Source organism: Micromys minutus (genome assembly GCF_963924665.1).
Source record: "Micromys minutus genome assembly, chromosome: X".
NCBI classification, from domain to species: Eukaryota; Metazoa; Chordata; class Mammalia; order Rodentia; family Muridae; genus Micromys; species Micromys minutus.
The window spans coordinates 54,700,291-54,844,469 of NC_137970.1; the positions used below are offsets into that span (position 1 = coordinate 54,700,291).

Here is a 144,179-nt window from a genome sequence, read left to right on the forward strand (position 1 = left end):
TATGTAAGCAATTCAACCATGTGATTAAAAAAATATGGGATGAACAAGGCGCTATAGCATTTGCCCTTCTTGAAGTATGTGTACTGCTTTCCCAGGGGAATTTGACACACTGCTTCCAGAAACAAAATGCTTGTAGGAAGCTTGAATTGTTTTACAGAGAATATTTAGAACAATGGGGTTGTTTTCTTACAGACTAAACGCATTTTAGTGTAAATTTGAAAACATATTTGCTTCAGTGATGGTCTTCTAATATTTCTGAAATAATGAACTATAGGAAGCTATAGCAGCTAGAAATTATAGAAAGTATGAATAAGTAGAAAACATGAAAAGCTGAATGTTAGGAAAATATGAGAGTACCGGGAAAGCTTTGGTTTGAGAAATTTGAAATAAAATGTTGCTGTTGAAAATGCTAATGAAAATGTCTCTGTCAATATGTTTTAGGAAAGACAAAATTTTATATTATTTCTGTTTGTTCAATAATTCTCTACTAGATAGGTCAGTTTATTTAGAAAAGCCCAAATTCCTTGGATCTAAGGCTGTATGATTCTAAGAATGGGGCGATTATGTTCTCATGGAATTCTGGAAGCAAATATAAACCATTAAGAAGCTGATATTTTCAAAACCTGCTCTCCCATATTTCACATTTAAATTGTACTAGATTCTCCCATGTGTATATTTCAAACTTCTGATAGAGCCGCACATACAGCAGACATAATTTTGTGAACTATATTACACTGCAATGAATGTTTGAAAATCAAAAAGAAATGAGTTGGATTATTTCAGCAGGAAGTAAACAACTAACAATTTACTTCAAAAATGTATACTATTTTAATGAAACAATCTTTATGCTTACTTATTTTAAGAAAATAAATATCAGGGATTTATTATCTAATAACTATTATCTAATAATTTCCTTTAGAACCAGATGGTCAGAAGTGTTGTGTTTTTCTTTTCTGACATAGACCTGGACCTACATTATTGTATTTATTAGTAAATTTTATTTTGTACATTTTAACCTCTCTTTATCAGAATTTAAATATTTTAATAACTTAATATTTTACAGGGTGAAAGAGAATTATAAATATAATTATAAATCTTCATAGTAAATTCATTTTTGAAAGAAAATAATGTTCAACTTCTCCTGAGGAACAAAATTAATAAATACATGATAGCAGAAAAAATATGTCTTTATGCAAAATTGGTTTGGAATACAAGGCCTAGGGGGAAGGGAAGCAAAAGAATCAGAAGAAATGGAAAATTATTAAAATCAATAGGAAATGACACTATAGAGGTAGTTGAAAAATATTAAAATTATGAGGAGATTCCATGATGCATTTCATAATACTTACATTAAAAATCTTGATAAAAGGCTCAAATCACCAGTTCCAGTGAGTGCTTAAGTTTTATCAAGCATATATATATATATATATAAAACCTTTATCAGTTGATACAGTTACCTTATCATAAGTATGTTAAGCCTGAATTTAGCTTTTAGCTTGCATTTACCTATTATTCATATTTATGAAATTGTCAGAGCAGTAGAGTTAAGGACGATTTCCAAGGAATGCATTTACAGTTATCTTAAGTCCCTTAATTTTTTTTTCAAAATAATTAATAATACTATTTAGATCTAAATTTAAAACTTATATTTAGAGAAATGTTAATGTTTACATTTGAATTTCTTAAATTTTTATAGGATGAAGGAAAAGCATGTATAATATCAATTTGTTTCTTGCCATAATAAAATAAATTGATGATTGCATAGTTCAAATTAGCCCCAAAAGAGTTTCATTTCCTTTGTTTTTTATTGCCAATGGTGAAGATGACAGTTGTACAAAATGGAAATTATTTGTATATTCATTGACTATCCTTGGCTTGAAGATGCAGCAAACCCAGAAGGCGCTACTGTGAAGATAGAGGCATCATTTCTTGGTCACATCAGACATCTTTTTGTAAAATTAATAGGCAACAAAAGTTTAAGGGCTGCTGGAGAGTATATTCACTTCAAGGGCAGACTTAGATTGTTTATTCACATCTGGAGCCGGTTGATTCTTACCATGAAGCTCATTTCTTTCCTTTATCAATTAATCAAGAGACCCTAGGAGCAAAGAGCCAGTAAAATTATGTTTATGCACCCAGTTTCTCAGCAAACTACTGCTAGCATATAACAAGTGTTCTTTTTTCTTTTTCTTTTTTTTACTGGATAGTCTCTGTATTTACATTTCAAATTTTATCCCCTCTCCCCTACTCCCATCCCCCCTCTTCTCCACTTGATTTCATAAAGGTGCTCCCTCTCCCAACTGCCCTCTCTGCTTCAGAGCCTTGGAATTCTCCACACTGGGAAAACTCACCTTCACTGGACAAAAGGGTTCTTCTCCCATTGATGCCAGACAATGCTATGCTCTGCTATATATGCAATTGGAGCCATGGGTCTCTCAGTGTGTACTCAATGGTTTGTGTTTTAGTACCTGTGATTTCTGGAGGGTTTGTGTCACTACCTTCTCCTACCAGCAGAAAAGGAGCGACAACACAGCGTTCTTCTCAAAGCGGTTTATTCAGGAATTTTACAGCATGCCAGTGAAAATCTTTATGTTTCTCTTTCTCTTTTTCTTTTCCTTTAAGCGCAGTCCTTTTATCCTCTCTCAACTCCACCTCCTCAGTCCATGTTGCATGGCTGCAATTCATAGGTCTGCGTCATCTGGCCTGATCTCCTGTCATGGGTGCGCCTGTGCAGCTCGCAAGGTGGGAGTGGCTAATCTCAGGGGGAGGAAAAAGTCAGGTGCTAGTCACAAGACTAGGCTGGAGTCCCAAGCCTCATCTTGAGACTGCCACCACACCCGCACTCCACAGGTTTGGTGGTTGATAATGTTGTTCTTCCCGTGGAATTGCAAACCCTTTCAGCTTCTTCAGTCTTTGCTCTAGCTCTTTCATTGGGGTGCCAATGTTCAGTCCAATGGTTAGTTGCAAGCATCCTAAACTATATTTGTATGACTCCGGTAGAACCTCTGAAGAGAAATACATATCTATCTCAAGCCAGTAAGCACTTGGCATCAGCAATGGGGTTGATCTCCAGGTGAGGCAGTCTCTGAATGATCTTTTCTTCAATCCTGCTCCTCTACTTGTCCCTGAATTTACTTCCATGAGAGTTTTGTTCTCCCTTCTAAGAAGTAGTGAGGCATTCACATTCTGGCCTTCCTTCTTTTTGAGCTTCATAAGATCTGTAAATTATTTCTTGAGTATTCAGAGCTTTTAAAGGCTAGTATCTGCTTATTAGTGAGTGCATACCAAGTGTGTTCTTTTGTGTTGTGTTACCTCACTCAGTTTCTAGTTCCATTCATTTGCCTAAGAAATTCATGAAGTCATTGTTTCTAACAGCTGAGTTGTACTCCATTGTATAAATGTACCACCATTTTGGTATCTATTCCTCTGTTGAGGGACATCTGGGTTCTTTCCAGCTTCTGGCTATTATAAATAACGCTGCTATGAACATCGTGGAGCAGGTGTCCTCGTTATATGTTGGAGCATCTTTTAGGTATGTTCCCAGGAGTGGAAAAGTTGGGTCCTCAGGTAGTATGATGTCCAAATTTTTGGGGAAATGCCAGACTGATTTCCAGAGTGGTTTTACTAGCTTGCAATCCCACTAACAATGGAAGAATGCTCCTGTTTATTCACAACCTTTCCAGCATCTGCTGTCAGCTGTGTTTTTGACCTTAGCCATGCTGACAGGTGTGAAGTGGAATCTCAGGGCTGTTTTGATTTGAATTTCCCTGATGATTAGGATGTTATTCATTTCTTTAGGTGCTTCTCAGGAATTCAATATTCCTCAATTGAGAATTCTTTGTTTAGATCTGTATCTCATTTTTAGTAGGATGATTTTATTTTCTGGAGTCTAACTTCTTGAGTTCTTGGTATATATTTGATATTAGCCCTCTATCAGATGTAGGATTAGTAAAAATCCTTTGCCAATCTGTTGGCTGCCATCTTGTCCTCTTGCCAGTGTCTTAAGTCTTACAGAAACTGTAATTTAATGAGGTTCCATTTGTCCATTCTTGATCTTAGAGCATAAGCCATTGGTGTTCTGTTCCAGAAATTTTCTTCTGTGCCGATGTGTTCTAGGCTCTTCCCCACTTTCTCTTCAATTAGTTTCAGTGTACCTGGCTTTAACTGGAGATCTTTGATCCACTTGGACTTGAGCATTATAGAAGCAGATAAGAATTCATACATTTGCCTCCTTCTGCATGTTGACTGTCAGTTGAACCAGCACCATTTGTTGAAGATGCTGTCCTTTTTCCACTGAATGTTTTTAGCTTGTTTGTAAAAGATCAAGTGATCATAGGCATGTGGGTTCATTTTTGAGTATTCAATTCTGTTCCATTAATTTACCTGACTTTCTTTGCATAAATACAATGTGTGTGTGTGTGTGTGTTTTATGATTGACATGTAATTCAGCCTAAAGTTAGGGATCATGATTCCCCCAGAAGTTATTTTATTGTTGAGAATAGTTTTGCTATCCTAGTTTTTTTTTTTTTTTGTTCCAAATGAATTGGAAAAATGCTCTTTCTAGATCTAGAAAGAATTGTATTGGAATTTTGATGGGAATTGCATTGAATCTCTAGATTTCTTTTGACAAGATGGCCATTTTTACTATGTTGATCCTTCTAATCCATAAGCATGGGAGAACTTTCCATCTTCTGAGATCTCCTTAAATTTCCTTCTTCAGATACTTGAAGTTCTTGTCATACAAATCATTGGCTTGGTTGGTTAGAGCCACACCAAGGTATTTCATATTGTGTGACTATTGTGAAGGGTGTTATTTCCCTTATTTCCTTCTCAGTCTGTTTATCGTTTGAATAAAATAAGGCTATAGATTTATTTGAGTTAATTTTACATCCAGCCACGTTGCTGAAGTTTTTTTTTTATCATGTTTATGTGCTTTATGGTGGAATTTTTGGGTCACATAATTATATTGCCATATCTTCTGCAAATAGTGATATTTTGACATCTTCCTTTCTGATTTGTATCCTTTGACTTCCTTTTGCTCTCCAATTGCTCTGGCCAGGACTTCCACTATTTTATTGAATAAGTAGGAGGAGAGTGGGCAGCCTCGTCTAGTCTCTGATTTTAGTGGGATTATTTCAAGTCTCTCATCATTTAGTTTGATGTTGGCTTACAGGTTTGCTGTACATTGCTTTAACTATGTTTAATTATGGGCCTTGAATTCCCGATTTTTCCAAGATTTTTAAAATGAAGAGGTTTTAAATATTGTTAAATGCTTTCTCAGCATCTAATGAGATAATCATGCATTTTTTCTTTGAATTTATTTATATAGTGGATTAAGTTGGTGGATTTTATTATATTGAACCATCCCTGTATCCCTGGGTTATAGCCTACTTAATCATGGTGAATGATCATTTTGCTGTATTCTTGGGTTAGGTTTGCAAGAATTTTATTGAGAATTTTTGCATAGATGTTCATGAGGGAAATTCATCTGAAGTTCTCTTTCTTTGAAGGGCCTTTGTGTGGTTTAGGTATGATAGTAATTGTGGCTTTGAAGAATGAGCATGGTAGTGTTCCTTCTGCTTCTATTTTGTGGAATATTTTGCACAAAAAAAGGTATTAGGTCTTCTATGAAGATCAGATATAATTCTGCACTTAACTTGTCAGGTCCTGGGAATTTTTTTTTTGTTTTTTTTTTTTGTTTTGTTTTTTGTTTTGTTTTGTTTTTGAGTGTTTTGATGACTGCTTCTATTTCTTTAGGGGTTGTCAGGGACTCTTTATATAGTTTATCTGATCCTGATTTAACTTTGGTACCTGGTATCTGTCTAAAAATTGTCCATTTCCTCTAGATCTTCTAATTTTATTTAGTATAGGCTTTTGTGGTCAGATCTGATGATGTCTTGAATTTCTTCAGATTCTTTTTTGCCATGTCTCCTCTTTCATTTTTGATTTTGCTAATTTGGATACTCACTCTTCTCCCTCTATTTAGTGTGGCCAAGGGTTTATCAATGATTTTGTCAAAGGACTGGCTCCTGGTTTTGTTGATTCTTTGTATAATTCTTTTTGTTTCTACTTGTTTGATTCATGCTGTGAGTTTGATTATTTCTTGTTATCTACTCCTATTGTGCATATCTCCTTCTTTTTGTTCTAGAGCTTACAGTTGTTATGTCAAGTTGCTGGTGTATACTCTCTCCGGTTTCTTTGTGGAGGCACTCAGAACTATGAGTATTATTCTTAGTACTGATTTCATTGCATCCCAAAATTTAGGTAACTTGTGCCTTAATTTTCATTAAATTCTAAAAAATTATTAATTTCTTTCTTGACCAAGTTATCATTGAGTCGAGCATTGTTTAGCTTCCTTGTGTATGTGAGCTTTTTGGTGTTTTTTTTTGTTTTTTTTTTTTTTTTTTTTTTTTTTGTTATTATTGAAGACCAGCCTTAGTCCATGGTGATCTGATAGAATGCATGGGACTATTTTGATTCTCTTTAACTGTTGAGGGATTTTTAAAATAAATTTATTTTAAAAAACAAAGATAAATGTATAAGTTTTAAGCATTTTTGCATAAAAGTATATGAATACATTTTTGTCAGTGCTTGTTTTTTTTTTCTAAAGGTTTGATAGTGTGCATTAAGGTCTTAGTAGTAACAATGAGCATAAAGTACATGTAAAACAGGATGTAACCTGGAATTAGTCAAAGTTTTCTTGGTGTGTAAGGATTGAGCATAATGCTTTTTTTTTTCATTTTCTTTCTTTCTTTTTTTTTCTTAAACTTCACACAGTCTGTGTGTTGTCTCTGGGGTGTTCAGAGCTTTCTGGGGTTAGTATCCCATTATCAGTGACTGCATATTATGTCTGTTCTTTTGTGACTGGGTTACCTCACTCAGGATGATATTCTCTAGATGCATCCATTTTTTTAAGAATTTCATAAAGTCATTGTTTCTGATAGCTGAGTAGTACTCCATTGTGTAAATGTACCACAATTTTTGTATCCATTCATCGACTGAAGGACATCTGGGTTCTTTCCAGCTTCTGGCTATTATAAATAGAGCTGCTATTATCATTGTGGTGCATATGTCTTTGTTGTATGTTGGAGCTTCTCTAGGGTATATGCCCAGAAGTGGAATAACTAGGTCTTCAGGTAGTACTATGTACAATTTTCTCAGGAATTGCCAGACTGTTTTCCAGAGTGGTTGTACCAGTTTGTGACCGACTGTATGGTCAATTTTTGAGAAGGTTCCATTAGGTAGTAAGAAAAAAGTATATTCTTTTGTTTTAGGATGAAATGTTGGCTGGGTGTCTCCATTGCTCCACTGGGGCTGCTGGTTAACTACAGTAAGTGGCCACTTCAGATTGCTTATCTCCTTCATGTCCCATCTTGAGTCACAGGTAAGTGATTCTTGGGTGCCCCCCTTATGCCAAACCTTTATATTGTCCTGGAGATGCTCCCACCTCCAAATCATTATGATTTTCAGATTTTCATTCATTTCCAAGGTCATCTGTCTATTCCTCTTTTCCAACCCTACACATAAAAGTGAACCCCACATTGTCCTCCCTATCCTTTCTCCCTCTCAGATCCCTCCCTTTATCTGCCTCCTAGGACTATTTTATTTCCCCTTCTAAATGATATTCAAACATTGTTCCTCAGGCCTTCCTTTCTTTAGTTTCTTTGGGTCTGTAGACTGTAGCATGGGTATCCTACATTTTATGACTAATATCAACCTATAAGTGAGTACATATCATCCATTATTTGAGGGTGACTTGGTTGCCCCACTCAAGATGATATTCTCAAGTTCCATTAATTTGTCTCCAAATTCATGATGTCTTTGTTTTTAATCGCTGAATAGTATCACATCTTGTAGATGTATCACATTTTCTTTATCCATCTTTCACATGATGGACATATATGTTATTTTTATTTTATGACTATCATGAATAAGACTGCTATGAATATATTTAACAAGTATATTTGTGAGATTGTAGGTCATCTTTTCTGTATATGCTCAGGATCAATATAGCTGGGTCTAGAGATAAAACCATTCCTAGGTTTCTAAAACAGCCAAATTGAATTACAACATGGTTGTACAATTTTGCCTTCCCACCAGGAATGGAAGAGAGTTCCCTTTGTTCAACATTCTCGCTAACATGTGCTGTCTCTTGAATTTTTATTCCTAGCCATTCTGATTGGTGTAAGACAGAATATCAGAATCTTATTTTGATTTGTATTTTCATCATCATTACGGACTTCATTCTTTAAGTGCTTCTTAGCTATTAGAGATTTATCTGTTGAGGATTCTCTGTTTACTTTTGTATCCTGTTTTTAAATTAGGTTATTTGGGTTGATGGTGTCTAATCGCTAGAGTTTTTATACATTTTGGATATTATCCCTCTGTAATGTGAAGGATTGGTGAAGATCCTTTCCCTATCTGTAGGCTGCCATCTTGTTCTACAGATAGTGTCCTTTCTTTCCCTTAGAGAGCTTTTCAGTTTCATGATGTTCCATTTACCAATTTTTATTATAGAGCCTGAGCTATTGGTGTTTTGTTCATGAAACTGTCTCATTTACCAATGCATTCAAGGGTATTTCCCATTTTCTCTCCTATGAGATTTAGTGTATTTCGGGTTTGTGTTAAGGTCCTTGATCTACTTGGACTTGGGTTTTGTGCAGGGTGATGAATATGGATCTACTAACATTGATTTACTTGTAAACATACAGTTATACCACACCATTTGTTGAAGATGTTTTTGTTGTTGTTTTTTTCATTGTATCATTTTGGTTTTGTCAAAAATCACAGGTTTGTAGATGTATGGCTTTATTTTTTGCTCTTTGATGCAATTTCTTTGATCAGCCTGTTGGTCTCTATATCAATATCATGCAGGTTTTCAAAATCAATATAGCTCTGTAGTACAGATTGAGGTCAAGGACAGTGATTTCTACAACAGCTTGTAGTCAGGATGGTGATTCCTTAGTAAGCTTGAGGATATGAATGGTGATTCCTCACAAAGTTCTTTTATTGTTCAAGATTGTTTTTGCTATCCTGGATTTACTGCTTTTTCATATGAAGGTGAAAAATATTCTTTTGAGGTTTATAACAGTTTATGTTGGAATTTTGTTGCAGAGGGCATTAAATCTGTAGATAGCTTATGGTAAAATAGCCATTTTCACTATGTTTATTCTATACTCTCTTCAATTTCTTTCTTAAGAGATGTGTATTTCTTGACATACAGATTTTTATCTTGCTCAGTTAAAGTTACACCAAGATATTCTATATTATTCATGACTGGTGTCTCTTTTGGTATCTTAGAGCAGCATGCCAGAGTGTGACTTATTTTCTGTAATTGAGCCATTGTGTTTTTATGAAACAAAAAAATTACACATAGTAAAAATCTTGTCTTCCATAATATAAAAGAATATCAAATCTGAGCTTAAGTCTTTTAGGTAGTGTTAGTTGGCACTGCATGACATACGGACATGTGCAATGCAAAACAAAAGTGGTTTTACTTTAGTGAGGTCATATAATACAATAGGAGCATGAACTCCCAGAATCACCTCATCTTAATCATGCTTCCATTTTGAGTTAATAGTCATTTGAAAATCTTTAATTGTCTCTATTTTCCGTTCTTGTGACTCATTCCCCACCCTGGCTCATAGTTTTGGAAACTGTCATCTATTGAGCCCTCCCACTGTGGCTTGTTAGTTTAATCTTTAGTATTTCATCATCACATTCACTCTGTGTTGCTTAAGCAGATAGTGAAACTTCATGGGCCAACTCAAGACAGTTTTCAAAATTAAGTAAGTCTCAGTTTAAAAATATCTAAAACAATCTAAAATATTGATTAAAATAATTCCTATTTAGTAAATAATTAACTAAATTAATTTAGTTATCATTCATTTTTGCTAAGTATACATTTGGTATTAAAATTTAGCTTTATTATAAAAAACATACTGCTGCCTTGTAAGATGAACTCAAATACACATGATGAACAGTTTTCAAAATAATTTTAGTATAATAAATGGAAAAATCAGTTTGATTCCAGAAACCATGTACAATTCATGTGGATTAAGCATTACATTTTGGACAGTACAGTCACTTTTCTTATTTATAAAATAATGTAAATAACAAATGACAATTTATATTTTAATGATATCAAAGTATAAGTCTGAATATCTATTACTATATCTAAGTACATAAAGTTAGAAAATCTTGTTATTTCAAAGGAATATTGGAGGCTCTGTGCTTGATAGTATTTGTTAACCCAAACAGGTTGTCTGGGAAGAGGGAGCTTCAGTTGAAGAATTGCCTCCATCAGATTTTCTTGAAGGTAAAGGTTTGTGAAATATTTTCCTGATTAATGACTGATGTGGGAAGGCCAACTCTTCTGTGCCTGTTTTAACCTCCTGTGGAAATGATCCTATGTGGTATAAGAAAGCAATTCAAATTCAGGTCATCCAACCTATTCTCAAGAACCTGTTTACACTGAGACAAATTCCTGCCAATGCTCTGTTTTTAAAACATGATATTTTTATTTTCTCATGTGAATGATTCCACTCCAGTTTTAAAGATATAACTATTTAAATCTATTTTATCTGTGTACTATTTTGCCTGGATGTGTATCACATGTGTCCCTAGCTTCCACAGAGGTCAGGAAAGACTATCAGAAACTCTGCAAGAGCAGTAAGCATGCTTAAATGCTTAATCATTACTCCAGCCCATGAAGATAAAATTATTGAAAGAATCAATGGTGTAAAATATGAACTTTAATAAAAAGAAAAACTATTTCCTTAGCTTGAGATGGTTACCTGATTGTTGAATACACAGTTTAGGTGTGGGTTTATCTTTCAACAATCAAACTGTTTCTATTTTAGTTTTAATAGTAAGCCAGTCAGTCCTCATTTCTAAAGCCTAAGAAACCTCAAATATCAATAGAAAATTCCTAACATTCTGCCAGTATTTGTTGGCTTATTTTGATTGCCTGTACTTTGTTACTGATATAAGTTGGTTTTCATTTTAATAAAAAGGGTTGAGTAGTAACTTCCATGTAGCAGCACATCCTCATCTTCACATAATTCTATTTCTTTAAGAATCAACAGCTCTGTTCATTAACTTTGACCAGAGGCCTCTAAAAGAAACTTGAGTATATACTAAGAAATAATGGGAATTATAGTCTTCATTACAGAATTTTTTTTACAAGACTCTAATAAAATTTTAGTTTAGTAACAGTAAGAATCTTTCTTGGCCAGAAAATAGAAGCACCATTCCTAATTGAAGGTGATTTAGACTTTTCTCTTTGCATACATGGCTTTCCTAACTGATTTTCACTTAAAGAAAATGCTTTTAGATAGCCAGCCTGGAAATTTTGGGAGAAGTTTGAATTCCTTATATGATATGAGGAATTGAAGTTGTATAGTAAGTCCCCTGGGTCATAAGGGCAATGCCTGTCTTTCTGGGACAGCTGCACAAGTCCTTCATCCCTATTCTGCCACCTGTCTAAATCATTCATATTCCTTGGTTCTCTGAGCTACTGTAACATTCTTTGACCCTCTATATCACATTTCTATTCCGTCTGTCTCTGGCTCTGTCTGTCTGTTTCTGTCTCATGTTTCTCTTTTCCTCTCCTCTCTCTGTAAATATTCAGAGGTACTAGATTTTATATAACATTCCAGTCCCCAGAAGTAGACACATGTTATTCACTGATGATAAATAATTCAATTTCTGTTATCTAATAATTATTAATATTTTATAATTTATGTTCTGTAACAACTCAATTGATGCATATTGTACAACTTTTTCTAATCAATAATAGGAATCATAAAAACAGATAAAATATGCTATGCTCCTTTTTATGATAATCAACATTCTCACATAGAAATTTTTACGAAATAGTCATTAAAATTATTATTTGCTTATCATGTGCCCGGTATTATTTATTCAAACCTTAGTCACAAATTTATGGGCAGCATTATTTCTATCAGTATTTTAATAGTGCAGAGATTGAAATTTAGAGATTTGTTCAAAGTCATCGTCTAGTAAGTGGATTAGGTATGATTCAAATTTCAGATAACTGTACGGATCATTTTTTTTTTAATATAACAACATTCTGGCCACTCACTTGTCTATTTCTATTAATAGAGAGGACTTATGATCTCACTGGCTTTCAGTAAACTGTTTTTTAAATGCAGTTAAAAGTTGAATAAATAAATATTAATTTGATTTACATATCTTTTAAAATATCTGTATAGTTTAGTTCTTGTGCCAAATTATAGTTAGAAAATGATAGTTATTATTGGAGAAATGGTAATCTCTTTTAACTTTTAAATTTAAAAGTAAAATTTAAAGTTTTCCTTTTGTTAGTACATAGTTATGTTCACAGATGTACTGAGTCTTCAAAGGCAATATGCATGTGCTGTGTTTTATACTATATACTAATGTAGTTATTTGTACATATTTATTACTCAGTGATGTTTATAAGAATTTACCAGGTAATCATTACTTATTCACAGATATGACCAATTTCACTTAGATGGAAGATAGAAGTTGCTAGCATACTTCTATCTGTTGTTAATTATTTTATGGAGCTTATCTGTTTGTGTATATGCTTATTTGTGTGTTGGGGGCAGGTTTGTGTTAGATACACCACTGGCTTAATTGAACCAGGTCATCTGCTTTTAATAATAGCTCTTCTCCCACAGCCTGGTGAAACCAAGACTGACCATGAAAAGATGCTAATCCTAGTCTTAAAATAGTAACTTCTATTGAGACTCGCAGGCCTTGCTTTAGCAAGTGGACATTTCAGTGCTTCTTCTGCATGCAATTATACCAAGAAATATAGTATTTCTATCATGAAGACTGGAAACACTGCTCTAGTGGCAGGAATTATTGGTGCTATTGGTGTTATTCTTTTTCTGATAGCATTTGGAACTGAATATTGGTTACTTGCAACAGAGACTTGTGGAAGCTTTGATTCTAACAACAGAACTTTGGATATTGAAGAAGAGGTAACCAGAAATCTAATGAATTCTTTAAAAATTGTGGGACTTTAGATAGTTATCCATTAAAGGAGAGTTATATTTTGAAAAAAAAAAAAAACACATATTGGAGTGATTTTTTGGGTTTTAATTTTCTTAAAACTTAAAAAGTTTATGTATAGATTTAATAATTTTTATTCTGAGTTAATTCAGACATTGAAGATATAAAATTCTTAGCAAGCTGTCAAGAAAGGAATCTAGGTTGCAGGTTTATTCTCATAATAAAGATGTTAATTTGGTTAATTAGTTTGCAAAATGTGTTTCTACTGATTTTCAACTAATCTTATTGTTTAAAGGTAATGTAGATATTTGAGGAAGAAAACAGCTCAAAAGTTTGTTCTAGTTCATGAATTTAAGACATTTCTCCTAATGAGTGCTCAGAACAAAATATCGCTTTTGCTTTGGGCCTGCTGTATGTAATTTTCAGTGTCGTGTTGCTGTAATTGTAGTATTTTATAAAAGGCTATTTTATTGAGAAGTTTATATTAGAACCAAAAGCTTTGCTCCAACTTCAATTTCAGAAAATTCAAATGCAATCACATTATAAAACTATGTTCATCACCTACTGTTAAATAGGTGTCTTTGTTTTGTATAATTTTCTTTTCCAAGGCCTTCTATTTCTAGTGTTTCTAGTTAGTACACACTTGTCACAGTCCTATCTATCATTGTTATATGGTTTTAGAATTAATGCTACAGCAGACTTACTAATTTTTCAGTGTATATTACTTTTTATTACAACTTTATTTAAAAAACAGAGATACATGTACAGATTTTTAAAAGCATTTTGCATAAAACTATATGAATATATTTTTGTCAGTACTTGATTCTTTTAAAGGCTTCATACTAAGCATTGAAATCTTACTAGTTACCATAAGCATAAAGTACATGTAAAACAAAACGTAAGATGGAAATAGTCAAAGTTTTCTTGGTGTGTAAAGATTAAACACAATGATTTTTAAATACCAAGAATATATTCCTTTTAAGGTGAAACCTCTTCTAAGGGTATTTTCTTTCTAAAAAGACCCTGGAATACGTTAACTTTTATTTGCTTTTTTCTTTTATTTATTTATTTATTTTTTTGTTTCATGACTCTAACTAAGCAAGTGAAATATAGTCTCACAGTACAACCCAGGCTAGTATTAAACTTATGATCTTCTTTTCTCTATCTCCTTAAGTGTTATGATTTAAGTGTAAACTTCTATGGCTGACATTAAGTAGCTACACTTATAATGGTAGACTCATTATTAAATAATAAATTATTTAACTTGAGAGATGTTTTTGGAGAGCAACTCACCTTGTTTCCCTTACAGAATATTACCTAGGCTTCAATATACTCCATTTAAATTGAGATTAAATAGAAATTGCTTATATTCCTCAGGAAACAATAATTGACAGCCATGAACAACTCTTACAGATGCACAATAGAATGATTTAACTGGTTATCATGTTAAAAATAAACCAGTTCAACTACTATTAAGTATCATTTATCTCACTATTTTTTAATCACAGTAATGTTATTGTGTTGCTTACAAAATCCATTTGGCATTTACAGCATACAGTACATGGACTAAAATGTAGCTGAACATGAGTATTAGTTACTAAATGGATTTCACCATAGAAGATATTGGTGTTTCAAGGAGCAAAGGGCATACCTGAACTCATAGAACTTGAAACTGAGAAAGGACCAATTTCTTCTTTCATAGTATAGTGCTCTACTCATCTTTCTTCATTTTTTTAATTTCATATTGTCCATCTGTATGGATGAAGCAAAAATAAGATATAGACTGAATGGTCCATAAACAAGAACCAATAACTAGTGAGTCTGTTAATTATTTAATGTTTCTTCTATCTTTATAATAATGAATTTGTAAGTCATCAAAATATATGTATTTAACAATTAGAAAGAAATGAGTTTGAATTTTTTTGGCATATACTGCATCATGATTCTCTTAAATTTATGGGAAAATTACTAACAAATACTGACATAAAAGCACCATCAAGGGATTTTATTAGTATATAAGTAAGTGCATGTTTAAATAAATAAAGAAAAAAAGACTTTGTGAATCATGCTGTTACTTATTACGCTGGACATTCTCTAGAATATTTCCATGTTGCAATTAATATTTATAATGTAAAGCTTAAAAATAAAAATTGAAGAAAGTAATGAATTAAAAATAGTAAATTATTGGAGCATAGTGTATTTATGTTATCTGATATAGAATTACATAGGATGAAAAAAGTACATTAGCTTTGTAGAATAAGGAAAGAATAATATAAAAGTATGATACTGCATATATTTTACCTTGTCACAATATACTGTAATCTTAAAAATCATAAATTAAAACACATGTAGAGGAAAATGCTGATTGATAGCTAATACTTTATGTCATATTCCTTAAATATTTCTGCTTACATGTTTTTCTTATGTTGCATGACTTATCAAAGAGGCTTGCATTTGTATCAGTGTATTTCTGTCATATGCACCTACGTTTTTCTCTTCAACTCTTTCTGTCTTCCTCAGCCCCTGTTTCCAGCCAAAATTTTATGTCCTTATGTTTTTTAAGTAACCCACAAAGGTCAAATTTGTTTCCCAAAATGCATATAGCATTATGAACATATTAGAGAAAATATCTCTAGAGGAAACTATCTCTTCCTACCACTAACAGCATCAAATGTCAATAGCACCTCAGCTGGATGGGGGGAGGGTCACAGCTAATTTACCCATGCTTTTTCATAATAGAATGTTGACTAGCTTAAAACAATACCAGGAAACTACAATTTTTTTTTAGTGCACTGTCCTTGTCAAGTCTGGAAGACACTGCTCCAACCCAAACCTCCTCTGTACTGTGTCTACAATCTTTTTGATTCCTCTTCTGCAATGTTCACTAAGTCTTCTGTGGTGGGGTGTGATATAGATGTCTCATTTATAACTAAGCATCCCAGAAACATGTATTCTCTTCATTTTGACCAGTTGTGAGTCTCTGTGTTAGTAGCAGTCCAGCATATAGACACTTTTTTGATGAGGACTAAGAATTACAACAATTTATTAATATGGAGATAGAGTATTATTTAAAGTTATGTTTGATACTATGCCTATTAAATAAATAAAGTTATGTTTGATACTATGTCTATTAAATATATAATAATAGTGAGTTTATACCTAAGATGTATGAGATGCCCAACCATGGGTGCTTGGCCAGATTTATAGTATCAGGTATGCATTTCTTGCTGTGGTACAGGCCTTAAATACAATCAAAGAGCAGTTGTTACCTGCACAATATTCACATCACTAGTGTTTTCATAGTAATATTTTTCAGTTCAGATTTTGTTTTTTTATTGGAGAATGTTATTTTAAAAAAACAAAGATACATGTACAAATTTTAAGCATTTTTGCATTAAAGTATACAAATACATTTTTGTCATTGCTTGGCTTTTATTTAATAAGGTTTGATAGTGTGAATTCAGATCTTACTAGTTACAATGAGCATAAAGTACATGAAAAACAGGATGTAACCTGGAATTAGTCAAGGTTGTCTTACTGTGTAAGGAGTAAACATAATTTTCTTTTCTTTTTCTTTTTCTTGAACTTCACACAGTCTGTGAGTTCTTTCTGGGATATTCAGAGCTTTCTGGTGTTAGTATCTAATTATCAGTGACTGCATATTATGTCTGTTCTTTTGTGACTGGGTTATCTCGTTCAGGATGATATTCCCTAGATGCAACCATTTTCTTAAGAATTTCATAAGGTCATTTTTTTCTGATAGCTGAGTAGTAATCCATTTTGTATATGTACCACAATTTTTGTATCCATTCATCTACTGAAGGACATCTGGGTTCTTTCCAACTTCTGGCTATTATAAATAGAACTTCTATGAACATTGTGGTGTATGTGTCTTTGTTGTATGTTGGAGCTTCTCTGGGGTAAATGCCCAGAAGTGGAATAACTGGGTCTTCAGGCAGTAATATGTCCAGTTTTCTAAGGAATCGCCAGACTGATTTCCAGAGTGGTTGTACCAGTTTACAAACCCACCAAGAGTGGAGAAGTGTTTCTCTTTCTCCACATCCTCACCAAAATCTACTGTCATCTGAATTTTTGAACTTGGCCAATCTGACTGGTGTGAGGTGGAATCTCAGGGTTGTTTTGATTTGCATTTCCCTGATGGCTAAGGATGTTGAGCACTTCCTTAGATGCTTCTCATCCGTTTGATATTCCTCAATTGAGAACTTTTTGTTTAGCTCTATACCCCATTTTTTAATAGGGTTGTTGGATTCTCTGGTGTCTAGCTTCTTGAGTTATTTGTATATCTTGGATACTAGGCCTTTATCAGATATGGGGTTGATAAAGATCTTTTCCCACTTAGTTGGCTGCTGTTTTATTTTCTTGACAGTGTCCTTAGCCTTACAGAAACTTTGCAATTTCATTAAATCCCATTTGTTAATCTGTGACCTTAAAGCAGAAGCCATTGGTATTCTGTTCAGGAAATTTTCTCCTGTACCTATGTATTTTAAGGTTTTCCCTACTTTCTCATCTAATAGTTTCAGTGTACCTGGTTTAATGTGGAGACCTTTGATCCACTTGCACTTGAGCTTTGTACAAGGAGATAAGAAAGAGTCTATTTTCATTCTTCTGCATGCTGAGTGCCAGTTGGACCAACACCATTTGTTGAATAGGCTGTCCTTTTTCCATTGAATATTTACAGCTCATTTGTAAAAAATCAGGTGACCATATATGTGAGGGCTCATTTTTGGATCTTCTATTCTATTCCTTTGATCCAAATGTCTATCTCTGTACCAGTACCATGCAACTTTTAGCCAAATTACCTTGTAATATAGCTTGAGGTCAGGGATTGCGATTCCTGCAGATGTTTTCTTGTTGTTGAGGATGGATTTCGCTATTCTAGGTCTTTTGTTATTTCAGATGAAATTACACATTGCTCTTTTAAAATCAATGACAAATTGGATTGGTATTTTGATGGGGATGGCATTGAATCTGTAGATTTCTTTTGGTAAAATGGACACTTTTAAAATGTTGATACTTCTGATCCATGAGCATACCTTGATTTCCTTCTTTAGAGGTTTGAAGTTTTTGTCATACAGGTCCTTCACTTGCTTAGTTAGAGTCACTCCAAGGAATTTCATATTTTTGTGACTATTGTGAAGGGTATCTTTCCCCAATTTCTTTCTCCACATGTTTGTCCTTTGAGTAGAGGAAGGCTACTCATTTTTTTGAAATAATTTTATATCCAGACACTTTGATGTAGTTGTTTATCAGCTGTAGGAGTTCTCTGGTGGAATTTGTGGGGCTGCTTAAATACACTATCCTGCCATCTGCAAATAATGATGTTTTTAATTCTTCCTTTCCAATTTGTATCTCTTTGATTTCCTTTTGCTGTCTAATTGCTCCAGCCATGGCTTCCAGTAGTATGTTGAATAGGTAGGGAGAGAGTGGACAGCCTTGTTGAGTCCCTGATTTTAGTGGGATTGCTTCAAGTTTCCCAATGTTAAGTTTAATGTTTTCTGTTGGTTTGCTGTATATTGCTTTTATTATGTTTAGGTATGGGCCTTGGATTCCTGTTCTTTCCAAGACTTTTAACATGAAGGGGTGTTGAATTTTGTCAAATGCTTTCTCAGCATCTAGTGAGATGACCATGTGGTTTTTTTCTTTGAGTTTGTTTATATGGTGAATTACATTGATAGATTTTCATATATTAAACCATCCCTGCATCTCAGGGATGAAGCCTACTTGATCATGGTGAATGATCATTTTGATGTGTTCTTGGATTCGGTTTACAAGGATTTTGTTGAGTATTTTTGTATCAATGTTCATAAGTGAGATTGGTCTGAAATTTTCTTTCTTTGTAGGGTCTTTGTTTGGTTTAGGAACTAGGGTTATTGTAGCCTCAAAAATGACTTAGGTAGTGTTCCATCTGATTCTGTTTTATGGAATAGTTTGGAGAGTATTGGTATTATATCTTCAATAAATGTCTGATAAAATTCTGCACTGAACCTGTCTGGACCTGGGCTCTTTTTGGTTGGGAGGCTTTTGATGACTGCTTCTATTTCTTTAGGTGTTATGGGTTCATTTACATGGTTTACCTGATTCTGATTTAACTTTAGTATCTTGTATCTATCTAGGAATTCATCCATTTCCTCCAGATTTTCCAGCTTTGTTGAGTATAGGCTTTTGTAGTAGTATCTGATGATTTCTTGAATTTCTTCAGTTTCAGTTGTTATTTCTCCATTTTCCTTTCTGATTTTCTTAATTTGGATATTCTCTCTTTTCCCTCTAGTTAGTCTGACTAAGGCTTTATCAATCTTGTTAATTTTTTTAAAGAACCAGCTCTTGGTTTTGTTGATTCTTTGAATGGTTCTTTTTGTTTCGATTTGGTATATTTCTTCCTTGCCATCTTCTACACTTAGGTGTATCTGGTGTATCTGCTTTTTTTTTTTTTTTTTTTTTTTTTTTGTTTGTTTTAGAGCTTTCAGCTTTGCTGTCAATTGCTGATGTATGCTCTCTCCAGTTTCTTTTTGGAAGCCCTCAGCACTTTGGGTTTTCCTCTCAGTACTGCTTTCATTGCATCCCATAGGTTTGGGTATGTTGTGTTTTCATTTTCATTGAATTCTAGAAAATCCTTAGTTTGTTTCTTTATTTCTACTTTGACCCTGCTATCATTTCATAGAGTGTTGTTTAGTTTCCATGTGTATATCCGCATTTTGTTGTCTTTGTTGTTATTAAAGATCAGCCTTACACAATGGTGATCTGAAAGGATGCATGGGAGTATTTCATTCTTTTTATATCTATTGAGGCTTGTTTTGTGACCAATTATGTAGTCTATTTTCAAGAATGTGCCATGAGGTACTGAGATGAAGGTGTATTCTTTTGTTTTAGAATGATATGTTTTGTAGATATCTCTTAATTCCAGTTGGTTCATAACCTCTGATAGTTTTACAGTGTTCTTGTTCAGTTTCTGTTTCCATTATCTGTCCATTGGTGAGAATGCAGTATTGAGGTCTCCCACTATTATCATGTGGGGTACAATGTATTTTTGAGGTTTAGTAGGGTTTTTTTTATGAATATGAGTGCTTTTGTATTTGGAGCATATATATTAAGGATTGAGAGTTCCTACTGATAAATTTCCCATGTAATGAGTAAAAAGTGTCCTTCCTCATCTTTTTTGATAACTTTTGTTTGTTTTATTCAATAACAGAATGGCCACTCCAGCTTGCTTCTTTAGGCCATTTGCTTGGAAGGTTTTTCCCAACCTTTTACTCTGAGATCGTGTCTGACTTTGTCTCTGAGATGAGTTTTCTGTATGCAGCAAAATGCTGGGTTTTGATTATGTATCCAGTCTGATATCCTATATCTTTTTTTATTGGGGAATTGAGTCCATTTATGTTAACAGATATCAAGGAATAGTGGTTGCTGTTTCCTGCTATTTTTGCTTTTATAGGTTGAATTGTGCCTGTATGTCTTTCTTCTTTTGGTTTTCTTTTTTTTTTAATGACTTTATTTTGCAAAACAAAGATAAATGTACAGATTTTAAACATTTTTGCTTAAAATTATACATTTTTGTCAGTACTGTTTTTTCAGATATTAAAATAAATTTTACATAAAACCATGTGAATATATTTTAGTCAGTACTTGATTTTTAACAAGGGCTTGACAGTATGCATTGAAAACCTACTAGTTGCAATAAGCGTAAAGTACATGCAAAACAAAACGAAACATGGAAATAGTCAGTCTTCTTGTTTTGTGAATATATGTATATCATATAATATCTCTGTGACTGGGTTATCTCACTCAGGATGATCTTCTCTAGATGCAGCCATTTTCTTAAGAATTTGGTTAAGTCATTGTTTCTGGTGGCTGAGTAGTATTCCATTGTGTATATGTACCACAATTTTTGTATCCATTCCTCTTCTGAAGGACATCTGGGATCCTTCCAGCTTCTGGCTATTATAAATAGAGCCGCTATGAACATTGTGGTGCATATATCTTTGTTGTGTATTAAAGTGTCTCTGGGGTATATGCCCAGAAGTGGAATAGCTGGGTCTTCAGGTAGTACTATATCCAATTTTCTGAGGTATCTCCAGACAGATTTCCAGAGTGGTTGTATTAGCTTGCAACCCCACCAACAGTGGAGAAGTGTTCCTCTTTCTCCGCAGCCTCGCCAGCATCTGCTGTCATCTGAGTTTTGGATCTTGGCCAATCTGACTGGTGTGAGGTGGAATCTTAGGGTTATTTGATTTGCATTTCCCTGATGGCTAAGGATGTCCAGCACTTCCTCAGATGTTTCTCGGCCATTCGGTGTTCCTCAACTGAAAATGATTTGTTTAGCTCTGTACCCCATTTTTTAAGAGGGTTATTTGATTCTCTGGTGTCTAGATTTTTGAGTTCCTTGTACACCTTGGATATTAGGCCTCTATCTGATGTGGTGTTGGTAAAGACCTTTTCCCATTCTGTTGGTTGCTGTTTTGTTTTCTTGACGATGTCCTTAGCCTTACAGAAACTATGCAATCTCATTAAGTACAATTTGTTAATCTTTGACCTTAGAGCTTGAACCATTGGTGTTTTGGTCAGGAAATTTGCTCCTGTGCCTATGTGTTCTAAGGTTTTCCCTACTTTCTCATCTAATAGTTTCAGTGTATCTGGTTTAATGTGGAGATTTTTAATCCACTTACACTTGAGCTTTGTACAAGGAGATAAGAACGGGTCTATTTTCATTCTTTTGCATGTTGAGTGCCAGTTGGACCAGCACCATTTGTTGAATAGGCTGTCCTTTTTCCATTGAATGTTTACTGCTCCTTTGTCAAAAATCAGGTGACCATATACATGAGGGCTCATTTCTGGATCTTCTATTCTATTCCATTGATCCACCTGCCTATTTCTGTACCATTACCATGCAGTTTTCAGCACAATTGTCTTGTAATATAGCTTGAGGTCAGGGATAGTGATTCCCGCAGATGTTTTTTTGTTGTTGAGGATGGATTTCGCTATTCTAGGTCTTTTGTTATTCCATATAAAATTGCACATTGATCTTTCCAATTCCATGAAGAACTGGGTTGGAATTTTGATGGGGATTGCATTGAATATGCAGATTGCTTTTGGTAGGATGTCCATTTTTAAGATGTTGATCTTTCCAATCCATGAGCATGGGAGATCTTTCCATTTTCTGAGATCCTCCTCAATTTCTTTCTTTAGAGGTTTGAAGTTCTTGTCATACAGGTCCTTCACATCCTTAGTTAGAGTCACACCAAGGTATTTCATAGTTTTTGTAATGATTGTGAAGGGTACCTTTTCCCTAATTTCATTCTCCACATGTTTGTCCTTTGAGTATAGGAAGGCTACTGATTTGTTTGAGTTAATTTTGTATCCGGCCACTTTGCTGAACTTGTTTATCAGCTGTAGGAGTTCCCTGGTGGAATTTTTGGGATCACTCAAGTACACTATCATGTCATCGGCAAAGAGTGATGTTTTTATCTCTTCCTTTCCGATTTGTATCCGCTTGAACTCCTTTTGCTGTCTAATTGCTCCAGCCAGGACTTCCAGTACTATGTTGAATAGGTAGGGGGAGAGTGGGCAGCCTTGTCGAGTCCCTGATTTTAGTGGGATTGCTTCAAGTTTCCCACCATTAAGTTTGATGTTGGCTGTTGGTTTGCTGTATATTGCTTTTATTATGTTTAAACATGGGCCTTGGATTCCTGTTCTTTCCAGGACTTTTTACATGAAGGGGTGTTGGATTTTGTCGAATGTTTTCTCAGCGTCTAGTGAGATGACCATGTGATTTTGGTCTTTAAGTTTGTTTATATGGTGGATTACATTGATGGATTTCCTTATGTTAAACCATCCCTGCATCCCAGGGATGAAGCCTACTTGGTCATGATGAATGATGGTTTTGATGTGTTCTTGGATTCGGTTTGCAAGGATTTTGTTGAGTATTTTTGCATCAATGTTCATAAGTGAGATTGGTCTGAAGTTCTCTTTCCTTGTAGGGTCTTTGTGTGGCTTAGGTACGAGGGTTATTGTAGCCTCAAAAAATGAGTTGGGTAATATTCCATCTGATTCTATATTTTGGAATAGTTTGGCGAATATTGGTGTTATATCCCCAATAAATGTCTGATAAAATTCTGCACTGAACCTGTCTGGACCTGGGCTTTTTTTGGTTGGGAGGCTTTTGATGACTTCTTCTATTTCTTTAGGTGTTATAGGGTTATTTAGATGGTTTACTTGGTCCTGGTTAAACTTTGGGACCTTGTATTTGTCTAGGAATTCGTCCATTTCCTCCAGATTTTCCAATTTTGTGGAGTATAAGTTTTTGTAGTAGGATCTGATGATTTCTTGAATTTCCTTAGTTTCAGTTGTTATGTCACCATTTTACTTTCTGATTTTGTTAATTTGGATACTCTCTCTTTGCCCTTTAGTTAGTCTGGCTAGGGGTTTATCAATCTTGCTGATTTTCTCAAAGAACCAACTCTTGGTTTTGTTGATTTTTTCAATGGTTCTTTTTGTTTCTATTTGGTCTATTTCTGCCCTAATTTTGATTATTTCTTGCTGTCTACTCTTTTTGGGTATATCTGCTTCCTTTTGTTCTAGGGCTTTTAGCTGTGCTGTCAGGTTGCTGATATGAGCTCTCTCCAGTTTCTTTTTGGAAGCACTTAGGGCTATGAGTTTTCCTCTCAACACTGCTTTCATTGCATCCCATAGGTTTGGGTATGTTGTGTTATCGTTTTCGTTGAATTCTAGAAAGTCCTTAATTTCTTTCTTTATTTCTTCTTTGACCCTGCTATCCTTTAACAGAGCGTTGTTTAGTTTCCATGTGTATGTGGGCATTTTGTTGTCTTTGTTGTTGTTAAAGACCAGTCGTAGACCATGGTGATCTGAGAGGATGCATGGGAGAATTTCAATCTTCTTATATCGATGAAGGCTCGTTCTGTGTCCAATTATGTGGTCAATTTTCGAGAAGGTGCCATGGGGTGGTGAGAAGAAGGTGTATTCTTTTACTTTAGGATAGTATGTTCTGTATATATCTATTAATTCCAGTTGGTTCAAAGTCTCTGCTAGTTTTGCAGTGTCCTTGTTCAGTTTCTCTTTCCCTGATCTGTCCATTGGTGAGAGTGGGGTATTAAAGTCTCCCACTATTATTGTGTGGGGTGAAATGTATTTTTTGAGCTTTAGTAGAGTTTCTTTTATGAATGTGGGTGATTTTTTATTTGGAGCATATATGTTAAGGATTGAGAGTTCCTCCTGACAGATTTCCCCGGTAATGAGTAAAAATTGTCCTTCTTTATCTTTTTTGATAACTTTTGGTTGGAAATTTACTTTATTCGATATTAGAATAGCCACTCCAGCTTGCTTCTTGGAGCTGTTTGCTTGGAAGTTTTTTTCCCACCCTTTTACTCTGAGATAGTGTATGTCTCTGTCTCTGAGATGAGTTTCCTGTATGCAGCAAAAGGGTGGATTTTGTTTATGTATCCAGTCTGATAGGCTATGTCTCTTTATTGGGGAGTTGAGACCATTTATATTAATAGATATCAAGGAATAATTGTTTCTGTTTCCTGCCATTTTTGCTTTTTCTGGTTGACTTGTGTCTGTGTTTTTTTCTTCTTTTAGTTTTCTTGTTTTTACTAGGCTGTATTTTCCCTTCTTGTATTGGGTTTTCCACCTATAATTCGTTGTAGTGCTGGGTTTGTGGTCAGATATTGTGTGAATTTTGATTTGTCTTGAAATATTTTTGTCTCTCCATCGATGGTGATTGATAGTTTTGCTGGGTATAGCAGCTTGGGCTGGCACTTGTTCTCTCTAAAGGGGTGCATGATGTCTGTCCAGGCTCTTCTAGCTTTCATAGTCTCTGTTGAGAAATCGGGTGTGAGTCTGATTGGTCTGCCTTTATATGTTACCTGACCTTTTTCCCTTACTGCTTTTAGTATTCTTTCTTTTCTTTGGGCGCTTGATGTTTTTACTATTATGTGTCGGGAGGTATTTCTTTTCTGGTCCAACCTATTTGGAGTTCTGAAGGCTTCTTTTATGCTCGTGGTCATCTCATTCTTGAGGGTAGGGAAGTTTTCTTCTATGATTTTGTTGAAGATATTTACTGTGCCTCTTAGTTGATACTCTTCTCCCTCTTCTATTCCTATTATCCTTAGGTTCGGTCTTCTCATTGTGTCTTGTATTTCCTGGACATTTTGGGTTAGGAGCTTTTTGTTTTTTGCATCTTCTCTGGCTGTTTTGTCTATGTTTGCAATGTTGTCTTCTGCCCCGAGATTCTCTCCTCGATCTCTTGTAATCTGTTGGAAATGCTTGCTTCTGTGACTCCTGATTTTTTTTTTTGGTGTTCTGACTCTAGGGTTATCTCTTTTAGCGTTTTCTTTATTGTGTCAATTTCTGTTTTAATTTCCCTCTTCCATTCCTTTATTTCTTTGGTTCTGTTTTCCTCTCGTTCTTTGAGTTCTTTGAGTGTTTTTCTTTTTTCTTCTTTAAAAGCTTCTGAATCTTTTTGCTTTTCCTCCCTTTCTTGTTTAAGTAACTCTATCAGCGTCTTGAGGCATGATTTCCGGTCTGTGTCTTCTTTTTCTGGAGTGTTTGGAATTCCGATGTTTGCTACTATTGGAGAGCTGGGTTCTGGTGTTTCTAGATTGTCTTGGTTTCCTTGGGATATACTCTTTCTCTTTCCTCTTGCCATTTTGTTGTCAGTGATATGTTCTTGCCTTTCCCTTGTATCTGGTCTGTGTCCCTGGTACACTTTCCATGTGCACTCTGCAGAGATCTCTCTACTCCCCGGCAGCCCAGCTTCCGGGTGGCAGCTGGGCCCGGCTCCGCTCTGCGTCCTGAAGTCGCCTCCGGGTGGAAACAGACGTTCCTAAGATCTGTTCCTGGTCACAGATGCTCAGCCTCTCCGAGCCACCTTTCCGGCTGGCAGGTGGGCCAGGCTCCGCTCTGCGTCCTGATGTTGTCTCCGGGTGGGAACAGAAGTTCCTAAGATCTGTTCCTGGTCCCTGGATCGGGGAGGACAGGGCAGGTCAGGGGGTGCCCTTTCCGTGTGCACTCCGCAGATATCCCTCTGCCCCCCAGCAGCCTATGTCTCCCACTCACCTTTTGCTCAGCCTGTACGAGCCGCCTTTCCGGCTGGCAGTTGGGCCAGGCTCTGCTCTGTGTCCTGAAGTGGTCTCCAGGTGGGAACAGAAGTTCCTAAGATCTGTTCCCGGTCACAGTTGCTCAGCCTGTACAAGCCGCCTTTCCGGCTGGCAGTTGGGCCAGGCTCCGCTCTGTGTCCTGAAGTCTTCTCCGGGTGGGAACAGAAGTTCCTAAGATCTGTTCCCGGTCACTGGATCGGGGAGGACAGGGCAGGTCAGGGCAGGGGGTGCCTTTTCCGTGTGCACTCTGCAGAGATCCCTCTGCTCCCCTGCAGCCTAGGTCTCCCACTCACCAGTTGCTCAGCCTGTATGAGCCGCCTTTCTTTTGGTTTTCTTGCTTAGGGGATTTCTTGTTTTAATTAAGATGTAGTTTTCCTCTTTGTATTGGGTTTCCCCCCATCATTCATTGTAGTGCTGGGTTTGTTTTCAGATATTATGTAAATTTAGTTTTGTCTTGGAATATCTTTTTCTCTCCATCTATGGTGATTGAGAGTTTTTCTGGGTATAGCAGCTTTGGCTGGCACTTGTGGTCCCTTAATGTCTACATGATGTCTGTCCAGGATCTTCTAGCTTTCATAGTCTCTGTTGAGAAATCAGGTTTGATTCTGATTGGTCTGCCATTCTATTTTACATGGTCTTTTTTCCTTACTGCTTTTAATATTTTTTTTTTTTTTTTTTTTTTTTTTTGCTTTGGGCACTTGGAGTTTTGACTATTATGTGTCTGGAGAAATTTCTTTTCTGGTCCAACCTATTTCGAGTTCTGTAGGCTTGTTTTATGCTCATGGTCATCTCATTCTTAAGGGTAGGGAAATTTTCTTCAACAATTTGGTTTGAAGATATTTACTGTGCCTCTTATTTGATATTCTTTGCCTTCTTCTATTCCTATTATCCTTAGGTTTTGTCTTATCATTGTGTCCTGGATCTCCAGAAATTTTTGGGGTAGGAGATTTTCAGTTTTTGTTTCTTCTCTGACTGTTTTTCTATGTTTTCAATGTTGTCTTCAGCCCCTGAGATTTTTGTCTTCCATCTCTTGTAGTCTGTTGGATAAGCTTGCATCTTTGACTCCTGATTTCTTTTTTAGGTTTTATACCTCTATGGTTGTCTCTTTTAGTGTTTTCTTCATTGTGTCCATTTCCGTTTTAATTCCTTCTTCCATTTCTTCATCTCTTTGGTTCTGTTTTCCTCTAGTTCTTTGAGTTCTTTGAGTCTTTTTCTTATTTCCTCTTTAAAAGGTTCTAATTCTTTATGCTTTTCATCCCGTTCTTGTTTAAGGATTTCTATCATCATCTTGAGGTATGATTTCCGGACTGAGTCTTCTTTTTCTGGAATGTTTGGCATTCTGCTGTTTGTGGTGATGGGAGAGCTGGGTTCTGCTGTTGCCAGGTTGTCTTGGTTTCCCTGGGGTACATTCTTTCTTTCGCTTTCCTCCTGCCATCTTGTTGTCTGTGAATATATGTTTTCTTGTTGTCAGTGATTGGTTCTTGCCTCTCCATTGTACCTGGCCTGTGTCCATGGATCTCCTGATCCCAGGCTACTCAGAATGCCTTCTCACCAGGCCTTTGTCCCTGGATTTCCTCTGTTCCTGGTGGCAGATGGTCTGAGTACTGTTCTGCACTCAAAGTCCTCCAGCTGGGAATAGTCCGATTCTGGGTTACTGGTTTCCTGAACCAAGCTGGGTGGGGGGCACACTTTTGCAGAGATCTCTCTGCACCCAGGCTAGTCTGAACACCTTCTCAACAGACCTGTGCTCCTGGATCTCTACTGTTCCTGGTGGCGGCTTCAGTTCAGTTGTTATGACCACTTATAGTTGGCACAGGTTGCCAAGGTCTTTCTCCCATATATACTTTCTGGTAGTCTGAAAGCTAGTCAACAGAACTTTCAGGTAAGGGCCAATCTCCAAGTTACACTACTGTGTGTGTGACAGTGTGTGTGTGTGTGTGTGTGTGTGTGTGTGTGTGTGTGTGTGAGTGTGTGTGTGTGCATGCGTGGAGGACAAGCCCACATGTGGCTATAGGACATTCATGCAACATTTGTTTCCACTTGACTTTGTCAATTATCCTTAGTGTTAGTTTTCTCTCCCAGACCCCTTCCTCACCCTATCATGCTCCCTACATAAACATTTATCATTTAATATTTTGAAAAGCTCAGACATAATGCTTGAGAGACATGTGTAAATATCACTCATTAACATATCACAAACCTTAATATACTAATATTTTTCTGTTTTCGTGTTAAAGAATATAGATTCTTATTTTTCAAATTAATATCTATTAACTTACAAGGAAGGTATTACTTATATGCTAATTCAAAATGACAGAATAATGTCATTATTATTGTCATTAATGTCATTAATGTCATAATGTCATAATAATGTCATTACTACCAAGACAATATGAATTAGAATATTCAAATGAATAAGATCTTTAGTTATACACATTATAAGTAAATACCAGATTAAACAAAATGCACAAAGCTTATTCTAAAAATGCATTTCTAAAATTGTCATAAGTAGTAGTTCAGTATTTTGTAGAGTTTGTGTAAAGCCAAGTAATTTATAGGACTATAATTTAAAATTTTAAATATTTTATTTAATAGTATTATGAAGATGTACACGACTATGAAGAAATGTCAGTGATTTACCATCATGAAGGCTTTTTCTGGCGGTGCTGGTTTTTTGGAGATGATCCACAAACATCAGTTTGGAGATATTGGTTTAGTGAGTATGAGATATTTTGTGATGTTTGTTAATAGTATTTCCTTGTCTCAGAGTCAAAAACAATCTCGTACAGAGATATTGATGATGATAATTTACAGTGATGATATTTGTATATAATAAAACCCTCAGATTTGTAAAGCAATATTTTTTAATCATGTGTATGATTTTCCTTGAAAGACATCTGGATTTACTTTATGGCTCTGGATGTTAACCCATTACTTTATTCCTGCTATGCAAATGTTTAACAACTAAGTTCTAATGTATTAAATCAAAGAGTAAGAGCGCAGCTATTTTATAACTGGACTGAAAATCATCCATGTTGAATGTTGGTTGTTGCTTTGCATGCAAATCTAACTTGCTAAGTCAAAGCATGTACATTCAAATTTTGGAGTGTTCAGTTTAATGTAAGATTAATTATTTAAGTAATATTATTTTAAAATATTGACAAGGATTTTATTGCCTGCTGAAATAATATTTTTTTTAATTTTAACAACTTTATTTTACAAAACAAAGATAAATGTGCAGATTTCAAGCATTTTTTGCGTAAAATTATACAATACATTTTTGTCAGTACTTTTTTTCAGATTTTAAAATAATTTTTACATGAATCTATATGAATAGTCAGTACTTGATCTTTTTAATGGTTTGACTGCATATTATGTCTGTTCTTTTGTGACTGGGTTATCTCACTCAGGATGATATTCTCTAGATGCAGCCATTTTCTTAAGAATTTGGTTAAGTCATTGTTTCTGGTGGCTGAGTAGTATTCCATTGTGTATATGTACCACAATTTTTGTATCCATTCATCTTCTGAAGGGCATCTGGGTTCTTTCCAGCTTCTGGCTATTATAAATAGAGCTGCTATGAACATTGTGGTGCATATATCTTTGTTGTGTACTAAGGTGTCTCTGAAATAATATTATACTTCAGAAACAGATTGTCATTGTGGATTTGAAATTTGCTGTTAATATGAAAAAGTTATATAATCATTGTTAACTTATCGTCATGACTTTTAACAAATTTTACCAACATTAATTTGATATGTAACACTATGATAAGGCATAAATATTGAAGCCTCGGCTTTTCTACTTTTCTAGATATTCTTTCCCTCTATCAAGCTACATAACAAATTAATGACAGTTAATGAATTTAGACTTGAGGTAAATTATATAGTTGAAATATTGCAAAGCATCCTATATTTAACATATTATTTTCAACATCATATGACTCTTATCTCATTACACAATGATAATAATAATGGTACTAACTATATACCTGATACCATATTTTCTGAAAACATCTAGCTACTTTCGTAATACTACATATGTGTATATTCTAGAACTTGATGTAGAAGCATACTTAAGAGGCTCTTTCACAAATGAGCAAAGTAATGCTAATTTCAATACATTAAAACCCTGTATCATGTTTCATAACAATTGAGATTGTTCACTAGATATGAGCGAAATCCCTTACAAACTTAAATATCTGTGATCAAGCTATGAGAACGTACTACTTGGAAGAAAACATGACAAGGACTATAGCTGTCACTGAAAACAAGAAGTTTCTTAAATATATAAACAAAAAGGAAATAAACACACATGATGTAGAAAAAACCTAGATGACCTTCAATAGAAGAGTGGATAAAAAATGTCATATATTTTCACGATGAATCATTACTCAGCTGTTAAAAATAAGGACAACCTGAAATTTGCAGGCTAATAGACGGAACTGGAAAATATCAGACTCAGATAGACACTCATGGTATGTGCTCACATGTAAGTGAACATCAGCTTCAGAGTTAAGGATAACCATGCTATAATTGACAGACCAAGAGAGGATAAGTAATAAAGAGGGCTAAAGGAGAGATGCATGAATATCCTCAGGAAAGAGAAATAGAATAGTCATTGTGGATGAGTGAGTGTGCATGTTTGTGTGGTGGGTGCATAGGTGGGTAGGGAAATAGGAAAGAGTGGGTATGGGAACAGGAGAGAACATGTGGGTGGAGGATGAGAAAGAGTCTAGGGAAAAAAAAACAGAAATTGGGGGACTATTTCTTTGACATGCTAGAAACCTAGCACAATAGAAACCCCCAAGAATCTACAAAGATAGCTCTAATTAAGACTCATGGCAGTGAGGAATATGGAGCCTGAACTGGCCAGCTTCTGTAACCATGCAGGATTTCAAGCAGAGGAATTGGGATATCAGTACAGTCACAAAATCTTTCACCTATAATTTGTCCTGCCTACATGCTGTGGTAGGATACAAGGAGCTGGGATATAGAAGTGGCTAACCAGTGATGGGTCCAGATTGAGACCCATACCATGAGAACAAGAGCTCACTCTTGACACTGTCTGAAAGGCCAGAACCCAGAGGAAGAATAGTTCAGAAACCTAAAAAGAAAATTATCCTTAATGATATTCTGATATACTCATGGATTGATAAATAGCCTGATTGTAATCAGAGAAGCTTCACCTAGCAACTGATAGAAACATATGTTGAGACCCAAAGAGGGCAAAAATTGTAGAATCCAGAGCGGCCAAAAACACCACAAATTCAATATTTTTTTTAATTGAACAACTTTATTTTAAAATACAAAATAAATGTACAGATTTTAAGCATTTTTGCATAAAAGTATACAAATACATTTTTGCCAGTACTTGGATTTTTTTTTTTTTTAAGGCTTGATACTGTACATTAAGATCTTACAGGTACAACGAGCATAAAGTACATGTAAAACAAAATGTATCCTGGAATTAGTCAAACTTTTCTTGGTGTGTAAAAATTAAGCATAATCGTTTTTCCTTTTTCTTCCTTTCTTGAACTTCATAAAGTCTGTGAGTTGTTTCTGGGGTGTTCAGAGAATGATTTTTTTTTTATCCTGGATTTTTTATTATTCCAAATGAATTTGGAAATTGCTCTTTCTAACACTATGAAGTTAAAAAACAGTTGGAATTTTGATGGGGATTGCACTGAATCTGTAGATTGTGTTACACAAAATAGCTATTTTTATTATGTTTTTTTAAACGACTTTATTTTACAAAACAAAGATAAATGTACAGATTTTAAACATTTTTTGCTAAAAATTATACATTTTTGTCAGTACTGTTTTTTTCAGATATTGAAATAATTTTTACATAAAACCATGTGAATATATTTTTTTTAGTCAGTACTTGATTATTTTCAAGGGCTTGACAGTATGCGTTGAAAACCTAATAGTTACAATAAGCGTAAAGTACATGCAAAACAAAACACAACATGGAAATAGTCAAGGTCTTCTTGTTTTGTAAATATATGTATATTTTTTGTTTTCTTTATTTCTTGGACTTCATACAGTCTGTGAGTTGTTTCTGGCGGAGTGCAAGCCTCTGGGGTTAGCATCCCACTATCAGTGACTGCATATTATGTGTGTTCTTTTGTGACTGGGTTATCTCACTCAGGATGATATTCTCTAGATGCAGCCATTTTCTTAAGAATTTGGTCAAGTCATTCTTTCTGGTGGCTGAGTAGTATTCCATTGTGTAAATGTACCACAATTTTTGTATCCATTCATCTTCTGAAGGGCATCTTGGTTCTTTCCAGCTTCTGGCTATTATAAATAGAGCTGCTATGAACATTGTGGTGCATAAATCTTTGTTGTGTACTAAGGTGTCTGTGTGGTATATGCCCAGAAGTGGAATAGCTGGGTCTTCAGGTAGTATTATGTCCAATTTTCTGAGGTATCGCCAGACTGATTTCCAGAGTGGTTGTATTAGTTTGCAACCCCACCAACTGTGGAGAAGTGTTCCTCTTTCTCCGCAACCTCGCAGGCATCTGTTGTCATCTGAGTTTTGGATCTTGGCCAATCTGACTGGTGTGAGATGGAATCTCAGGGTTGTTTTGATGTGCATTTCCCTGATGGATAAGGATGTCGAGCACTTCCTCAGATATTTCTCAGCCAATCGATATTCCTCAACTGAGAATGTTTTGTTTAGTTCTATACCCCATTTTTAATAGGGTTATTTGATTCTCTGGTGTCTAGCTTTTTGAGTTCTTTGTATACCTTGAATATTAGGCCTCTATCTGATGTAGAGTTGGTAAATATCTTTTCCCATTCTGTTGGCTGCCGTTTTGTTTTCTTGACAATGTCCTTTGCCTTACAGAAACTTTGCAATCTCATTAAGTCCCATTTGTTAATCTTTGACCTTAGAGCTTGAGCCATTGGTGTTTTGTTCAGAAAATTTTCTCTTGTGCCTATATGTTCTAAAGTTTTTCTACTTTCTCATCTAATAGTTTCAGTGTATCTGGTTTAATGTGGAGATCTTTGATCCACTTACACTTGAGCTTTGTACAAGGAGATAAGAAAGGGTCTATTTTCATTCTTTTGCATGCTGAGTGCCAGTTGGACCAGCACCATTTGTTGAATGGGCTGTCTTTTTTTCCATTGAATGTTTATGGCGGCTTTGTCGAAAATCAGGTGACAATATACATGAGGGCTCATTTCTGGATCTTCTATTCTATTCCATTGATCCACATGCCTATTTCTGTACCAGTACCATGCAGTTTTCAGCACAATTGCCTTGTAATATAGCTTGAGGTCAGGGATAGTGATTCCCGCAGATATTTTCTTGTTGTTGAGGATGGATTTCTCTATTCTGGGTCTTTTGCTGTTCCATATGAAATTGCACATTGATTTTTCCAATTTCATAAAGAACTGTGATGGAATATTGATGGGGATTGCGTTGAATCTGTAGATTGCTTTTGATAGGATGGCCATTTTCAAAATGTTGATCTTTCCAATCCATGAGCAAGGGAGATCTTTCCATTTTCTGAGGTCCTCCTCAATTTCCATCTTTAGAGGTTTGAAGTTCTTGTCATACAGGTCCTTCACTTGCTTAGATAGAGTCTCACCAAGGTATTTCATAGTTTTTGTGAAGATTGTGAAGGGTAGCTTTTCCCTAATTTCCTTCTCCATATGTTTGTCCTTTGAGTATAGGAAGGCTACTGATTTGTTTGAATTAATTTTGTATCCAGCCACTTTGCTGAACTTGTTTATCAGCTGTAGGAGTTCTCTGGTGGAACTTTTGGGGTCACTCAAGTACACTATCATGTCATCGGCAAAGAGTGATGTTTTTATCTCTTCCTTTCCGATTTGTATCCCCTTGATCTCCTTTTGCTGTCTAATTGCTCCAGCCATGACTTCCAGAACTATGTTGAATAGGTAGGGGGAGAGTGGGCAGCCTTGTCATGTCCCTGATTTTAGTGGGATTGCTTCAAGTTTCCCACCATTAATTTTGATGTTGGCTGTTGGTTTGCTGTATATTGCTTTTATTATGTTTAAATATGGGCCTTGGATTCCTGTTCTTTCCAGGACTTTTAACATGAAGGGGTGTTGGATTTTGTCAAATGTTTTCTCAGTGTCTAGTGAGATGACCATGTGGATTTGTTCTTTGAGTTTGTTTATATGGTGGATTACATTGATGGATTTCCTTATATTAAACCATCCCTGCATCCCAGGGATGAAACATACTTGTTCATGATGAATGATCGTTTTGATGTGTTCTTGGATTCAGTTTGCAAGTATTTTGTTGAGTATTTTTGCATCAATGTTCATAAGTGAGATTGGTCTGAAGTTCTCTTTACTTTAGGGTCTTAGTGTGATTTAGGTACTATGGTTATTGTAGCCTCAAAAAATGAGTTAGGTAGTATTTCCTCTTATTATATCTTCTGCAATAGTTTGGAGAGTATTGGTGTTATGTCCGCAATAAATGTCTGATAAAATTCTGCACTGAACCCGTCACGACCTGGGCTTTTTTTGGTTGGGAGGCTTTTGATGACTTCTTCTATTTCTTTAGGTGTTATAGGGATATTTACATGGTTTACTTGGTCCTGGTTTAACTTTGGGATCTTGTATCTGTCTAGGAATTTGTCCATTTCCTCCAGATTTTCCAATTTTGTGGAGTATAATTTTTCATAGTAGGATCTGATGATTTCTTGAATTTCCTCAGTTTCAGTTGTTATGTCTCCACTTTCCTTTCTAATTTTGTTAATATGTATACTCTCTATTTGCTCTCTCGTTAGTCTGGCTAGGGGTTTATCAATCTTGTTGATTTTCTCAAAGAACCAACTCTTGGTTTTGTTGATTTTTTCAATGGTTCTTTTTGTTTCTATTTGGTCTATTTCTGCCCTAATTTTGATTATTTCTTGCTGTCTACTCTTTTTGGGTATATCTGCTTCCTTTTGTTCTAGGGCTTTTCGCTGTGCTGTCAAGTTGCTGATGTATGCTCTCTCCAGTTTCTTTTTGGAAGCGATCAGGGCTAAGAGTTTTCCTCTCCGTACTGCTTTCATTGCATCCCATAGGTTTGGGTATGTTGTGTTTTCGTTTTAGTTGAATTCAAGAAAATCCTTAATTTCTTTTTTTATTTCTTCTTTGACCCCGCTATCGTTTAACAGAGCGTTGTTTACTTTCCATGTGTATGTGGGAATTTTGTTGTCTTTGTTGTTTTTAAAGACCAGCCGTAGACCATGGTGATCTGAGAGGATGCATGGGAGTATTTCAATCTTCTTATATCGATTGAGGCTCGTTCTGTATCCAATTATGTGGTCAATTTTCGAGAAGGTGCCATGGGTTGCTGAGAAGAATGTTTATTCTTTTACTTTAGGATGATATGTTCTGTATATATCTATTAAGTTTAGTTGGTTCAAAGACTTTGCTAGCTTTGCAGTGTCCTTGTTCAGTTTCTGTTTCCATGATCTGTCCCTTGGTGAGAGTGGGGTATTAAAGTCTCCCACAATATTGTGTGGGGTGAAATGTATTTTTTGAGCTTTAGTAGTGTTTCTTTTATGAATGTGGGTGCTTCTTTATTTGGAGCATATATGTTAAGGATTGAGAGTTCCTCCTGACAGATTTCCCAGGTAATGAGTACAAAGTGTCCTTCCTTATCTTTTTTGATAACTTTTGGTTGGAAATTTACTTTATTCGATATTAGCATAGCCACTCCAGCTTGCTTCTTGGGGCTGTTTGCTTCAAGTTTTTTTCCCACCCTTTTACTCTGAGATAGTGTCTGTCTCTGTCTCTGAGATGAGTTTCCTGTATGCAGCAAAATGCTGGATTTTGTTTATGTATCCAATCTGATAGGCTATGTCTCTTTATTGGGGAGTTGAATCCATTAATGTTAATAGATATCAAGGAATAGATTTTTCTGTTTCCTGCCATTATTGCTTTTGTGGGTTGAGTTGTGTCTGTGTCTTTTTCTTCTTTTAGTTTTCTTGTTTAGGAGTTTTCTTGTTTTTACTAGGCTGTATTTTCCCTCATTGTATTGGGTTTTCCACCTATAATTCGTTGTAGTGCTGGGTTTGTGGTCAGATATTGTGTGAATTTTGATTTGTCTTGAAATATCTTTGTCTCTCCATCGCTGGTGATTGATAGTTTTGCTGGGTATAGCAGCTTGGGCTTGGCACTTGTGCTCTCTTAAGGAGTGCATGATGTCTGTCCAGGATCTTCTAGCTTTCATAGTCTCTGTTGAGAAATCGGGTGTGAGTCTGATTGGTCTGCCTTTATATGTTACATGACCTTTTTCCCTTACTGCTTTTAGTATTCTTTATTTGCTTTGGGCACTTGATGTTTTTACTATTATGTGTCGGGAGGTATGTCTTTTCTGGTCCAACCTAGTTGGAGTTCTGAAGGCTTCTTTTATGCTCGTGGTCATCTCATTCTTGAGGGTAGGGAAGTTTTCTTCTACGATTTTGTTGAAGATATTTACTGTGCCTCTTAGTTGATACTCTTCTCCCTCTTCTATTCCTATTATCCTTAGGTTCGGTCTTCTCATTGTGTCCTGGATTCCCTGGACATTTTGGGTTTGGAACTTTTTGTTTTTTGCATCTTCTCTGGCTGTTTTGTTTATGTTTACAATGTTATCTTCTGCCCCCGAGATTCTGTCTCCCATCTCTTGTAATCTATTGGAAATGCTTGCTTCTGTGACTCCTGATTTCTTTTTTAGGTGTTCTACCTCTAGGGTTATCTCTTTTAGTGATTTCTTTATTGTTTCAATTTCCGTTTTAAATTCCCTCTTCCATTCCTTCATCTCTTTGGTTGTGTTTTCCACTAGTTCTTTGAGTTCTTTGAGTGTTTTTCTTGCTTCCTCTTTAAAACCTTCTGAATCTTTTTGCTTTTCCTCCCGTTCTTGTTTAAGTATCTCTATCAGCATCTTGATGTATGATTTCAGGTCTGCATCTTCTTTTTCCGGAGTGTTTGGCATTCCTATGTTTGCTGCTGTGGGAGAGCTGGGTTCTGGAGTTGCCAGGTTGTCTTGGTTTCCTTGGGATATACTCTTTCACTTTCCTCTTGCCATTTTGTTGTCAGTGATATATTCTTGCCTTTCCCTTGTATCTGGTCTGCGTCCCTGGGTCTTCACTCTTCTAGGTGGCAGATGGGCCGAGCCCTGTTCTATGCCTCAGAGTCGTTGGGTGGAAACAGAAGTTCCAAAGTTCTGTTCCTGGTCCCTGGATCAGGCAGGGCTGGTGGTGCGCTTACAGTGTGCACTCTGCAGAGATCCCTCTGCTCCCTGGCTGCCCAGGTCTCCCACTCACTGGTCTTTAAAGCTTTAAACGCTGCTGATCCGTGTGGTGGATGGGCCGCGCCCTGTTCTGTGCATTGAAGTTGCCCAAACTGATGTTTTATATGTAATATAAATATTCATATATATATATATGAATATATATATATATATATATATATATATATATATATATTCAGTGAATTGATGGTATAATACAGATTTTATCTTTGAAAAATGAAATTATAACAAAATTACACCATTTCTTTCTTTCATTACTTTATTCTAACCATTTCATGAATCTTCTACTCCCAGATTTTCTTTCATATTTATGGCCTCAGTTTTTAAATTTGTCATACAAATATGTGTGCGTGTGTGTGTCTACCTCTCTGTGGGTCTGTGTGTCTGTGTAATCCTTATACAAAAGAACAACATGTTTTGTCTATATAATGCTACTTGTATCCATATTTTTTTAAAGGACTGAACATTTGGTGTTGGATATATAATTGGTGTGTTTTTCCCTGAGGAAGACTGTTTTTCAGCTTTCACCATTTATTTGCCTGTAGTTCTTTGTGTAGGGTTAAGGATTTTCTGAGTTTTCCCTCCTTTTCATTAACATGCCTATTGGTCCCTTCTTTGTTCAGGCAATGCTTACTTAACATGTCTGTAAGATTTCATGGGTATAGTTCTAACATTTCTAAAAGACCTAATCTAACAATAAATCCCCATTCCTCTAGTTTCTACAATCTTTCTGCCTTCTCTTCCATAATTATTTGATCAGTATGAGTGAGAAATGTTTTGTGGATGATTAAGTTGGGACTAACCTCCACAACTCTTCATTTTGATTGGTTGTAATTTTCTGCAGTGGTCCCCATATATTGCCATCATAGTTTTCATGATGAGGAGTGAGGACTTATTATTGGGTATAAGGGCAAATATTCATAATGCAGTTAAGAACAATGCTGGCTTAGTAAATTGGTGATAGGGTTTTCTCTGAGATCTATGACATCAGTAGCTATAGGAAGCTGGCTGAGTTTCCAGTATGAAGCATGGTTTTAATACTGTTGAGAATGTCTTAAGTCCAATTAGAGAGTTGTTGCTTATCACCAGTAACTGCATACTACAACTTCAGCTGAAGGGTTATATGCTATGCTGGCCATTGTTTACATGTGGTTCATGTCAGCCACTTCCTTCTTTTGTAAGCTTGCAAGGTCCTTCTGGTACCTCATTCTCAGGGAGGAAAAGTCTTTCAGGTAAGACGTAGCTTGGGGCCTTTTGACCTTCTGACCAATGTGCATAGTGTGTTTAAAAATATTGACTTATCTTTCACCTTTTGGGTGATAACAATATTCTGTAGTGTTTTGGCAGTCTATTGGACAACTCTGCAACCAAGTTTCTCAGCATGTATTGGTTTTTATACAGTTTGTTTTTTGAGGTACAATGTTTCTATTTATCATTATCTCAACTAGTAATTTATCTATTTGCTATAGTCCATAAACTTACCATTTTTAACTAACAATCAACATTGTTTCACTTTTTCAGTTTAATTCTATTTCTTATTAGATATCTTATTAGATATTTTATTTATAATCACATCATAAGCATACTTATTCTTATTAAATGAATATAAATCTATTTAACACTCACTAATTGGACCTTTTTATTTTATTCCCCAGGGTATACTACACTTCATCAGTTGTTGTAAGCTTTGTATTTTTGATACATAAGCTAGATTGATATAGTTGACATGTAATGCCTATAAATCAAATCTAATGAGGATAAAGTATGCTAAATGGAGTTGAAATAGACTTGTCAAAGAATAGACACTGAAATGTCTTGCTGTTAACAACATACATTTTAAAACCATAGATAAATCTTAATTCTTCTCTTGATGCAAATTATAAAAGCATTTGATGTGGCAAATTAATTTAATATTCATGAAGCAGTAATAATCAATTCAATTGGAATTCTTTGGTAATTTTAAGTGGAGACAAATGTCTACTTATTATAAAGTATTACTGATAACTAGAAAACACTTTAAGATAAGTGGTCACTCCATTAACATATCTAACATTCTCAGTATATCATTAATCATGACAAGACGCTGGCATTAACACTGATATAATGACACTTCCATTATAATACCAAATTTTTTCATAGACTTTTAGAATCAGGGATCATTACTATTTGAGAAGCCTATAGACATTATCTGGTACAACATCCTACTTGATTGATGTATGACTCTCCTCAATAATATGTTGATAAGTAGCCATCAAATCTATTCTCCAATACTTCCATAGAAGATAGCTCAGATTCTTTCAGCACAGATTATAAAAGCTGACAGTTAATATTACAGCCTTAGTTTTGCTGGACAGAAATCAATCTTACTGACACTTCTGACCATAAGCTCTCATTTCATTTCTCACAGCCACACAAGTAAGTTACTTGTCAAGTAAATCACTAATAGGTGTTATCATTTACTTTTTCTCATTCTAAACCCTATCATGTATTCAAATTCTTAAATATCTTAATTTCCTTCTACTGCTTGCAATAATATAATTCTCATTCTGCTGTTGATTGAGGCAATTTTGGGGGGACAGAGCTGTAATTTATGTCTATCCTTAAAATTTCTCAAATATCAAAGTATACCATATATGACCTCTGGCAGTTTTGAGGGGCTGCAGCTGTATTCTTGTTCTGGTTGTGCAACTTCAAACGTCATTTATTCTTTAGTTAGCTTAACACAAATGTTTATATATTCCACATTCAATTTCATAAGGTAGCTTACTATTACTAAATTGTTGGGTTTGTCTATACATTTTTCTGATTCTGTGTGGTACACCTGACATTTTCCTGCACTTAAGTGCTTATTTTTTTAAAATTATTTTTCAATCATGGGGATTTTAATAAAGATTAGTATATTTTATGTTAATTTTTTAAAAGACTAAAAACACATGAACAATTACTGTACAGGTTCTGCACCATCCCTTTTGAGTATTTATTGTAGTTTCTAGTTTAGCCTTTTTATGGAATTCTGGAGTGTGTAAAAGAGTGAGTCTCTTATTCTTCTGCCGTTTTTGGGCTCTTTTCCTTCTATTTACAACTCATTTTAAGAAAGTAAATGAAAATCTTTATATTCATCCATATTAAATTTTATTATTCTACATACAGTGAATTGTTGTGATCTTTTGACATCATGATCCTTTCATCTTGTTTATGGAGTATACTCAATATTCAAGCAGTTAACCCATTTCAATAGGATTTTACCTGTGTCTAGTTTATTATGATTTTTAAGGGATTCTCTTACTCTTTGTAATTTGCTTAGTTTCTTAGTTGAATATTAAAATGAGAATGGGGTTACTACAATGTATTAGCAAAACTGGAACCATGATTTATTTTTGTAATATACTTTAAAATATAACATTTTATTAATTCTTTGAAAAATTTAATACTGTAGTGTGATCATTTTCACCTCCAATGTTCCCCTATCTCCTTCTAGATTCATTTCTCACATTTCCATCTCTTCCTAACCTTGTGACTTCTTTGTTTCTTTAATAATTCACTGGGCCCGTTTGTACTGCCAATATACTAATGGATGTGGAGTTATCTACTTTAATATGGTCCAGCTAGACAGGTCTGGGATGTTCATAAACTCCCAGCAGCTAGGATTGCCTGAACAAGACCTTAACAATGTACTTCTTTGAGAGTAGATATCTTTTTACTTCCCTGTTGCTTTCCTCTAAATAAAACAATCTTGCTGTTTTTTCCTCATTCACCATATTTATACCATAGTTCTTATCCAGAATGTCCTTTCTCTTGTTATACTTAGAAGATGAATCAATTCTTTGTTTTGAAGTCAAAATCAAATTTTGCAGCCTCCAGATTTCCTTGTCTTAAATTCAAATGTTAGTTTGGTTGCATAAAATCCATGGAACATTTTATGTTCCTTGCAAAAGATTCCAACTCATTATGGTGTCTTTGTTGTATGCTTCTACCTGCATTTAAATTATAGTTTCTTATAGTTAAAGCCTTAATGAATGCTGTAACATTTACCATGGGATTTTAAAATACAGGGTGAGTACCAGGTAACCATTTTGAGTTAAATTCATAGCTTATGACATGTCAGTAGTGACAGTGTTCTAAGGAACACTCAATAAAATTTAAGATGTTTGAACTCCAATTTCTACTTTTTCTGAGTGACTCTGGGTAGGTATGTTATATTCACTTCTGTACCCTAGTAGGATTATGTATAAATAAATTATTTTATATTAATTTTTATAATTTTATCAAATATTTATAAGAATATATATATATATATATATATATGTGTAGATTTGATCAGAACTTAATTTGAAAGATCTTAGAATTAAAATAAGATTTCCTGCTTTTTCTTTCTTATCCGCAGTGAATCAGCCTCATCCTAAGCGCTGCATTCCTGGATATCTCTTTCCAATGCAAATTGCTGTAGGACCTTTTCCACACCCATCCTTTGATGCAACTACAGGTGAGTTTTGAAGTGTATCCTGATGTATTGATGTGTGCACTTAATAAGAACTTTCTCAGGATTAATTAAATCAATGTTATATGCTAAATTATATGTTAAGTTGGTTATCTCTGTTTATGCTTTCCAGATAGTTCTTACTTGGCAATTGCTATCCATATATATCTTACTGGTTTTAAGTGAAAGGAAAATAAATGATACAGATTTTTATGGTCTTCTATGTACTCCATGTAAACTTCAATGAATATATTTGAGATTTTACTCAAATAAATCAATGTATCAGATATTACTAGTTCCATTTTATGGATTATGAAACTGATGCTTACATTTGTAAATAGTAGAACTATAATATTCAAAATTTTAAAATTTAAAACATACAATATTATTCATTTTTTTAAAAACTAAAAATAATGTCTCTTTAAAAACTAGTTAGTACTTTCTGTATTCAAAACAAATTATTTTTTGTCTAGTTCTCCATTCTAAGGAGGACTGAGCCATCCACATTCTGGCCTTCCTTCTTTTTAAACCTTATAATTTCTGTGAATTGTTTCATGGGTATTCAAAGCTTTTTGCGCTAGTATCCACTTATCAGTGAGTGTACACCATAAGTATTTTTTTGTTTGTACCTGGGTTATATTTCTCAGGATGATAGCTTCCAGTTCCATCTATTTGCCTAGGAATTTCATGAAGTCATTTTTTTTTAATAGCTGAGTGGTACTCCTCTGTGTAAATGTACGAAAATTTCTGTATCCATTACTCTGTTGAAGGAGATCTTGGTTATTTAAAGCTTCTGGCTATTATAATTAAAGCTGCTATGAACAGGATGGAACATGTGTCCTTGTTATATGTTGTAGCATCTTTTGAGTATATGACCATGAGTGGTATAACTGGGTCCTCAGGTAGTACTATGTCTAATTTTCTCAGGAACCACCAGACTGATTTCCAGACTGGTTGTACCAGCTTGCAATCACAGAAATCTCAGGGTTCATTTGATTTGCATTTCCCTGATGACTACAGATGTTGAGCATTTGTATGTGCTTCTTGACCATTTGATATTCCTCAGTTGAGAATTCTTTGTTTAGGTTTGTACTCTATTTTTAATAGGATTGTTTGATTCTCTGGCATCTAATTTTTTGAGTTCCTTGTATATATTGGATATTAATCCTCTATCAAACATAGAATTACTGAAGATTCTTTCCCAAACTGTTCCACCCCAGAAGTCCTACAACTGAGAAACAACTTCTTCAAAGTGGCTAGTTATAAAATAACTCAAACAAAACAGTATCCTTACTCTACCCAAAGGATAATCATGCTGAGAAAAAAAAAATAGGGAATCCACTCCCTTCACAATAGTCACAAACAATATGAAATACCTTGGTATGACCCTAACTAAGCAAGTGAATGATCTGTATGACAGGAACTTCAAATTTCTAAAGAAGGAAATGAAAAAGTTCTCTGAAGATGGAAGGATCTCCCATGTTCATGGATCAGAAGGATTAACATTATAAAAATTGCCATCTTGCCAAAAGCAATCTACAGATTCAATGCAATCCCCATAAAAGTTCCAATTCAAATCTTCATAGAGTTAGAAAAAGCAATTTGCAAACTTCTGAAATAACAAAAAAAGAGAGATAGTAAAATCTATTCTCAACAATAAAATCCTCACTTCCGGGGGGGGGGGGGATGACCATCCCTGACCTCAAACAATACTACAAATCAATTGTGATACAAACTTCATGGTATTGGTAAAGAGGTTGGCAGGTAGATCAACAGAACAGAATTGAATACTCAGAAATAAACCTACATACCTATGGTAACTTTATCTTTAACAAATGAGCTAAAAACATTCAATGGAAAAAAGAAGAGCATCTTCAACAAATGGTGTTGGTTCAACTGGCAGTCAGTATGCAGTAGAATGCAAATCAATCCCTTCTTATCTCATTTTACAATGTTCAAGTCCAAGTGGATCAAAGACCTCCACATAAAACTAGGTACACTGAAACTATAGGAAATTTTTGTGAATTGATGTTGAGAGATATTAATGACAAGTAATTGTTACTTCTTGTTATTTTGATGTTGGTGGTAGTAGTAATGTGTGTGTGTGTGTGTGTGTGTGTGTGTGTGTGTGTGTGCTGGTATTGAATTACTTCTTTCCTGTGTTTTATGAATATAGTTATTCTCCTTGGGTTGTTGATTTCCTAGTGGTATTTCTTTAGTGCTGGATTTATTGGTGTGTTTGTTTAAATTTGACTCTCTATTGAAATATCTTATTTTCTCCATCTATGATGATTGAGAATTTTCTGGGTATAGTACTCTAGGTTGACATATGTAGTCTTTGTTTAGAGATTACAAGATGTCTGTCCTGGCTCTTGTTACTTTTAGAGTTTCTTTGAAGAAGTAGGGTGCAGTTATCATTGGTCTACCATTTTATGTTACCTAGCCTTTCCCCCCACCAATTTTAGTAGTCTTTCCCTATTCTGTAGATTTTGTGTTTTGATTATGATATGCTGAAAGAATTTCCTTTTCTGGTCCAGTATAATTTGTGTTTTATCAGTTTGTTGTATGTTTATGAGCATCTGTTTCTTTACATTCAGAAAGTTTTCTCTTGTGATAATGTTGAAAATATTTTCTGGGTCTTGGTGCCAGGTATTTTCATTTTCTTCTATACCTATTATTCTTAAGTTATGTCTTTTCATGTTATCCAATGTTTTCTGGGTGTTTTTTTTTTTTTTTTTTTTGGTCATGAATTTTTAGATTTAACATTGTCTTTGACTAATGTATCAGTTTCTTCTGTTGTATCTTAAGATTTTCTTTTTTAGTTCTTGCATTCTGTTGGTGATACTTGTATCTCTTGTTTCTGTTCTCCTCCCTAGTGTACAGAGGCTTTTGGACAATCTTCATTATATTAAGTGCTGCTTCTGGTCTGTCAGGGGGATTTCTGCTGGTCTATGGAGTGCCCTTTGCCAGTTCTGGGTGTTATAAAGTTGGAGGTGGCTTCCTGATGATATCAGGTAAGTTGTTGCTTCACTTTATAGACATAGGTTATAAAATACAGTCGTGTGTATACGTGTATTTTTCTATAAAATCTTTACATGAAGATGAACTGAACTGAAAAGAAAACGAGAGTAAAATAGTAATGGTTAGTGAAGCATATTTCTCTAATGTAAAATTTTTATAATCAATTGTTTTTAATTCTATATGTGGAAATTTTGCTCTTGGTTATATTACAGAAATATCATATTTTACAGTTTCTGTGCATTTTCAAATACATTGATTGTGGTTTGTTTCTCCACTGATTACATGATACATAGGTGAAAAGGCATAGAGTTGGGGGAGACTTGAATGTGATAAAGTGCTAATAAATTTGAGAAACTAAAACACAATTGCTATGTCAACTTTTTTGGTACACGTGGTGAGAATAGCATAAAATATAATGTTCTTGGTTTTAGCCAAAGATGAGAAAAACTCGTTTAGTTCTTGGATTATGATGAGGAGTTTGTGTTTTTTTTTAAACATCATTAAAAATCCTAATGTTTTAATAAGAGATACTATTTTATTGACCTAAAAGAAATGTCATAGTTCTTGTGCTACATAGAAAGTTAACAACACTAAGGCATTTCTATTGGTTAGATGAAAAACTAAAGCAACAGAGAGAATACATAACATTGAATAGTGAAGATAAGTTGTTAAAAAAGCCAAGGAATTATACATGGGTGTATAATCTATATGTATATATTCATATATATGTGCATTTTTATATTTATTATATAATACTTAAATCTAGCCAAGTAGCATATTCATTAAATTCATGCCTGGATAGCATTTTTCTTTGAGCCACCTAATATATACACTGTGTCATCATTTTTTCAGAGTCTTATACATCAATTTTCCACTTGATAAAATATGAATTTGCAGATATCACTGTAGAAATACAAAGGAAATCTTTGGAGCATTCCTTTGAAACAGTTATTTAAGTCCTCAAAACCTGAATACAACAAAGAAATAAATCTGTCTAATTGGAGAAAATTTCTGGGAATTGCTATGTAATGAACACAGGAATAGAGACTTAGTTATTCATGAAGGCAAGTAACAGATTTAGAAGGTGTAAGGATATGAGGCTACCTTTATTAAACCAAGCCAGTTGAAACTTTCAGCACAGAGATGTCAGTTTTAGTGGCACAGAACTTGAATCTCATCACTTGATAGGCAGGTGGATCTCCGAGAGTTCCAGGCTAACCTGGTTTACCTATACAGTGAATTCCAGGACAGCCAGATCTCTATAATGAGACATTTTCTTGAACAAAACCAGCAATTGATCCATTAATCCATCAATCAAACAAACAAATACACTTTTAGCATACAGTAGAGAGTATATCCTGAACCCCACCATGCCTGGCTAAGGAACTACTGGCCACCAATGACTGCTAAAACAAGATAGTGCTTTCTCATCTGATGAGAGCCCACCAAATAACCTCACAACTATACACATAAGAACAACACTGATTGAACCCAATAGGTTGAACAATAAAACAATACAGAAAAAGAACTTGAAGCTGGAAGGGCGATATTTCTTTCCCTAAATCTATCTTCAGTGACTATTCTATTTCTCTCTCTGAGTGAAATTCAAGCATCCTCCCTCGGGCACTCCTTGTTACTTAATTTTGTTGGGTCTGTGGATTGTAACATGGGTATTCTGTACTTACAATTAATGTCTGATTATAAATCACTGCATACTGTAACACGTGTCTTTCTGGCTCAGTGTTACATCAGTTAGAAATATTCTTGAGTTCCCTCCATATGCCTATGGATTTCATGATATGTTTTTTTTTTTTTTTTTTAAAAATAGCTAAATGGCCATTTCGTTGTGTAGATGTACCACAGTTTCCTTATCTATTCTTCAGTTGAGGGACATCTGGGTTTTTTGAAGTTTCTGGCTATTATGAAAAAGCTTCTAGGAACATAGTTGAGCAAGTGTCCTCATGGAATGGTACTGCACTTTCTGGGTATATGCCCAGGAATGGTATAGCCATGTCTTAAGGTAGAACTATTCCCACTAATTTTAGAAGCGTTCAAATTATATTTTTGAGTGGTTGTACAAATTTGCTCTTCCACAAGCAATGAAGTAGTGTTTGTGCTGGGTATATCTTAATGTCTTTTTACAACACCAGTGAGTATATTAAAATATTATTTTCATTCTATAGAATAAATTTTTAAGCTATTATTGCTTATATAAAAAAGAAAAAAAATCTATGTTTTCTGTTTGTTAGGGTTGTTTAACCATTTGGGATGATCACGTAGAGGTGTTATTAAAATGCATTTCTATAGTAACCTTACAGGATTGTTGAAATTTAGGTTTCTACTTCTGCACTCTTAGCTTTGCCACATATATTTTTATTTAAAGTCATCAGAGAAGCTATTTTCTGGTGTAATTATTTGTTATTTTTATTCCTGTCTCAAAAGGACTATGGCTACATATTTTCAAGGAGTTATTATTTATCTTGATTCAAATTCCTAATGTGACATCATTGTATAGGGTTATTGCCACTTGTTAAATATGACATTATTCATCTAAGTTGGAGGGTTTTTATTTAACCTTTCTAAAAAAATTAACTGACATGATTCAAAATCATAGCTTAGATAAGTAAGTGCCTGGAATTTTCTATGATTATGAGTTTAGATATTTAGCTATGTCTGTGCTAGTATTTGATGTCATTCAATTTTTTGACATTCTGACTAGGGCAGGGATGAATCTCAAGGCAGTTTCAATTTGAATTTGTCTGATGGATAAATCATATCAAACATATTTAAAATATTGATTAGACATTTGTGTTTCTGGAAAAAAAACTCTCCTATTAGATTACTTTGGTCCTGTGAATGCCCCAGTATAGGAGAATGCCAGGGCAGGAAGCAAAAGTGGGTGGGTGGGTAGGTAGTTGAGCTCCCTCATAGAAGTAGGAAGAGGGGGAATGGGAGAGGGTGGAACCAGGAAAGGTGATAACATTTGAAATGTAAATACTTAAAATAGCTATTGAAAAAAACTCTTCCATTAAATGTTATTCCATTCTATGGTGTGCTTTTTTAAATTGACTGTTTTCTTTCCTGCACAAAAAAGTTTTTTTTTTTTTTTTGGTTGTTATGGTTGTTTGCTTGTCTCATCATCATCAGTAATCCTTAATTTGTTTCCCGAGTGAAGGGAGCTTCATTTAGAACTTTATGCCTGTGTCTATATTGTGTTTTGAATGATTACCTTATATTGTAGAAGTTTAATGGTACTTTCAATAATAATTTTAACTTATGATTTTAATATTTCATACATTTATACAATGGAATTTGATTGCAGTTTAAGGTTTTATATTGAGATCTCTGATAAACTTGGAACTGATTTGTGTACTGTAAGATATAAAAATTTATGTTCTCTCTAAATTCAGATGATATGATAAACACTGTCAGTCATGTTACAGGATAGGAATTTAATATATGAAAGCCTTTTTATACTACATAATAAACACATAAAGAAAGAAATTAGAAAAAACCAATCCTCTCATATTTTTTTTAAAAAATACTTTAAAACAGCACAGCGGTGGTGACACACCACTTAAATTCAGACACTTTGGAGTCAGATGCAGTTTTCTCTGTGAGCTGGAGGTCAGCTTAATCTACAAAGCAGATTCCTAGACAGCTGAACTGCACAGAGAAACCATGTGTTGAACCCCACATGCACCACAAAAAATACTTTGTAATAAGCCTAATTAAAGAGTTAAAAGAGTTCTACCATGAATACTTTTAAATGTCAAAGGGAGGAATTGAGGAAGAAACTAAATGTTGTAAAGACTTCACATTCGTATGGGTTAGAATCACTAGTATTTTGAAAATGACCTTTCTACAAAGCAATTTAAAAATTCAAGGCAAAAATTGACCATGATATTCTTTCTAGAGATATAAAAACACTTTCAAATTAAAATGGAAGTACAAAATACCACAAACGAATATATGTAAGTCCTGAAGAAAAAGCATAGTACTGAGGAAATTCCTATACCCAGTCTCAAGTTATACTATAGAGTATATGATGCATGCAAGTAGCTGTAGAGGCCAGTGAGTATTACATATCTTGGAATTGGAATTACAGATGGTTGTGAGCTTTCTGAAACGGATGTAAATTACTAAGCTCTGGTCTTCTGTATGAACAATATCAACAGAACCATCTCCAAGTCTCTGTGTTTTTTTTTTATTTTTTAATTGGGTATTTTGTGTATTTACATTTCAAATGTTATCCCCTATCTCTCCTCTCCAATTCCCTCACCCATCCCCTTACTTCCAGGAAGATGCTCCCATTCCCAACCACCAACTCCCACATTATCTCTCTGTCATTCCCTTACACTGAGGAAATAAGCTTTCACAGGACCAAGGTCTTCGAAGCTGGAAAGAAACCAAGTGCCACTTCTACTAATTATTGTCTTTATTATTTTTACTAATTTTGTAATATCTAGATTTTTTGGACCAATCATATTTTTATTTATATGTATAAGTTGGAAATATGAAGATGATATAAGTTTTTTAATATTTTCTTTCTATTTGTCTTTATTTTCTTAATTCTCATTTAAAATTTCAACACTATATTTATTTTAAATATGCTTTAATTTCCATATATTAGTAAGTATTCTGTTTTCTCTTCTGTAATTCTTATTTCTACTTTGATCAGGAAAACTATCAGTATTATAACTAAATATCATGAGTTTATATTAAATTATAACTAAATATCATGAGTTTATATTAAATTAGTATACAGTAGGCAAGGAAAGCACAGACACTGTAAATGTAAATTTTATTTGTCTGATATAATTATTATCCCAGAGGCTCACTGCTGAATAAGTTCACATTTTCCAGTTCTTTCTGAACTTGGCTGGCTAGTTAAAGTACTGTTCTGGCTTAAACATCTCTTCAAGCTGACCAAACCAATCTGGCTTCCCTTGGATTGTACTGGTTTGCCTCAAACTAACTCTGGCAATCTGTTCTCATCTTAGAGCTATTTCTCATTATCTGGATTATTCTGCCATCACCTGTAAAACTGTCCCAGTAAAACTGTCCCCTCTTCCTCTCCTACAATCCCCGTCTCTGTCTCTGTCTGAATCTCTCTCTCTCTCTCTCTCTCTCTCTCTCTCTCTCTCTCTCTCTCTCTCTCTCTCTCTCTCTCCCTCTCTCTCTCTCTCTCTTTCTGCATTGCTCTATCAACTCATCTTTCTTTCCTTCATTGTTTGTGTGTGAGTGGGGAATATACTGTCTTTACTCATTCTGTCAAATATTTCTGATTCATCACTTTGGGCCTCAATTAGAAGTCACTTTCAAACACAGCTGCTTCCTTATACACACTAACCTTACCTACACTGTTTTGGATCAATGTTGTGTGTTGCAGGTATGTCTACATTCCACATTAATAATATTGACCTAGAAGGCCTTTGGATATAATCCCTTGCCAGAAAAGCCATGTTTCTGGGTTAAAATTCCTCTACAGAAAACACTTTTCAAAGCAGTTTTTTTCCCTAAAACAAAAACATTGGGACTTTATACTGGTGTCCTATACATCTTCATACAGGAGAATGACAACTCCTAAGAAAGATCAATCAATAAGGAATCCACTACTAAAATGTAACTATGGAGCTTGGGATATATGCTTCAAATATATTATGCAGTACATAAAATAACCCTATATCTTGTGTGTCATATACAATAAATATGTCAATTTGAATTATCATTGAAAAAGGAATACACATTGCAACAGAAAATGTATCTTATGCAATAATAATGTATTGGTAAATAAGGACTTAGAGACTCCTTTTTAAAACAGTCAAAAAAAAAAGTACATATTAAGTGTAAGGCTGTACAGTACATGCTTTAAAGCTTAAAATGATGGGCAGGCATGCATTTGTGTATGTTCAGGTTGAATCATAAAATTCATGCAAAAATAAAGGATGCATTACTTTGAAGATATACAGACATAGGAGTCTGTTAATAATGTCCATGATATCTGTTTCATTTAGTGAACAGCCGTGTGATTTCACCTTTAATTTACTAAGACTGATGTCTAAGCTGAAGTCAGTTATGAAAACTATTACAAGGTTTGCTATTCTTCTATTGAATAGAATGCTCTATAATTGTCTATTGTGATCGTTTACTATCTATGGTTGCCAAATCTGCAGTGTCCATATTGATTTTATGCATGGGAGTTCAAGTATTGAAAATTTTCTTTAATGGTATTGGATATTCAGTTGTAATATTGATGGACTCATTACCTTTTGTTTTTGATGAAAATATTTGTTTCTTTGTTTTGAAGAAAAATTTATTGTATTTAGGGTTTATTATATTTATGGTTGGCATTTTTGTCACTTTGAAAATACCATGACACTTTATAATTATGTTTAAACCCTTATAGAACAATATCTTTTATTGGAAACATGTTGCTTTTCTACCTGGTGTGTCAAAAATTATTACTTGTCTTTAGTTTTTTTCATTAATTTTGCTTGATATACTTACATAAACATGTACATAGTGAAATGATTGCTATAGTTATGAAAATTAACATACATAGCTTCCACATTGATGTCTTTTCCCGTGTTGTTTGAGTATTTTGTATCTACTCTCTTAAGTATCTAGAATAAAGTACAATATTTTAAATGAAGTTATATTATTGTACATCATTTGTTATTCACTTTATGTTATTAACCCCTTGACATTTTCTTTAAATGGACATGTAAGTGTGGCATGAAAAATCTCAACTACATACTCAAAGAAAGGAGAATTTTTTTAAAACTTTATTTTAAAAAACAAAAATAAAAGAAAAAAATTTTAAACATTTTTGCATAAATATATACAAATACAATTGTGTCAGTGCTTGGCTTTTTTTTTTTCTTTTTTTAAGGATTGATACTCTGCATTAAGGTTTTACTATTTACAATGAGCAAAAATTACATGTAAAACAGGGTGTAACCCGGAATTAGTCAACGTTTTTTTGGTGTGTAAGGATTGAGCATGACTTTTTTTGTTTGTTTGTTTGTTTGTTTTGTTTTCTTTTGTTTTTTTCTTGAATTTCACACAGTCTGTGAGTTGTTTCAGGGGCAGTCCGAGCCTCTGGGGTTAGCATCCCACTATCAGTGACTGCATATTATGTCTATTCTTTTGTGACTGGGTTATCTCACTCAGGATGATATTCTCTAGATGCAGCCAATTTCTTAAGAATTTGGTTAAGTCATTGTTTCTGATGGCTGAGTAGTATTCCATTGTGTAAATGTACCACAATTTTTGTATCCATTAATCTACTGAAGGACATCTGGGTTATTTCCAGTTTCTGGCTATTATAAATAGAGTGAAAGACCCCCTCCTGCTTTAGCTGCAGTAACGCCATTTCGTGCTAGGCCCAGAGCAGGCAGGGATAAAAAATACTGAAACAAAAGTGAGCCAGAGGACAGCCCAGTCTCTGTCAGAACAAAAATATCTGCAGTTGACCACCTGGACCAAGGCAAGGACATCCTGCCACACATGTTGAGGCAAGGACATCCTGCCACACATGTTGAAGCAAGGACGAAAAACAACTCCCTGTCCCAAAGGAGGGGCCAAGGCCGCCCTCCTCTTCTGAGAACTTGGGTCTGTAAGGCTGTGCAGGCTAGATCGGGGTCCCAGGTGGCCAAGCAAGATACCGGTGGGCGGCCAGCTAGCAATAGACAAAGAAAGAAAGACATTCAGACAAGCCCAGCTTTCAGATAAGCTGCAGCCCCGGACTAGAACCAAGAGTTGTGTCCTTGGAGCCATATGTCTGCCATAGTTCCCACACTTAGATAAGCCCAAGGCAACTATTCTCAGGAGCTGCAGCCCCAGCAGGTATCTGGAGCTGTTTCCTTAGAGCCATGTCCTTGGGCTCACTCCCTGGCCACATTTAAACTAACCAATTAAAACCCTGTTGCTATGCTTCTGCTTCTGTACCTTGCTTCTGCCCCCCAAGCCCTATAAAAAGGGGACTGCCCCTGTGTCCGGCACACAAGTCCTCTGAGAGACTGTGCGCCCACAGGTACCTGTGTATCTTAATAAACCTCTTGCTACTTGCATCCGAAGTGAGTGGTCTCACTGTCCTCGGGACGGGTCTCTTCAGATGGAAGATACCCTCCGGGGGTCTTTCAAGAGCTACTATGAACATTGTGGTGCATGCATCTTTGTTGTATATTAAAGTGTCTCGGGGGGTATATGCCCAGAAGTGGAATAGCTGGGTCTTCAGGTAGTACTATGTCCAATTTAATGAGAAATCGCCAGACTGATTTCCAGAGTGGTTGTATCAGTTTACAACCCCACCAACTGTGGAGAAGTGTTACTCTTTCTCCTCAGCCTCGCCAGCATCTGCTGTCATCTGAGTTTTGGATCTTGGCCAATCTGACTGGTATGAGGTGGAATCTCAGGGTTGTTTTGATTTGCATTTCCCTGATGGCTTAAGGATGTGGAGCACTTCCTAAGATGTTTCTCAGCCATTCCATATTCTTCAATTGAGAACGTTTTGTTTAGCTCTGTACCCCATTTTTAATAGGGTTGTTTGATTCTCTGGAGTCTAGCTTTTTGAATTTTTGTATTTTTGGATATTAGGCCTCTAACTGATGTGGAGTTGGTAAAGAACTTTTCCAATTCTGTTGGCTGCCATTTGGTTTTCTTGACAATATCCTTAGCCTTACAGAAACTTTGCAATCTCATTAAGTCCCATTTGTTAATCTTTGACCTTAGAGCTTGAGCCATTGGTGTTTTGTTCAGAAAATTTTCTCCTATGCCTATGTGTTCTAAGGTTTTCCCTACTTTCTCATCTAATAGTTTCAGTGTATCTGGTTTAATCTGGAGATCTTTGATCCACTTACACTTGAGCTTTGTACAAGGAGATAAGAAAGAGTCTATTTTCATTCTTTTGCATGCTGAGTGCCAGTTGGACCAACACCATTTGTTGAATAGGCTGTCCTTTTTCCATTGAATGTTTACTGCTCCTTTGTCAAAAATCAGGTGACCATATATGTAAAGGCTCATTTCTGGATTTTCTATTGTATTTCTTTGATCCATGTGCCTACTTCTCTACCAGTACCATGCAGTTTTCAACACAATTGCCTTGTAATATAAATTGAGGTCAGGGATAGTGATTCCTGCAGATGATTTCTTGTTGTTGAGGATGGATTTTGTTATTCTAGGTCTTCTGTTATTCCATATGAAATTGAACATTGATCTTTCCAACCTAATGATGAACTGGGTTAGAATTTTGATGGGGATTGCATTGAATCTGTAGATTGCTTTTGGTAGGATGGCCATTTTTAAAATGTTGATCCTTCCAATCCATGAGCATGGGTGATCTTTCCATTTTCTGAGATCTTCCTCCATATCCTTCTTTAGAGGTTTGAAGTTCTTGTCATACCAGTCCTTCACTTGCTTAGTTAGAGTCACAATAAAGTATTTCATAGTTTTTGTGACAATTGTGAAGGGTATCTTTTCCCTAATTTCTTTCTCCACATGTTTGTTTTATGAATATAGGAAGGCTACTGATTTGTTTGAGTTAATTTTGTATCCAGCCACTTTGCTGAACTTGTATATAAGCTGTAGGAGTTCTCTGGTGGAGTTTTTGGGGGTCACTTAAGTACACTATGATGTCATCTGCAAATAGTGAAGTTTTTACCTCTTCCTTTCCGATTTGTATTCCCTTGAACTCCTTTTGCTGTCTAATTGCTCCAGCCAGGACTTCCAGTACTGTGTTGAATAGGAAGGGGGAGAGTGGGCAGCCTTGTCGAGTCCCTGATTTTAGTGGGATTGCTTCAAGTTTCTCACCATTAAGTTTGATGTTGGCTGTTGGTTTGCTGTATATTGCTTTTTTTATGTTTAGGTATGGATCTTGGATTCCTGTCTTTCCAAAACTTTTAACATGAAGGGGTGTTGAATTTTGTCAAATGCTTTCTCAGCATCTAGTGAGATGACCATGTGATTTTGTTCTTTGAGTTTGTTTATATGGTGGATTACATTGATGGATTTCCTTATATTAAACCATCCCTGCATCCCAGGGATGAAGCCTACTTGGTCATGGTGAATGATCGTTTTGATGTGTTCCAGGATTCGGTTGGCAAGGATTTTTTTGGGTATTTTTGCATCAGTGTTCATAAGTGAGATTGGTCTGAAGTTCTCTTTCATTGTAGGGTCTTTGTGTGCTTTAGGAATGAGGGTTATTGTAGCCACAAAAAATGCATTAGGTATTATTCCATCTGATTCTATCTTTTGGAATAGTTTGGAGAGTATTGGTGTTATGTCTGCAATAAATGTGTGATAAAATTCTGTACTGAACACGTCAGGACCTGGGCTTTTTTTGGTTTGGAGGCTTTTGATGACTTATTTTATTTCTATAGGTGTTATGGGATTATTTAGATGGTTTAACTTTAGGATCTTTTATCTGTCTAGGAATTCATTCATTTCCTCCAGATTTTCAACTTTGTGGAGTATAGGCTTTTTAGTAGGATCTGATGATTTCTAGAATTTCCTCAGTTTCATTTGTTATGTCTCTACTTTCCTTTCTGATTTTGTTAATTTGGATACCTTCTCTTTGCCCTCTAGTTAGTCTGGCTAGGGGTTTATCAATCTTGTTGATTTTCTCAAAGAACCAGCTCTTGGTTTTGTTGATTCTTTCAATGGTTCTTTTTGTTTCTATTTCGTCTATTTCTGACCTAATTTTGATTATTTCTTGCCATCTACTCTTCTTGGGTATATCTGCTTCCTTTTGTTCTAGGGCTTTTAGCTGTGCTGTCAAGTTGCTGATGTATGCTCTCTCCAGTTTCTTTTTGGAAGCGCTCAGGGCTATGAGTTTTCCTCTCCTTACTGCTTTCATTGCATCCCATATGTTTGGTTATGCTGTGTTTTTGTTTTCATTGAATTCTAGAAAATCCTTTATTTCTTTCTTCATTTCTCCTTTGACCCTGCTATTGTTTAACAGAGCGCTGTTTACTTTCCATGTATATGTGAGCTTTTTGTTGTCTTTGTTGTTGTTAAAGACCAGCCATAGACCATGGTGATCTAAGAGGATGCATGGGAGTATTTCAATCTTCTTATATTGATTGAAGCTAGTTCTGTGTCCAATTATGTGGTCAATTTTCAAGAAGGTGCCATGGGGTGGTGAGAAGAAGGTGTATTCTTTTACTTTAGTATGATATGTTCTGTAGATATCTATTATTTCCAGTTGGTTCATAGTCTCTGTTAGTTTTGCAGTGTCCTCTTTCAGTTTCTGTTTCCATGATCTGTCCATTGGATAGAGGGGGTATTAAAGTCTCCCACAATATTGTGTGGGGTGAAATGTATTTTTTGAGCTTTAGTAGGGTTTCTTTTATGAATGTGGATGCTTTTGTATTTGGAGCATATATACTAAGGATTGAGAGTTCCTCCTGACAGATTCCCCCTGTAATGAGTAAAAAGTGCCCTTCCTTATCTTTTTTGATAACTTCTGGTTGGAAATTTACTTTATTCGATATTAGAATAGCCACTCCAGCTTGCTTCTTGGGGCTGTTTGCTTGGAAGTTTTTTTCCCACCCTTTTACTCTGAGATAGTGTCTGCCTTTGTCTCTGAGATGAGTTTCCTGTATGGAGCAAAATGCTGGATTTTGTTTATGTATCCAGTCTGATAGCCTATGTCTCTTTATTTGGGAGTTGAGTCCATTTATGTTAATAGATGGGGAATAGCGGTTGCTGTTTCCTCCTATTATTGCTTTTGTAGGTAGGTTGAGTTGTGTTTATGTCTCTTTCTTCTTTTGGTTTTCTTGCTTACAAGTTTTCTTGTTTTTACTAGGATGTACTTCCCCTCATTGTATTGGGTTTTCCACCTAGAATTCGTTGTAGTGCTGGGTTTGTGGTCAGATATTGTGTGAATTTAGATTTGTCTTAAATATCTTCATCTCTCCATCGATGGTGATTGATAATTTTGCTGGGTATAGCAGCTTGGGCTGACCCTTGTGCTCTCTTAGGGTCTGCATGATGTCTCTACAGGCTATTCTAGCTTTCATAGTCTCTGTTGAGATATCGGGTTTGATTCTGATTGGTCTGCCTTTATATGTTACATGACCTCTTCCTGCTTTTAGTATTCTTTCTTTGCTTTGGGCACTTGGTATTTTGACTATTATGTTTCGTGAGGAATTTCTTTTCTGTTCCAAACTATTTGGAGTTCTGAAGGCTTCTTTTATGCTCTTGGTCATCTCATTCTTAAGGGTAGGGATATTTTCTTCTACAATTTCGTTGGAGATATTTACTGTGCCTCTTAGTTGATATTCTTCTCCTTTTTCTATTCCTATTATCCTTAGGTTTGGTCTTCTCATTGTGTCCTGGATCTCCTGGATATTTTGGGTTAGGAGCTTTTTGTTTTTTGCATCTTCTCTGGCTGTTTTGTCTATGTTTACAATGTTGTCTTCTGCCCCTGAGATTCTCTGTTCCATCTTTTGTAGTCTATTGGAAATGTTTGCTTCTGTGACTCCTGATTTCTTTTTTAGGTGTTCTACCTCTAGGGTTATCTCTTTTAGTGTTTTCTTTATTGTGGTAATTTCCGTTTTAATTTCCTTCTTCCATTCCTTCATCTCTTTGTTTCTGTTTTCCTCTAGTTCTTTGAGTTCATTGAGTGTTTTTCTTGTTTCCTCTTTAAAAGCTTCTAATTCTTTTTGCTTTTCCTCCAGTTCTTGTTTAAAGATCTCTATCAGTGTCTTGAGGTATGCTTTTAGGTCTGTGTCTTCTTTTTCTTGAGTGTTTGGCATTCCAATGTTTGCTTTTATGGGAGAGCTGGGTACTGTTGTTGCCAGGTTGTCTTGGTTTCCTTTGGATATACTCTTTTGCTTTCCTCTTGCCATCTTGCTGTCAGTGATATGTCCTTGCCTTTCCCTTGTATCTGGTCTGTGTCCCTGGTACACTTTCTGTGTGCACTCCGCAGAGATCTCTCTACTCCCTGGCAGCCCAGGTTCCGGATCTCCTCTGGTCCATGTGGGTGATGGTCTGAGCCCTGTTCTGCACCCCAAAGCCGCCAGGTGGGAACAGATGTCCCAATGCTGGGTTCCTGGTCCCTGGATCAGGCAGGACAGGGGCGTGCTTTCCATGTGCACTCGGCAGAGATCTCTCTGCTCCCTGGGTGCCCAGATCTCCTTCTCACCAGTCTTTAAACCTTTGGGAACTGCTGGTCCAGGTGGCAGATCCAAAGGAGAAATTTTAATTTTTGTAGATGCTAAAAGCCCAAGTTAAAGCTTTGAAAAGATGTAGAACCACTACACATTTCTTGAAGTTTTTATAGGCCAGATAACAGGTGGCATTTGAGTCCCATAATCACCAAAATTTTCCCATCATAAAGATGTTTACAGGATCAGAAATCAAAGAAATAAGATTTCTGCAGATGCATACAGGTAGTAATAAAAGCATAAAAATTATTTTTTCCACTTCAAAATTAAAATGTTTTAACCTACAAAGCATTGGAGGTATTAGAAGCACAATTTAAAATTCTGGCATATTTAGAAAACCTCAAGTTTACATCATAAAAGGGCATCAATACAGAACCTTCTGGTAACTGTGACTGCCAATGTGCACATCAGATGGAGGCTGGCAGAGGAACCTGGCCCCATTTCCATTCTCTCTACTAGTTAGGAGTGGCAATACTAGAGAAGTGACCACGGCTACCCATGAAAACTCTGCAGTGATTACTGATTATGAGCTAAACTGATGTATCAAAAAACACAAAGTCTGTGACCTACCTTCTTAGTTCTGTTTCTTGGCTCAATAACAAAAGCACTAAAGATAATTTACACTGAAACATAGGTACACTGAAGATTTGTCTCCAAGGCTTTTCAAGTGCTAAAACTTCAGCATTGGTACTAGGCAGGTTTTTATTTGGACATGCAAGAATTTAACAAAGCCTTAATAGATATATTTCTGACTTTCCACAGTCATAGATTTCCTTGGTCATCTTAATTGGTTCAGTTCTGGTGAGGGAATCAGACTGTGTTCCACCCATGCCTTAGGGTCCTTGAAACCCTTGCTGAGGCCTCATGGACAAGCACACTCATTCCCTCAATGGCCCTTGCCAAAAGCATGAGAAGTCCACAGCAAAATCAATTTAGACTCAAGACAAAGCTCTTTCCACTAGACCACAGCATCTTCAAGGTTTTCCTTAGGGTCCTTCTTAGCTGGGTTGCTGTCCAATCTCCTTGATTACACAGTGCTGGATCATAAGCAGCTTTGTGGATGCTGGCCATCAGCCATAGGCAAGTCTGCAGAGTGCATACAAGCTTTTGTAATTATTAATACAACCATAAAAGTGAGAGTTAGCAATACAAACACTGGTAAATGATAATAATGAATTACTTTAGTAGCAAGCATGATCTACAATATAACTTTTGACTAGAGAGCTGAAATAATCTTCTTTTCCATACAGTCTCTGGCAAGTGTTTGATTTTTTTAAGATAAGGGTTAATGGCTTTAACAAGCACAAGGATCAGTACACTTAGGTAAAACTCTGTCTACTTTCACAAAGCTTACAATTCTAGGCTAGAATTTCTATTAAGCTATGATAACAGAATAGCAATTTCATTTTGTAAGTTGCATGTACTGTGTGTATATATATGCTATATAATCGTTTTGCATCTTATCCATTATAATGATTTATGAAGCAAAGAAGATGTTTAATACACCCTGCCACACACACACACACACACACATATATATATCAATTGTTTCATCTATCAAAACAGCAATTCATATAATCAGAATAATTATGGCAGGTATCATCTCAAGCATTTGTCAGGATTTTTTTGTAATAAGATATTTAAAACTGTTTTGTAATTTATGCTATATTATTCTTCTATGTTCATTCTATATTGCAATCAACTAATAAAACATATTCATTCATTATAGTCTAACCATAACTTTTGTGCTTGTTTAAGACCTTCAATTCTTCTACAATTCATAATTTCTCATTAAGTAATTTTCTACTTCCTAGGTAGCTAACGCATTCTAGATATTGGATACTGCTGAGATTATACATATTTGTCTTTTTTTAAAAGTTCTCTCTCCTTTATTATTTGGTTTTATATGCATGATGTTTTGCATAAATGCAAATCTGTCTACTACATATATGCATGATACATTAAGAGGCCAGAATATGACCCAGATCTCCTAGAACAGGAGTTACAGATGGTTGTAAGCAGCTACCATGTGCATGCTAGGAATCTAACTCAGGTTCTCTGGAGAAACATCCAGTGCTCATAACTGTTGAACTATTTCTTAGACCCTTGTTTTTTACATTATTGCAATTTAATTTAACACAATATTTTTGGGATTATTTCATGTTTTTGTGAATGACAATTTAGGCTTGATGTATATAATCTCCACTCTTAGAAGGTATGATATAAGATGGTAATTCGAGATCTTGAGTAATATAGCCTGAAGGCTCAATTATCAGTTTAACTACATAATGAATTTAAATCTAACCTGACTACATTAGGACCTATCTCAAACAACAAAGCAATAAATAACTTTTAAAAGAGCAAATTAGTGCAAACTATAGAATTTCATCTTGTTTTATGTTTTATTTTGGTACATTTTAAATGTTACATTTTCTATAATGTAATTCTACAGAAACTCCTACACACATGCACATGCTCATACAGTATATACCATAATTTCTTCATCATTTCACTAGCAAAAGCATTATTTGTAGAACCAGAAGAAAAAAAATATATCTAAATTTTAATGGACCTAAACTGCACTTAAAGTAGTTTAACAAAATCTTGATCAATGCAAGAAAGTGTGGAGGTATCACTATTCCTAACTATAAATTACACTCTAAATTAGTGTGACATTGGCACAAAGATTGATTAGGGAGACTAATGGAAGAAAATAAAAACAATTGTCCTTAACGGTATTATAAAATACAGTGAGGCAAAGATAGCCTTTTTTGTTAATGATTTTGAAATTATGTTTACTGTCAAAATGCATAAAATGCAAAAAATCTCATAAAATAATGGCTGTATAAGATCATCCTGTAATCATAAGTCTCCAGAAACAAAATTTTGAAAAATTACTTGTGTACTAAACTGCTTTTACAAGACTGGAGGAAATAAAATAATATTATAGTTACTTTTTGTAGAATTCCAGACAAAAATACATTCTAAGAAAGTAGGGAAGAAAATAATGCTCACATGATTTATCTATTTATCCTATGCCACTGGACTTGGAAAAAAATATCTTTCATCTGATGCAGGGAAAACCATTTTAAGCCTTAGACTTAGAAATAAATGCTAGGGCAAAAACATTGAACTCCAAATCTAGGCAATTCTTCACTATCCTTAATTAGAATAAATGCAAAGTTCCCAAAGAAAGCATATTAAAAAGTTTAATTGTCATGACCAAAAGCACTCAATCACAGGTATAAAGAAAAAAAAAAATTTTATACCCTAGTGCAAAAAACATAATACACATCAGCCCAAGGAAGGTCAAAATAATAGAAATTTCAAAAAACAAGTACATGGCACTTGATAAAATTCAAGCCTCAGGAAATTACTTCTAGACAAATTAGTTATAGAGAGCAAACACTTCAACATACTAAAAGATGTTAGATTTGGGGGGAAAAAACCACCAATGTGTACATCTTTACTTAATATAGTTCTAGAAGTTTTAGATGAAACTATCTGTGAAAAAATAAATTAAAAGCACCCTTATTTTATAAGGAAGCAATCAAATTTTCATTATTTCCAGAGATATAACCTTATTTTAATACAATAATTATTAATTATCATTATTGTTACTTTATACAGCTCAGGACAGAATTCAAAAGTTTGTGGATATTATGTATATATACTAACACCAAATAATATTATCATGGCAATATGATCATATATATGTATATATATATGTAATATTTATTTTTTAACAAGTCATTTATAAATAATTATAAATTTATAAACTTTTAGAATAAAAAATATTCCTGTTAGCGATTGAACACATGAATTAATAACTCTGAGCCATCAATAATTCACTGATGTCACATTAAGAAAAAACATAAAAGTGCTTTTCCCTTGATTCATTACCTAATTGCAAGGCCAGATTTGAATTTTCTTTATAATACCAATGTTTTCTGTCCTTTAGTTGTTTGTTGTTTCAGTCTGAGTCCATGCCTTCCTAAGAACTGCCTTGGGAATCTGTCTCTGTATCAACCAGTATCCAATAAATAATATATTCAACATGTATGTTGAATATTCATTTTCTGCTCTCAGCAAATGATACACGTCTTTTTTTCTGATCAGGGAAATGGAGGACCATATAATTTAAGATTACATCTATTATAAAAACTGATTACATAAAAGATCCAAGGCAAATGAAGTCAGTTGTTACATTGTTCTCTTGAAAATGGGTTAAACAAACAGATGCACACTAGGATACCAGTCTTCTCAAGTCAACTCAAGGCATTTTATTAACTCAGACTTTGTGTCTAGCAAATTCTCAGTGACTTAGAGTTTAAGGGATATTTTTTATGTTAATTAATTCACTTACTTTATATCTAGATCACTGTCCTTTACCCCCATCTTAGTTCCTCCACCATACAGTGACTCTCCACCTTCCTCTGCTCCTTTTCTGAGTGAGTGTGCCCTATACCTCCCATACCAACCACTTGGCACATTTAGTCTCTACAAGGTTAGGTACATCCTCAGCCTCTGAGGCCAGATGAGAAGGCTCAGTATGCCAGTGTAGGGGAAGACCAGGGTGAAGAGTTGGGAGGGAGTGGGGGGGGACTCTCATAGAGGCAGGGGGCAGGTAATGGAATAGGAAGATTCCACAGGTCATGCCAGGAATTTAAAATGTAAGTAAAGAAATTATCCAATTTAAAAAAAAAAGATGGAATTTCAGACTTGTTTTCACTTGCATTTCTCTGAATACTCAGAAGTTTGAACATTTATTCTAATTGCTTCTTGGCCATTTGAGATTCCTCTGTTGAGAAATCTTTGGTTCTGTAAACCATTTTAATTGGGTTATTTGTGTTTGTTGGTATCTAACTTCTTGAGTTCTTTATTTTGGATATTAGCCTTGTACTTAGGCTTGTATGTGTTAGTGAAGATCTTTTCCCAATCTTTACCTTAGAGAAGCTTTTTTTTTTTTTTTTTTTTTTAGTTTCATGAGGTCTCAGTTATCAGTTGTTGATCATAAAGCATGAGCATCTGGTGTTCTGTTTAGTATATTGTATCTTATACCAATTTGTTCATGTTTATTTTTCACTTTCTTTGATTTGGGATTTAGTGTATCAGGAATTCTTTTGAGGTCTTTGATATACCTGGACTTGAGTTTTGTGAAGGCTGATAAATATGTATCTAATTGCCTGTGTCATGCCTACAAAATTTTCAGGGATAAAGATAGAGCAGAGACGGAGGGATGGCCAACCAATGATTTGCCCATATTGAGACCATGGTGTGATCCAATCGCTGGCATTATTACAGATACTGTATTATGCTTTCAGAAGGAGTCTAGCATAACTGTCCTCAGAGAGACTCTACTCAACACCCAATAGAAAGACATGTAGATATCCACAACCAAATATTAGACAGAGCTCAGAGAGTCTCAGGAAAGAGTTGGGGAGAATGATTGCGTGAACTAAAGCAGACAAGGATGTAGATTGTCCTGAAGCTGTTCATATTTTAATGTTAATTCCACTTCCCCAAGAAGAGCTGCCTAGTCATGTACTCAAGGACTTCATCTGAACCTTCCCATTTTAATTGGAAAAATAAAGGAAAGCCAGTGACTGTGCTGGGTAAGGGAGGTGGAGAGAGAGGATGGAGGGGAGAGAGCAGAGGAGGAGTGAGGATGAGGAATTTCAAGATGGACCTCCAGAAATATGAGCTAGATCCAAGTGGGCTTAATTGGCATTTAAGTCTTTTGTTGGTTTAATATTTTATGTAGAAGGGCAGTTTGTATCTTTGTCTATTTGATGAAATCTTGTTGTGGTTTGTGGACTGAGAATCGAATATATAAACATGTATAAAAAGCTATCAGCTATAGACTTGTGTTTGTGTTGATTTTTGGGGTAAGGAAACAACCCACACCAGAGGCAGTAACAGGTGGAGGAAAACCACCAGGGAAGGGAGTCGCACAAAGTTAGACCTTGGGGGTAGCTCAAACCTAGTGACAGAGGAGTGTACTAGATGTGGTGCCCACGGAGTTAGACTGCAGGGCTTATAAAGAGATAAACCATTTTTATTTTTTAATATTTAATGCAACACAGGGACTCTATAGGAAGCCCAACATAGTCAACTAACTTGGACCTTTGGGGGTTCCCAGGGACTGAACTACCAACCAAGAGTGAGCATGGACCTTGGCCTCCTGCATATATGTAACAGATGTACATCTTGATCTTCATGCAGATCTCCCAACAACTAGAGTAGGGGCTGTCCCTGATCTCTTTCCTAACTGTGGATCCTATTCTCCTTGTCTGGCCTCAGTGGGAGAGTATGCACCTATTCCTGCAGAAACTTGATGCACTAGGGGGAAGCAATTGTACCCAGATTTCTCAGAGGAAAAATAAAAATGTTAAAAAATTTAAAAAAATAAAGTGAAAGACTATTTTTCAAATTAAATTGAATAAATGTGTTATAGTTAAATAAGAATATGGTCAACATTACAAATGTTTTGGGATTTTTAAGTGAAAATCAAAGTGAATTATTATCTTAAACCAGCAAGAATGGCTCTTATTTAAAAGCAAAAAGATCATAAGATGTGAATAAAGGGGGAACGTTTGTGACCCTTTTCAAGAAATGTAAATTAGTAGAAGCATTTCACAAAATATTTTGGAGACTTCTCAGAAATGTAAAAATGTGACAACCATGTAGATAGTTCCATTACTGTGATTTGATGGTCCATCATTTTACATTGATTAGAGTAAGAAATACTTTACCAATTATTAAAGTACAGCTTTAGATGTATCCAATAGAACATTTTCAATGAGAATTAATTGAAAGAGCAAAATGTGCCTTGTGCATGGGCATCCCAATGATATGAGCTAGGGGGATTCAAATTAATAAAGTATGAGGAGGAAGTTACAAAAAATAAAAAGAAAGAGAAAGGAGAATGCCAGAATTTCCCATCTCTGCTTCAAGATTCCCTTCAATGTTAACTAGCTTCTATACTTTTCTCACCATGACAGATTGAACTCATAGAACCTGAACCTAAACAATGTTTCTACTTAAAACTTACTTTCATATTAGGTATGTCAACCCAAACATAAGAAAGATCCTAATAAGTGGGTATAAATTCAAAATAAATAGAATATATTAAAGAGATACCTACTGTCTCAATGTAATTCATAGCAGTCAAAACATGGAAGCAACTTAATTAATTATATGTGTCTTAATTAGGGTTTCTATTCCTACAAAAATATCATGAACAAGAAGCAAGCTGGGGAATAAAGGATTTATTCAGTTTATGCTTCCACATCCCTCTTCATCACCAAAGGGAGTCAGAACTGGAAAGCAAGTAGGTCAGGGATTAGGAGTTGATGCCAGAGGCCATGGAGGCTTGATTTCCCTGGCTTGCTCAGCTTGATTTCTTATAGAGCCCAGGTCTACCAGCCCAGGGATGGCACCACCCACAATGGGCTGCCCCACCCCCCTTGATCACTAGTTGAGAAAATGCCTTACAGCTGGATTTCATGGAGGCATTTCCCCAACTGACGCTCCTTTCTCTGTGATTAACTCCAGCTTGTGTCAAGTTGACACAAAACCAGCCATTACAATTGACTCTGTCAACTTGACACACAAACACATCACTATTAAGCCTTAACCCTTCCTTTCTTGTTTATCCCCATGATATAAATAACCTTAAGAGTCCCACAGTCTTTAAAAATCTTACATATTAAAATTGCCATGTCTTTAAAATATTTAGTCTTCTTAAAAACATCAAAGTTTTTTACAATTCAAATTCTCTTCACTGTGGGCTCCTCTTCTTCCTTCAAGAGAGATAAATATCAGGGCACAGTCACAATCAAAAGCAAAATCAATGTTAGTGAAATCAACTCATGGGATTTTAAGTTAGGCACTTGTACACTTGCATTAGCTATTATTGTTCTCTAGAGGAATATATATTAGTTCTATGAAGTGAATATTTTATTGGGTAGTGCTATCTACACTTAGGGTGGAGATTTTGCATTGAATTTACCTACCACATTGGTAAATTCCAAGATTTTCATTTAATTTCTTTGTCAGCTTTCCAGAATACCAGATACTTCTATATTTTTGCACTTTTGAAAGAGAAATGAGAGAGAATACTGGTCAAACAGGAACTTCCAGAATTCTTCATCCAAGAGAAACTGTATACTTAACAACTTATATAGATATTTATTTCCTGTCACTTATTCTCAAATATGAACAATAATGTTTATGTTTTAAAGTAATTAGGTAACTAAAAGCTTAAGATGTCTTGCTTCTGAGCTGATTGTGAAGAAACAGATATGTAGTGTGTACCTGAAGATTATCAGGATACTTTATACACTAGCCAGGTAATTTGTTCTTTTCTCAAATCATGCTAATCAAGGATACAATTATGATGTAGTAAAGAAAATTTATTTATCTGATATATGACAATCAACTTTTTAAAAATTGGCTGGATAGCTAGGCAGGGTGGCATATGCCTTTAATTCCAGCACATGGGAGGCAGAAACAACCATACTTACATAGTGAGTTATGGGACAGATGGCTGGAGCTACAAAGTAAGACTGTCTTGAAGAAAAACAAACAAATCACTACAAAAATAATTAGTTGGGTATATGAGTTTACTTTTATATTCTCTTTCTGCTACTTTGTGCCTATATTTATGTCATTAGCACAGTATTTTGATTGTTACAAGATTGTAACATATGTTTTAATCATGAAGTACTGAGAAGAGTACTATTTTATTTAATTTTTCAGCTTTCAATTGAAGATAGATTTTAATATACTATATTCCTTTTTTAAACAACTTTATTTTACAAAACAAAGATAAATGTACAGATTTTAAACATTTTTGCTTAAAATTATACATTATTTGTTAGTACTTTTTTCAGATTTTAACATAATTTTTACATAAAACTATATGAATATATTTTTTAGTCAGTACTTGATTTTTTCCAAGGTTTGATTTTATGCCTTGAAAACTTAATAGTTACAATGAGATAAAATACATGTAAAACAAAATGTAACATAGAAATAGTTAAAGTTCTCTTGTTTTGTAAATATTTTTTTTTTGTTTTGTTTTGTTTTCTTTATTTCTTGGACTTCATACAGTCTGTGAGTTGTTTCTGGGGGAGTACAAGGCTCTGGGGTTAGCATCCCACTATCAGTGACTGCATATTATGTCTGTTCTTTTGTGACTGGATTATCTCACTCAGGATGATATTCTCTAGATGCAGCCATTTTCTTAAGAATTTGGTTAAGTCATTGTTTCTGGTGGCTGAGTAGTATTCCATTGTGTATATGTACCACAATTTTTGTATCCATTCATCTTCTGAAGGACATCTGGGTTCCTTCCAGCTTCTGGCTATTATAAATAGAGCCTCTATGAACATTGTGGTGCATATATCTTTGTTGTGTATTAAAGTGTCTCTGGGGTATATGCCCAGAAGTGGAATAGCTGGGTCTTCAGGTAGTACTATATCCAATTTTCTGAGGTATCAACAGACAGATTTCCAGAGTGGTTGTATTAGTTTGCAACCCCACCAACAGTGGAGAAATGTTCCTATTTCTCCGCAGCCTCGCCAGCATCTGCTGTCATCTGAGTTTTGGATCTTGGCCTATCTGACTGGTGAGAGGTGGAATCTCAGGGTTGGTTTGATTTGCATTTCCCTGATGGCTAAGGATGTGGAGCACTTCCTCAGATGTTTCTTGGCCATTCGGTGTTCCTCAACTGACAACGTTTTGTTGAGCTCTGTACCCCATTTTTTAATAGGGTTATTTGATTCTCTGGTGTCTAGCTTTTTGAGTTCCTTGTACACCTTGAATATTAGGCCTCTATCTGATGTGGTGTTGGTAAAGATCTTTTCCCATTCTGTTGGTTGCCGTTTTGTTTTCTTGACGATGTCCTTAGCCTTACAGAAACTTTGCAACTCATTAAGTCCCATTTGTTAATCTTTGACCTTAGAGCTTGAGCCATTGGTGTTTTGTTCAGGAAATTTGCTCCTGTGCCTATGTGTTCTAAAGTTTTCCCTACTTTCTCATCTAATCGTTTCAGTGTATCTGGTTTAATGTGGAGATCTTTGATCCACTTACACTTGAGCTTTGTACAAGGAGATAAGAAAGGGTCTATTTTCATTCTTTTGTATGCTGAGTGCCAGTTGGACCAGAACCATTTGTTGAATAGGCTGTCCTTTTTCCATTGAATGTTTACTGCTCCTTTGTAAAAATCAGGTGACCATATACATGAGGGCATATTTCTGGATCTTCTATTCCATTCCATTGATCCACATGCCTATTTCTGTACCAGTCCATGCAGTTTTCAGCACAATTGCCTTGTAATATAGTTTGAGGACAGGGATAGTGATTCCCGCAGATGTTTTTTTGTTGTTGAGGATGGATTTCGCTATTCTAGGTCTTTTGTTATTCCATATGAAATTGTACATTGATCTTTCCAATTCCATGAAGAACTGGGTTGGAATTTAGCTGGGGATTGCATTGAATCTGTAAATTGCTTTTGGTAGGATGGCCATTTTTAAAATGTTGATTTTTCCAATCCATGAGCATGGGAGATCTTTCCATTTTCTGAGATAACTCCTCAATTTCTTTCTTTAGAGGTTTGAAGTTCTTGTCATACAGGTCCTTCACTTGCTTAGTTAGAGTCACACCAAGGTATTTCATAGTTTTTGTGACAATTGTGAAGGGTACCTTTTTCCTAATTTCTTTCTCCTAATGTTTGTCCTTTGAGTATAGGAAGGCTACTGATTTGTTTGAGTTAATTTTGTATCCGGCCACTTTGCTGAACTTGTTTATCAGCTGTAGGAGTTCTCTGGTGGAATTTTTGGGGTCACTCAAGTACACTATCATGTCATTGGCAAAGAGTGATGTTTTTATCTCTTCCTTTTCGATTTGTATCCCCTTGATCTACTTTTGATGTCTAATTGCTCCAGCCAGGACTTCCAGTACTATGTTTAATAGGTAGGGGGAGAGTGGACAGCCTTGTCGAGTCCCTGATTTTAGTGGGATTGCTTCAAGTTTCTCGCCATTAAGTTTGATGTTGGCTGTTGGTTTGCTGTATATTGCTTTTATTATGTTTAAGTATGGGCCTTGGATTCCTGTTTTTTCTAGGACTTTTAACATGAAGGAGTGTTGGATTTTGTCGAATGCTTTCTCAGCTTCTAGTGAGATGACCATGTGATTTTGGTCTTTGAGTTTGTTTATATGGTAGATTACGTTGATGGATTTCCTTATGTTAAACCATCCCTGCATCCCAGGTATGAAGCCTACTTGGTCATGATGAATGATCATTTTGATGTGTTCTTGGATTCGGTTTGCAAGGATTTTGTTGAGTATTTTTGCATCAATGTTCATAAGTGAGATTGGTCTGAAGTTCTCTTTCCTTGTAGGGTCTTTGTGTGGTTTAGGTATGAGGGTTATTGTAGCCTCAAAAAATGAGTTTGGTAATATTCTATCTGATTCTATCTTTTGGAATAGTTTGGCGAGTATTGGTGTTATATCCCCAATAAATGTCTGATAAAATTCTGCACTGAACCTGCCTGGACCTGGACTTTTTTTGGTTGGGAGGCTTTTGATGAGTTCTTCTATTTCTTTAGGTGTTATAGGGTTATTTAGATGGTTTACTTGGTCCTGGTTTAACTTTGGGACCTTGTATCTGTCTAGGAATTCATCCATTTCCTCCAGATTTTCCAATTTTGTGGAGTATAAGTTTTTGTAGTAGGATCTGATGATTTCTTGAATTTCCTCAATTTCAGTTGTTATGTCACCACTTTCCTCTCAGATTTTGTTAATTTGGATATTCTCTGTTTGCCCTCTAGTTAGTCTGGCTAGGGGGTTTATAAATCTTGTTGATTTTCTCAAAGAACCAAGTCTTTTTTTTTTTTTTTTTTGTTGATTTTTTCAATGGTTCTTTTTGTTTCTATTTGGTCTATTGCTGCCCTAATTTTGATTATTTCTTGCCGTCTATTTGGGTATATCTGCTTCCTTTTTTTCTAGGGGTTTTAGCTGTGCTGTCAGGTTGCTGATGTAAGCTCTCTCCACTTTCTTTTTGGAAGCACGTAGGGCTATGAGTTTTCCTCTCAATACTGCATTCATTGCATCCCATAGGTTTGGGTATGTTGTGTTTTCGTTTTCGTTGAATTCTAGAAAATCCTTAATTTCTTTCTTCTTTGACCCTGCTAACCTTTAACAGAGCATTGTTTAGTTTCCATGTGTATGTGGGCTTCTTGTTGTCTTTGTTGTTGTTAAAGACTGGCCGTAGACCATGGTGATCTGAGAGGATGCATGGGAGTATTTCATTCTTCTTTTATGGATGGAGGCTCGTTCTGTGTCCAATTATGTGGTCAATTTTTGAGAAGGTGCCATGGGGTGGTGAGAAGAAGGTGTATTCTTTTACTTTAGGATACTATGTTCTGTATATATCTATTAATTCTAGTTGGTTCAAAGTCTCTGCTAGTTTTGCAGTGTCCTTGTTCAGTTTCTGTTACCCTGATCTGTCCATTGGTGAGAGTGGGGTATTAAAGTCTCCCACTATTATTCTGTGGGGTGAAATGTATTTTTTGAGCTTTAGTAGGGTTTCTTTTATGAATGTGGGTGATTTTTTGTTTGGAGCATATATGTTAAGGATTGAGAGTTCCTCCTGACAGATTTCCCCGGTAATGAATAAAAAGTATCCTTCCTTATCTTTTTTGATAACTTTTGGTTGGAATTTTACTTTATTCGATATTAGAATAGCCACTCCAGCTTGCTTCTTGGAGCTGTTTGCTTGGAAGTTTTTTCCTACCCTTTTACTCTGATATAGTGTCTGTCTCTGTCTCTGAGATGAGATTCCTGTATGCAGCAAAAGGCTGGATTTTGTTTATGTATCCAGTCTGATAGTCTATGTCTCTATATTGGGGAGTTGAGACCATTTATGTTAATAGATATCAAAAAATAGTTGTTTCTGTTTCCTGCCATTATTGCTTTTTAGGGTTGAGTTGTGTCTGGGTTTTTTTTTTTCTTCTTTTAGTTTTCTTTTTTAGGAGTTTTCTTGTTTTTCCTAGGCTGTATTTTCCCTCATTTTATTGGGTTTTCCACTTATAATTCGTTGTAGTGCTGGGTTTGTGGTCAGAGATTGTGTGAATTTTGATTTGTCTTGAAATATCTTCATTCTTCATCTATGGTGATTGATAGATTTGCTGGGTTTAGCAGCTTGGGCTGGCACTTGTGCTCTCTTAAGGAGTGCATGATGTCTGTCTAGGCTCTTCTAGCTTTCATAGTCTCTGTTGAGAAGTCGGGTGTGAGTCTTATTGGTCTGCCTTTATATGTTACCTGACCTTTTTCCCTTACTGCTTTTAGTATTCTTTCTTTATTTTGGGCACTTGATGTTTTTACTATTATGTGTCGGGACATATTTCTTTTCTGGTCCAACCTATTTGGAGTTCTGAAGGCTTCTTTTATGCTCGTGGTCATCTCATTCTTGAGGGTAGGGAAGTTTTCTTCTATGATTTTGTTGAAGATATTTCCTGTGCCTCTTAGTTGATACTCTTCTCATCTTCTATTGCTATTATCCTTAGGTTCGGTCTTCTCATATTGTCTTGGATTTCCTGGACATTTTGGATTAGGAGCTTTTTGTTTTTTGCATCTTTTCTGGCTGTTTTTTCTATGTTTGCAATTTTGTCTTCTGCCCCCGAGATTCTCTCTTCGATCTCTTGTAATCTATTGGAAATGCTTGCTTCTGTGACTTCTGATTTCTTTTTTAGGTGTTCTGACTCTAGGGTTATCTCTTTTAGTGTTTTCTTTATTGTGTCAATTTCTTTTTCAATTTCCCTCTTTCATTCCTTTATTTCTTTGGTTCTGTTTTCCTCTAGTTCTTTGAGTTCTTTGAGTGTTTTTCTTGTTTCCTCTTTAAAATCTTCTGAATCTTTTTGCTTTTCCTCCCTTTCTTTTTTAAGTATCTCTATCAGCATCTTGAGGTATGATTTCTGGTCTGTGTCTTCTTTTTCTGGAGTGTTTGGAATTCCAATGTTTGCTGTTATGTGAGAGCTGGGTTCTGGTGTTGCTAGATTGTCTTGGTTTCCTTGGGATATACTCTTTCTCTTTCCTCTTGCCATTTTGTTGTCAGTGATATGTTCTTGCCTTTCCCTTGTATCTGGTCTGTGTCCCTGGTTCTCCACTGGTCCAGATGTCAGATGGGCCGAGCCCTGTTTTATGCCTCAGAGTCTTCAGGTGTGAGCAGAAGTTCCAACGTTCTGTTTGTTGATGCTGGATCAGGCACGGCAGGTCAGGGCAAGGCAGCCGGTGCACTTTCTGTGTGCACTCCGCAGAGATCACTCTGCTACCCCGCAGCCCAGGTCTCCCACCTGCCAGTTGCTCAGCCTCTACGAGCCTCCGTTCTGGGTGGCAGATGGGCCAGTCTCTGGTCTGCCTCCTGAAGTCACTTCCGGGTAGAAACAGAAGTTCTAATTTTCTGTTCCCAACCGCTGGATCGGGCAAAGCAGGGCAGGGCAAGTTAGGGTGTGCACTTTCCGTGTGCACTCCCCAGAGATCTCTCTGCTCCCCTGCAGCCTAGGTCTTCCACTCACCAGTTGCTCAGCCTCTATCAATAATTTAAAAAATTGGCTGGATAGCTAGGCAGGATGGCATATGCCTTTAATTCCAGCACATGGGAGGCAGAAACAACCATATTTACATAGTGAGTTCTGGGACAGATGGCTGGAGCTACAAAGTAAGGCTGTCTTGAAGAAAAACAAACAAATAACTACAAAAATAATTAGTTGGGTATATAAGTTTACTTTTATATTCTCTTTCTGCTACTTTGTGTCTATATTTATGTCATTAGCACAGTATTTTGATTGTTACAAGATTGTAACATATGTTTTAATCATGTAGTACTGAGAAGACTACTATTTTATTTAATTTTTCAGCTTTCTATTGAAGATAGATTTTAATATAGTATATTCTATTATGCTTCTCCTCCCTCAATTCCTCCAACATTTATCAAAACATATTATTCTACTTATTTGAATAATATTTATGTATTAATTTATAAACAATACTTTTGCAAGCATTATACAAAAAATCTGCTATTCATAATTTTGTTAGGAAGCATATTCATGTCATCTATTTATTTATTGTTCTGTTCCACAGCCTTAAATGTTGTCCAAAAGGTTCTCGCATTTACTATTTTGGTCAGACATAGACACACCATTGCTTCCTGAACTCATACTGCTTCTAATTATCATATAGTCATTAACTATAATAGAGAGGTCATAGCTATGAGGAATATGAAAATATGTACATTATTATACAAACAAGCCTCATGTCTATGGCAGCCATCTATAATAGTGGAGGCCCACATCTGCTAGTTCTGTCCCAGGAGCAGGAACCGATGACTCATTCTGTCCCCACCAAAGCCATGCTGACTGCAAATTTGCCTTACTGTTTCTGATGTATTTCCTTTTTCTTTTCTTATAAATACCAGTATCCTTAGATTGGTGCTTAATGAAAACTTATTCTTATAGTCACTATCAGCCATTTCTATTGAATCCGTTATCTGGATGCATTATTCAGGACCAACATTTCTTAAATACATTCCATGTTGGGTCTTAGTGTCTTGGATTTTAACCTAAACCTATTTCCAAGAATATAAGCCTAATAATATATCATTTTTTAGATATGCCATAGAAATGGACACAGAAGCATTATCAGGTCATAAGTGAGATGAAGCAAAACAATAGGTATCAGCATGTGTTATGTTTTATAAGAAGACATGGAAGGAAGGAATATGTTTGGTGGATATTTCATCAGGCATAGGGGAAAGTGGTACTTTCATGGGCCCATGCTGTGGTATCACTTCTTCATATATATATATATATATGGGGATTCTAGCTATTTAAGCAAAAACAAAAACAAAACAAAACAAAAAACAGAATTGTGAATCCAATAGACAGGTGAGACTTTTAATGCTTTATTTCCTGTATAACAGTATCAGTGTTAGTATAAAAGGCTTGATGGGCTCCGATGTCCTAGTATGTCAACCGATAAATCCACTAAGTTTTTAATGGTGTCAAGCTTACACCATGACAGGATTAAAAACTTCATTTCAGGAGAATAAGCATAGATCTTTGTTTCCCAGATGTTGTTTTCCAGAACTGGGCAGGTCCAGGCAAATCAGTTAGTGGAAAATACACAGGCTGTGGTCAGCCAATCAAAAACTGCCCTGTCATCAGAACTCACCAGGCCTGAGGCAAGGGTAATGTGTTCAGCAAAGGTTTGCAGGCTACCTCTGCAACAGTTTCCAACCGCCAATCTCCCAGTAATGGTTCTGGTATCTTCCCAGAGCCTTAGCAATCCTCAAAGCACCCCCAAACCCTAACGGTCGAACCAATCAATCAAGATAAAAGTCACCTACCTCTCCCCAGATTTCCATTAATGTGCTTCAAAATTTACCTGCAAGCTTACCTGGGCATCTACATCTTGGTAGACCCCCAGCATACTGGAATTCAGGAGAATAAAATGTTCTTTGTTTTACATACTATTTGAGTCTGGGTAATCATTTTTTTGGCAAACCATGGGCTCTTAGATTATAATATATTAGTTTTCTGTTGCTATGTTAAAATATCACAACCAAAATTAATTTACCATGACCAGATATAATTTTTAGAAAAGTTTATTTTGCCTTATGATATTAGAAATATAAGAGTTCATAATGGAGGAGGAGACATAGGTATAGGCAGAGGGGACAGAAAGCTGATAAAAAGATATTTTTATTTTATGCAGAAAGTAGAGAGAGTAAACAACAAGTGGGTTTAAGGCTATATTCTCTAAAATCCCATCCCTAGTGAAATATTTCCTCTGTCAAAGCTATACCACCTAAAAGTTCCAGCACAATATCACTGCATGGGAACTCCCTGTTCAAATACATGAGCCTATGAAGAATATTCTCATTTAAATCACCATAGTTAGTGAACATACATAGTTAGGAGAGGAGGAAAAACAAGCTTTTAGATTTCAGATGTGAGTTACTGAATGCTAATCACTTGTGGGAACAGAGATATGTTTATGATAGACCCCCACAGAGGGGAGACCCTTACTCAAGTCTGTGGATAACAAGAACTCACAAGAGCCTGTCCTTGCTGCAATTACACGAGGTTTATTACCAAAACTAATGCACTAGGGTCGAAACTTGTATCCCATGCAGGGGAAGAGGAGTTTGACCTCAAGTGCCTGGAAGAAGGGGTTTTTAAAGGAAAAAAAAACACAACTGAAGCGGGGAGGGAGTAAATCATTGGAGAATACCAAAAATACCAGGGAAGAATCATAAGGAAAACACCCAGTTTCTCAAGATTGTTTATAAGGTGAAAATTACCAGTGGAGAATCACAAGGGGGACACCCGGTTTCTCAAGATTGTTTATAAGGTGTTATTTAACTTTTATGTTTTTATGGTCAGTCACTTTCTGAAACAGAGTCACCCTGACCTTAAGGCCATAAATTCTTTATGATCAGTCAGTTCCTGGAATAGAAGAATAGTATTGCAGAACTGCCTAGCCTACATTTTTGGCTCTACTCTACCTGCTAGGGGTCTTTTACTTTGCCTGTTTGGGGGGTCAGGATTTATCCTTGTCTTTCATTTATATCATGATTAAGTACATATTCTTATTATATTATTGGATATGTGGATTGAACTTCAGAAAATGTGAATATACATATTTAGGAATCATTTTTTTGTGATATATAAATGAACAAATAAGATCCTTCAAGAAAGAGGGATATGTGAACAAATGTTTTAATTTAACACATTCAGTTGAACAGAGGTAGTTGAAGTTTGGTAAGAAAAGCTCTAGTAAATTATCCTGTAGTCTAGATAGAACCTATTGGAGAAAAATAATTTATTATTCAAACTTTATCATAAACATAATCACAGAGGCTAACTACAATCTTAAAAAGCTCACAGGTCTGTGCTCCTGCATCCTGTGCATTGACTTGTAAAAATTCCTGAAATATTGCTGTTGCCATTTTAAATTACCTATATTTAAGGTATATAACAGATTGTGTGGACATACAGACAGAGTGAAATGATTACTTAATTCAAATAACTGAACATCTCTATCAACACACTGAAGCATTAGTGGCCTCTTGGGGGCTAAATACTGAAGAAAACTGAATGTCCATTGGTCAGAAGTTTTCAATTATCAGTAGCTGCTTACTTAGAAATGTAATTATGAGCCCTTTTTCCATCCACACTGGGATTATGACTCGCTTGATCGTCTGCATGCAGACATAAGTACTGTGAGTTCATGTACTTAGATTCCCTGGTGCTTCCAGAAAATGATGTTTCTTCTGCAGATATCCACTACTTCTAGCTATTGCAATATTGCTGCTCACACTTCTTCAATGATCCCTAAGTCTTGGTGAGGTGGAAGTATATGATATAGATAAAGACCTGAGTGCTCCACAGTCTTAAATTATCTGACTAGTGACTGGCTCTTGGTTTCTGCGTTAATCATCTTCTGAAAAACATAAATGGTCTCTGATGAGGGTTGAGAGGCACACAAGTGTGTGGGTATGAAGATCAGAATTCAGGGACAGTTTATTATTATGTATACTTAGTGGAACAATAGATAGCTTCATACTCTCCCTTAAGGCCTCCCCTAGACCAAAGGAATTGAAAGTCTTGTATAATAAAGTTTTCACTGAAAAAAAAATTGAAGAAGATACCAGAAAGTAGAAAGACTTATCATATTCATAGATTGGTAGAATTAGTACTATGAAAATGGCCATCTAATTACAATCATTCTACAGATTTAATATAATTCACATTAAAATTCCAATGCAATTCTTCACAGAAATTGAAAGGCAATATCAAAATTTACTTAAAAAGAAAAGATCTAGGGCAGTCACAACATTCCTGAACAGTATAAATACCTCTGGACGTGATAGAGGAGAAGGCACATAGGGAGGTTTGGAAAAAAGTACGATATGTTGGCAGGATTGGAGAGAGAAATCAGGGTAGGAAAAGTGATATGACCTTATTTTAATTAAAAATATTTAAGAGAATAAATAAAATACTATTGAAGGTATCACCATCCTGGATTTCAAGTTATACACAGAGCTATAGTAATAAAAGCAGCATGGTATGGGCATAAGCACATTTTTTACTTATTCACTTTAGGGTATATACTAAGGTAATTTCTGTCCTGGCTGTTGTGAAAAGAGTCCTATAAAAATGGAGCGTTGGTATCTCCAGAATATACTAAGTGTATCCCCTTTTAATATATATTCACAGTAGGGATTCCTGGGCTACAGTTATATTTTAGTAATTTATAGATTCAATAGTTTTCTAAATAATGGCCTCTTTTTTTCCCCATTCCAATCGATAGTATATACATGTTTTCTTTTTGGTACAAATTTTGCCATTTTAATATACTCTCTTTTTCAGATAGTTATACTAAGATTTTTTTTTTATTTGAAAACTTGATGACGCTAGCCTGATCAGCAATGACATGGAACCCATTGATCATTCATGTGTGTACTTTTGATAAACATTTTTCTGACACCCTAGAAAATTTCAGATATTTGGCCTTAGTAAAAACTGATTTATTTATATTTTATTACAAACAGAGAATTTAATTAAATAAAAAAAAATCAACCTATAATTTTGGTAAAATAATTGCACATGATATGCATATTTATATGTATATATGAATATAGATATATTCAACTGATAAAAATAAACTTCACCAAGATTTGTTTTGTGTTTAGAGAAACTCATTTTTAGTACTATTACAAAACTTAAAATAATTAAATAAGTTTTAATAATCTTAAATTTTGTTTTCTGGAATTCTTTTTCTCAAACATGGGCTTAACAAGTGTTTTGTTTTCTGTATCATATTATCTGGTTCCTTCTACAATATAACTCTCTTCATTGCTGCAGTAACGATTCAAACTGATAATATATTACTTATGTGTTATCAAATAAATTACTACAGCCTTAAAGATGTTTAAATTATGTATATATATATATATATATATATGTATATATATATATGTGTGTGTGTGTGTGTGTGTGTGTGTATAATGATAATCAGTTTAAACATATCTGTCTTGTAATTAATTAATCACTTCGTTATGGAAAAAATATTCAATACAATTTTTATAGTATATAATTACTATTAATAGACTTTCTACATGAAAATACTGATATATATATGTATATGTATATATATGTATATATGTATATATGTATATATGTATATATGTATATATACTCTAACATAAATATTATTTAGTATATACTGACCAATATTTTTGTTATTCCTTCTTGTCAACTTTTTCTTGTTCCCTATAACCAACAAATTTTTCTTGAATTCCATTCAATCAGTTTGATCATCTTACAATTTGGGTGTCTGTATTTTCAGTGTTACCAGAGCCCTCTTTACTAGGTCTCTTAGGTCTGTAAACTATGGGCTAATCAGAGCTGCCATGTTATTTGAATTTCAGTGCTTTTTTCCAATAATTTATATAATTGATATTCTTTTTATTTTATGATATTTTCATTTTATTTCTGGACCTTGATTAGGGCCCACACTCACCTAGATCAACTACTATTAGCTTCTTGCCATGTGGTATCCCTCTACAGTCATGCCCACATATATCATCAGTAGATGAAGCTCTGATGCTGCTGCAAATCAGTCGTAAGAACTCATGTGTCTAAGTTAGTCTTTTGGAAAAAAGCTTAGTCAGCTGCTTGTGTATCTTAATTACATTAAAAACATCACCTCATGTAGTAGCATGGAATATGCTTTCCCTGGTGTGTTAGTGTTATGGTTTTAAAAGTAGCGTAGTAGATTAACATGAATGTTTCTGCTAAAATGTAAATTACGTTTTAATGGGTGAAGAATCAGCATGTTTTAGCTGGGTATCCTGCAAGGGGTGAGAATGTATTTCTTCAATGAACTGAAGACACAGTAATTTTAAACTCTATGTTTCTAGTTAGCTGTGGTTGACAGAATTTAGTTTGCTCTTCTTTGGTATGCTTGTTTGGGGGCCTTTTTCTTTTAAAAAGGCAAATGAATCACATCATTCTTACCCTAGCGGTCACCTAACCTTTTCCTGGAATATAAAAACTAATATATGTATGTGTGTGTGTGTGTGTGTGTGTGTGTGTGTGTGTGTGTGTTTGAGTGTGTGTTTTTTCTGTGTGTGTAGTGTGTACGTATACATATATGTATATCATGCATACTCTCCCATTAATATTGAAAGAAAACACTACATAACAAATGGTGATGATGGTGATAAGGATAATAACAAGGACAAGCAAAATATTCATCCTTCTCACATTTAATAAGTAATTATGATCTCATCAAAAATGGAGAAAATATTTTGATTTCTTACCATGCTTTTGAATTCACACAAGAGCTGTCAATTGAATAAAATATAAATGGATGTATAATGCAATAATTGAATTTCTTCTTAAAAAACTCTCTAAACACTGGAGACATAGAATTTCTTAAATTCCCAAACCATTTTATTGGTATGCATTTGCCATGTTCCCCAAAGGACTACTCTTTCATTTAGGTATATTCAGGTTAGTATAATATGTTAATAAAACATAAATTAATAGCAAGAAGAATATTTAATGAGGTTCACTTGTCACTCAATTTATTTAATTTAAAGTTACATGAGCAATAAAGGTTTAATTACACTCTTATAGATGTATTGTGTTTCCTGAAAATATGTGGCTATTAATTTATGAACACAGCAATTTGTTTAAGTTCGATTAATTGGTACTTTAAGGACAAAATTATATATTAAATGTAAATTGCTTATTTGTTACATTTAATTTAAAGTAATAGTCAATGCTATAATTAACATATATTTTAAGGAAAATAGCATTTAACACTTTAATTTCTGGACATTAATGAATATATGCTTTTTCTGACTATAGAATAAAAATAACAGTATTTTTATTAGAGAATTTTGTTAAATGAACAATGCTTTTTATGGAAATTAATAAGTAGTGTTCTACTTTGTAAAAATTTAGTGTTTTACATATACATAATTATTAAAATTGTGTGTTTGTTATATAGAATTAGTAAATTAACAAATCCATTGCCTTATAACAAGTATGATTAGGTGGCATAAATACCTACAAATTACCCTTCATAATTTTGAAATAGATTATAATCGGTAATGATGACAATTTGATCAGCCTGATGATATAGATATAATAGAAACTCAAGATATGCAAGAGGGAAAAACATAAAATGGGAGCTGAATTTTATATTTACTTTGTGTATATGATGTGTGTGTATGTATGTGTACAGTGTGCATGCTTTTAGTTTTACCACAGTGCATGTATAAAGGTCAGAGAACAACCTTGGGGCTGGCTCTCACCTTCTACCCTGTTTGTGACAGTCTCTATGTTTTTGCTTGCAGTTTTAGTTGGCCCATACACTTTACATCAGTTTGTTTCTGCTTTCCATTTCTCATCTTGTTATATAGGATCAATGATATTACAGGTGTTTGCTCTTGCAACTGGTTTTATTTGGGTTCTGGGGATTCAAACTCAAGTTCTCATACTTCACAACAAGCCCATTCATTACCCCTAAGGTACCTTCCAAGGAATTACCTTCTCCGGCATAAAAAAATTATTTTTGAGTGCTGTGCTACCAAAATGAAAGTACATCTAGCATATGGGATATGGAAAGGAAGGTCTGTTTGTTACACACACACACACACACACACACACACACACACACACATACACACACACACAAATAACCAATAAAACAAAACCCCTACTCATCTGTCTAACAAGGCTTTACATGGAATTAAAGATGTTGTAGATAAATGAGTGAATCTGGTTTATCACTAGTGTTTTAGAATATTTAGGCCTAGAGCTGATTTACAAATACAATTTGCATAGGATTTTTATCTCAGATTATCTTCTGTCCTTCATAATCAAAGATGAAAATTCCTGGAATTCTATTGTTTAGTTTGCAGGCTTTGCATTTATAAAGGCAACTGCTGCTCTGTGTATACTGGATGCTATCTGCAGAGATTTGCAGGGGCTTTGGTGTGGATGGAGCATCCAAATGAAGGGGAGAGTGCTGGAGACACTGCTATGTTGAACACAGGTTGGAGGCACAAGCCGAGAGAGGGATGTGCAACCTCCACCACTGCTCTGGCATTGGTGTTCCTGACACCTCAGCTGCTGTGAAGTAAGCTTAAAAAGATAAAACACTGCCCTGCAAAGAACTGGCAGGGGAATTGGGTAGCAAGGTCAGGGTCACTGGGCAGGAAGAGACCACCACAGTGGGCCCTGGCAACTTCTAGATACTAAACCTTTGAGAGAGAGCCTTCTTTCCCAGGAAGTGCTATAGCTGTTTTGTGACATTAGCTTTCAGATGATCCATGATGGATTAACTCTCACACCTTTATTCCTTCTGGAATGGATCTACCATACATTTTGGGGTGGGCTCGATGTCTGACAGCAGATGCTTTTTAATGGCTTGGTCTGAGAAGTTAGGGATACCTCACCTGCATGTGGAGTGGCTTGGGTAACTGACCTTATGAGAATGATTGTCATGATCTTCTCCATGGGGTGCTGTGGTCACATGAGAGGATCCTGGTTGGAAGCAAATGAAGCCCCTTCCATCCTCTGGTATGAATAAGGTTCTGAAGCTTCCAACCCACTCAACTTTACCAAGTTTTCTGGCACAATTCACTTACCCACAATTCCTCTTTTTTTTTTTTTAATAAAAGAAAGTTGTCATCAGAATGATAACAATCTTTTATGTTGGGTAGAGTTTGATACTGGACCAAGACCTACCTTATTAGTAGTGATCTTTGCAATGCTATTCATCCATCTGATGCTTTAGAAATTGGATGAGGCAAGGTGGGAAAAAAAAAAAACAGCAAGGCTTCAATGACTAGTACTGGAATAAGAAGGCAAAAAGCCAAACTATCAAGAGGTTAGAGTACTAAGGGGTAGAGGTATTGGGAGCATATCATGTTCAAAGTTTCCCCCAGAGCTTCTGGCGCATTGGACACCTTGTTTTTGCAGCCCAAGTTCATTGGCATAGAAGCAACATTCCTCCCCACAGGAAAGAGCTAGTGACTCCCAGTTCAACATTCAGTAAGTCTAGGGCCCTCCTGTTTCAGAGAATAACTGCAGCTAAGGACATTATCAGACATTGAAAATACTCAAGAATGTCTGCAGTGTAGGCCATTGCCTGGCCAAACTTGTCCGAGTCACTGGCCAGATGTTATGTTTGGACAAGGGCTACTCCAGCAGTTACTGTGATACCCTCTTCTTTCAACTTCCTCCCATCTGCAAGGTGAGTATTTCAGGTTTGCAAGGTGAGTTTTTCAGGTTCATAGAGATAAACCTGGGTAACAATTATCACTGTTTTTCAGGAGCCTTGAAAGGGGGAATTAATACAGGACCCTTTAGTACCTTTGCACCTGAGGAGAGCAAGAGAGTTAACACATACTGATTTTGCAGTGGTGATATCACAGGCACATGTAAGATAGGTTTTCAAAGAGGGTTCTACAAGGCAAAAAACAGGGAGGAATTGGTAAAGAGAGGAATTAAACTTTTGTACTTACATTATGGGAAAGGGTCCATGGAGTTCATGAAGGGAAATGTTAATGGGAACAGCTGCTCATAATATTTGGAAAAGAGAAACACAGAAGAGTTGGGCTGGGTGGTTAATGGAAGAAAGTCAACTGGATATAGGTTGTATTGTAACCAGGTGAGGGTAGCTTGAAGTCACTTTTGAGACTGAATTTTCTGTTGAAGAGTGTTATTATGAGTAAATACTGATTTGGAGGTGGGAACAAGTTCTCAGGAAGCATGCATATCAGCTATGGGGCATTTGGCATAACCATTAGGATAGAGTTTATTCATGACTGGTTTGCCAATGTTGATCTCATGGGTTGCCAATGGACAGCTAAAAACAAGTTTTAAAGTTGGCAAGCATGGCTGGTGGATTCAGTTCCATAGATCCATAATCAGTAATCTCCAAATGTGGAGACTTTCTGGTGTTATTCACCTGTGTTGTGGTAAGGAAAGCAGAAGAAAGGGCTGGTGGTTGTGCAGAAAAAATCCAGGTGTAGTGGGGTTTCAATCCTGGTCCAATATCCTTCAAGAGGGCAATGCAGGGTCCCTATAATTTGCTGTGTCTGTTGTAGGTTTTCCTAGTGAATAATCTCCAGTGATAAGTGTTGGGAATGCTAGGGAGAGACTAGGAAGTAGCAGGGTTAATATGAAGAATGAGAAAAACAACCAAGAAATAGAGGAGAGGGGAGCTTGTAGAGGGAGGGCACATGGCCTAGGCAGTAGTCATCAGGTTCATGTATGGCCTTCCAGGAGATCTTGCTATTCCTCTGGGTGTGGGGATTCCTTTGCCTCCTCTTATTCCTCTGTCCCTCATCTACCAGTGAGAGATGTACCATTTTCTCAGTTGGTAGGGTGGTGTCAGACATTTCTGGTAGGAACCCAGAGATGCTTACTGGTTCTGTGGAAAAACACAAATGAAAACCCTCCCAGTTGTAAGGAGAGTATCTGATTCCTTCCAAAATCCAACCAAAGAATTATATCATCAGACTAAGATGGCATTTGTTAATTTTGCTGTGTGCTAGTGGTGGGAGATAGCAGGGTATTTGGAGATTTATTTAGATGTTAAATATGTTTAGTGTAGTCAAAGCTATCATTATTTGTACATTAGTGGTTAGGTGGTGACTTTTGGTTTAGAAGTTGGGCTATTAGGTTTGATGTGTTCTTTCTATTATTCTTTGGCCCTGAAGGTTATGTGGAATCCCTGTATGGTGGGCAATTTACCAATGTGTGCATAAGGTTAGAAAAGGAAGGTAATATGTGGTCTTAAAATTAAATTGCTGGTCTTTAAGTTGGGAGGGTGGGTGAAAGAATCTCCCCATATTAAGATCTTATTTATATAGTGATATATGTTGAGTTCTTTATTTAAATAAGGATGTAATACACTGGCTACAGCTTCCTCACAAATAGTTGGACTGTTAGCCATTTCCTGAGGGAATTGGACAGTTCATTCGTATCATCAGGCTGAGCCATAGTTGTTAATGGGAAGAGGGTACTGTGAACAGTCTCAGGGGTGGAGAGAAATGGGACAAAAGCACTCTTTTGTGTCTATTGCTAAAAGGGGGCATTAGCCTTTGCCAATTGGCTGAGCTATGGGGCAGTCCCTTTTGGGGAAGAGCTCAAGATTCACATGATGTCTTACTTATGTTTTGACTGGTATTAACAGACACCATGACCAAGGCAAGTCTTATAAAGGACACTATTTGATTGGCTGGCTAACAGGTTCAAAGGTTCCGTCTGTCTACATTAAGGTGGGATACTGGACAGCATCTAGGTCAGCATGATGTAGACAGAGTTGGAAGTTCTGCATCTTCATCTGAAAGATACTAGTGGAAGGCTGACCTCCAGGAAGTAAAAACACCTTAAGCCCACACCCACACTGACACACCTACTCCAGCAAGGGCACACCTCCTAATAGTGCCAATCCCTGGGCCAATCATATATAAGCCATCGCACATGGTTGTTTTAATAGTCCTCAAATCTTGTAGTAGTCTTCATCCACCTGAGCTCGTTTTATGGTGGTGTTCCACATACTACAGGCAGGGCGGATGTGCTGTAGTAGAAGCTGTTCTTCTATCAGTTGTGTGAGGGCTTTAAGCTTCTACCTTGACAGAGGCCAATGTGGGACCCAGATGGCTTCATTGGAGTTTCATCAAGGCAGAGAGTATAAAATATAACAGTGGGCCCTAGAATTTGGGCTGAGTTGGAGGAAGGTTTTAGCATCTCCTTGAGTATGACTTTTTTTTTTTATAGGTAATGTCCTTTGTTTTGATGTGGTCTCTTCCTAATTGGGTGGTAAGCACTATCTCTAGGGATCTTAAAACACCTATCCCTAGAATATTTGTGGCTAGTTGAGCTACCAGGGGACATATGAGGCCAGTAGCTCTATCAGGGTCCTCACACATACAGGCCTGTTTGGTGATAAATGCATGAGAGGTACCCTCTATGTCTATGAGATGGGGTGCAGAGATCAGTTGCCAGTCATGTGAGATGTCTTGTCTTAAAATTGTCTTGTCTGCTCCAGTATCAATAAAACACTTGAATGTCTTGTTATCTATTTTAATGGTTAATTTTGGGTTGGAGCCTTCTGACATGCTGGATACCCATAAGGCTTCTATGGCAGTAGTTGTCTCTCTTACTGTTGGGGATGAGGGCTGCCCCCTCTTATGTTTAAAGGCTCCAATGGCTTACTGTCCTTATCATATATCTGTTCTAGTGCAAACTGTTCCTACAGCAGGGGCAAATTTTTTAAGGGGATTAGGATCTATTTCAGGAAGGGATGTATGTGGGCATTCATTTGTCCAATGTCTTGTCTCTCCACATTTGAAGCAAATTCCTTTTGTTTTACTCCTGCCTCAAATGCCTGAGCCACAAATGTAGTCTGGTATTAAGTGGTTCCTATATCCTGGGTTGCTACAATCCATCTAACATGGCGCTCCTCTGGAAACCCTGAAAATCTAGTCTGAATTTGGAAGTCATAACGTCCCATACAGTGGTTTTAAGAATGTGATCTCTGGCTGCGAGGTTGGGTATTTTTCTTTCTAGGGTTTGTTTAGTTTTGAGAATAAAATCAGATAGGGTTTCTTTTAGCTTTTGACTGAAAAAAAAGGAGGGAGGAGGTGTCTTCTGAACTTGAGGTGGGGGTGAACTGGTCCCACGTTTGAGTTGCATGGAGGTAGACCCTTCTGCATTGCCTGCTTGCTCCAGTGAAAATGTCTTCCTGGACATATAGTTCATCAAAACCCCATAGGATGTCACATTGGTCCAGATCTTGCCTGACTTGTTGAAGGCATTCATCTCCAAATAGCGCCTTTCATTGTAAAAATATCTTACCAGGCAGGGAGGAGCAGCAAAGATCCCTCCAATCTTGGGGCATATTTTCATTGATATTATGGCTCTGTAGGAGAGATTTCTTTTTCCAGGGTGCATAGTTGCCAACTTCTTTCACTGCTTGCCTGAGTTCTTTTAAGTTTGAGGCTTGTAATGGGTAACAGTTGAGTGATTTAGTTCGAGGGTAATGTTAACAGGGAAAGCTCTGGTGTTCTGGGATTCTAGTTCTGTATCAGAGTCCTGAGTAGCATAGGAGGTTCGGGTTGTTTTAACAAGCGAGTCATAAAAGTTACAAAGCTGCTGCTTGATAGATTGGAGAAAGGGGATTATGGAGTTAGGAAGTCCTTGATCTATGTATATAGGTCTTTGGATTGTGTGGCTCAGGGATGGGGAAAGAGAAATATTTCTATCTTGTTAGGTGATGGAAGCTGGTATAGGGGACGAAGCAAGTGGAAACTCATTTGGTGTTCTAATGTAGCCCTGTCATTGGATGAGAGGAAGAGGAGCAGGTAGAGCAGATGGTTTATTTAGTATTTCCTCTGATGGATAAGGAGGCAGGGGTGGGTAGATGGATTTTATTTCCCTTACTAGTTGGGTAAGGGCTGTGAAATCTAAAATAGGGTAGTTTTTTTAGGACCTTGAACTTTGTGTTCATCTGACTGAGGGGGTTCAGGGGCTGTGTTGTTATCAGTCTATCCTATTTAGATGGTAATATGCCTTTCCAAATCACAGCAAAAATCAGTAAAATAACCACAGGAGGGTTTTCTTCTTCCTCCTTTCTTCTTCTTCTTCTTTTTCTTCTTCTTTTTTTTTTTTTTTTTTTTTTTTTTTTGTTTTCCTTCATATAGTTGTTCAGAACTTTCGGGGGTTAGTATCCAATTATCAGTAACTGCATGTTATGTCTGTTCTTTTGTGACTGCATTACCTCACTCAGGATGATATTCTCTAGATGCATCCATTTTCTTAAGAATTTCGTTAAGTCATTGTTTCTGATAGCTGAGTAGTACTCCACTGTGTAAATGTACCACAATTATTGTATCCATTCATCTACTGAAGGACATGTGGGTTCTTTCCAGCTTCTGGCTATTATAAATAGAGCTGCTATGAACATTGTGGTGCGTGCATCTTTGTTGTATATTGGAGTGTCTCTGGGATATATGCCCATAAGTGGAATAGCTGGATCTTCAGGTAACACTATGTCCAATTTTCTGAGGAACCGCCAGACTAATTTCCAGAGTGGTTGTACGAATTTACAACCCCACCAACAGTGTAGAAGTGTTCCTCTTTCTCTGTATCCTCGCCAGCATATGCTGTCATCTGAATTTCTTTTTAAAACGACTTTATTTTGCAAAACAAAGATAAATGTAAAGATTTTAAACATTTTTTGCTTAAAATTATACATTTTTGTCAGTACTGTTTTTTCAGACATTAAAATAAATTTTACATAAAACCATGTGAATATGTTTTTTAGTCAGTACTTGATTTTTTTCAAGGGCTTGACAGTATGCATTGAAAACGTGCTAGTTGCAATAAGCGTAAAGTACATGCAAAACAAAACGCAAGATGGAAATAGTCAAAGTCTTCTTGTTTTGTGAATATATGTATATTTTTTGTTTTCTTTATTTCTTGGACTTCATACAGTCTGTGAGTTGTTTCTGGGGGAGTGCAAGCCTCTGGGGTTAGCATCCCGCTATCAGTGACTGCATATTATGTCTGTTCTTTTGTGACTGGGTTATCTCACTCAGAATGATCTTCTCTAGATGCAGCCATTTTCTTAAGAATTTGGTTAAGTCATTGTTTCTGGTGGCTGAGTAGTATTCCATTGTGTATATGTACCACAATTTTTGTATCCATTTGTCTTTTGAAGGACATCTGGGTTCCTTCCAGCTTCTGGCTATTATAAATAGAGCCGCTATGAACATTGTGGTGCATATATCTTTGTTGTGTATTAAAGTGTCTCTGGAGTATATACCCAGAAGTGGAATAGCTGGGTCTTCAGGTAGTACTATATCCAATTTTCTGAGGTATCGCCAGACAGATTTCCAGAGTGGTTGTATTAGCTTGCAACCCCACCAACAGTGGAGAAGTGTTCCTCTTTCTCCGCGGCCTCGCCAGCATCTGCTGTCATCTGAGTTTTGGATCTTGGCCAATCTGACTGGTGTGAGGTGGAATCTTAGGGTTGTTTTGATTTGCATTTCCCTGATGGCTAAGGATGTCGAGCACTTCCTCAGATGTTTTTCGGCCATTCGGTGTTCCTCAACTGAAAATGATTTGTTTAGCTCTGTACCCCATTTTTTAATAGGGTTATTTGATTCTCTGGTGTCTAGCTTTTTGAGCTTCTTGTACACCTTGGATATTAGGCCTCTATCTGATGTGGTGTTGGTAAAGATCTTTTCCCATTCTGTTGGTTGCCGTTTTGTTTTCTTGACGATGTCCTTAGCCTTACAGAAACTTTGCAATCTCATTAAGTCCCATTTGTTAATCTATGACCTTAGAGCTTGAGCCATTGGTGTTTTGTTCAGGAAATTTTCTCCTGTGCCTATGTGTTCTAAGGTTTTCCCTACTTTCTCATCTAATAGTTCCAGTGTATCTGGTTTAATGTGGAGATCTTTAATCCACTTACACTTGAGCTTTGTACAAGGAGATAAGAACGAGTCTATTTTAATTCTTTTGCATGTTGAGTGCCAGTTGGACCAGCACCATTTGTTGAATAGGCTGTCCTTTTTCCATTGAATGTTTACTGCTCCTTTGTCAAAAATCAGGTGACCATATACATGAGGGCTCATTTCTGGATCTTCTATTCTATTCCATTGATCCACTTGCCTATTTCTGTACCAGTACCATGCAGTTTTCAGCACAATTGCCTTGTAATATAGCTTGAGGTCAGGAATAGTGATTCCCGCAGATGTTTTTTTTTTTTTTTTGTTGTTGAGGATGGATTTCCGTATTCTAGGTCTTTTGTTATTCCATATGAAATTGCACATTGATCTTTCCAATTCCATGAAGAACTGGGTTGGAATTTTGATGAGGGATTGCATTGAATCTGTAGATTGCTTTTGGTAGGATGGCCATTTTTAAGATGTTGATCTTTCCAATCCATGAGCATGGGAGATCTTTCCATTTTCTGAGATCCTCCTCAATTTCTTTCTTTAGAGGTTTGAAGTTCTTGTCATACAGGTCCTTCACTTTTTTAGTTAGAGTCACACCAAGGTATTTCATAGTTTTTGTAACGATTGTGAAGGGTACCTTTTCCCTAATTTCTTTCTCCACATGTTTGTCCTTTGAGTATAGAAAGGCTACTGATTTGTTTGAGTTAATTTTGTATCCGGCCACTTTGCTGAACTTGTTTATTAGCTGTAGGAGTTCTCTGGTGGAATTTTTGGGGTCACCTAAGTACAGTATCATGTCATCGGCAAAGAGTGATGTTTTTATCTCTTACTTTCCGATTTGTATCCCCTTGATCTCCTTTTGCTGTCTAATTGCTCCAGCCAGGACTTCCAGTACTATGTTGAATAGGTAGGGAGAGAGTGGGCAGCCTTGTCGAGTCCCTGATTTTAGTGGGATTGCTTCAAGTTTCTCATTAAGTTTGATGTTGGCTGTTGGTTTGCTGTATATTGCTTTTATTATGTTTAAATATGGGCCTTGGATTCCTGTTCTTTCCAGGACTTTTAACATGAAGGGGTGTTGGATTTTGTCGAATGCTTTCTCAGCTTCTAGTGAGATGACCCTGTGATTTTGGTCTTTAAGTTTGTTTATATGGTGGATTACATTGATGGATTTCCTTATGTTAAACCATCGTGCATCCCAGGGATGAAGCCTACTTGGTCATGATGAATGATGGTTTTGATGTGTTCTTGGATTTGGTTTGCAAGGATTTTGTTGAGTATTTTTGCATCAATGTTCATAAGTGAGATTGGTCTGAAGATCTCTTTCCTTGTAGGGTCTTTGTGTGGCTTAGGTACGAGGGTTATTGTAGCCTCAAAAAATGAGTTGGGTAATATTCCATCTGATTCTATCTTTTGGAATAGTTTGGCGAATATTGGTGTTATATCCCCAATAAATGTCTGATAAAATTCTGCACTGAACCTGTCTGGACCTGGGCTTTTTTTGGTTGGGAGGCTTTTGATGACTTCTTCTATTTCTTTAGGTGTTATAGGGTTATTAAATGGTTTACTTGGTCCTGGTTAAACTTTGCGACCTTGTATCTGTCTAGGAATTCGTCCATTTCCTCCAGATTTTCCAATTTTGTGGAGTATAAGTTTTTGTAGTAGGATCTGATGATTTCTTGAATTTCCTTAGTTTCAGTTGTTATGTCACCAGTTTCCTTTCTGATTTTTTTAATTTGGATACTCTCTCTTTGCCCTTTAGTTAGTCTGGCTAGGGGTTTATCAATCTTATTGATTTTCTCAAAGAACCAACTCTTTGTTTTGTTGATTTTTTCAATGTTTTTTTTTGTTTCTATTTGGTCTATTTCTGCCCTAATATTGATTATTTCTTACCGTCTAGTCTTTTTGGTTATATCTGCTTCCTTTTGTTCTAGGGCTTTTAGCTGTGCTGTCAGGTTGCTGATGTGAGCTCTCTCCAGTTTCTTCTTGGAAGCACTTAGGGCTATGAGTTTTCCTCTCAATACTGCTTCCATTGCATCCCATAGGTTTGGGTATGTTGTGTTATCATTTTCGTTGTATTCTAGAAAGTGCTTAATTTATTTCTTTATTTCTTCTTTGATCCTGCTATCCTTTAACAGAGCGTTGTTTAGTTTCCATGTGTATGTGGGCATTTTGTTGTCTTTGTTGTTGTTAAAAACCTGCCGTAGACCATGGTGATCTGAGAGGATGCATGGGAGTATTTCAATCTTCTTATATCGATGAAGGCTCGTTCTGTGTCCAATTATGTGGTCAATTTTCGAGAAGGTCCCATGGGGTGGTGAGAAGAATGTGTATTCTTTTACTATAGGATAGTATGTTCTGTATACATCTATTAATTCTAGTTGGTTCAATGTCTCTGCTAGTTTTGCAGTGTCCTTGTTAAGTTTCTGTTTCCCTGATCTCTCCATTGGTGAGAGTGGGGTATTAAAGTCTCCCACTATTATTGTGTGGGGTGAAATGTATTTTTTGAGCTTTAGTAGAGTTTCTTTTATGAATGTGGGTGATTTTTTATTTGGAGCATATATGTTAAGGATTGAGAGTTACTCCTGACAGATTTCCCCGGTAATGAGTAAAAAGTGTCCTTCTTTATCTTTTTTGATAACTTTTGGTTGGAAATTTACTTTATTAGATATTAGAATAGCCACTCCAGATGGCTTCTTGGAGATGTTTGCTTGGAAGTTTTTTTCCCACCCTTTTACTCTGAGATAGTGTCTGTCTCTGTCTCTGAGATGAGTTTCCTGTATGCAGCAAAAGGCTGGATTTTGTTTATGTATCCAGTCTGATAGTCTATGTCTCTTTATTGGGGAGTTGAGACCATTTATGTTAATAGATATCAAGGAATAATTGTTTCTGTTTCCTGCCATTTTTGCTTTTTTGGGTTGAGTTGTGTCTGTGTTTTTTTCTTCTTTTAGTTTTCTTGTTTAGGAGTTTTCTTGTTTTTACTAGGCTGTATTTTCACTCCTTGTATTGGGTTTTCCACCTATAATTCGTTGTAGTGCTGGGTTTGTGGTCAGATATTGTGTGAATTTTGATTTGTCTTGAAATATCTTTTTCTCTCCATCGATGGTGATTGTTAGTTTTGCTTTGTATAGCATCTTGGGCTGGCACTTGTGCTCTCTTAAGGAGTGCATGATGTCTGTCCAGGCTCTTCTAGCTTTCATAGTCTCTGTTGAGAAATCGGGTGTGAGTCTGATTGGTCTGCCTTTATATGTTACCTGACCTTTTTCCCTTACTGCTTTTAGTATTCTTTCTTTTCTTTGGGCGCTTGATGTTTTTACTATTATGTGTCGGGAGGTATTTCTTTTCTGGTCCAACCTATTTGGAGTTCTGAAGGCTTCTTTTATGCTCGTGGTCATCTCATTCTTGAGGGTAGGGAAGTTTTCTTCTATGATTTTGTTGAAGATATTTACTTTGCCTCTTAGTTGATACTCTTCTCCCTCTTCTATTCCTATTATCCTTAGGTTCGGTCTTCTCATTGTGTCTTGTATTTCCTCGACATTTTGGGTTAGGAGCTTTTTGTTTTTTGCATCTTCTCTGGCTGTTTTGTCTATGTTTGCAATGTTGTCTTCTGCCCCCGAGATTCTCTCCTCGATCTCTTGTAATCTGTTGGAAATGCTTGCTTCTGTGACTCCTGATTTCTTTTTGGTGTTCTGACTCTAGGGTTATCTCTTTTAGCGCTTTCTTTATTGTGTCAATTTCTGTTTTAATTTCCCTCTTCCATTCCTTTATTTCTTTGGTTCTGTTTTCGTCTCGTTCTTCGAGTTCTTTGAGTGTTTTTCTTGTTTCTTCTTTAAAAGCTTCTGAATCTTTTTGCTTTTCCTCCCTTTCTTGTTTAAGTAACTCTATCAGCGTCTTGAGGCATGATTTCAGGTCTGTGTCTTCTTTCTCTGGAGTGTTTGGAATTCCGATGTTTGCTACTATCGGAGAGCTGGGTTATGGTGTTGCTAGATTGTCTTGGTTTCCTTGGGATATACTCTTTCTCTTTCCTCTTGCCATTTTGTTGTCAGTGATATGTTCTTGCCTTTCCCTTCTATCTGGTCTGTGTCCCTGGTACACTTTCCGTGTGCACTCCGCAGAGATCTCTCTACTCCCCGGAAGCCCAGGTTCCGGGTGGCAGGTGGGCCAGGCTCCGCTCTGCGTACTGAAGTCGCCTCCGGGTGGGAACAGAAGTTCCTAAGATCTGTTCCTGCTCACAGATGCTCAGCCTCTCCGAGCCACCTTTCCAGCTGGCAGGTGGGCCAGGCTCCGCTCTGCGTCCTGAAGTCGTCTCCGGGTAGGAACAGAAGTTCCTAAGATATGTTTTCGGCCCCTGGATCAGGGAGGACAGGGCAGGTCAGGGCAGGGGGTGCCCTTTCCGTGTGCACTCCGCAGAGATCCCTCTGCTCCCCCGCAGCCTAGGTCTCCCACTCACCAGTTGCTCAGCCTGTACGAGCCGCCTTTCTGGCTGGCTGTTGGGCCAGGCACTGCTCTGTGTCCTGAAGTTGTCTCCGGGTGGGAACAGAAGTTCCTAAGATCTGTTCCGGGTCACTGGATTGGAGAGGACAGGGAAGGTCAGGGCAGGGGGTGCCCTTTCCGTGTGCACTCCGCAGAGATCCCTCTGCTCCCCCGCAGCCTAGGTCTCCCACTCACCAGTTGCTCAGCCTGTACGAGCCGCCTTTCCGGCTGGCAGTTGGGCCAGGCTCCGCTCTCCAGTTGGGCCAGGCTCTGCTCTCTTCTTCTTCTTTTCTTCTTCTTCTTCTTCTTCTTCTTCTTCTTCTTCTTCTTCTTCTTCTTCTTCTTCTTCTTCTTCTTCTTCTTCTTCTTCTTGGGTTTGGGTTATCTCTGTGTTGGGTTAGACAGGCTACTGGGGTTCATGAGTCAGGGTTGTAAATATTATCATTGACGTGAATGGTACTATCTGAAGAACTTCCTCCTGAAATAAGGAGGCTTCTTTATTGTTTGTTTGTTTTCTTTTGTTTGTTTGTCTCCTTTTTGTGGCTATTATTAGTTCATGGGATTTTAGTAGGGTATATATTTCCCTTTCCTATGGGGATTATTTTATGTGAAGAGGAGTTTATTATTACAGAAAAGAGGAAAAACATCTTGTTCAATGGGAACATTCTCTTGGTCTATTGGCTTTGTTAGATTCCACAGAGGCCCCAATTTAAGCCTGTCCACAGATTTAAGAACTGGTAACCACCCTACAGCTTTTAAGTGACTGCTGCATTAAGAGTTTTTTTGTTTTTGTTTTAAGGAGAAGTTAGAGAATCTTTTTCAACATGTATTTATAGGCTGTCTGGTTTTAGACAGGGGCTAGAAGGACCTTCAGCCAACACCAGAGAATAGCAAGAAGTTTTCAATTGCCTCTTCAGCTTGTCCAAATTCACTTGATGGCAGTAAACTGAAAGAATAGTAGGAAAAGGACAGATTGCTTTTCTTGAGAGTTTGGGGATGCAGGACTCAACTTCTTGTGGTATCATTTGCAGTGCATCCACTCTTCTGGCCCCATATTAGGTGCCAGTTGCCAGTCTGTATACTGGATGAAGTCCACAGAGATCTGTGAGGGCATTGATTGGCTCAGCAGGAGCATCCAAGCTAAGGGGAGATGAGAGTTGAATTAAGGTTTTCTTCTGCGGCTGCTTGTACAATGATACACTTCTACACAGAAGGCAGGCTGGAGGCACAAGCAGGGAGAGGGACATGAAACCGCCACTGGTGCTCCAGACACCCCAGCTACTCTCAGGTCAGCTCAAATACTGCCTTGTGTTGAGCTGGTAGGGGGCTTGTCAAGCAAGCAATGTACAGTGGTCAGGAACCCAGGTCAGGGCCACTGAGCAGGAAGTGACCACCACAGTGGGCCCTGGCAGTTTCCAGCTGTGAATGCTTCAGGAGAGAGCCTTCTTCCCCAAGAAATGCTATATATTTTATGTGACAGAAGCTCTCAGATGATCAATGAGGGAGTGATTCTCACTTATTCCTTCTTGATAAGATCTCCCATACATTTTGGAGTGGGTTTTGGTCTGACAGATGCTTTCTTTTGGCTTAGTCTCTATGATGTTAGGGATGCCTCATCTGCATGTAGAGGGGCTTGGGGCACTGCCCCTGTGTGACTGATTGTCATGGTTCTTTCCATAGGATGTTTTATTCATGAGACAGAGGTCTGATCAGAAGCAGATGAAACTCTAACCATATACTGGTTGGTATGCATGAGGTTTGGGGGCTTCCAACTCATTCAACCTCAGTTTCCTGGCATAATCCATAGCCCAGTCAACTGGTATAGTATTACCTTAATTTCAGTTAAAATGATTTGGAGAGATATATGTTTATTAATAATAATTATGATAGTACTTTATTTAAATTCTTTTAATTTTTATTAAAAACAATCTATTGATTTATTAACATAACCATAAAACCAATAATAATTCAATCACTGAGTATTTTTAAGCAAACACAATGTGTAAGAAACTATTAGACCATATAAAGTACAGATGTCTATAATCATTTGGAAATTTGTGATATCTCAACTGAAAATAAAGATAAGATAGTATAGTACCTATATCTGAGTATGATATAGGTTTGTGATAAATATAATTTCTTTGGGTTTTCAAAGGAAGTATTAATTTTATGTGTGACCTCTTTATAGTTGTTGTAGAACAAGAATTTGTTAAAAGTAAATCAAGAACATGACTGCATACATATGATCTGATCAAGAACACAAACAGGAATGCTTAGGTGGGTGGGGGAAAACCTTACACAAAGAAGTACATGTAGCTAAGGAATGCTGAAAGTAGTGAAGAACACATGGACTGGTTATTCAATACCAAATAGTCAGCCCTCAAAACATACATAAAAAGACCATAACATAGACTAAGTCAGTTCTATCTATGTATTTAGGAATACACACACACACACACACACACACACACACACACACACAAGTATGCAATAATGAGTAATGAAAAAAGAGGCCAGAAATTTGAATGATATGAACAAGTTATGTAATAGATGATTTGTAATAAGGAATGGGTAGAAAAGAATTACAAACTCAAATAATAAAATAAATAAAAATGAACTATAAGCAATTAAGGTAGAATGAGAGTAGGATAAAAGTATTTTTCAGGGATGCATCCCTAATTGTTTAGTTAATACTAAGAAACTCTGAAATTATAATATACATATATATGTAAATGAAATAAACCAGTTGTATATACATGTGTGTGAACACACATGTGCACAGGTGTGTGTGTCCATGTGTGCATTTGTGTTTGTGCATATGGTAATTAAAGGAAAGGAGGCCACAAAACTGAGAAGCAAGAAAGGAACATGGGAAGGGTTGGAAGGTGGATCAAAAAATGTAATTTGCTTTATTTTATTTTTTACTTTAATTTTAAAGATATTTAAAATGTAAAGTTAAAAAGGCTAAAAACCAAATACATTACTTACATTTGTGCAGCTTATGTGACAAACAGTGTATCAAATAAAGGAATTACCTATTTTTATGGCATCAAAAACAGTTCACTTCAAAACAGCAGTGGAGTATTAAAATGCTGCTGTGAAAAGGTAAGTAAACAGTCTGTGTTTTAAATTACAAAGTAATAAAAAATGTGTTTCCTGAATGTAAAACAAATGTTAATAGTGTAGTTTTTGCCAATTTTGTTTATTGTATGAGAAATGAATTTACAGTGCTCTACTGTGTACTGCACAAATATATATCCTCTTTTCTTTTTTTCACAGGGGCCCTGTTCAGTCTGATCCTCAGTCTGTTTGTACTATGGAAGGAATATGCTGTTGATTTTCCAAAATATATATCTATAGAAAGAAGCAACATGTGTGTTCCTGAAAATGTCCTCATTGACGTAAAATACGGATGGTCTTTTATGTTTGCTGCTTTCGGGACTCCCTTTGTGTGTATGTCAGGAATTATGTTTCATTTCATTGGTCGGCACCTTGAGAATTTTCAGAAATGAACAGGATAAAATTCCTAAAATGCAGAGTTAAATCTGGTCAGATTTCTGCCTGTATACTTGAACAAAGCAAATTTGAGACTTGGAGATGAGCCAAACAAGGGAGTGTCATTTATTATCAATACACAGGTATAACCTGGTGTAGCCAAATGGATGCCATTTGCAAGAGGTACTACAAGGTAAAAAGAGAAGCCATTTTTAAAGTTTTTTGGGGAGGATTTGCTGTCTAGATGCAAAGATAAAATGATTGCCCCTGGGTTTTGAAATACATCATAACTGCTTACAAGAGTAAGGATGATCTTAAACTCTCTGGTGCTATTATGTAATTTTCAGTCTTTATAAAGTTAACACAATTTATAGTAGGAATTTTACTTTTTATGAGGAGTTAAGTTTGAATCATCTGATTTATCTGAAATAACCAATTAACCACAGCTAGTGGACAAGGGTACCAGTGAGTCCTCTAAAAGCTAAGGAGCTTGAAGTGGGAATACTAAATAGTCTGTTCTTACCTTTGTATAGGTATATTCAACATCAGTTAATGCTGGTACATTTCAGTGGGATGAATAGAAACAGTTACACTTGGAAAGTCAGCTGTTTTATAGTCTTTATAGTCTACATCACACATCCTTTGACACAAATAAATTGTCACATGAGCAAGAGATTTATGAAAACATTGCACAATGCCCATTGTTCAATTTGAATAAATACAAATAAAAGTCATGTTGCCAATCTGAACAAAAATGCTCCTTGAGAATAGGGGTAACTGTATCTACAGAATGAGAATTCTGCCCTGCACAATTATTGGAAAGGTTGCAATTATTTAGCTATTATTTAACCATTTTATTTGCTTTTAAAGTTTCATCAGAATCATTAAGTCTTATTCCAACCAAATGGAAAGTTGTTGGGAAAGGCCTGTATTAGCTTTTACTCCATAACAGAACCTACAACAAAATACAGACTCATATTCAACTCACCAATAAGATAAAAAAATAGTATAGATTTTTTTTGGAGATTTTATTTTCTGTGATTTGTCTGTGAATTTTAAAAGGACAGTTGGTAGCATAGTCTTCAGTAATAAAAATGTATCATTTATATAGACTCATTTTCTACTGTTATATGTTCTTAGTAATTCAACTTCAAGTACTACTAACATTTATTCTTACATTTAAAAGGTTCTTCTAGTAATTTCTAATCTCTACTGCAGTTGTTAGTAAACATTTAGCTATTATGACACATTTGCATACATGTATTAGTTTGATACAAAGTATTATAAATTTAAATTCAGCATTGTTCTGTTACCATTCTGTTTATTTCATTCAATTTTTAAATTTAAATTTTACCAATAAAAATTTGAACCAGAATCATTATATTAGTTGATATTTCTCTTGCATGTATGTAATATCATCCACATTTAAAAGAATCAAGAGATGGGTTTCTAGAGATAAGATGTTTGAAGTAAAAAAGATCTTGGAAATTATCACTTGTTAATGACTTCTGAGAGTACACAGAATTTATGTATACTGAGAGATAAAGCATTTTATAGAAAAAGACTCAGCTACCAGAAGTGAAGTTTTGCCTTTAACATTTAGAAAGCTACTTGGTTTCCACTACAGACCTAACTGGGAGGTCATTTTTCAGGGAGTTGACAATCTTCTGTTAAAATGGATATTGCTAGGACAGAAAATGAGGATGTTTGCAATCTTAAGATGAGCTATTACACTTAAGTATAATAAGCATATTTTAGAGGAACTGAACGGAATAGGTAATTCATTATTACTTTATCATATTTTTAAGGTAGAGACATGACAAAATAACCCAAAATTATCAGTAGTTTCTCTCTTAATAGTTTAATTTATAAGACATAGCTAGTATATGTAAAAACCACGTCAAATGACTTACACCACCTAATTTTCCCATAAAGTCAGGATTTTTTCAAGTCTCAAATGAACATAATAATTCTGTTTGTAATAAGGAAGTTGTTGGGACAGAATGAAATTTGAAAATGAAGGTTAACAGTATATTTCTTCTTAATACTAATTAATGAGAATGTGTATTCCTGCTTCTTAATTTAGGGCTATGAAATATAAAAGTAATGAAGAAGAGAATTACAGTATTTGTACTTGTATGAGAAAACACATATAAGAACACATAATTCAAAGTAATAATCAGTTGTCTTGTCACCTACATTCCAATGAAATGGCACACTATTTTTGTTTATCATGCAATAGAGAGTGACACTATCAATGAATATACATCATTACTTTTCAAATTTTACAGTGTCTTATGTGACCATTTTCTCATTCTCAGTAGCTTTACCCTGCGATAATTTGTTTTTACAGAGCTTTGTTTATTTATGTATAGACACAGACATGCACATACATATTTATAAGCCCAGGGATATGCATCAAGATGGTGATTTGTATCAATAACTATTGTGGTGAATAATAATTTTTCTTTTTACAATTTATAAAATAAAATAATGAAAATTTTATCAAAACATTGTTGTACTTGTCTACTATTTCTTTGTATGTAGTATTAAAATATCTATTCTGCAGCTTTAATGTGCAGATCAATGTGGAAAATGGACTCAAACTTATTTCCCTGTAATGATTTTTTTCTATCCTATGATATATAAATGCCATGGAGAGATACCATTGTGATAGCTGTGACCACGTGGGTTTATCTGAAGAACTGGGCAAGTAAAGAGTTTAAATATAATGAAATGAATGGAGAGAGTAGATCTTTCTAATTTGTAAAGCCATTTTCAAGTTTGTAAGTATATGTAAAGAGTATTAACATTGTTTAGCAATAAATATGTTTTGAAAAAACATTTTAAAAATAAAGCATATGTTCTGATACCCAAAGAAAATGTTTCAGTAATAAATATTTCTAGACTGGAAACATTTCATTTGATGAATCTGCTTTCATAGATAAGTCAGTAGGTAATAAACTGTAGAAATTTTTAAATGTTAAAAGATTAAAAGTCTTTTAGTAAAAAACACAATTTCTATGAGTAAATCAGCTCATTAAGGTCACATAGTATAACTATAAATTATCTTGTCATTATTAAATTCATGGATTAAAGACATTAACAATAAACTCTAAGTCAACCATAACATATTGGTGTCACATTAAAGAAAATATAAAATAAAAATACTTATCATTAAAATAATTTAACTATTAAGAGTGAATCCAATTTGAATATGCTATTTCATGTTCCATGTCTTCTGTCCTCTATGTGTCTGTTGTATGAGTTTGAATCTCTTCCTGCTTGAAGGATGTTTTAGTTCTGTCCCTGTATAAATGTGTATGTCTGTTCCAAATAATAGCTCTGTATTTATTCAACAGAAACTTCATCACATATGATGAAGGAATGTGATACTTTATAAAAATTGTTTAAAATTTTGATAGGGACTAAATCATTGGCACTAACTTATTCTAATTGAAGCAGACCAAAAACAGTACTTCAAACATCATTATTTATTATCCAAAATCTATAAATGTTGTATTCAAACTTTCTGGTGGATGTTAAAAATTGGGTTTTAACCTTTATATTTGCTGCTTTAAGCAAATGATATACTTGCATTCTACTTGGTCACGGTATGGAAGAGTAAGCATTAGCTGAGGTTATAAAAGCTGATTAAACAGGAAACCCAAGACAAGTAAGTTGGCTATTATATTTTTCTCTTTATTTATTCTTCTCTCATACAATGCATCTCAACCACAGCTTTGCCTCCCTTCACAGAAAACCCCACATCTCATCTTCTCCAGATCCATGGCCTTTCTATCTCTCCCATAGGCCTTTGAGGTCCTATGCTCAAGCTCCACCAAATTTGGAAATGAGTCTTCAGATCAACATGACGAAATCTTTCCTCCACCAATATGTCTATGGGAATACTGTCATACTTCCCACCATAATGATAATGAATTGTACCTCTGAAACAGTAAGCCAACCATAATTAAATGTTTCCCTTTTTAAGAGTTGCCTTGCTTTGATATGTCTTCATAGCAGTAAAACCTTAGGATATCTCTTTTCCCAACAACTGATCCACATCCCTGTTTCACTCCTACCCCCTTTCTCCCATTCATTTCCCTTCCTCCATCCACCTCTGATGAATATTTTGTTTTCCTTTCTGTGAGAGAATCATATATTCCTCCTTAAGACCTCCTTATTACTTAGTGTCTTTGGGTCGTTACATTGTAGTATGGTTATCCTATATGTTAAAATGTCAATTTATAAGTGAGTACCTACCAGATGTGTGTATTTCTGCATTTGGTTACCTCACTCAGGATTATATTTTCTAATTCCATCCATTTTATTTGCCTGAAAATTTCATGATGTTGTTGCAATACCTGAATAGTATTGCATTGTGTAGATGTACCACACTTTCCTTAATGTATTTTTCAGTTGAGCGATATCTAGGTGGTTTCCAGTTTCTGACTATTATGAATAAAAGCTGCTATGAACAAAGTTGAAGAAGTGTCTATGGTATAGTGAGGCATCTTTGGGGTGTATGCCCCAGGAATGGTATGGCTGGTATGGGGCAATTGGTGGTGTTCTCATTTGAGATAAGTGAAGCACAGAGGACCTTAAGGAATAGTAGGAAGCTTCTTAGTCTCACAAGAGACCAGACACTGCTTACACATCTACAACATCCCACAGCCTCCTGTATCGAGGTTTGAGTCACATAGGTCACACACCAATTCCCTCCTCAGCAGGTGAGGATGTGACATAAGCTCAGAACAGAAAAGCCACACTATGGATATGACAGAAGCAGGGCCACACCACCAAATGAGGCATTCTAAAACCCTCTGGCCAAGCCAATAGGACACACCTGTTGTCAGACTGAACAATCCCAAAACTGTATATATGAGGCCTGTCCAAAATGAAAGGTGTGTAAGAATTGCACCATTGTCTTAGATTGTCTATCCTAAGAGCTGTAACACCACCATTTGGGAAGAGATTTGCTCTCCCAAAATCACCACCTGAAGATCTCCTGCACCCACCACTGCCTAGCCAGTTCCCTGCTGAGTTGGCCTGGCCTAGCATCTCAGAGCAGCAGAGGTAATAGAGATGGGGGAGCAGCATCAGCAGTGGAGGTGGCAGAAGTTGCCCTCTTGCCCCCCTCTGCTCCTCACCTGATATCACAGACCTAGCCAAACCCAGCCGCAGAGGTGGCAAAAGCCATTCCCTCTTCCTGACCAGAGATCTCCATGTGGGCCCTCTGCCACTTAGTCCCACAGGCTGGGAGTTAGGGTAGAACTATTCCCAAATTTCTGAGAAATGAACAAGCTTGTTTCCAAAGTGGTTGTACTAGTTTGTAATCTCACCAGCAATGTAGAAGTGTTCCCCTTGCTCCACATCTTCACCAGCATGTGCTATCACTTGAGTTTTTGATCTTAGCCATTCTGATGGAAAATCAGTCATTTTGATTTGCATTTTCTTGATGACAATGGATGTTGAATATTTCTTTCAGTGTTTCTCAGTCATTAGAGAGTCCTCTGTTGAAAAAATCTCTTTAGCTTTGTACTCCATTTTAATTGGGTTATTTGCTTTGTTGGCATCTAACTTCTTGAGGTTTTAAAAATATATTTTGCAGATTAGTCTTCTGTCAGATGTAATAACAAGAGGTTTACTTCCATACATATGAGGTTGTTTATCCTCGCAGAGAGTCCACCCGGAACTCAAAAGGTACACATCTTTTATACTTTACAGCTGGCCGACTTCAGCAACTGCATAGGGTGATGACATCTCATTGGTGGATTATAGTGACCTTTGGATTCATTGGATGAGGGGGTTTAGGCTGATAATGATGCATATTTGGGCCTTTTCATAAGACTTTGTAGCTGTCAGCCAGCAAATTCTGTGGGTTTTTGTCTTTGCTTTGTTTTTTAGAATTGGGTGATTAGAGCATGAGCTAATTATGACATGCATCAGGACCCTATCTTGGGATTTCTAGAGGGCCAGGTGGCTATCAGTCAGTATATTCTGCAGTTTTTCTGAGAATTACTCTGGGGCATTGTTTTTATTTGTTAGGCACAGGCGGGATCTCACAGCTTTGGAATGACTGGAAGGTCTCTGACTCTGACTTCAGCCATTTCTGTGTCCTTAGGGCTGGCTTATTACAGGACAATTTGTCTTATCTAGGTGGGAAGTTTATATTAATATCGGTTGGCTCTGAGTTTATAGTGTGGACATTTTGTGGAATGAGAATTTACTGATATATTCATATGATTGATAAATTACAAGCTTCAAGATCTTTGATTTTGTTGAGTTACTGGGAATTGTGACAATAACCACAAGGGGAAGATGCTAGAAAGGTGAGCAGAGTTTAGTCACAGGAGTGTGGTTGCTGCTGGAGACAGAGAGTAACAGGGGTTAGGTAGTGTGTCCTGGTATGTAGAACCATTTGATTTTTCAAATATGATTTGTTTGTATTTTGGGTTTTTTTGTTTTATTTGATTTTCTTGGCTTTCTTAGTATAATTTATTCATTCCTCCAATGATTTTTGTTTTGTTTTATCCCCTTTTAAGGATTTTATTCATTTTTCTTGATTTCTTCAAAAGAGTCATTCATTTTCTCTTTAAGGAACTCTACTTTCTTCATAATTTTGTTTTTAACGTATTTTCTTGTTCTTTAACTGTGTCGAAATATTAAGAGATGGCTAGGTATGGTAGCTGTGTGTTGGTAGTGACATATTGTCTTGATTTTTTTCTCATTTCTTAAGCTGATGTCTAGGCATCTGGGCTTATCATAATTATAGTCTCTGTAGGTATTTTTGAGTTTGTCTTGTTTGAGTGGCTGTTTTTGTTCCTTGTTTCCTGTTTCCTTTCTGAATTTTTGCTGACACGGGCTATGGTCAATTATAGGGGTTTCTGTCCATATTGGGGGCTGGGATGCAGTGACAATAAGGGAATGATTGGGGATAGGATGAGGTGAACACAGAGAGTTGACCAGGTTCAATGATGGGTGCCTTATCTGTACTTCTGGCAGCTAGAGTTCTTTCTGCTTAACAAGAATTGAGAATAGGGTAATAGTGGTCTGGGATAGTGTTGGCACTGAGAGAGTGGAGGATGTCCCTGGGCAGGTGAACTACATGGAGTTCTGGAGGCCAGGGTAGCATCTGGTTAAATAGGATGTCTGTATCCAAGTTGGGGACTGGGATGTGGTAACTAGGAGGAGAGGAAACATTGTAGATAAAGTGGAAAAGCACCAAAAGAGTAGAGAAGGTCTTCAGGCAAGATGGCCTATTTGGACATTTCTAGTGTCTGGCATGGGCTCTTCTATTACCTTTATTGTTCAGTTGAGGCAGGTAAAACAAGCAGGCTATGTAAAAAGTAGAATATCAGTTGTAAGTTACAAGTGATCTGAAGGTGTATTATTAACTCTGACTGTAAAGGTCCAGCAAAGGTTCCAGTATTTTAGAATGTAAGAGATGTTTTCATAATATGATATTATCACACTAACAAAAGTACAAAATAACAATATTCAGTATATGAAGAGAAAATTCAATAACCAAACTGATTTTTATCTGATAAACTGATATTCTCTGATTGGAAACACAGAGAATAACAAAACCTAACAAGGAACAACAGCAGGGAAAGAAAAGTTTAAATTATATGAGATTCTTGCTATACTATATGTCATGTCTTTAGTATAATTTATTTCCAAATATCTATTTATAACATATATGAAGTAGGTGGGTATTATGAAATTTGCCAGGCAGACTATGAAAAAAATGAGTTATAAAGATTAATGTATTGAAGGCAACTCAACTAACAAACATCAGAACATTATTTTGTATTAAATAGAGCATTTCCCTAATTAATGATTTTTTTTTAATTTCCAGTGTTTATGTCCAAGTGAATCTTGATATATTTGGTAATTCTACCCCTAAGCACACTAGATACTCGAATGAATACAACACCATTGTCCTGTTCATGTTATATTAAATTTTTGGTGCTGACATTAACAATAATAACAACAGGAATAACAAGTTACCAACCATTTTACCTGTATTTTATGCTTATTGTAACTATTAAGATTTCAATGCATGTTCTCAAACCTTTAAAAAAAATCAAGTACTGACAAAAATGTATTCATATAGTTTTATGCCAAAATGCTTTTAAAAATCTGTACATGTATCTCTGTTTTTTATAAGAAATGTGTAAGACAAAAAAAGCGACCAACTGAGATCAGTCCAAGAGTTAAGAAATTTTCACACTATTTAATGGTCATAAATAAGTATAAAATTTTATATGTTATAGAGATACACATAAAATTGAGTTAGTGTCAGTGTCAGTTAATACTTTACTAATGATTAGAAAACAGAAAATAGAACAATTAATATAAAATGCATTATAATGTTAAAAATGTTTACAGAGAAATTTTTGTGATAGTAAATTAATCTAATGACAAATGGAGGTTTGTCAGTGCTTGATTTTGTCATTCTCTATAACTGTGTTCCTGGAGGCAAGTTATATTCAGGCTTCCTGACTTGTAGTTATTCCCTGTTCTCAGATCTCCAGTGTAGCTCAGATTTAAATAAGAGTTTATTTCTTTTGATGGTATCTGGCCACCTCTCTACATGTCATATAGAATGACAAAGTGTATTCTTTTCACCCCATGACACATCTGTTGCAAGAATTCCAGTGTGATAAAATTATGTGTTTGAAGCTTGTGAATTCTATGCACTCATCCTGATGTTAAAACTTTTAGGTTCTGTTCAGAAGGGCCATCTTTCTTAACTTTGAGAAAAAGTTTTGGTGCCATACTCCTAACAGAAAGCTGTATGTTTGCATCTAGCTGGGATTGCTTTTTCTCTATCTTTTGTAAATATAACTTGGCCTTTTCTCTGGAATTTTCAGGTGCTTTAACATATTCATTGTAATCATCAGAATTTCTTCTTATTTCTTTCCTTGCAATAGCTTCCATTCTTTCTTAATCTAATTCTTATCTTTAATGGAACCATAAAAAGTCATATTCTAATTCACTGTCTACTGAATGTCTGCTAAGTTACTGCTACCAGTAAGGTTTTACAAATTTTAATGTATTTTTTATTTTCTGTCTTGGTGGCATCTCTACTTAGTAGACACATTGGTTATTTCCAGTTTCTAGGTATTAAGAATAAAGATTCTGTGAAAATAGTGGAGCAAGTGTCCTTGTGGGATTTTTAGAGGATCCTTTAGGTAACCCAGATATGGTATACTTTTCATTAGTAAAGATCAGGTCCCCCTTTGAAAAATTTTGAAAATAACAAATCAGGGATTATGTGGGAAAACAAAAAACACTTTAAAATGAGAATCAGTTTTGCATGTCTATTATCTTACCAAAAGAATAAGCGTAATTTACAAGTTGCACCCAATGAAGGCTCCTAAAATCTCACAGATGGTATAATTATGACTAAAAAGCATGAAAATTCAGATGTTGTGACATTATTAATTATACTTCTATTTAAAGATTTTATTTAAGCATCTATAAATGATATGCCGGTTTTATACATATATTGTATTGATATTTCAACTGGTAATTATTTTCTATGGTTTCATTTTTGATGATATTTTTGCTTTTTAATTATCTATTCAATGTAGATATTAACACTAATGCTCAAATACAGTAATAGTATATAAAAGAATAGAAAGTTAAGATTTATAACCGCAAGCCTTTTATTCATATTTGAAAACAAATGGAGCACAATGAATATGAATTCCTTGGTGAAATAGGCCCAAAGATAGAGGAAATACTCTAAATGTAATAGTTTTTCTAATAGCTGATATAGTTGGTTATTAGAGTATGATATTTTACTATAGAAGTTAATTAATTTTTGGTTAGTGAAAGTTCATTTTCTTTATTTTAAATTTATTCTAGTATTGTCAAAGTGCTAGGAAATGTTCAACATCTTTGTGAACTTCTGTCACAGAGACCTAGCATTCTTAGTTTTTCAATAACCTGGTTATTAATAATAATAATTCAGAACTCATGTTCTTAGAAAAATAAGTATTTGCAGTAAAATTCTAGAAAATGAACATTGATATGTAATACGTTCTAAATGAAGCCAATTTGGAGCCAAAGTATCATCCGTGTTCTTAGCACACTGTTCTCTTACTTCTAAGTCTATCTATCATATGTCTCATCTGTGCAGCTGGTAGATGAAAACAGAAACTATATCATAGTATTGTATGATTGGGTTTTATGTATCACATTGGAAATGAGGACAGTTTCTGCAGAAATATATTATCCACAAATCTAGATGTATGATTGCAGCTGAACAACTGACTTCAAGGAGAGCTGAGATTGTATGTCTATTTTTCAACTGTGTGTCTAGGTATAGAAGGGAAGCATCTGATGAATTACTCATCAAGCTCTGCTTCAGTTATTTTCTTGAGAATATTCAAATATTCCCTGTGGAATCTTTCGAAACTGAGCACTGTGGTTTATTGTACCGATTTTGGTGGTGTTATTATTTCCTAACACTTTCTGCATAAATAAGGAGGCCATATAACTTATTTTTCAAACTAGGACACTTTTAGTAATGGTGTGTGCTACTAAGATGGAAAAAATGGCATAAACATTGTCTTGAAGGAACTTGAACACGTGTCTATTCAATATATCGGCAGATAATTTAAATTAGAGATGAAACAATGGATATTTGTTCATACCACATTGTGATTTTTGCAGTGCTGAGCATTTATGAAATCAATAAACACCAATAGGTGTGAGTGCAGTATGAAACATTATGCAAGTATAATTATTTAATTTAAAAATAATTTCCTTTCCATTTTTTAATGTGATGTACATAGTTATAGGCAAAATAAATAAATAAATAAATAAATAAATAAATAAATAAATAAATAAATAAATAAAAGATTAGCTTCATGAGTCGTTGTCCTTTAGCTATTTGATACTGGCTCAGCCATTTTTCCAGAATGTCCTGAAAGCTGTTAATAACTAGTGAAAGATGTTCTTTGTTCCTTTCAAATCGAAAAGTGATTGTTCCAGTTTCACTGAAATGATAAAGGTACACAACAAATGCTACATGTAATTTCTTATTCTTCCAGTAAGAATACATTAACTTTGAGATTCTTCCTAGTCATCAAAGTCACTGACTTGAACCTTGTGAAAACGTAATAAATATGGATATATTTTTATTTTTCTACCTACAGACAACCAATTAGACCATCACCATATATTGAAGATGCTGTCTTTTTTCCACAGTATGGTTTTGGCTTCTTTGTCAAAGATCAAGTGTCCATATATGTATCAGTTTATTTCTGGGTCATCAATTCTATTCTATTTATTGACTTGTTTGTCTCTACCAGTACCTTGTAGTTTTTATCACTATTGCTCTGTAGTACAGCTTAAGGTCAGGAATAGTGATTTCTCCAGAAGTTCTTTCATTGTTAAGATGTATTTTTGCTATCTTGGGTTTTTTTTGTTTGTTTGTTTTTCCATAGGAAATTGAGAATTTCCCTTTCCATATCAGTGAAGAACTGTGTTGGAACCTTGATGGGATTGTATAGAATCTGTAGATTGCTTTCGGTAAGATGGCCATTTTTACTATGTAAATCTTATCAGTATGAGGAAATGAGGGATCTTTTTATCTTCTGGGGTCTTCTTCAATTTCTCTATTCAGAGAGTTGAATTTCTTGTTGTACAGATATTTCACTTGCTTTGTAAAAGTTACACCATGATATTTTATAATATTCATGGCAATAGTGAAGGGTATTGTTTACCTAATTTCTTACTCAGCCCATTTATTATTTTTATAAAGGAAGACTAGTGGTTTTTTTTCTTTTTTAGTTAATTTTATATCCATAAACTTTGCTGAAGTTATTGATCAGCTGTAGAAGTTCCCTGGTAGATTTTTTGGAGTCGCTTATATATTGTGTCTTATCATCCGCAAATATTCATATCTTGACATCTTCTTTTCTGATTTTTGTTCCCTTGATCTCCTTTGGAGACAAAGGGATGGAGCTAGAAAATTTCATCCTGAGTGATGTAATACAGACCCAAAAAGAGATGCATGTCACATATTCACTAATAAGTGGATATTAGCCAAAATGTACAAAATACCTAGTATACAACCCATAGAATTTAAGAACTTTAACAAGCATAAAGGCCAGGTGAGGATGTTTCAATTCCACTGAGTAGTGGAAAGAAAATAATCATGGGAGGCTGAAGAAGGGAGATATTGGATAGGAAAAGTGAGGGACTAAGGAAAAGGGGAATAAGATCTGTTTGTAGGAGGCAGGAGAGAAGCCCAAAGGGCCAGAAGAGTGAAAAAATAGGCATCCTTAGAAGATGGAAAGTAAGGAAACCCTGTACAAAATACCAGAGATTTAGGCAGTGAGAGACTCCCGGGACTCAATGGGCATGATCATAGATGAAGTGCCCAACTGTGGGCAAAAGGAATGCACAGAGTCCACTCCAGTAGATAAACTTAGGATCAAGAGAACTGATAGTGTCAATCAAATTTTCTGACCCAGAAATGTTCCTGTCTAAAAGAATTGCAGGTATAAAAATGAAGAAAAGACTGAGAGAAAGGCAATCCAGTGATCTGTCCAACTCAGGATCTGCATCATGGGGAGATACCAAAGCCTGACACTATCTATAATGCTATGATGTGTTTACAGACAGAAGCCTAGCATGTCTGTCCTCTGAGAGGCCTGGCCAGTAGCTGATTGGGACAGAGACAGATACTTACACAGAGTCATTGAACTGAAGTTGGGGACTCCTATGGTTGAATTAAGGGACGGTTGAAAGAAGCAGAAGAGGGGACAACCCCATAGGAAGACCAGCAATGTCACCTAACCCAGACCACTGGGAGCTTCCAGACACTGAGCCACCAACCAGGCACCATACAGGAGCTGGTCTAAGGACCCTGACAGGCATATTGCATTGACCTGCCTGATCTGGCCTCAGTAGAAGATGCATTGAATCCTTGAGAGAGACTTGAGGCCCAAGGGAAGTGAGAAGCCTTGCGGTGGGGTAGCATAGGGGACAGGGGTGAGGATGAAGAATGGGATGAAAAACTCTGTAAAGAAGTACCAAAGGAGGGGCAATGGTTGGACTGTAATAAATAAGTAAATAAATAAATACATAAATAAATAAATAAATAAATAAATAAAATTGCTTTATAAAAAATAGTCTCTGACATTTAATTCCACATGCTTAAGTGACCACAAAGCCTATTTCATGTACTTTCTCATTTCTATCTTCATATTAGGAATGGCTTGAAATAATATTTAGATAAGTTAATATGAGTTCTAGAGAAGTATGTAGTAAGATGCATGTACACATTTTTATATGATATGTATCACTAGGAAAACTTATTTCTTCTTTCACTTTGTAAGCACAAACCTGTCATGCCAAACATATATGCTTTGGCTGACATAGAAATGAAACTATTTTCTGGAACCTGACATTTGTAGAAAATCTATCAAATTATACAAGAGAAGCTTTGCTCTCTGAAGTGGGTTTTATCATGTAATGACTCCGATAAGGTAGATGATATTTTATTAAATTATAGATTCCTCTTGGCACATTAAAAAGTATGCCTGTCACAGTTAAGATTACCATTTGGTGAAGCAAAGAATGATCTGTCTGGTCTTATCAATAATGAGTTTTTCTTTACAGTTCAGTGCACAGTCTTCCTATTTCAGGACTTGATTGAAAGACATATGTAATAAACCCAACTTGATATACAGTTTTAGCAATTAAAATGAATGTGTGTTTGTACATGGCATATCCTTATTTCAAGGCTTATTTCTCAAAGGCCTGGGATATCAGTAAAAATGAGGATAAGTCTGTGATGGGATGTGAAGGCAGTAACCTGTTTAGTTTTCAGTAGGGTCTCTGAGAAGTACTTTTTATAGAGTTTCACTAGATGGTCTTAATATCTATCTTCTTTCAGGGAAAATATTGATTTTCAATAGAACTGTCATGTGAAACAGTTTGTTTCTAATGTTTATTTCATGCCTTTTAGTGGTTCTTTTTACTGCTCTGGTTACTAACTATGATTCAAAACTCCATCCTTAGGACATATTTCCACATTTTCAATTAAAGCGTTTCCTTTAAATGGCCTATTTCAAGAATTCCTTCATTTCTACTAGGAGATAGGAGCAATTTTATATGTCTTTATTAATAAATGCATTATGATATTCTTTGAAATATTCATCATGTATACAATGCACCTTAATCATATTATCTCCATCCCCTTCCTTTAATCTTCCCTTTCTCCTCAGTAAGACACTGTTCCAGCTTTAAGTCCTTAAAATATAACCTACTGATTTCAAGCAGTGCTGCTACATGTGTCACTGAGGGGTTAATCAATTGAGTATAGACAACTTATTAATGAAAACCCCTCAGAGAATAATAACTTTTCATTTGCAGGGTACCATCAAATACCAATAGTTCTTCAGCTAGAGGTAGAGCATAAGAAGCCGGTTTTGCAATGGACAACACATATTGGAGCTCATCCCTGTCAAAGACTAATCCTCCCCAAAGAAGAATTAGTTGCTTGGATTTTTTTTCTAAAGACAGAAATCTGTCTTAATCAGGGTTTCTATTCCTGTACAGAACATCATGTCCAGAAAGCAAGTTGTGGAGGAAAACGAGTTACACTTCCACATTGCTGTTCATCACCAAAGGAACTCAGGACTAGAACCCAAGCAGGTCAGGAAACTAGAGCTGATACAGAGGCCATGTAGGAATATTACTGACTTGTTTCCCCTGGATGCTGAGCTTGCTTTCTAATAGAACCCAGGACCATTAGCACGGAATGGCACCAACCATAATGGGCTGGGAGCCCCCGTCACTTAATCACTAGTTGAGAAAATGCCTTACAGATGAATTTCATGGAGTCATTTCCTCAATTGAGGCTTCTTTCTCCTCCTTTATTCCTGGGGCTTCAAGTCTCTTGAGGACTAGGTGCTTCTTCTGTCATTGAGGCCAGACCAGGCAGTCCTCGGCTTTACATGTGTTGTGGGCCTCATATCAGCTGGATTATGCTGCCTGTTTGGGTGGGTCAGTTGGTGTCTGAGATATATTAGGGGTCCAGGTTAGCTGAGACTGCTGTTTTTCCTATGGGGTAGCCCACATCTTCAGCTTCTCCCACCCTTTCCTGAATTCAATCATAAAGGTCCTGACTTCTGTCCATTGTATGTGTATGAATTGGTGTAAGTATCTGCATATAACTCTTTTAGCTGTTTGGCCACTCAGAGGGCAGCCATGCTATGCCCATCTGCAAGCACATCATAGAATCAATAATAGTGTTAGGCCTTGGAGCTTCCCCTTGAGCTGGATCCCAATTTGGGCCTGTCACTAGAACTCCTTTCCCTCAGTATCTTCTCCCTTTTTGTCTCTGCAATTCTTTTAGACAGGGACAATTCTGGGTCATAGTTTTTGACTGTTGGATAAGAACACCATCCCCCCACTTGATGCCCTGTCTTTCCAATGCAGGTAGACCCTACAGGGTCCCTTTCCCTACTGCTGGACATTTCATCTAAGTTACCTCCCTCTGAGTCCTGAAAAAGCTACATTTTAAAGAGCATTAAAATCAGCAATAGATAAAATTTGAATCACTTATAAAGGCAGGGCTAAGTTATAAAGGCAAGGCTGAGAGAATAAAACCTGATGATTTCTGTCCTAGGAAGTGAGAAATACTCCAGAATCATCAGGTTTTATTCTCTCAGCCTTGCCTCTATAACTTACCCCCACCATTATAAGTGACTTGACTTTTTTATATTGCTGATTTTAATTCCCTTTAAAATGTAGGTTTTTTTTTTTTCGTTTTTGTGGAGATTATAATATAAATACATCATTTCCCACTTCATTTCATTCCTCCAAATTCTCTTATATAACACTGGATGAATCATTTAAAATTCATGGAATCTCTTTTATTAATTTTTGTTATATTCATATATGCATATGCACATAATATTTCTAAAGATAACATACTTAGTCTATATACTATTAAATTGAACATTTATGTATGTTTTCGGGGTTGAAAATTTTACTGGTATTAGGTAACCAGTTGTAGTTCACCTCTATAGGGAAATCAGTTTCTCTCACTTTCAGCTTTCCTAATTGCTTTTAGATCTATTTGTGGGGTTGGAGCCTTTCTGGATTTTTTTCATCACTTAGGCATGTCTATTGTTGGTTGTGTAATGTTTAGGCAGTCCTTCTGGTGAATCTTTAAGGATATAACATCTGACATTACTAGGAGGTATGGTCTCACAACAAACTTTATGGTACTCTGGCTCTTATAACCTTTCTAGACCTTTTCTCAGAAGGTTCCAGGATATGTTTTGTAGATGTATCCATTGGGACTGGCTTCTACTGATCTGCATGTTGATTAGGTGTGTTTTTTTGTAACGGCCTTTGTCAAAAAAAGATGTTTCATTTATGTATAATGAATACTAAACTTATCTGTGGATATAAAAACAGATATTCAAAATGTAATTGGGAATTGTGCTGGTTTAGTAGAGTCGTGTTTGTAGATTTTCCTCGAAGATCCATGACTTCATTCTTCCTGGATAGTTGACATGGTGTCTAGTGTCTGCATGATTTCCAAGATTCATCACTTTACTAACCCACAGAAGTGAGCTAGGTTTCCAGGATTAGGTATGATTTCTCTCTTGTTGAGAGCATCTTATTTCCAATTAGAAACCTATTTGTTTGCTGTGAGCATCTGAATCTGAACACCCCCATAGAAGCAGGGGGAGGGGAGACAAGATGGTGGAAGTGGAGTGGAATCCGTGAAAACTATTGAAATGTAAATAAAATATATCCAATAAAATCAGTTAAGAAAAAAAAAGATGGCCTTGTTCGGCATCAGTAGGAAGAGAAGCCCTTGGTTCGATGCCCCAGTGTAGAGGAATATCAGGTTGGGGAGGTGGGAGGAGATAGGTAGGTAGGGTACCCTCATAGAATCAGGAGTAGGGGGATGGGATAGGGTGGTTATAGGAGGGAAACTTGGAAAGGGGATAACATTTGAAATGTAAAGAAAATATATACAATAAAATAAAAAAGAAAGGAACCTGTTGGTTAGTGAAAATTATATGTGTCAGTACTGCATGTTTTAGTGTTACTGCACCATGCCATGCAAGGTACTATTGTAGTTTATAGGTGTCATAGTTGGGTAGGAATGTTGGCTATTTCCCTTTTTTGGAAGATTTCATGGTTCTTTCTGATACCATGAATGCTGATAGTTTCCATTTCTAGGTTACTGTGGATAGAAGTAGATGTGAATGTACAACTATCTCTGTAGTGGGATTTAGAAGCACTTGCAAATATGTCTAAGGATCATATTGTTGCCTCATACTATATGTCTTAGGTTTTTACTGCTGTTAATAGTGACATCATGATTAAGGCAACTTTTATATTGGGACCACATTTAATTGTGGCTTGCTTACATGTTTAGAGGTTCAGTCTATTTTCATAATGTGAGAGCACGGCAGTACCCAGGTAGGGATGGCACAGAAGGATCCGAGAGTTCAACATCTTGTTCTGAAGACAAACAGGAGAAGACCAGCTTCTACAGGAAGCTAGAAAAAAGCTTTCAAAGCCCATCCCCATGGTGACATACTTCCTTCAACAAGGTTACACTTACACAATCAAGACCATACCTTCAAATAATGTCACTCCCTGGGCCAAGCATATTCAAACCACCACTTTATGTATTTATTCCTAGCTTTCTACAGCATAGTCACACTTATTTACATGTTGATTATACCAGTTTCCATGCCCACAACACTGAATAATTACCCATGATACCATTTGTTATTTTTAATTTTTTTGTATTTTAGATATTCAGAGTAGGGAATGGTGATACTTCAAAGTTGCCTAAATTAAAATTTTTCTGGGGCTAAGGATATTGAACATTTAAAATATGTTTCTCAGACATTTACATTTCATCTTATCATAGCTCTGTCTAATTCTTTCTCCCCACTTTAAGTTTTCAGATTTTATTTTTTTTTTATTACAATTAAGTTGTTCTCACCCTTCTCTTTTCTCTTCCACCATACCCACAACCTACTCTTCTACATGAAACTTCTATACCCTAAAATGTCCTTGTTTTTCAAATTGATGTGTGTGTGTGTATGTGTGTGTGTGTGTGTGTGTGTGTGTGTGTGTGTGTGTGTTTGTGTGTGTGGTCAGTCTCATATTTATAGTGTTTCAGTTTGAATAGGTTTGGTCCCCATAGATTCATATGTTTGAATTCTTACACATAAGGAGTGGCACTACTAGGAGGTGTGGTAATTTTGGAGTCAGGAATTGACTTGCTGGAATAAAGTGTTTCACTGTGGGGATGGGCTTTGAGGTCTCCTGCACTCTATGGAGTGCAGATGATAGTTTTATCCTGGCTGCCTGTGGGACACAGTCCCCTTCTGCTGCCAGTGGATCAAGATGTAGAATTTTTAGCTCTTTTTCCAGCCCCTTATCTGCCTGCATGCTGCCATGCTTTCTTTCATGGTGGTAATGAACCAGACAACTTAAACGGCAAGCCAGCCCCAGTTAAGTGTCTTTCTTTATAATAAAATATAAGCACTTCTGGTCATATACCCAAATAATACTCCATCACACTATAAAGGCACTTGCTAAACTATGATTACAGACTCTTTATTTGTAAAAGTCAGAAACTGAAAACAGTTAAATGTCCTTCAATCAAAGAATGCATAAAGAAAATGTGGTACATGTACACAATGGAGTATTGTCAGGAGCCATAATGGAACAAACAGGTGATCTCCCTGAAATGTCCTGCTTCAGAATATTATATAATCTGAGACAGATTGGTCTTTATTAAACAAGGCTATAAGGGAATTCATTTTAGGAAAGATTCCTGTTATTAATATGATTTTCCTGTTATTATTAAGCATAAGTAACAACCATTAAGTAATAGCACACCCCTTTGGACCAGATCTCTTCAGATCTACAAAGATGTACTGTCTTATAGTGATGCTATATAGACAAATAGATGACTTCTTAAGTCTTAATGATGATCCTTTAAGAATTCCTAAAATTATATCAGTGATTATTAAGTTTCTTTCTTTTTTTTTACAGAGAGACTGCTATTAGGTCCTTTTCTTTCATTTTTATATTTTTATTGGATATTCTCTGTTTTTACATTTCAGATGTTATCTCCTCACCCCCCTCCCCATCTCTTTGATTCCATGAAGTTTCTCCCTCTCCCAGCTAACCTCTTTTCCTCAGTGTTGTAGCATTCCTCTACATTGAGAAAGCATGCCTTTACTGGACCTTTTCTGATAGTCAAAGCTGCAATGAAAACTCTACCAGTCTTCCATGTGTCACCAGTTAATTGCTCTTAGATGGTAACCAGACTTTCTCCTGCTCAGAGCACATTCCAACTGGTTGTATAACAATTAACCAAAGGTCAAAAAAAGGGGAACTAATAATTTATTATGGGTACTAGGACAGAGGATAAAATATTGCCTGGGTTTATCTATAAAAAAATACATCACCATTGTTTTAAACCTTCAGTGAGTGTGTGGAGTTGACACATTTGATGAATGTTTAGCCTAATAGATATGCATGTAAAAATTTCCTGTTGTAAACTTCTATTTCAATTAATGATTTGATTTTTGTGAGAACTTATGATAAACCTTCTAACATGTGATCATTCTGGATGATATTTAAGTGTGGAGGACAAATAGAAGAGAGTGATCTGAGTGGAGAAAACCTGAGCTGAGGAGAAGTTTTAGACAGAAGACATTTTAGACAGAATGAACTTGAGAACTTAGGAGTATAGGCATATCTTTGGGAGAAAAGGCCTTGAGAGTAAGCATCATTTCAATATCAGAGCAGGAGAAGATAGCAAGATTAGAAAGAGAATGCAGAGTGGAATAACTTGGAGACAATGGGTAACATAAAATACTAAGAGAGCAATGTGAAGAATGCAGAGGGAAAAGGGGAAAGAGAAGAAGCTGCAGAGAGCAGGAGGAGCAAGCAGGCTTCTCCTTACCATGGGACAGAACAGGTTTTTTTTCTTAATAATAAGGCACACTTAGTCCTATTAAAAGAAGCAAAGATTAGTTTCTTAAAAACCTGGGTCTAATTCATTTAACATTATAAGGGTAGAAGCTTTTTTTTTTTGAGAACCCTTATTTTTTATTTTAATTGTTATTTATTTACATTACAGTATATGCCCCCTCAGTCCCCTTCCCACATTTCCTCATCGCATTCCTCCTCCCTCTTGCCTCCAAGAGGGTACTCTTTCACCCCACCAAACTTTTCCTTTCCCTGGGGCCTCAAGGCTCTCCAAGATTAAGTGCATTTCCCAGTGAGCCCAAACCAGGTAGACCTCTGCTATGTATCTTCCAGCCCATGTAAGTTCCAGATTGTTGGCTCAGTCTCTTGGAACTTCCCGGGTTAGTTGAGACTTTTGGTTGTCCTATGTAGTCACTCTACCTTTCAGCTTCTTCAGTCCTATCTTTGATTCAAGCATTAGGCTCCAGAACTTCAGACTAATCAACTGTTAAAGTTAAGTGTCTAATTCTGTTGTAGACAGTTACTGGTAAGGCCTCTCTGAGGACAGCCATGCCAGGATCCCAAATGTAAGTACATCAAAAGATAGTAGTGTCAGGCCTCGGTGATCCCCCCCACCACCACCATGAGATGGTTCCCAAGTTGGATCGGGCATTAGACTCTTTTCTTTCAGTCTCTTCTCCATTTTTGACCCAGCAGTTCTTTAGACAGGAACAATTCTGGGTCAGGAATTTTGACCCTGGTTTAGTATCACTGGGTTAGTTGACACCCTGTCTATCAGCTGGAGGTGAACTGAGTTCCCTTTCCCAATATTGGGCATTTTGGCAAAGGTCACCCCCCAATAAATCCTAAGAGTGTCTTAACTCTAGGTCTCTGCTACTCTCTATAGGGTCCCCCATTCTGTGAGGCTGCTTATTTCCATTTATTTTCTTGGCATTCTGGTATTCTCTCCTGTTCCTTCTCCCCCATACCTGATCCTGTTCCCTTTTCCCCTCTACCTGCCTTCTCACACCCTACCTCATTTCCTCCCTTTCCCCTCCCTCATTATTTTGTTGCCAATTTTAAGTGGGATTAGAGCATCTTTTCTTGGACCTTCCTATTGTTAAACTTCTTACAGACTTTGGGGTGTATCCTGGGCATTCTGTACTTGTTTGGCTAAAATCCACTTATTAGTGAGTACATACCATGCAAGTCCTTTTGGGTCTAAATTACCTCACCCAGGCTGATATTTTATAGTTCTATCCACTTCCCTTCACATCTCAGGATGCTCTCATTCTTAATAGCTGAGTTGTATTACATTGTTTAAATGAACTACATTTTCTGTATCCATTATTCCATTGTGAGACATCTGGGTTGTTTCCAGTTTCTGAAGCTTTTTCTTTCTCTATGCAATAAAGGTTGGAGCTCATTTCTCATCCAGAATGAGAAAGTTCTTTTTGCACTGGTGCTTAGTCTTTTGCTTCATATGCATATATGTTTGTGTGTGTGTGTAAGAATGTAATTGTGAAAATGCATGCAAGCTTGCCCCAACTGGTGTGAGTGGAAATCTATAAATGCACATTCATGAATCTGTATATGAACTTATGTGAGTTTACGCATATTTCCCTATGTAAAAGTTTTTTTTTTTTTTTTTTTCCTAATGACAGCCCTATTCTCTTCTCTTGGTTCAATAGAAGTTTATTGCTCCAAACTTTCCCGTAGCCTGACAAGCAAGAGACATCTGGACAAAAGTGAAAGTCTGGTCAATTAATGCTTTGCTTTTATCTCCTGCTGTTTTAGGATGAGGTGCTAAGTGCCAGAGACTTCAATTTCTAGCCTCAGAGGAACACAGAAGGCAGGTCAGCTAAAGTAGCATAGTAACTCAGACTTAGATAAGTAAAGTTTTTTCTTATACAGCAACCCTTATATCTCTTGTGACAAAGTCTTATCCCATTCTCTTAAGCCCAAATCTTACCCTCTGCCTTAGAGCTCTTCTGCGTCCACTGCCTCAAGAACTGACAAGAAAGAAGAGCCCCTGCCCTGGATGACCCCAGGCAGAAGAGTATTTTCAGCTGTTAAAAACAACGAAATCATGAAATTTGCAAGCAATTGGATGAAACTAGTAAACAGCATCCTGTATTGCAGTAACCTACACCCAAAAAGACAAACATGATATGCATAAATGGATATTAGTTGTTAAGGAAAGGTTAAGCATGCTACAATCCACTGACCAAGAGAGGCTAAGCAACAAGGTGGACTAAGTGGGGGACACAACTATCTCCCTGGGAAGGGAAAATAGAGTAGATTTTACAAGTAGTCTGAGAATGGGTTAGGACTGGAACAAAAGGGAACAGATGGGGATGGAAGAAGAGAGAGAGAGAGAGAGAGAGAGAGAGAGAGAGAGAGAGAGAGAGAGAGAGAGAGAGAGAGAGAGAGAGAGAGAGAGAGAATGGAACAACAGATAGCTTTAGAACTCATGGAATGTGGCCCTCTATTTAGCACAGTCACATTCCTGAGGACCACAGTTCCTGAGGATATCTTACTATTCTGGAGTTCTGTTCTGCTTGCTGCCTTCATGTCTCTCTTGATCTAAGAAATGTATGAAAAACTCTAAGGGGCCTTCCATCCCCTCACTAAGCATCATCTCCTACATTCACAACAAACGTGTTTGTTTTCTTTCAGGCATTGCTACTGGAGCAGATTAATGATTCGGTCACCACTCTAGGTAAAAAATGCAGATTTTCAGCTATGACCACCAGCCTTATACAGAATTTGGAAGAATAAAATAGTTAGTGAAACTATGTTAAGATGTTTTTCCTAATAGCTTTGATATAGGAAATCTTATAGAACAATTTAAAGGTCTGAAAGGCACACTCTTAATAGTTAAGCTGGAGACTTTTTATGATCACGGAATAAGAACAATGGCAGCACTGGCTGACATGATGTCACTGAAGCTTGACTGGTGATAGATTCTTTATACCCGTTTTTGCCCTCAACTTCTTGATAGGATTTAGTAAGAGTTGCTGATGAGGAGATATGCATCCTGAGGATTTAAAATATATATGACTATTTCTATAAAAACATGTAGGCTTGTGATTCTTTTAAGATTCTTATGAAGTTACTTTTAGTAGTAGATAAAAAAATTAATTCTTTATAAACTCAAATTACTGCCTGCCTACTGGTTGATAAAACTATCTTGCTTGCTTATACTTTGTTTTCTTTTTTATTTAAATTTATTTCATTTTATGGATGAGTGTTCTACCTCCATGTACACCTGGATGCCAGAAGAGGGCATCAGATCCCATTATAAATGGTTGTGAGCCACCATGTGCTTGCTGGGAATTGAACTTATGATCTCTGGAAAAGCAGCTAGTGCTCTTAACCCCTCAGCCATTTCTCCAGCCCACATTTTGTTAATCAACACTTAGGTACAAATCTGCATCACTTCTTCAGAATATTTTTTAACCTATAGTGTACAATGTAATTTTTATAAAGGTATTGTGAAAACATAATGTGTTTTTATAATTATTCACTAGAAGCAAAAGAGAATATAATCATGTTGTAATCTTATAGTACTAAAAGATTTTGCTGGGATATGTAAGCCATAGAAAAAAGGATAAAGTCACTGGAAAATTGGTCTTTCTAACCAACAACTCTGTGTATGTATGCATATATGTAAAGTTTGTATGAGAATATGTTGCACCATTGTTCTTTCCACCTATCCACTATGTGTATATATTTATGTATATAAATTCATATGTGCATATATATGTATATATATGCAAATATGCATACATATGAGTATATGTATGCATGTTTGTACACACGTATATGTGGATATAGGTATATATGTATATATATATATATGTGTGTGTGTGTGTGTGTGTGTGTGTATGTGTGTCTGTATAAAGGTATTGGGGAACATACTGTTTTTTTTTAGACATTCACTAGGAGAAACAGAATGTAATCACATTCTATACTGCTTGAAAAATGTTGCATATGTATATATGTGTATGTGTATATGATGTGTATATGAGTATATATTTATATATGTATATGTTTGCCTGGGGCCTCCTGGCCAGGAGAAGGTAGTGTGGAGAGCATAGAGTAGGACTCTGGTGATGGCTTTAAAGTCTGGGGGTCTAAGGATTTTCAAGCTCTATAACTGTACTAAAATGCTGATGATAAATTCTAAAAAGTCCTAAAAACTTTCTTGCTCTTTCTGAGGGTAAAAGGCTGCTAGCTTAGGCAATTGATAACTGTAGCCTAACAGCAGGGATTTAAGTAATGTGGCCTTTGTTCTTTCTCAGCAAAAACTGCTGGGCTCTAACTTTCAGCCTGCTAGTTAGAAGAAAAAGGTACACTTAGAAAAGTGATTGCAGTGTTTAGTAATACGTTCTAAAAAGTTTTTTATAAAAACTGTCTAAGGAAAAAGCAGAAAGATCCTAATGTACAAAGGGAAGATTTCTTCTAGGGGGGAAAAAAGTTCCTAAGGGAAAAAAGTTTACCAAAGGGAAAGATGTTCTTACGGAAAAAAAAGTTCTCTGGGAAAAAGTTGTTTTTCTCTCTCTTTGTCCTCAGTACTTACCCATCTTTCAGAATACACAATCACATGTTACAAAAATCCAACACAAATCTACACAAATATCAATTCGTAAACTGAAATGGAAGTTTACAACAAATAATGTGTACATGCATATCCATTAGGAGTAATTATCTGGCTAAAGATCCATCGACTGTCTCAGCTCCACAGGTTCACTGAAGATTTAAAACCATAACAAAGTTATTATTGAAGTTTTGTATAGATAAACCCAGTCAATATTTTATCCTCTGCCCTAGCACCTATAATAAATTATTAGTTCCCCTTTTATGACCTTTGGTTAATTATTTTACAACCTTTTGGAATGTGCTTTGAGCAGGAGAAAGTCTGGTTAAGATCCAAGAACAATTAACTGGCGACACCTGGGAGACTGGCAGAGTTCTCATTGCAGTTCTGACTATCAGAAATGACCTAATAGCAGTCCCACTATAAGGCATCTTAATAAGAATTGACATAATTTTAGGATTTTTAAAATAAAATCATCATTAAGACTTAAGAAATAATTTATTTGTCTATACAACCTTACTATATGACAGTACATCTTCATAGATCTGCAGAGATATGCTCCAAAGGAGTGTGCTATCACTTAATGATTGTTATATATGTTTAATAATAACAGAAAAAGCATTATAATAGCAGGAACGTTTCCTAAAATGAATTTCCTTATAGCCTTGCTTAATAAGGGCAAACCAAACACAGATTATGTATTAATCCAAGGTCAGTTATCTCAGAATGCTCACCTGCTACTTATTAGCTTGTCCCATTGTGGCTCTTGACAAATATATATATTTATATCTATATCTATATCTATATATATATATATACATACATACACATATATATGTGTGTGCTTGTATGTGTACATATGTACACATATAAATATGGATATATGTATATATTTATATATGTCTATGTATATGTACATGTACACATGCATGTACAAGTGTATGAGTATATGTGCTTATGAATATATTGATTTGTGTGTATGTGTGAAGTTTGTGTGGGAATGTGTTGGAACTCTGTTCCATCCATCAAATCTCTATGTATTCATATAGGTAATTCTTCTCTGGGTGTGCGTTTTAGCTTGTTCCATCCACCAACTTTGTACATATGTACTTTGTACATATATATATATATGTGTGTGTGTGTGTGTGTGTGTGTGTGTGTGTATGTGTATATGTGAAATGGTTAGAGCCTGTTTTCTGGAGTCTTGGTCTATTCATTAAATGTGTGAAAATGTGTATGTCCATTTTTCTCTCTGTTTGCCTGTCTGTCTGTCTGTCTGTATTTACATGTGTTAATTTGCTGGAGCTTGTCTTTTTATCAACCATTCTGTGTATCAGTGTGCTTGTTTTATTTCCCATTTATTCTTTTTTAGTCACTGACAACCAAATGTGGCAGTTTATGTCAGTATCTGGACCAACCCCCATCAGTAAATCTCATCACTTACCCCCATTGACAGCCCACCTCAGTTTACTCTGTGTGGTCAAAGTTGATCTTTGACATGACATAGAAACCTAATGCAATGAAAACTCCATGAAATCTATGAGGATGACTCCAACAAAATCTTCCAGTAATGTAGGGGGAAGATATGCAGCTTGAACTGGAAGTCTTATGTAAACAGGCAAAAATTTCATGTGAGGGACTGGGGCACCAACCCAGCCAGGAAACCTTCAACCTACAACTTGTCCTGCTTGCAGTATTTAGTGGAATGAAGTTGATGCAGAACTTCTGTGAATGGCCAACAATTCACTGGTCCAACTGCTGATTCTGCCTGGAGGGCAGAAACCAGAGACTGGACAAAACAGAAACCTAGTATAAAACTAAACATGACAGGCAAAAAGTTGAAATTCTTAATGATGTTCTGCTATACTCATAGTAGCCTAGTACCTAGTATAATTATCATTAGAGTAGCTTCATTCAGCAAACTGATAGGAGCAGATTTATAGAACATAAAATTGAACTTGGGGAATCCTGTGGAAAAGAGGGAGAGAGAATCGTGAAAGCCATAAGTATCAAGGGCAACAGAAAAACATGGCCAAAAAATCAACTAAACATGGTTCATAGGAGCTTTCAGAGTCTGAACTGACAATCAGGTAGCCTGTATGAGTCTGACTTAGGTTCTTTGCATATTTGTAATGATGGTGTAGCTTTGTGTTCTTCTTGTACTTTCAACAGTGGGAGCAAGGTCTATATATGATTCTTTGGCTTGTTTTAAGAACCATTTGTTTCTACTGGGTTGCCTCATTGAGCCTTGATATGAGGGTATGTGCCTAATCTTATTGTAGCTTGTTATGTTATTTTTGGTTAATATCCTTGGGGGCTTGTTTTATTTTCATAAATGGAAATAGAGGCAAACTGGTTCCACAGTAGAAGGGGGAACAGGGGAAGGGGCTGGGAAAAGAAGAGGAAGACAACAATGCAGTCAGGATGTATATATGAAAGAAAAACAAATGAAAAAGAAAAAGTATAACAAAATGAAATATGATTTACAACAAGAACTATCATATCAGAACTGGCCAAAACAACCCAACAAAAAGAAAAGAGCCCAAAAGAAGGAAGAAAAATTTAGAGAACTATCCATTCATTCACTTACTTAGGAATTCCATAAATATCACTAAACTAGAAACAGTTATATATACCCAGGAGAGGACCTGGGTTACTTTAATTGGTTCATTTGTTTCCTTGGCTCTCTGTTTGTTGAGTTCTTTGTGAGTTCTGGGCATTATTCCCATGTGAGATGTATAGCTGGCAAAGATTATCATCTTTTCTGCACATTTCTTCCCTCATTTTCTTAGATTTACAGAAATCATTTAGTTTTTTTTTTTAAAGTTTCATTAATTCTTGGGCAAATAGCGTCTTATTCAGAAAGGTCTTTCTTATACCTATGAGTTTCTTTTAGAAGTTTTAGTGTTTCAAGTTGCAATTGAGGTCTCTGATTCTCTTGTATCTGATTTTTGTATTTGATGGTAGTTGTGAGTATAATTTCATTCTTTGCCTGTGGACATCCAGATTTTCCAGAATCATTTGTTTAATACACTATATTTTTCTAGTATATATTTATTGCACTTTAGTAACTATCTGATGGCTATAGTTATGTGTACTCATTGATGAATCTTTGATTTAAGGTGACTGGTATGTCTGTTTTATGGCAGTACCTTATTATTATTATGGCTCTATAATATATCTTGCAATCTGCAATAGTGTCCTTAGCCTCAGAACTGGCTTGGATCATGCTACAATGTTGTCTAATTGTCTTTTTTCTCTATAATCCTTACTTCTCTGCTGGAGAACTCGTTGATTGACTGAGCTGGCTTGGTCAGATAGTACCTCAATGTTGAAGCTACAGTAAATAAATACAGTGAAGGACACTGGGGAAAAGGAAGCTCAGGCAGAGAAAAATTTGGGCCAGTGGTGACTAAGCCCCGTAAGAATGGGGTTTGGGAGTGGCAGAATGCCTTTTGTATATATGCTTAAAGTATGCTAAAGGCTTCAAGAGTTAAAATATGTCAGAAACAAATTACCCAGTTTCTGATCTTTATAGGAGAGATTTATCTTTGATTCACTGAGGAAGGCAGAAAAATTTTACAGACGTAGGAAAAGTGGGAGAAGGAATAAAAGGATACTATACAAAGCGTGGTCCTGAAAAAGTTTCCATAAGAGATTTAAGCCTTTGTACCATAGTTAGAGATACTTTAGACCCTAGACATGAGAAAGAATGTGTTTGAGAAAAGCAGAAGGAAAATGAATATAAGCTATTTGAGAGCTCTCCGAGGGACAGCAGGTGGTTGGGCAACATCTTGCTTCCTTTCTGGCTCCTATTGGAGGAATGTGTAGCTCTGGTTCTGGGTCCCTTAGGTAGGATATCTGGGTTCCTTTGGTGGGACGTCATATATTTATCTTCCCTGTCTGCTTATTATCGGTTTATGGTGCACTAATAGAGCCATAACTGTCGGTTTATGTCAGTGTTTTTGTTTTGTTGCTTGAATGTTATTCTATGTTTCATGTTCAAAAGAAAAAATAGTTTAAACTTCATCTGCTGATCATTCATCACTTGATTTAGTTTTAACTCATTTAAAAAAAAAAAAAAAGAAAAAAAAAAAAGCAGTCTCATTTGGCTTTTGGAGCCCTGCACCTGTAGTTAGGAGTCTAGGGCATCTAGAGAAGTCCTTCTAGGAGCTGGTTGTCTTCATGAGCCACTCTTAAAGGGACCAGCAGCTTTTCAGCTTTTATGGTAAGGAAGTTGATGGTTGTTTCTCTGTTAAAAATCTCTGTGACTTTGATTATTGGGTTCAGCAGTTGATAAGGTACTCCTCTCTTGAAATTACATCTAGAAAAAGTAGAATTTGGTCTGTTTTAAATAAGCAAATGTGTGTAGCCACTTTATATTTTTTCAGAGTGGATTTAAAAGTATAAATATGTTCTACAAAACTTGGTTATCGATTATTGGCTTATAAATTATTGGGTATAATTAGAAATTTGTAACATTGGTAATAGAAAGTTGGCTTAAAACTGGTAAGTCAAGGTTGGAGTCATTCAGAACAACACATGGCCAGGTGGCATAAGACTACCCAGGGGGAAAAAGTCTCTAAGATACCTCTAAATTGATATTTTATGTTATTTTTATCCTAGAAACCAGACTTATAAAAATAGCATTTATGGCAATGCCTGGTGAAGTATTATAAGCCTCACTGTTGTGCATTTTTGCACAGGAAATCACAGCCAAACTCTGTAGTGTGGAGGTGATTTATTTGGTATTGATTTTTGGAGAGACCGAATTACTTGTTGGAGGATGAGTTTTTCTTGTTGTTTTGCTCTGCTATTGCAAGGGAAACTTGAAGATTGTGGTTAAACTATCAGTGTTCCATTGGCTGTAGTTTGCAGTGGCTCAGGATTTTATCACAAACATATTTGCAATCAAGAAAGAATTAGGCGGGGGGGGGGGGTGTTGCAGGGTTTCTGAAGTGTCGATGAGACTTTCCTACTCTAGCTTCTATTCGAGGAAATGCACATAGAATTATTAAGAATTCAGAAGAATGTTTTATACTCTTCCTTTGCATCCTAGTGACTGTAAAAGCTTTGCAATTAGTGAGATTGTCTGTAATTTTTAAGAGCCCATGAAGCAATATAATTGAAACATTTTGCCTCTAAAATTTACAATGATAGTCATTATAATTGGGGAAAAGTTCAAAGATACTTATAGGGTATTTGGTATATTTTGCATAGTGATATTATAATTTTCAAGAATACTGTTCAACTGAGCTTTTATGCTGGGAATACAGATATTACCAATAAAATTTTTCATGGCCTCAGGTCAATATTTCCTGCTTGTTTTCGCTTCAAGAATAGTATATACAGCTTGATCATGCTAGCCCTTATCCTGAGAATACTTTTATTCCTGCCCACTGTGATATAGCTTGCCTTTAACAATATCAGTATGTTGGTGGCCAAAATACATGACTTAAAACAAAAGGTAGACCCCCAGATTTATTAATTTAACAGGATGACAGTCAGAGTTGGGTAAGTTTTGCACATAACCTAACCAACCTAAGACATAAGTGAATTGGTCTTGATAATGCATATTCCATGACTGGTGAGTAAGGAATTCTTACCAGAGCAACCTAAAATAGATGCAGTCTTGCTTATAAAATAAAAAAGGAGAAGATGTGGAGAGTTTTTGTGGTCTCTTTACAAGAATGTTACATTTGGCCTGGACAAGGAACTAGGGCCACTTGAGGCAGGAATTTGAATTTGAGCCAAGACAGGGAAATAAGCTCATGCAGGAATCTGACTGTAGGCCAGAACAAAGAAGTAGGCTTCAGGCACTAATATGACTTTGGAAAAGGACAGGAATGTAGGCTCATATATTGATAAGCCATTAGAAAACACTGATTTCGGGACTTTGTTTATTGCCTTGCTTGTTCCGTGACTATTTGTGTTTATTATCTTGCTTGTTCCCTTAACCTAGAACTTACCTCATTACTTGCATGTAATTTAAATGGTATAAAAGCAGGAAAAAAAAACTGACCTCAGCCTCAGAACTTGCTGGGATCATGCTCAAAAAATAAAAAGAAAGAAAGAAAGAACAAAAGGAAGAAAGATAGAAAGAAAGAAAGAAAGAAAGAAAGAAAGAAAGAAAGAAAGAAAGAAATTTTCAGTAGCAGTCCTTACAGTACTTTTTATTCTCTGTATTGTTATGGATATCTGAGGTATTTTCTGGTACCATGTAAAATTTCGGATGATTTTTCTATATATTTCTGTGAAGAATATTGTGTCTTGAGTTTATGATTTGGGGAACTTATAAATTAATTTTGGCTAAATGGTCATTTTTATATTCACAGTACTGGTACATGAACATTGGATGCTTTTCCATTTTACAGTGTCTTTACCAATATCTTTCTTCATAGATTTGAACTGTTCATTGTTGAGACCTTTAACTTCCATGTTCAGTTCATTCCAAGGTATTTAATTGCCCATGATGTTATTGTTAGTGGGAGTATACTTATGATCTCGCTCTCAGTGTATGTGCAGCTGGTTTATAAAAAGACTACTGATTTCTTTAAAGCTGATTTTTTTATCTGGAACATTGCTAAAATGTTAGTCATTTCTATCAATGTTTTGGTTGTTTTTTTCATTTTTTATTGGATATTCTCTGTATTTACATTTAAAATGTTATGCAATGTACCCCCAACTCCCAACCACCCTCCCTCCTCCCCTTGTTTCCCTGAAAGTGCTCTTTCTACCAAACACCCTCTTCCACCTCAATGCCTTGGCATTCCCCTACACTGGGAAAATGAACCTTTATTGGACCAAAGGCCTCTCTTTCCCATGATGTCAGACAATGCTGCACTCTGCTACATATGCCAGTAGATCCTTGGGTCTCTCTATGTGTTCTCATTGGTTGGTTATGTTCGATTTTTAAAAAATATCATATATACAATATCATATATTCACATAGGAATAATTTGACTTCTTTTTCTATTTGCATACCTTCAATTTTCTTATCCTGCCTTATTGCTCATATTTCTAGAATTATTGCTTAAACAGCCATTTATGAAATTGTTTTATAAAGAATTGCTTTCTCTGTATTTATTCCAGTCATTGATGCTTTCAGAATACACTACACAGTCATGGTATAACGATAAGGTAACAGTTATTTCTCAATGTGGAAATGGACCATGACATTATACATGTGATGTCTAATTTTTAGGCATATAGAATTTAGGATTGATGGAGGCGTTTAGGTCACCACCAAGGTTTCAAAGAAATGCCTTGGAAACTAGGTGATGTGTGGCAAGAGTATTTGTAGAAAATTCCTGATTTTTTTTCTGTAAGGATAAAACTAATGCTTTCTATGTAAAAGTATCATTTACTTGCCTGAGTATTTGCAGTTTTGGAGGCTTACTGATCAATAAGTTCACCCTTTAAAGATCTTTCTGGACTCTGGCTCGTTGGTTCAACTCAGCTGTTCTGGTTCAACATCCTCTACAAGCTGAGCAAGTCAATCTGGCTTCTCTCATCTTCTCACTGAATTGCTCTGATTGGTGTCAAATTATAGCATTAAGTTCTAATGGTCCATTTCTTTCTCATTATCTGGGTCATTCTGTCTTTATGTGTTTCTACGTTGTTCTGTCTGCAATCTTTCTGTAAAACTGCTCCTGTAAAATTACTTGGTCTTCCTATGGAGTTTCTATCCTCTTTGAACCCATAGTCCTTCCTCCTATTTCTCCATAAGATTCACCAAGCTCCATCCACTGGTTGTGAGTGTCTGAATCAGTTACCGGGTGAAGACTCTCAGAGGACAACATACATGCTCCTGACTACAGTAATTACAAAGTCCAGAACTTGAATGGGGGCTATTCCTAAAGATGTTGTCCCTACATAGAATATATTATTCTAGCTGGGTTGTCTTGTCTGGCCTTAAGGGGAAAGAAAGTACCTAGCCTCACAGAGAACTGATGTGCTGGGTTGGGGATACCCCGGGAAGGGCACACCCCCTTAGATAAGGGGAGAGGAGGATAAAAAAAGATTATGTGAGGGGTGACAAGGAAAGGGGAAGTGAGTAGGATGTAAATTGAGTAAGTTAGAAAATAAATTAAATTAAACAAAATAGTTGGCCTGTTTATTAATGGTGGGTGTGGGAGGAGTACTTGAGCAAATGGTTCTGACTTTTATGATAAAGCAATTGAACAAGCCATGAAGTGCAAGTCAGTAGGAAGCATACCTTCACATCCTCTGCTTCACTTTCTACACTGTTTGAGTTCATATCTTGTCTCCTTACAGTAATGAACTGTTACCTCAAAGTGTAAGGTGAAATAAATACCTTTCTCCTTAACTTGATTTTTATGATTTTTTTATGATGGCACCAGAAATCTTTCTAAAATAGTAGCCCATTTCTGGCACTTAGGTTTTGATCTAGCAATGTACAGCTTTTGAAAGTAGCTTTATGCACTCATAGGGAACCTTTGTTCAAACTGTATACCTAAGATATATTTCCTGCCACCCTGCTTCCCATGTCTCTTTCCATTTCTTCCCCTCACTGTGATACACTAGAACCCCTTGGAGTTATATGCCAATATAAACCCTTTCATCTTTGAGTGTTTTGTTTTGTTTTGTTTTCGTCTTGGTATTGTATTGCAAATAAATGTTGTACTTTCTAAAAAGGTTTTATTACATTGCATTTACTAGAGGGTGATAGCCAGTATATGTATGCCCATACCACAACATGCATATGCAGGTCAGAGGACATTTTAGTGAAGAGCATTTTCTTCTTCTACCATGTAGTGTTTGAGGGATCAAATTCAGGCTATCATGTTTGTTACCAAATACCTTTCCCAAGCAAGCAGTCTTGCCAGACCAAAATTATTACAAATAGTTGTAAGGGTATATTAACTAATAAAAAAATCTTTGCATTTCTTAATTTGCAATTTCTTTATTTTCATTGCATTCTTTTGTACTAGTTTCACTGTAGATTGATTGCAGAATTAGTAGTTCTTTTGTCCACTACTTGCCAAATTTTGTGCCATTTTATTTCAGTCTTCTGTGATTTCATGAGAAATCCATTGTCATTCTATATAGCAAGTCTCTTGATGGTATGTGCATCTGCTTTCCAGATAATCTTCTGATTCGAGAGTTTATTTATTATAAGCCTTAAAATGGATCCTTTTGCCTGATCACGGTTAGGGGATTTTGTTGGCTTTGTAGATCAAAAGTTTTGGCCCTTTGTTAGCTGAGGAAATTTTCAATAGTTTTTTTTTTTTTTTTTTTTCAAATGCTCTTTTAGCCAATTTCTTCTCAGCTTAAAATATTAAAATATTAGGTACATAAAATTTTATATAGCTATTGAATCATGATATTTTCCAAGAGTTTTATTTTATTTTATATATTTTATTTTAAGAACAAAGCATAACAAAATATTATGGATGAAAGAAAAGAGAATGCCAGGAAAAAATGATGTCCTGGGTTTCAGCACCAGTGTTAGGAAAAAATGAAGATAATAGTGGGCATATGCTCTATAGAGGTGCCACCTGGTGTGGGGGCAAAGGATGCCTCTGTGGGACCCATGTTGGGAGTCACATGATGGTATAATACAGAATAGAGTTTATTCATAGCATGGAGAAGGGAGTTAAGGAGATAGTAGAGACAAGAGAGAGAGAGAGAGAGAGAGAGAGAGAGAGAGAGAGAGAGAGAGAGAGAGAGAGAGATACAGAGACAGAGACAGAGAGACAGAGAGACAGAGAAGAGGAAAAGAGTAGAGAAGCAGAGACTGGCCGAGGAGACTGGCCATGAGCACCTGGAGAGAGAGGGGGTGAAGGGAATAGGGAGAGAATGGGGGAGAGCAAGAGGCCAAGAGAGTAAGAGATCGAGAGTGAGGGGGGTGGGTAACTGTTGTGTTTTGGTATGCTGTGTTTGGTTTGGGTATGTTGAGTTTTCAATTTCATTCAGTTCTAACAAAAGTTTCAATTTCCTTGCCATTTGTCTAGAGCCCGAATCTTTATTCAGTAGTAAGTTGTTCAGATTCTACAAGATTGTATATTTCTTCCATTTCTATTGTTGCAATGAAAAAGAAATACAGCATCTTCCTTGATTCAGTTGGACTTCAGCTTTGTACAGTGTGAGAGGAATGGATAAATTTGCATTCTTATACATGTTGACTGCCAGTTGGACCAGCACCATTTGTAGAAAATGCTATTTTTTTCTACTGCATTGTTTAGTTCCTTTGTCAAAGATCAAAATGTGGGTTCATTTCTGGGTCTTCAGTTCTATTCCATTGATCTACCTGTCTCTCTCTGTACCAAAACCATTTGGTTTTATCACTATTGATCTGTAGTATAGCTTGAGGTCAGGGAAGGTGATTCCCCCAGCTTATTGTTGAAATATTTTTTTTTAATATCCTGGGCTTTTTGTTATGAATTGCTCTTTCTAACTGTATAAAAATTGAATTAGAATTTTGATGGGGATTGCATTGAATCTGTAGGTTGCTGTAGGTAAGATGACCACTTTTTCCTTACAATTTTATTTTAAAAAAACCAGAGATACACGCACAGATAATTAAAAGCATTTTAGCATAAAACTATATGAATATATTTTGTCAGTACTTGATTTTTAAAGGTTTGATAGTATGCGTTGAAATCTTACTATTTACAATGATCATAAAGTATATGTAAAGCGAAACATAACATGGAAATAGTCAAAGCTTTCTTGGTGTGTATATATTAAACATAATGATTTTTAAATAACAAAAATTGCCACAAGGCTATCTTCTTAGCTCTTGAGTTATTAATGATTTAAGGTCTAGGTGTACACCAATCTGAGATGGTACCATACACTTGTTTTTTGTTTTGTTTTTCTTTTTCTAAGAAGGACTGAGGCTTTCACACTTTGGCCTTTTTTGTTTGTTTGTTAGTTTGAGCATCATATGGTCTGTGAGATTTTTCTTGGATATTTAGAGCTTTCTGGTGCTAGTATCCGATTATGAGTGACTGCATAGTATGTCTGTTCTTTTGTGACTGGTTTACCTCACTCAGGATGATATTCTAATGATACACTCATTTTCTTAAGAATTTCATAAAGTCATTGTTTTGGATAGCTGAGTAGTACTCCATTGTGTAAATATACCACAATTTCTATATCTATTCCTCTACTGAAAAACATTTGGGTTCTTTCCAGCTTCTGCTATTATAAATAAAGCTTCCATGAACATGGTGGAGCATGTGTCTTTATTGTATGATGGGGAATCTTTGGGGTATATGTCCCGAATTAGAATGTCTGGGTCGTCAGGTAGTACTACTTCCAATTTTCTGAGCAACCACCAGACTGATTTTCAGAGAGGTTGTACCAGTTTACAACCCCACAAACAGTGGCAGAGTGTTCCTCTTTCTCCACATCCTCTCCAGCACATGCTGCCATCTGAATTTTTTATCTTAGTCATTCTGACTGATGTAAGGTGGAATCTAAGGGTTGTTTTAATTTGCATTTTCCTGATGACTAGGGATGTTGAGCATTTCCTTATGTGCTTCTCAAACATTTGATATTCCTCAATTGAGAATACTATGTTAAGCTCTGTACCCCATTTTTAATAGGATTGTTTGATTCTCTGGGGTCTAACTTCTTGAGTTCTTTGTATATATTGTATATTAGACCTCTATCAGATGTATGATTGGTAAAGACCTTTCCCAATCTGTGGGATGCTGTTTTGTTTTCTTGACAGTCTCCTTAGCCTTAGAGAAACTTTGTAATCTTATTAAGTCCCATTTATAGAATTTTGATCTCAGAGCACAAGCCAATATTGCTCTCTTCCGGAAAACTTAGCTTGTGCCTATGTGTTCTAAGGTTTTCCCCACTTTCTCTTCTTTTTTTTTTTCTGGTTATATGATATATGCCTTTATTTTTTTTTAACCTTTATTTTACAAAACAAAGATAAATGTACAGATTTTAAGCATTTTTTGCATAAAATTATACAATACATTTTTGTCAGTATGTTTTTTTTCTGATTATAAATAATTTTTACATAAAACTGTATGAATATATTTGTTAGTCAGTACTTGATTTTTTTAAAGGTTTGATAGTATGCATTGAAAACTTAATAGTTACAATGAGCATAAAGTCCATGTAAAACAAAATGTAACATGGAAATAGTCAAAGTTTTCTTGTTGTATAAAGATTTTTTTTTTTTGTTTTGTTTTGTTTTCTTTATTTCTTGGACTTCCTACAGTCTGTGAGTTGTTTCTGGGGCAGTGCGAACCTCTGGGGTTAGCATCCCACTATCAGTGACTGCATATTATGTCTCTTCTTTTGTGACTGGGTTATCTCACTCAGAATGATATTCTCTAGATGCAGCCATTTTCTTAAGAATTTGGTTAAGTCATTGTTTCTGGTGGCTGAGTAGTATTCCATTGTGTAAATGTACCACAATTTTTGTATCCATTCATCTTCTGAAGGACATATGGGTTCTTTCCAGCTTCTGGCTATTATAAATAGAGCTGCTATGAACATTGTGGTGCATATATCTTTGTTGTGTACTAAGGTGTCTCTGGGGTATATGCGCAGAAGTGGAATAGCTGGGTCTTCAGGTAGTATTATGTCCAATTTTCTGAGGTATCACCAGACTGATTTCCAGAGTGGTTGTATTATTTTGCAACCCCACCAACAGTGGAGAAGGGATCCTCTTTCTCCGAAACCTCACCAGCATCGGTTGTCATCTGAGTTTTGGATCTTGGCCAATCTGACTGGTGTGAAGTGGAATCTCAGGGTTGTTTGATTTGCATTTCCCTGATGGCTAAGGATGTCGAGCACTTCCTCAGATATTTCTCAGCCATTCGATATTCCTCAACTGAGAACGTTTTGTTTAGTTCTGTACCCCATTTTTTAATAGTGTTATTTGATTCTCTGGTGTCAAGCTTTTTGAGTTCTTTGTATACTTTAGATATTAGACCTCTATCTTATGTAGAGTTGGTAAAAATCTTTTCCCATTGTGCTGGCTGCTGTTTTGTTTTCTTGACAATGTCCTTAGCCTTACAGAAACTTTGCAATCTCATTAAATCCCATTTGTTAAACTTTGACCTTAGAGCTTGAGCCATTGGTGTTTTGTTCAGGAAATTTTCTCCTGTGCTTATATGTTCTAAAGTTTTCCCTACTTTCTCATCTAATAGTTTCAGTGTATCTGGTTTAATGTGGAGATCTTTGATCCACTTACACTTGAGCTTTGTACAAGGAGATAAGAACGGGTCTATTTTCATTCTTTTGCATGTTGAGTGCCAGTTGGACCAGCACCATTTATTGAGTAGGCTGTCCTTTTTCCATTGAATGTTTACAGCTCCTTTGTCAAAAATCATGTGACCATATATGTGAGGGCTCATTTCTGGATCTTCTATTTTATTCCATTGATCCACATGCCTATTTTTGTACCAGTACCATGCAGTTTTCAGCACAATTGCCTTGAAATATAGCTTGAGGTCAGGGATAGTGATTCCCGCAGATGTTTTCTTATTGTTGAGGATGGATTTAGCTATTCTAGGTCTTTTGTTGTTGCATATGAAATTGCACATTGATCTTTCCAATTCCATGAAGAACTGTGTTGGAATTTTGATGGGGATTGTGTTGAATCTGTAGATTGCTTTTGATAGGATGGCCATTTTTAAAATGTTGATCTTTCCAATCCATGAGCATGGGAGATCTTTCCATTTTCTGAGATCCTCCTCAATTTCCTTCTTTAGAGGTTTGAAGTTCTTGTCATACAGGTCCTTCACTTGCTTAGTTAGAGTCACACGAAGGTATTTCATAGTTTTTGTGACAATTGTGAAGGGTACCTTTTCCCTATTTTCTTTCTCCACATGTTTGTCCTTTGAGTATAGGAAGGCTACTGATTTGTTTGAGTTGATTTTGTGTCCAGCTACTTTGCTGAACTTGTTTATCAGCTGTAGGAGTTCTCTGGTGGAGTTTTTGGGGTCACTTAAGTACACTATCATGTCATTGGCAAAGAGTGATGTTTCTTCTAATAATTTCAGTGTGCCTGGTTTTATGTGGAGATCGTTGATCCACTTGCAATTGATCTTTGTACAAGGAGATAAGAAAGGATCTATTTTCATTATTCTACATACTGATACTAGTTGAGCCAACACAATTTGTTGAAGAGGCTGTCCTTTTTCAATTGAATATTTTCAGCTCCTTTATCAAAAATCAAGTATGAGAGTTCATATGTAGGTCTTCAATTCTGTTCCAATGATATACCTGCCTATCTCTGAACCAGTACCATGTGTGTTTTAACACAGTTGCCTTGTCATATAGCTTGAGGTCAAAGATAGTGATTCCCACTGATGTTTTCTTATTGTTGAAGATGAATTTTGCTATTCTAGGTATTTTGTTATTCCAGATGAAATTTTACATTGCTCTTTCCAACTCTATGAAGAATTGGGTTGGAATTTTGATGGGGATTGCATTGAATCTATAGATTGATTTTGGTAAGAATGACATTTTTATAATGTTGATTCTTCCTATCCATGTGCATGGGGGATCTTTTCATCTTCTGAGATCTTCCTCAATTTTCTTCTTCTAAGATTTGAAGTTCTTGTCATACAGGTCCTTCACTTGCTTAGTTAGGGTCAAACTGCAGTATTTCGTATTGTTTTTGACTATTGTAAAGGTATAATTTTCATAATTTTGTTTTTAGCATGTTTGTTCTTTGAGTAGAGGAAGGATACTGATTTTTTTGAGTTATTTTTATATCCAGCCACTTTGCTGAAGTTCTTTATCAGTTGTAAAAGTTCTCTGGTTGAATTTTTGGGGTCACTTAAGTATACTATCATTAAGATGCCTGTCTTTATTATGTTAATCCTCCCAATCCATGTGCATGGAAGATGTTTCCATTTTCTGAGCTCTTCTTAAATTTCTTTCTTCAGAGAATTGAAGTTCTTGTTATACAGATGTTGCTGGATATGTAACAGAGTTTGCCTTATCTTTCATCACTGGTAGGGGAGCTGCTACAACCTGTGGAAACTTGATGACCCAGATAGGGAAATGCTAGGCTACTGAGGCAAGATTGCCTGGTCAGCTGTGGGAGTACCCTCATTGTGGCGGGGGGGGGGGGCAGGGTTACAAGGCTAGTGGAGGGGAAACTGTAAAGGGGCTTTACATTTGAAATGTAAATAGGTCATGTAAACAAGAAAAAAGATTAATAGAGCTTTGCTTTGATACCATGATGATATGATGATAGTTGGTATCAAAAAGTTAAATAAATACCAACAAAAAATAAATCTGTACATCCAAATAAACTTTTCCATAACTAAAAAAAATGAAAAATGGAAGTAAAGAATTTGTAATGTAATACAATTTGTATTAATTGAATACAATTCTCTGGTTTTCTATTCTACTAGTCCTTCAATATTATCAATCTTTTCATCTTCTTCCAGTACCTTCCTCCCTTCCTATCTACTCTTTTCACAGTATTTTTCCTTCCTTTGTACACTTCCTTTGATTTTTCTTTCATGCTATATCTACTTCTGTCATGGACTTTTTGTTTGTCTCTGTATCAGTCTCTTCACTTTCCAACTTAAAAGCCATTCAGTAGGCATTTACAAATATATGATATGCATATAATGCTCCTAGTTAATTAATTAGTGGCATTATAATTTCAAGATGACCTTTTCATTAGACTACACTAAGACTCCATGGATAGATTTTCTTACCATGGGTCATTTCATTAGTCCTCCTTATATTTTGGCAATCTTTGTAAAATAAAGATCTGTAGACAAATACAGCCTAGCATTGTATTTAGATAGGGAGATTTTATTCCAGTATGTTCAAACTTTTTGACATTGTGGCACAAGTACAGTTATGTTACAAAATATTTTACAGTGTTTTAAGTAATTTTATTACATGTTTTGGACTGATTATTTGATAGCTTTCCTTGTTTCTATTTTTCTTTAAACGATAAAGTGAAGTAAGTGAAATGTTTCTTAATGTCCTGGACATTATTGCTCCTCAGATGAGCTGAGCTGTATTGCTTTATGTTTGTATTCTAAGTGAGTTGTAATCAGTGATATTATCTACTTATATCCAAACATTCCAGGACACCAAAATTAATAACTTAGGCAGTGTGAATGATGATGAAGTTAACATTGAGAATTTCCATATGCTGCACTATTATACAGGTGCCTAAGAAACTATCTGATAGTAAATATTATTTTGAGTTTTAACTTTTTATTTACTACTTTGAAAAATTATTTCAGATATACTTGAGCTAGATATTTGAGAAAATACAGAACAATAAATATAATTACATTCATTTTTATGTTAAAATTTGTTTTAATTTTAATATCTTGTTTTGGCAATGTATATTGAAATATCAGTACATAATTTTCTCTTCAACCAGTGATCATTGGCTGCATATATTAGTTACCTAAAGGAGGGACATTGTAAGGAATCAGTTTCATGAATACCATATTTATGGAAAGTATTATTAAATAAATGTAAAATTTATTGAGGATGATATATATTTTATCAATGTATATGTAATAGATGTTCATGGTTAAGAAAATTATGGCAATAAAATTCTTGTAGGGAGGTTCAAAGGTCATTTAGGTTCAGGGAGTTACTTTGGAAGGTTATTCATGGAATTGTTGAGCCAAGGAAATGCCTCAAGCCTCAATGTAGAAATAATACTGGAATTAGAATGAAAATACAAGAGTTATTCAAAGGAAGAATTAAAATGATTACCTGAACCAAAGACTTATAGGAAGAATTGAGAAATAATAACTGTTATTAAGTATTTATTTAACAAATTTTCACTATTAAATTACTGTCTATTAGTTCATAAGGGAATAGACTCTAGGAAAATTTATACCCTATATCTGATATCTAATTTAATAATTCAAATATAGGTTTAAACAATTAAGAAGCTTTTCTGATTCTTTTTTCTCATCTGAAAATAGAGACAGAAATAAACATCTCACAGGCTCAGTGCAATTCAGTGAGTTTACTTTTCTATAAAAACTTTTAGTTCATATTTAGTAAAAACTCAAACATGATAGATACAATAAAATATCACTACACTATTCTAATATTAAGATTTTTCATTATGTGGCATCTTTGGAAGTATACAGTCTACATATTTATATGTATGATATATAGACATAATTTGACATATAATTAAACATATATAATATAAATACAACTGTAGCAAGAGCAAAGCAAGTATGAAGAAAAAATATTCTAGGTCTGGACTCATTAGAGATTTGATAATTTTTTTCTTAGCCCTAGTCAAACTTTATTTGACAGAAAATCTTCTGTATACAAACCAAAAAATGACTGTACATTAAGGAATTCCTAGAAAAGATTTGGACTTAAAAGCATCATTTGGTTATCAATGAGGTCCTCATATAATTCAAATCTATACTGTGTTTACACACACATATATACACATACACACACACATTGTACTATATACACATACACACACATATGCACATAAACATATAAACATGCACTTAACCTCTCCAAACACACCACATATTTCTGGCTAAAAAATTAAAAAAGATTTTCATTGTTTAATGTGACAGATTCATCATCAAAATACAATTTCTCAGAAAACCATCTCTAAATAAGGGACAAGCACCAGCCTTTTAGCAACCTTTTTGCCACATTTTCTTAGTGACTCGTGAAAGCTAATGTGCAGAGCTGGTGATAAGGAGCTGCTCTGTAGCGGGCAGTAACTGCTACCTAAAAGCAAACTGAACTGGCATAAATAATTGTGCTGTAGAAAGCTTTTCTGTTGCACCTTGCCGATCACTGACAATTTACATATCTTAGGAAAACCTTTGTTGGCTTCTGTCATTTCCTCACTATTATGTGCCTTTCTGGATAATTACCAGTTAATGTGAAAAAGCAGATGGAAAAAACCTTGAAATTTCTGATAGAGAATCCTCAAACCTCTCCTCTTATCTGTGCATAGCAGCTTCCTGATTTCAAAAGAAGTTTCAAAACCTTTGTTAAAAATGTCCCTGATTCCCAGTTTGAATGAACCAAATGACATTCAGCTAAAATTATTCTCTTTTTTCCACAATTAAATTCCATTATCATGAACTGTCAAAGTAAAATGGAAGGCCTCTTAACTAATGTGTCAGTTGTTTGCTTCGTATATTTTGTGGCACTGACTGTATAAAGCTGTGTAAAGTGTTTATGGGGTGGACAGAAACAACTATGATTTTATAACAATGTATGTGAAAATAATATAGTCTCTTTCTCCCTAGTACCTTTCCCCTTCTTAAAAAAAAAGTGTTCCTTTAGGGACAAACTAATTGACCATTTCACAAAATTTATAAGTGGCATGCACATTTTATCTGTTCATCCTCAAAATAACTTGTCTGTCCTGGCTGCATGATCATTTGTGTTAGACATTAAGAAAACTCAAGTATAATTTCTCTTATTAATTAAGATGTTATTGCAGCTTAATTAATGGAGGTTATTACAAGATTGTGTTTAAATTTATATCATAAAGTGCAGCATGTCAGACTTGTTCACATCAAATGGTAAGAGATAAATAGGTTACCATAGTAACAGTCTTGAAATGCCCTTCTGGCATTACCTTCTGTGAGCCTGTCTCATTCAAAATCCTGCAACCTCTCTTATTACCACATCTGCAGCATGTTGAGTGTTTACCAGTTTTAAAGTTCCAAACCCTCCATTCTTGAATTCCTAAAAGGAAATTTATTGTTAATTCTGAAATAAGCTTGTGTATTCTCCATCAATGAATTATTAACTTCATGAAGTACTTAGAGGCATTTTCAGTCCTATTCCAGCTTTTGTCCTAGTTACTTTTGAACTTGGCCTTTTGGATACTCTGAATTAAGCAGGAATTATCACAGATAGATTTCATTCAGGTACTGAATAGACAAGATTTTGTTTCTTTTCTATAAATGCTTTCCACAAATGGGAGCTGCCATTGAAAAACTGGGCAACTGACAAATAATATAAATTCATTTGTCATAGTTCTGAAGATGGGGGAGTCTCTTATGATGTTACTAGCAGATTTTAATGCTTGTGGGGATACACAAAATTTATATGTGGTACTTCTTTCTGTATCCTCACATGGAAGAAGGAACAATTAGGGAAAACAAGGATATGATTTCAGTATACAAATGGAGTAAGTAGTATTTGTGTATTTAGGAATACACATACACTCTTATGTAAAAACAATTCATGAAAAATCCCTATGATTTTGAAAAAGAGCAATGAAGGTTGTATAATGCGGTTTGAAGAATATAAGTGGAAGTGGAATATGATGTAATTACAATCTCAAAAAATAATTAGAAATAATTTAGATTTAAATACCATATTATATTCTTGGTGCACTCATTCTTCTTGGTCTTAGAAGCTGGACGGTAGATACCTCAAGTCCTCTTTTCATCTTTTTTCCAGTTTATAAATTTTCACCACTATGATCCATGCTTTGTTGCACAAAATATAGAGAGGAAAATACTAAACTCATGTACAAGACCTTAAAACACAAGAGTACAATGAAGTACAAGTCAAGGTTCCACATCAAATCCAAATTAAGGTTGTAGATCTATTTTTGGGGACTTGAGTATGCTAGTCAAATCTATAATCATACCAGTAAAAATCGTCAAGATAAAGTAGGCATTCATGCTCTACTTTTTATAAGGAAAGTAACTTGAATTTACCCAATCTTTAATCAATGTATTTATGTAGTACACTGTCCATTGTGTGTGAATATATATTTGAATATATATGTATATCCTCAACTCTATTATATAAAACAGAGGCTTGATTTTTATTCTTCAGCTGCAAAACTATCTGACTCCTGACTTAGAAAACAAACAAGCAAGCAAGCAAAATATTAATAATATTTCTGAGTTAAACTTGCTGTAATATTGATGTTATTATTCTAAATCTTAGAAATACTACTTTTTGGTATAGAACCTTTGGGAACTGAAAGCAAAGACTAACAATTAAAAAGACCCTTGTAGATTCTCCTACTGTTTCTGGTTAGATTTGTACATGTTCAAACAAGCTTCTGTGGTCCAATATTTAAAACATCATTAAGAAATAAAAAAATACAAAAAACAAACAAAAAAAACCTAAACATTAAAAAAATAACCCATTAAAATGCAACATGAAACTAAACAGACAGTTCTCAAATGATGTTTTACCAATGGCTAAAATCTTTTTTTTCATTGTTCTTAAATTTACATTTAGAATGCTATCTCCTTTCCTGGTTTCCCCTCTCTAAACCCCCATTCCATCCCTTCTCTCTCTACCTCTATGAAGGTGCTCCCCCACTCACATACCCATTCCTGCCTTACTGCCCTGACATTCCCTTACAACAAGGCATTGAGCCTTCACAGGACCAAAGGCCTACCCTCCCACTGATGTCAGATATGGCCATCCTCTGCTACATATGTGGCTGGAACCATGGTCCCTCCATGTGTACTTTTTGGTTGTTGGTTTAGTCCCTGGGAGCTTTGGGAGTCAGGTTGGAGATTTTTATTTGTAATGTTTAAAACCTATCCCTAAGGAAAATGCAAATTAAAACTACTTCCAGATTGCATTTCACCCTACTCAACATGCCTGAGAGAAAATCAGTAAAAAATGTCATATGCTGACATGGCTATAGGGAAAGTAGAAAACTTATTCACTGCTGAGAGAAGTGGAATCAGTGAGAATCAGTGTGGTAGTTATCCACAAACTGCATATAGCTCTATGACATGATTTAGATGTATAACTTTATGATAGATTCCAAAAAAGACTCCATATCCAACTATGGAACTATGTTCTTTCATATTTACTGCCATTATATTCACTAAAGTAGAGAAAGAATGTCCAGCAACTGACAAATATATAATAAAAATGTTCAGCTGTTAAGAAAAATGAAATTCTCAGGTAAGTGGATAAGACTAAAAACAGTCATTGCATGTAGATAACATAGACTAGACACACAAATATCCAGTTTTCTTTCATTTGTGGATGCTAGCTTTAATCTCGAGATGTGTATTGCCATTTAGAATTACCATAGAGACCAAGCATCCTTTTGTGAGGGTCAGGGAATAAAGAAAGGATTCAGTGGTACATAGGTCTAAAGGGGAGAGAGAGCTGAAATTGGAAGAATTTGGGAGATGTTGTGAAAACGTAGTGCAGAAACACAGTGCAATGGAAAGTTCCTAGAAACAATGAAGGTGACCCTAGTGATGACTTTTAATAAGGGAGTGTATAGAGTCTGCAGTAGCCATCTTTTGTACTCAAGCATGGCTTCCAGTTGTGGAAATGAATTGAATTCAGATGAGTTGTTAACTGAGGCTCATGCTAGGGAAAAACGACCCCAAGTACACCACTGAAAGGTACAACATCTGCACAACACATTGAACATAGAAAAGTTGAGCTGGTGCCTGTATTGAGACTTTACCCCTACATTTTAGCCTTTTGACACTAGAAGGTACACTGTAGGCTGCAGAAAGAGAAAGATCAACATCAACAAAGCCATATTTCCCTCACCCTTCAATCCATCCTGCCTACAAGATATGCTGGGGCAATGGTGGTACAGAACATGTGTAAGTGGACAACCAATGTCTGGTGTAGGTCAAGACACACAACATAAGAGGGAGCCCTGCCCTATAAATCCTGAATGGCCAAGAACCATAAACAGGACAGCCTAGAGGACTAGGGTAGAACCAAACAAGGCTGGAAAAATATCAATGAAATAATATTCTTTAATTACTCATAATTTCTTGTCCAGTTGTCACCAGCATGGCTTCCTCTGGCTATATATTGGAGTGGATGCAGAGCTCCACAGCCACACATTATGCAGGGAGAGTGCAAGTTGGAGTTCTTCCTTGGGTTTTTCACATTGGAGCTTGGGGAACCTATTGAAGGAGTGGGGAAAGACTGCAGGAGTAAGATGGGATGGAGGACATTGAGAGAACATGGCTCACTGAATCAAATAAACAGTGTTCATATAAACTCAGAGATTGAAGTAGCAAGCATGAGGTTGGCATGCATCTTGACCAGGTCCTCTGCATATATGTTATGACTGTTATCTTGGTGTTTTTGTGGAACTTCTAAGAGTGGGAATAGTTGTGCCTTTGACTATTTTATCTGCTACTGAGACTCTTTTCTTCATACAGAGTTGCCTTGTCTATTCTCTCTGTGAGGGCATATGCCTCATTTTGTTGTAACCTGTTTTAGTGTGCTCAGTTGTTATCTCTTTTAGCCCATCTCTTATCTTGAGGGGAATGAATGGGTAGTGGATCTGGGCGAGAGGAGTATCTGGGAGGGTCTTGGAGGAGTGGAGGAAGGGGAACCTGTGGTCAGGATGTATTGCATGAGAAAAAAATCTATTTTCAATAAAATTAAAAATAAATGTATAAAGGGGGAATGATGGAACAGGTAAAAATGAAATGAAAGATATAAGGTAGGGTAGAAGAGTAAATGTTAGAAAGAATAACTAACACTAAATATATTTCTAATGCCATATAGAAACTCACTATTATAGAAACTTCTTAAAATGTTTACATAAACACATATAGCTGGAGTTTAAATAGAATTACCCCATAATTAGGAGATAATGCCACTAGTAGACAACACAGGTCAACAAATAAAAAAGCCCTGTGTCTGTAACAGATTATTATTTTGGAATTGTTAGCCCCTGAAGTCCCCTAGATACTCATATATATATATATATATAGGCTATAGTTGAATTCTCCTCTTGAGTACCCACCAAGAGAAGACCCTTCCTCTCCATACATCACATATTTCAGTTATATAACAGCAACATGAAGCTGGCGCACACCTGGAAGTTTCCTGTCTATTGTTAAGTCTCAGTCTCAGAGAAAGTGACTAAATGAGGTGCCTATTGAATATATGAAAACAGACCTGGTCACAGGATTCTTCCAGAATCCTTCAGTCACTGCCTATTACAGAGTATGGCTGGTATACTCTACCCTCTACCCTAAAC

General features: G+C 35.7%; 1 protein-coding gene across 1 annotated transcript; it reads left to right on the forward strand.

The window, feature by feature from the left end:
* Positions 1–12,836: 12,836 nt before the first annotated feature.
* Positions 12,837–99,302, forward strand: LOC308414963 (transmembrane protein 182-like; the record flags this gene model as incomplete). Its single annotated transcript, XM_080910116.1, has 5 exons — positions 12,837–12,992; positions 28,749–28,869; positions 41,806–41,904; positions 44,775–44,912; positions 96,403–99,302. The coding sequence occupies 5 exons, from the start codon at positions 12,837–12,839 to the stop codon at positions 96,633–96,635; spliced, it is 747 nt and encodes a 248-aa protein (XP_080766242.1). The 3' UTR covers positions 96,636–99,302.
* Positions 99,303–144,179: the final 44,877 nt, after the last annotated feature.